Below are 132,076 nucleotides of genomic sequence, written 5' to 3'. Positions count from 1 at the left end.
TTTAGTATTCCGGTGTGCCTAAATTACTATCAGCAAATTAGTGTGTATCTTTGGACATACGTTATTTGAGGAAGTTCATTACATTTATTTTGGTTTCAAAGCGCTGTACAGTAACGGGAGTATTTATGTGGAATATATTCCTGCATTTAGCAAATTATGGAAAAAAGGGGGTAGGATTGCATTTCAATATCGGCGTTCCCTATTCCTCCGAGTTATTTTAGGATAGCATCTTTTAGGTAGTTTGTAGTTTGTCAATAATTCTGATCTGTTATTGGACAGAATGTCAGCGAAGTTTGTGCCATTATATTTATTTATTCATTTCTTTATTTTTAAAACACTTGTGAGATCTAGAACCTGATCGGCACTGTCAAGTGTTGTTCTTAAATGGGCTCCACACACACTTATAAATAGACGTGTATTTCATGTTTCTTGCATAATGGTTAGTCTATTATTTAGATGTACCAGTAAAACAGTTCTTCATTTAAAAAATTCAACTCTAAAAACAAAGTTGAGTACAGATATTACCTGGGTGAATAACAACTTGTATGTTTGGAAAGAACTAACCCCAAATTTGTATAAAACTTTCCCGATTAAGGTAAATTTTACTTAGTTTTTTTAATATTAATTCATTTGTATTGTAAAAACATTCAATACTCAATTGAAGAATACGCATATGCACATATTAGTTTTATCCAACAAACGTCTTCCCTTTTCATTATTGTTTTTATTAATAATCATCATTTTTGTTTAAGTGTACGATATACTATTCGTGCTCATAGGCCGATATTATAGTTGCGTTATATAATTCTCTATTTTCTAGTAATGTCAAGGTGATTTCGCTGAAACTAATTTGTCATGTAATAATCCTCAGGATGCGTTTACAAATCCGAAACACTCTAAATGCGACCAAACTTTATTTTAAAGTATGTTTAATTGTTATGTTTTGTCTGTGGGCCTGTAATGAAAAAATAATCATAGATATCCTCTCCATGTTCACAGTATCTCTTTGGTTCACAATCAACAGCGCCCCCATTGACAATCCGCGACAGGGTAATTTTTCAGCTCGCGCGTAGACCGAAATGACGGAAGAGCACTTTATTTTTGTCCCGGCAATTGGAAATTATGCCGGCCGATATTTCGTTCAGTAGTGGAGGGGGGGGGGGGGGGGGGGGGGGGTGGGGATAAGGTCACTTTTTTGTCACCCTTTATTATTTTATTTTTGTATTAAAAACATTTTTTGGTTTTTTTTCCCCAAAACACACACATAAAAACAAATTGAGGGGGGGGGGGGTTAACCCCCTCCCCCCCCCCCCCTGCGTACGCACCTGTACACATGTATATATATAATGCATGTAAATACATACACACACACACACACGCACACACACATTTTGAACCTGTTATAAATACTTTGAACTCTGAATTTTCTATAACCAAATTATACCAACAGCTCACAGGCTGAAGAGAGAGAGAGAGAGAGAGAGAGAGAGAGATAGTGAGAGAGAGTGGTGCACATGAGGGAGAGAGAGAGAGAGATGAAAGAGAGGGAGAGAAGGAAAGAGGGAGGGAGAGAGCTAGAGAGAGACAGAAGGGCACAGGGAAGAAAGAGGGAGGGCAAGAAGAGGATGGATTGTAAGATTGTAAGATTTTATTCACTTTATCGACCCCCTCTCGGAGTATGAGAGTGCAAACATATTTACAACATAGTATCAATATACAAATAGTATAACAATAATAAACATGTGATAACATGAACAATGACAAACATAATATTATAATATGAACGAAGACAAACATGTGATAATATGACCAATAATAAACATGTGATAATATGAACAAATAAACATATTTACAAATCAAGGCGAACTGGGCTATTCTCCCTCCTACCGTTTAGAGTGTGCCTAATAACATTGCTTTTTTAAGACTGTTTTTGCGATAAGAAGACTGTTTTTGCGATTGACAGAGGCAGACGTGTGTTTGTGGTGCTCCGTAAATTCCCATATTTTGTGCGTTTATAGTGCACTTTCTTTTGACTGTTATACATCTACGTCTTGGAAATTTTCCTGTGATTGTGGACATTTTACTCTTTTCGACGGTATGTGAACATTTTACGAGATATATTCGTTTTTCGTAAATTTTAATCCAGTTTTTTAGCGAATTTATATTTCAAATTTGAACACTCTGCGTAGCATCAAAACAATTGTGCGCAAAAATATTGCGCCATATACCAGTTAAGTTACGCAAAGGACCAGCAGATACCAACGCAGCAACGTACAATGGAAACTTTACCAACAAATTTACGTGGACTCCGCGTGAAGCAACTACGTGCTGAGTTACAGAAAAGAGGTATGCAAACAAACGGAGTAAAGGCGATCCTTCTTGAAAGACTAGAAAATGCAGTAGGCCTAGACGAAATAAGGAACACGAATGCCGCTGGTGATGTAGCTGAAGATAAACATGAAAAGCCAGATGATGTCTTCAATGATGACGCAGACTGCCGACAACTACTGCATAATGTACTGAGTGAAATGAAAGGCTTTAATAGTAGGCTAGATACTATCGAGAAGAAGTTCAACAATCTATTCGAACAGCATACTTCTACTTCTACTTCTACGACGATACTCAGCAGGATCCATAAGTCAGGATGTAGTGCAAGGGAGGAGGAGAAGGAGACGGAGAAGGAGAAGGAGAAGGAGAAGGAGCAAGGGAATCTGAGGGCACAACAACAAGTATCTAGGCCTACCACCAAATATTTCCCGACAATTGCTACGCATAACCGGTTTGAAATATTATCCGAGAACACGGAATCAGACAACAGTGCCAAGAGTGTATCAATGCCAATGAAAGATCAACTCCATGAATACAAGGCCAAGCACCTGAAGTTGTTCTCCAAAACCAACATCACCCATTCTGAAGTTATCTCTGATGACGCAACTGATGACAGCGACGCAACTGTTGACAACGACGCAACTGATGACAGCTCAGACCGATCTTTGTCAACACCTACTAGTACTACTTCTACTTCACCACCATACCATGAGCAGATGGAGGGATACCGCCACCGACATAGTGTGATCCGCAACAAACGAGATGTAGTTGTGGTCGGTGATTCCATGATAAAACACATCGACGGAAGACATCTCTCCCGCAGCAAGAACGTGAGGTGTGTAATGTTTTGGTCCTTATTTAGACAGCCGAAAGGACGACACAACAGCCTTCAATTACATGGTTGATAACGTGTGTGTATTCTCTGTTCAACTTCTGTACAGGTCATATTACCATACACTATACATTGTTCTTGTACGAGTAACCAATGACAACCAGAAAGTATGGAATGCTAATTGTGCAGTTGTTCAAGATACTACAAGGTGCGTCTCTTTTCCCGGTGCAAAAGTGAGAGACATATTCACCTCTTCACCTTGCGAGTTTCTCAAGCCAGGGGGAGAACTGATCATCCACGCTGGCACCAACAACATCTCTGAGGGTGCTGGTGAAGTTTGCCACCAAATCACAGACCTCGGCAAGTCTGTTGCTGCCGAGGGGTTTAACGTCTCAGTCTCTACGATCATCCATCGTAGATGGGAGAGTGAAGCGGACAAGAAGCGGGTTGATGAGATCAACTATCTGATGGAGTTGGCAGCCAGCGAGAACAGATGGGGCCTCAACATCAACAATGATATCAGCGAGCAGCATCTCGGGCGTGATGGCGTTCACCTCAACAGAGCCGGTCAACGAATCTTGGCAGGCAACCTAAAACGCCTCATCAACAGTGCTGACCAACCGACAACGAGGCCATGGCTGGACTCAACGGTCGTCCGATCAAGTTACAGGCAGTGAACCTGGAGCAAGGCGGCATCAAGCCATCTACCGAGAAAACCAGAGTCTTCATTCTGCTGAGGAAAAAAGCAGCCCCGTTAAGTCCTACGCCGAATCTGTTTCTGGGAGATCTTTGGATTTCAGTGCAGTCGATCAGAGGTCACGACCGAAACCAGCCTTCAGACCATCCAAGGTGGACATGAAAGACTGGGTGAAATATCTTCAATTTGTAAGAAGGGTATTGAATTAAGTGAAAGTTTGACAAAATCTAGTGATGATCCGAAAATTATAGTTGACGGTCGAAAATATAAGTTCCCTTGTGGGAACTGTGATAAGCCAGTCAAATGTAATCAACACGGCCTTCTGTGTTCTTATTGTAAAAAATGGTTTCACACTAATTGTCAAGCTATCAGTTTTTCAGAGTACCGCAGGTTATATTATGAATGCCCTGATGAGAAGTGGAATTGTTTAACATGTTGTCTGCCATCTTTTTGTGAGTCATTATTTAACGACGATTGTTTAGAGAAAGAAAGCCAAAACGGGGATAGACTAAAAGAAAACTATTTTAAGATAACGCACGTTACACCTGAAAAGCAAGCGATAGCAAGAGTAATTCAGCCAAACCTCAGAGATGAAAACACTTCTCTTTACCAAGAATTTGAAGAAAAGTTTAAAGTTAAAGGTCTTCATTTTTTACACCTTAATGTGAGGTCTATTCTAAACAAGGTATCGGAACTTAGAATTCTTTTTAAAAGAAAAAGGCTGTCTATTATTGCTTTCACTGAAACATGGTTAAACAATTCCATAAATGATGAAGAAATTGAAATAGACGGATATAAAATCATAAGCCATGATCGATCCTCTGGCTCTGGAGGTGGTGTATGTTTCTATATCAGAAATGATATTGCATTTAATATTATGGATGCTATAAGTACTGGAGATACGGAATCCCTGTGGATAAATTTGCTTATACCAAGATCAAAACCAATTGTTGTTGGTGTTCTGTATCGACCTCCGAAAAACAATTTGTTTATCGAGAAATTGTCCAATATTCTTGATACATTAAAGAAGGATGACGAAAAAATTCTTTTAGGAGACATGAATATTATTTTGTCTTCTTCGCAAATCGCCACTGGCTAAAAAATATATTGACTTGTTGAGTCTTCATGGGTTTAGTCAACTCATTAAAGAGGCAACACGCGTTACACCTACATGTTCTTCTCTATTGGATCATGTTGGTTGTACCAAAGAAAATAAAATAAGTCAAAGTGGTGTCATTGATCTAGGTATTAGCGACCATTATTTTACTTTCTGTACACGGAAAAATGTTAGACTGGCTATAGGTCATCACAGGACTAATGATATCAGATCCATGAAAAAATATACAGAAGAGTCTTTCAATCTTCAACTATCTGTTGTTGATTGGTCACGAATAACTGACTGTACAGATGTAAATGAGGCATGGTCAATATTTCAACATGTTTTTATCTCAAATTTGAATATGATAGCGCCACTAAAACGGATAAGAATAAAACAAAGATCAGAAACTTGGGTGACTAAAGATATTCTTTCCCTAATTCAAGAGAGAAATATAGTATACAAAAAATGGAGGAAAAGAGCAAAAGATGAGAAGCTCTATAAAAGATACAGAGTATTAAGAAATATGGTCCAAAGAGAGGTGAAAAAGGCTAAACTCGATTACTTACAAAACAAGATAGAAGAAAATAAACAAGATTCGAAAAAACTTTGGCAGAATCTAAAAAGCTTAGGATTGAAAAATAAGAAGCGAAAAGAACAAGAATCTGTCATTAAAATTGATGGGGAATTATGTCATGATAAGATGGTCATCGCTGATGAATTCGATTCTCATTTCACAAATGTGGCTGCCAAATTAGTAGACAAACTCCCCCCTTCCAAAGACTTTTTCAGCGCAGACAATGATTGTATTCGTGACTTTTACGAAAGAAAAGGTGTACGTGAAAACAGCTTCGAGTTATTACCAATCAGTGAACAATTTGTTTTCAAAGAGTTACGTAAGTTGAATGTATCAAAAAGTACTGGGTTGGACTTGATTCCAGCTAAATTTCTAAAAGATGGTGCGAAGGTTTTATTTAAGCCTCTAAGTTACTTAATGAACCTATCTATCTTGACGAGTACTTTTCCAGAAGATATGAAAATAGCAAAAGTGACTCCACTTTATAAAAAGAAAGATAAAACTGATGTTAGCAACTATAGACCTATTAGTAGTGTTTTAAGCGTAGCATCAAAGATTCTAGAAAAATCGGTCTGTGTTCAAATTGAAAGATACTTCAAAGAAAATGATATAATTTATGAATTTCAATCTGGTTTTCGACATGATTATTCGACTGAAACATGTCTCATTCATTTGACTGATTACTTGAGGAGAGAAACTTCCCAAGGGCGCTTTGTTGGTATGGTGCTCCTTGATCTGCAAAAAGCTTTTGATACAGTTAATCATTGCGTCTTATTGAAGAAGTTACAACTAATGGGTTTTAATAAGGCAAGTTTAGGTTGGTTCAGATCCTACTTTTCTAATCGGCACCAAGTAGTGGCCATTCATGATATTCGTTCCAAACTAATGCCTATAACATGCGGTGTTCCTCAGGGAAGCATTTTAGGCCCAATTCTATTTTCAAGTTATATAAATGATATGTGTATTTGTATAAAAGACTTCAAACTATTATTGTACGCAGATGACAGCGTACTACTCTATTCAAATCCTGATCCTAAATATATTGAGGAAAAGCTCAGTGAACAGCTGTCTACGTGTGTCGATTGGATGACTGATAATAAGCTTTCTTTACACTTGGGAAAAACAGAAAGCATTTTATTTTGTTCTAAAAGTAGTTCTAAAAAGTCATTTGAATTCAAAGTGACACACAATAATCAAGCAATCAAGAGAAAAGAGTCTGTGAAGTATTTAGGCATTGAGTTGGCTAGCGCAATTTCATTTTCATCTTTAGTAGAATCAGTTGTAAAAAAAGCAAATTCTCGTCTGAAATTTTTGTACAGATATCAAAGTTGTACGGATTTAAAAGCAAGACGTACACTCTGTTTTGTTCTTATTCAATGTTTATTTGACTATGCTAACCCTGCATGGTATAGTAACATAAACAAGTCAGATCAAAAGAAGTTGAAGATTATACAGAACAAAATGGTGAGATTTATCAACTGTTCTGGTCCAAGAACTCATGTTGGCTACAGCGAACTTTTTAAAGCTGGTTTTCTTGAAGTCGACCAAAGATCAAAACAACTCGCATTGCATCACGTGCATAAAATATATCATACTAGGTCGAATCATTATATTCGATCCAACTTCGATCTTGTATTACTGACGTACATGATTATAATACAAGAAATAGACGATTCAACCTTAACTTACCAGAAAGAGTAGGTAGTATTGGAAATTCGTTTTATTAGAATGCCATAAAACATTGGAATTCCCTCCCCAATGGTGTAAAAGAAATAGGAAACTATGATAATTTTAAGAGGAAATTAAAGGAATACCTAATACTTGACAGTCAGAAAAGAGAAGTGAATGACATGTTATATGATTGAAATTTTTATTATTCTGTCGGTTCATACTTTTTCATGTTGTATATACTTATGTTTTCGTACGTTATAGAAATTCTTCAAATTCATCATTGTTTTCCTCTTCTTCCTTCTCCTCTTTTTCTTCTTCTCCTTCTTCTTTTTCTTCTTGTACTTAATATCATTTCTATCATCAGTTTAATGTTGTTATTATTATTATTATCTTTAATAAGTAGTTCTTTTAATTTTCTTATCTGTCTGTAAATATTACTATTTTTAACTTATTAATTTTATACAAGTCTGTAAGGGACCCCACTGGAAATAAGCTCTCGAGCTTTCGTGGGTTATCCTGTTCAAGCTGACTTATTTTTGATCTGTTATTATTGTATATTGTTGTATGTTGGAAGCTTGTCGAATAAAAATCAATCAATCAATCTGCTTGTGAGCAATCATTTACAGTATTACCATCTACCCTTGACTCTTTTGAAAAGTGTGACATAATGATTCTAACAAATTTTGCTAATTTCTTTAGCTGGCAAGCGTGAACTGTTTTAAAAACCTTATCCATGTGCAACGGTGTGCGACGCACTTGGTCTTGAGCTACTACCACACAAGTTATTTGGTATATACATTTTTCTCTCATTTGGAAAGAATGGACATACAAAAATATAATGAAATTCATCACTAATATCTGTTGGTGTACAGAGTGGGCATTGCAAATCATATACTACAATTGCATCAAATCTACCTTTATTAACTGGTAATCTATGTGTTCTACATCTAAATTTACTTAAAGTTATTGCTTCCTTCTGACATAATATCTGCAGGTATTTTTTCATATATAACTCATTCTTAAACATCCTATAGTTCGTGAAAATACGATTTGACCAGGTAGCTGCGCTCCATTCCTGAATAGACATGTCAGAAAGCCTGGTTTTCATAGTATTCGTAATCCAGGCTGCACTATATCCTTCTCCTTGAAATCGCCAGACATTTCCAAGTCCTGCTTAATCAAAACTGTCTGCTAGAAACTCAACCCATTGTAACTTTATATTATTTGAACTTTGTCCTTCACTTTACAACTGCAACAGAAATTAAAAAGAATCAATGAATACTTTAATTGCTTCCCTTTAACTAATCTAAACCAATATCCAATCATTCTACACTTAATTTTATCGAGTATTTTACCAAGTCCCAGTTTCACCATAAACCATGCAGTCAGGTGTGCACATATTTACAAACGATATGGTTCTTAAACATTTTTTTTGGAACATATTTACAAACGATATGGTTCTTAAACATTTTTTGGGGAAAAGTTCAAGTTGATCTATACACTCATAGCCCCAGACCTCGGCACCGTATAATAGAATTGGCAAAACTAAGTGATCAAATAAATGGCATTCTGTATGAACAGATAAATGCCACCTTTTTGCCTTTACTAAGATACTATACATTGCCTTTCGAGCTTGTGTGACTTGTTTAGCAATTGCTTTTTTAAAGTTACCATTATAATTAAACGTCACTCCTAAATATACAAAGTCATAAACAACTTCCAGTACACCACCATCATAAACGAATTCTGGAATTCTTCTAACTTTCTAACGTGAAAAAAACAACAATTTTAGTTTTGCTGGAATTAACAGTTAAGTGCTTAATATCACAATATTCTTTCACTGCGTTTAGGGCTTTTTGCAACTCTTCAGGAGTTTCTGCTAGAATAATTGTGTCATCAGCATATAACAAAGAAAACCTCAAAAGGCAACTTATTTTTAATAATAGTATTAAAATATTCCAAGCCCTTGTGCGAGTTTCCAATATATTGTTGGAAATCGTTCAAATAAATAGCAAACAAGAGAAGGTGAGAGGTTTTCACCTTGACGCACTCCAATATTGCATGTAAATAAACTGGACATAATAATTATCTCCCTTGTTAGCAACACATGATTTATCACACCTGAACATGTTTCTTATAACATTGAAAATCTTGCCTTTTACTCCGATTCTAAACATTTTAACCCACAATGCTGCACGTTCAACCAATTAAATCAAAGGCTTTCTTATAATCAATGAATGCACAATAAAGGCGTTTAAAATTATTTAAATATACATCAATAATAGACTTTAAAACATACACACTATCTATGATTGAATAGTTGGACCGGAAGCCAGCTTGCTCTTCTCCTATCAACTATCATCCTCAAAAAACTGAGTGATCCTATAGTTCAAAATTGATGTAAACAGCTTACCTAAGAAACTCATTAAAGTATTATGCCTCTATAATTATAAGGGTTTGTATTCTCGCCCTTATTCTTAAATATATATGGATAGAATGTGGGAGTGCTGGGCCGTAACGAATGCTTCTCTGCATTGAATAATGACTTTTGTTTTATGGCTTATGCTGGGGCTTATGTTTGTGAAAATCAGAACATATAAGGCCAAATTAAAAAAAAAAAACATGTTTTTAGCGTCCTTTTTTTTTCGAAAAATAGGGAGGAGGCCCTTTTTTTTTTCAAGATGGCCGCTCAAAATGGCAGCTCGGTCCATTTTCCCTGACAGTCGGGCTATTTTTCAAGATGGCCGCCGACATTTTTTTTTTTTAATCAAAAATAGATCCATTTTAGTCGTGTTTTTCATGTTTTGTTTTTTGTTTTTGTTTTTTTAATTAAAAAAAAAATTTAAAAAAAAATAGGAGGCGGCTCCCAAAAAGGAAGCGGGCGGGGACGCTAAACATGTATATTTTTGTTAAAGTGGCCTAAACAATTCCTGTCTTTGCTGCAGTTAAAATATTTAATTTAGTAAGGGACATATCTTAATAACTCATTGGCCACGGTTCGCTATTGTTAAGAGCAGGTCGATGGCGCAAAAGAATAAGCTTAATTACGGTATGGCAAGTTCATTACACATGCTCTAAATTCCCATTTAAACAGAGCAAGATCAAATTTTGCCCTAGCTATAAAGCTATAGCATAATTTAGGCCGACATACTTGCGTAAATGATATTAAAATGTGTAGGATTTGATAAGTATGGCCTACATAACATTACATAACATAACATCCATGAATACAATTTCAATTCTTCGCTTGAAAATTGAGAACGATTTAACAGAGTATTGAAGTTGTAAAAGCTAGGGAGTGGATATTTATTTTTCCCTCATGAGGTCTTAGAGCCATTTACAAATACCAAAACAATATGCTTATATATATTATCATGATTATAATATTGATTATTAAAATTTGCTAAAAGTATAAAAGGAATTATGAACCAACAAGCATTTTTAACTAGCTTTCATGCATATGGCCGTCAGGGGCGCGGGAAGTGGGGGGGGGGTGCATACGTACGTACGTATGGCAAGCCGTTTTAACATTTATTCATATTTCTTGATATCAAGAATTCTATTCTTGATATCAAGAAATAATTTTACGTTGTAAAGCAATGGTAATTCTCGATCGATATTATCAAGAATTAAAGATATCAAGAATTAAATTCTTGATATCAAAAATTCATTTTTTTATATCAAGAATGGAATTCTTGATATCAAGAAATATGAATAAATGTTAAAACGGCTTGCCATACGTACGGCATGAATTTCATTCTCATAGTGATCGTACAAATGCAAAACATTAACAAGCACCAACTCGTTTTCAAATTAGCACTTAACTTGTCCACATCGTATCTACAGTAGTAGGCCTACAGCTCGAGCCATATCCATAGCGGAACCTGCACAAAGCTAGCTCTTGAAAGCCATAGTTTAGTTACTTTGCGATCACAAATTCCACAAGTCGGCATCGGGCTACATTTTCGTCGAAATTCGAAATGCCCCGAAAGAGGAAAGCTCCCACCCTCTCGAAGAAGGAACAGGATAGCGGGGATGCGGCGGCGAGTTCTAAACCCAAAGTTGCCAAACGTGCAGCCGCATCAAAGAAGGCGGACCCGAATCAGCATGTATTCTACGATGCTGACTGGAGCTCAGTCGGTGAAGAAAGCTCTAAAGGTTTTCCTCCTGTTATTCAGCTGACTGGGCCGGGTATCAAGGGATCCAGTAAAGTGGCCGGATTTGATCTCGATTACACGCTCATTAAACCGAAAAGTGGCAGAAAGTGGCCCACAGGTAAGTGCATGTCGACCGAAAATTTATGTTTTTTTCGTTCATTTATAAAATTTATAGCCTGATCTGATAAAGAGCTAGAGTAGAGAGGAGCCGACCGACCGAGACCCAACCAAAATCAGACTCGAGGCTAAAAAACGAAAGAGACAGGGTGATGTGTGCCGCTCAAGCCTCGAAACCCCTAGATCTAGACTGTACCCATTATTAGGTCTAGTGGGCATTTTTCAAAAAAATGGGGTCTTTTATCCGAAAATTTTGCAAATTTTTGTATTTTTGTTCAAAGTGGGATAAATGTTTAGGGATTTTGTGAAAATGTTACCATTAAAGCGGCACACCCCCAGGCGCTTGTTCAGAAACCTATCCAAAATTTGACCCGTAATTCCGGCATGAAGATACCCTACTAAAACATACCCAAAATGAAGTAAATATTCATTAAATGTCCAAATAAAGAGTTAAAAGTTGTTATGTTTAATACATATTTTGTGTAAATTTTCTTGTTATTTTGGGGAAAAACGATGATATTAGTGTACACTTTTTCACAGGAGCCGCTGCACAATACAAGTGCATACCGATGGTGGGTTGTGGCGGGCGCGCGCCTGTGTGAAGTTATCTACCGTAATGTCTCAGATCCTCATTACGGTAGATAACTTCACACAGGTAAGGACCAGTTTTGGAATAACCCCCCTCTCAAAAAAAAGAAATTTCTTATCATTTTGATGATTCCAGAACTTTGCAGTACACACCAAATAGATCTACTATAAATATGCTAGATGATCAACCTTTTCTGATCGATTCCACAACATTTCTTTCACAATGCAATCGCATGACCATAACTGGTTTTTATCAAGTGTCACTACTGTAGTAGTCTTTCACCACATCCAATCGCAGTTATTTGGTAAATGCTACAGAATAGATATTGAAATGGTAATGTTGCACTTTTGACTTGGTCATATATAGGCGAATTATCATATAATGTGCATGTAATAATATATTTTCTCATTACCATTTTATGACTCATTTCCTCTTCACGCTGATCTTGAACAATTTGTATTCATGACAGATTTTAGTATTCCTAGTCCGATTACAAGGTTTACCTCATAAGTCATAGACTATTCCCTTTTTTTAATGATAATATAAAGCTTGTAATGGAACTTGAACTTGCATCATTGCATGGCCGGGTGATTTATCTTTTTAATAAGGTCCATCGGATTGGATGCTCCTGAATGACAAGGTAGAGGAAAAGCTGAAGAAGCTCAACAAAGATGGCTTCAAGATTGTCATCATGTCTAATCAGAGGGGCATTGAGAAAGGACACACAAAACCAACAGATTTTCAACTCAAGATCAACCAGATTGCTAATGCATTACAGTTGCCCATTCAGGTAAAATTTACTTATGACAATAAGGATGTAAGAAAATGGGGGACAGGGGAGGTCGACACTACATGGGCTCCAAGATTTGTTCATTATTATTCATGAACTTACGTGGACGAGAACCCGACCATGCAGCTAAGGTCGCGAATAGTCTAGCTAACTGTACCTACATGTACCTTGCAGACAATTAGACTTTGATTATCGATTGCTTTGCCTTACTTTTTATAAAGGCAAAAATCTGAATAAGTCTTGAGGTTCGAACCCACAAATACAACGTTCGATTACCATGTTCTTGAACGATGGGTTGATGAAAGGTGGGTTTGCCCGATTATTATAACCATACCACTAACCCTAAGGGTTACCATGTGCACATGCCCAGGTTAAAATTGTTAGAATCTGTTTTTTTCTGCTTTTATCAAAGCCAACTTATAATGAACAGGGGGTTATTTTCTGGGGGGTAATTTTCCTCGGTGGTGGTTGTCCTTGTTTATATGGTTGAACGTGGGGGTAATTGGCCAAGGGCATTGTCGAGGGGCTAATAAATTGTCCTAGAACCATCCATTATTTTTTGTTAAGAAACTATGTACTAACATACATATCCTACATGTATATTTATGGTATAGTTTGGGTAATATGGGTAATGATGAAATAGATAGGATCATAGGGGAACAATATTTGACACTTCTCTGACACCTCAAGTATATTCACTGTACATGTAGAACTTATCTATTATTTCCTTGGTTCAAACCTCAAGTCCATCCTTTGTTGGTGACCAAACAAAACCGAAACAAAGTTAACATGGGTGATTTTATTTATTTATTTATGCATTCCGTTTTATTTGAACAGGGTAGCCCCATCAGTAATCACAGTATGTTTTCCAGGGTGCCCTGTAAACAAAAGCAACATATATATGAAGATACAAACTACTTGAACAATATAAGCATCATCGAAAACATCAATATATAGTAACATATAACAGAAAATAAGTAAAGAATAAGAGTGAATAATGAAACAAAGCCATAGTAAGAATGATAAATTTTAATGAGCAATTTCAAATCGATATGTGCATCAACATAACTACCACCTCTCATTTCTATGTACATGTACAGTGTTTTGCAGCGACGGGTGAGAATCATTATCGCAAGCCAGGTACTAAGATGTGGGATCTAGCAGCAAACGAGGAGAACGATGGCATCAAGGTTGATTTCTCCAAGAGCATGTACGTTGGGGATGCTGCAGGTCGTGCCAAGAACTGGGCTCCAGGGAAACCTCGAGATTTCTCCTGCTCTGACCGTATGTTTGCTCACAATGTCGGTGTTCAGTTCTACACGCCGGAGGAGTTCTTCCTTGGCGAGAAGCCTGCTCCATTTGAATGGCATTCATGTGATCCGGTGCAAGCACTAAAGGATGGAGAGGGAAGAGGGTCGCTCAAACAATACCATCAGAAGGACAAGAAGGTGAGAGCGTTGTCAACAATAATGACTTGAAGAATTGAATGCGAGAGATAGTTAGGATGCGCTCATAAATGTAGTCCGATTAAATCATGGAGCTTCAAATAGTTCCGTCCCACATACAATAGACAGTTCTCGCAACCGGCGACGGGGCCTTCTACAACGCTTATCTTTGCGGGGTTCCTACTCTGGCCAAAAAATTCTGCGTGGCGTCCAAACCTATGACGGTATTCAGTTGTATTAGTGTTGGGAGTCGAGCTAGTACGGGGCTCACAGCTCATTTAAATACCCCGTAGCCACTAGCCAGCACTTGCGTCCCTGTGCGAAAAGTCCCTAATGTCTACTTTTTGTTTAGCAAATATGGCAGAAATTATACGTACAATATCCAGTATCATACAGAGTACAGATTACAGATATGTCACAAACTTAGTTTTGAAAATTGATATTGGTGATTAAAATCTGCATTACTGCCATGCTTATAAAACAATATGTGGCCAAGGATTAACTCACTTGTAACTCACTTATTCAGGATTATTCAGTCTTTAAACTAATGTTCCTATCCATGGTTTCCTTTGGTTGGGATTCTCATCATATTTGTCTCGGGCATCTTTCCACCATTTCTCAAGTCCAGAATAAAGGATAAATTACCGGTATACTTAATTTTGTGACCTGCTTTTTATGCCTCCGCCACCGAAGGTGGTGCCGGAGGCATCATGTTTTCGGGTTGTCCGTCCGTACGTCCGTCCCGTTTGACCGTTATCACAATATCTCAAGAACCATTTAAGATTTAAACTTAAGACTCGGGAATAGTATTTATCACCATAGGAAGACGATCTGATTAGATTTTGGAGTACGTAGGTCAAAGGTCACAGGTCACAGAGGTCAACTTATGAAATTCCTTGTATTGAGTTTGTTAGCGCGATATCTCAAGAACCATTTGAGATTTAAACTTCAAACTTAAGGATAGTATGTATCACCATAGGAAGACGATCTGATTAGATTTTGGAGCACGTATGTCAAAGGTCAAGGGTCACAGAGGTCAACTTATGAAATTCCATACATTGAGATTGTTATCATGATATCTCAAGAACCACTGGAGATTTAAACTTCAAACTTAGTGATAGTGTGTATCACTATAGGAAAACAATATGATTACATTTTGGAGCACGTAGGTCAAAGTTCAAGGGTCATAGAGGTCAACTTATGAAATTCCATACATTGAGATTGTTATCATGATATCTCAAGAACCACTGGAGATGTAAAAACTTCAAACTTAAGGATAGTATGTATCACCATAGGAAGACGATCTGATTAGATTTTGGAGCACGTAGGTCAAAGGTCAAGGGTCACAGAGGTCAACTTATGAAATTCCATACATTGAGATTGTTATCATAATATCTCAAGAACCACTGGAGATTTAAACTTCAAACTTAATGATAGTGTGTATCACCATAGGAAGACAATCTGATTAGATTTTGGAGCACGTAGGTCAAAGGTCAAGGGTCACAGAGGTCACTTATGAAATTCCATTGAGATTGTTATCATGATATCTCAAGAACCACTGGAGATTTAAACTCCAAACTTGTTTAAATTGCTCTATGGCGGAGGCATCATTTTCGACTGCGCGCAGTCAAAATTCCATCTAGTTATTTTTAATATCCCCAACAGGTGAAAGATCTTGTGATCCTGGTTGGACCTCCAGCATCAGGTAAAAGCTCCTTTGCCAAGGACACATTGGTTAGCCATGGATACGTGTGGATCAACCGAGACACTCTCAACACTCCTGCAAAGTGTTTGAGAGCAACGGAAGAAGCAATGGAGGCAGGCAAGAATGTAGTGATTGACAACACCAACCCTTCTAGGTCTGCAAGGGCTGATTACATCGACCTGGCCAAAGAAGAAGGCATGTACATGTAGCTGTAGTAATAAAGATAATAATAGTTCACCATACGATCTATCTGCACTTGAATTGAGGCTTCGTACCATAGGTGCATAAACAGACTCAACAAGAACTGATAGATCTTTTTCATGTGAATACATGGGATAGTCTCAGTAAATGAATCACACGTGACCGTGTTAGAACAATCATTTGATTAGGATCGAGGAGTGAGTTGTATAAATACATTTTTATTAGTGTATTTTGTATTTCTGTGCCATGCCTGTCAAAGCCCACACAAGGGTGATAAGAGTGATAAACAATCCATTTGGACTAAGAATTGTTAGAGAAAACGGTAGTACCTGTATCCTTGGAATGTCACTGTCGATTTCCAAGGAGCATACATGTACATATGTATGTAAGGCCAAATTTTGTTATGAAGCATGCACTTATAACTTTTAATATTAAAACTTAAAAGGTCATTTATGAGAATTTTTGTTTAAAGTTGGTGGCATTGAAGGAGTTAAAGTCTGCTGTACGATGCCTTGTCTCTCAAAGAATTACATGTGTTCAGATTTAATTACAAGTCCTCCAATCAATCACAAAGTTACAATCCTCTCTTTCATAAGTAGGCTTACAGAGTTGGAAGTTGACATAAACCTCTTGATAAGTTGATATTATTAAACTCAGGATAAGTTAAGGAAGTCCTGAACTTCAACAACTCCCAATGCATCCTTACAAATTATTATCATTAGATTAACTGATTTATTTCCTTGTCTCATCTTCAGGCTATGTTGTAAGATGTATCATCATGGATACTCCTTTGGAGCTTGCTTTCCACATGAACATGTACAGACAGTCATTGTCAGAGGGCAGTATTCGACGCATCCCGGAGGTAGCATACAACATATACAAGAAGAAGTACGAGGCTCCTTCCCAGGACGAGGGGTTTGAGACCATCGAGAAGGTACAGTTTGTACCCAAGTTCAAGAGTGACAAGGAACGCACTCTCTTCCTACATAAAACTGACATGAAGTGAGTTCATCCACCAATGCTTCATTAATCCTTTTTGAGCTTTCATATTTCTATACTGTTATATAATCTTAGAATATTTTAATCAAGTGCATTATAGTCTTTCTACTGTTTATACACATTTTGATACATCATAGTTTTACATGTACATGTATCCATTTGACCTGGCCCAGCACATTAATAGATTTACTCCAGATTATCAAGGCCTATCATGTTCCGTAGAAATGTTAAAAAGTAAAAAGAAAAATGGATGTGTTTATAAAGTAGACTAATCACCTGTAAAAAGCAATTTGTGTGCATGTAGAAAGAAGGTATACAAATTAACCTCAAAACACTTTACCTTGCTTTAAATATACGTTAGCGAGTATGCAGGAAATAAGCAATATCATAAAACCGCATGCATCGGAACCAAAGTCCAACTCGGGTTCTGTGCGGACCCTATTTTACGCAAGCTTATATACGCGTACTAGTCTACTCAGCAAGTTATTTAAGCTGCCATATTAAGTCTTTGTAAAAAAGTAATAATTGGGGCTCATATTTTGAATGCAGTATAGTGGCATGCATGGAGCCCCAGCCCTAACATTAAGAGCAAAACATGTTTTGGTGATTGGTACACTATCAAGTCATCAATGCTGTTGTCTTCATACTTGTCTTAAAACCATTTAATGTTAACGTGTGCCTTTTAACTGAAATTTAAATTTATGTTTATTAACTCTTTAAGAGATATATTTGCAGAACTTGGGTTATCAGTACGCGTGTCATACTCATATCTTTCTAAAGCAAAATTTGTATTGTAATTTTAATTTCAATTAAACCCTTTATACATATTTTAGCATAATTGATAAAGATAACATTTCAATTGCTTGTGTATAAGAATTTTAAAAATGTTATGAATATCATTTCACTGGTATGGAATCAATAGACTAAATGCTGCAATTTTATAGACAGTCAGTGAATTGAATTTAGTTCTTGCCAATTGTGTACACATTGTAAAAGCATACTTATTTTGCTTGGTTCTTGATCAAGAGGGAAAATGTTAAAGACGTTTTGTTTAAAAATGTGTTTCCAATAATAAACACGTACATGTAATCATTTAATTGCCTAAAGTATATACATGCATGGCTGTACTTCTAGAATATGCTTGCCTTTAAGGTTTTTTTTAGGATGTTCTTTAGGTCGGACTTAAAGCCCAGCTAAGTGCACTGATTTATGGAATACAATGTGGTTAATCTCGTCATACCCTGCAAATTAACAAATTTATGTAACTAAATCAAGCTCAATTTAAATTAATTTTCACTCAAACATATAGAATATGTTTTGTGTGAAGTTCTTAAAAGAAAATTATTCTAGACCCTTGTCTTGAAAGGTATATCATTGTTAATTATCAGTACTAGAAGTAAATATGAAATTTAGATATTTATAGATGTGTGTTCAAATTATTCTCAATGAAATTTGTATTTTAGATGTCATTGTATTCTGTTCTTTTTTCATTTTTAGCAAAAAAAAATTGACTATAAAAGCGTAGAATAAATTTGTTAGGAGATAGACACGGTTTTACTTTTACCAGGCTGGAAGGCTTTCTTGGGTCTTTATAACAATACAAAATAGATTCTGAATCCTCTCATGGAATCAACTGACACTGAATGTTCAAGACTACACATGAATGATGTCTCCCGCATGAGTTTGGTAGAAAATCTATAATACATGTATCTGCAGGAGCAAAGATAGAAGGAATTTGAGCTCACTGGTCGGCCTGATCACATGTACAATGTTACTTCTATGGCAGTCTGTGAATTGTGCTCTTCATAAAATGTATAATATCAAATTATAACAAGAGTCTATTTGCTGCTCCAAACAGCCCATGTACAACTTGATTAGAAGTGATTCAGGGTTGATCTGATCGAGCCAGTGGAGCCACCTTCTCTCATTCCATAACCAGAAAAACTAAGATTAGCTTGAAATTGTTCACGTCTTAAAGGTGAAGACCAGTATTTGAAACGCCCCAATTTCAAAAAATGAAATGGAAGCTCTTATTACCAATCATGTGAATGAATATGTTTTTGACTAATACATGATGATAACAATTTTGCCGGGAAACCGCCTACTAATTGAGATATTTGGTAAATTAGTTTATCTACATGGTCTGTGAGAGATAAACGCACGTGTCGCGCACGTGTGTATACAGTCCCATATACATCTTTATGTATACAGTGCTTGTAACTTTTTGAAGAATGGGCCATATTTCTTATCATTTTGATGATTCCAGAACCTTGCAGTACACAGCAATACTTATATGCTAGATGATCAACCTTTTCTGATCGATTCCACGTTTCTTTCACAATGCAATCCCATGACCATAACTGGTCTTTACCTTTAACATTGGTTATTACGGTTCTGCCTCCATTTAGATCATGATGTGGATTTATAATATGTCTGAATAACTGCGTTGTAGCTATCACACGTTTTCATAGAAACGCAAATACAAATTATGCAATCATGTATGTATCTTCTATTTGAATGATTAAATGAAATAGAGTGACTCCTAGAAGTGTTTTTCTTCCATTTTTACATGTGTGTGACTCAGCTGGAATAATGGGAATGGATAATATACATTGTCTGTTTGGAGTCAGAAGGGTATATACTTTAACACTGTATAACACAGACTTAACGCCCTTCTGCTCCAAACAGATGATTTGTTTCACTTTGTAATACCGGTAAGGATAACACTCTTTACCCACTAAATGAAAGATTTATGCCTCCCAAATTTGACATAAATAAATCTTCTACTATTTTAGGACTGAAAGCTTGTCTTTCTTTTTGTGCAACTCCAAAACAGGTCCATAAATTGTACATGTAGCACATTTTAGTAATTTTTTTTTTAAATAAAAAGTGGAAACGATACATCAACAAGTTTTTTTTTCTCAAAAAACCCATTGTATATGAGCCTCTAGTTGCTTCCTCACATCGAATGACCTTGCAGACTTGTTGGTTCTTTACTTAAATTGATACAAAATTCACCAAATTTCAGCTGGGGAGAAAGTTACTACATCAACCTATCAAGAACTTACTGTAAAGCATTAATTAGAGATATCATTTCACATTCCAGGATATTCATGTCATTTTGATACAGTGACACGTACTGCATTAAAACATACTACATGTACATGTATTTTGAGACTAAGAAAATTATCTTGCTTCATGTAGCCTATAACCTCTTTAAATCTTTAAAATGAATGTACATGTACCATCAAGTGCCATTACTCATTACTGGTATTCAAAACTGTTTTCTTTCACTTTTTCCACAGTGCATACAAAGTAGTATACCCAAATTTGATAGATATTCAAATATTCTATATGTGACCTTGAAGTGAATTTCATGGTTAGGAATATCTCCTACTCTGTCTATAATGATGCTCTATTTAGAACCTTGCTGCCATGGATGATCGAGAATCATTGTTTTCAAAAGCGTCAAAATCTCATTGCACCAGGTTTGGGAACGAGGAAAATAAATTTGGAGTTGCTATATTTGGGTATACTTCTAGTGATACATACTGTACAGATCATCATACACAATAAAGAGGTGACTCCCCAAATAAACACAAATTAACAATTGTTTGCAGTCTAAACACAAAGTATTTAATAACAATTGCTTACAACAATTCATTGATATTGCTTGATCTTTTCATAAATCATGTCCAAATTTGGCCCATTTTTTATACAGATTGCAGGTTTGAAACATGTATATTGTATAAAAAAGAATTACTAACCTCAATAGGTTACATTATATTATAAAAACTATATCAATATATACATTTACATATGCATAATTTTGTTCAATTTCTTCCAAAAATGTGATTTTATATCAAAATTTCTCGTATGGATTATGTAAATGGGTAAACCGATTCAAAGTAATTCAATAAACATGCTTGTACGATAGCAAATATAGCTTGAAATGACAATATTTCATGTATAGTATATATATGAAAAATAAAGAATGACATCAATAAAAAAGATTTTATGAAAATATATTACTCTTGTGAAAGACTAAATATTGCTACAATAAGCTACACTTTATAATATCTACAATGTATGATAATATAGAAATAGACTTTGATACTCGGGTTCATTCATAAAGACGACATCATACAATCACTGCTAACCCAAACAATTGATATTATTTAAAAAAAGGTTCTGGAATGTATGCAAATCTAATTGGTCAAATGACACTACATGACTACCATGCAAAAAACTTCCACTCACAAAGTAATAATAATAATAATAATACATAACATTTGTATGGCGCCAAATCTACTTGACAATCAAATGCTCAAGGCACAGCTTGTGCAAAAGATAAAATACATAATACATACACTTGAAAGGTAGACATGAAAGGTAATGGTAATCAATTAAAAGCTAAATTAACAGATATTTCTTAAGATTGTTTTTGAACACTTCACAGAACTAATAACACACAGCTAAAAATGATAATGCATGGCTATTTAAATAACCCTTACTGTACTGGGCTATTTTGAGCACCTCGTGACTGGGGGGGGGGGGGGGGGGGGGGGGGGGGGGGGGGGGGGGGGGGGGGGCCTGGGAGGCCCCCCCCCCCCCCCCCATTAACTCGGCCGTCGGAAGTCCGATGAACACAAAAATTTGCATGTTTGTAGATATTTAGGTAAGGAACAAGATGGTATAATTATTTTTTTCCTAATATGCAAATGTTTTTTCTTTATAGCCTAATTAATTATGCAAAATGCTAATTTTATGCATTTTACAGAAAAATCTACATTATTTGGCTGTAGACTTGTGAAGAATGTTGAAAATGTATTGAATAAATGTTTCCTTCATCTCAAATTCATGAGGTTACAATATTTTTCATGATATTTGAAAATGCATAGGTTAATTTGCATAAATTATGAATATGCATTCATGAATATCAAATCTGGAAATATACAGGGAAATAGAATCATTACATAAATTGTCAGACTCCACTTTTTGAATGTTAATTGAAACTAATTATTCATATGAAACTTTTCTAACACAAAATAGTTATTTTTATGTGATTAATAATGTAATTTATTCAAATTTGCTGCGATTTTCAAATATTTATTTTCTTTTGTATTCTATTGTTTTTTATTTCTTATTATATCTATTGTTTTATTTCTAATGTATTCTTTTGTTCTGGAACAATCTCTGAAAATGTCGAGGGGGGGCCTCCCAGGCCCCTTCCCCCCCCCCCCCCCCCCCCCCCCCCCCCCCAGTACAGTAAGGGTTAAAGGTGCGTATGACGTTAAAACATGACGAAGTGCATTAGTACCGGACTGGGATTCAAACCCTCAACCCTTGGATTAAGTGTCTGGTTAATGCACAACTATACCACGATACCTCCACTTAACCTGCCTAATCTTATGCAGAGCATATATTCACTATTGCACTCAAAGATATGAATTATTAAGGATATATTGACTGCTTTGAGAGGCATAGTGGTTTCTATAGGGTCAAGGGAAACTCACAACCTGCTATGACCCCAAGGCGCTTGCGCCGCGGGGTCATAGCAGGTTGTGAGTTTCCCGAGACCCTATAGAAACAACTATGCCTCGAATATTAAAAGCAGTCAATATATATTTTATATACCGAAAAAAGGGAAAATGTTGACTCACCCATTTAGGTTTCCATCTCATCGCACAAAAGAAACTTATACGGTAACACGTAAACCAAAATGGGGATCGCAGCAAAATGACGTCACGTTTCACAGCCATGGAAAAAGTGCTATGAAAAATGGATATAACCGTAGAGCCGGGAAAAATGACTATGAATTTCAATTAGCGGGCATGGTTGGGGATCGCAGCAAAATGACGTCACGTTTCACAGCCATGGAAAAAGTGCTATGAAAAATGGATATAAACCGGTGGAGCCGGGAAAAATGACTATGAATGTCAATGAGCGGGCATGGTTAAGAACATGACTGCATTTTCAACCAATCAGAAGACAGGATTAGTAAAGAATCTTAAAATGAGGTATATAATATATAATATTGGAAACTGTTTTATGATTGTGAATTTGCATTTTGCACAAATCGACCCGTATGTAAAGCTCTAAAACTGGCATGTTACAGAATATGAATGGCAGAGATGACAGTGTATCTGGACCAAAACATAATCACTGAATAAATGTTAAACAAGAATTGTGTTCACACTATGTTTGTAAGCAGGGGGTATGTAAAATTTATAATTGACTCAAACTTACAATCATCTACCTCATGGAAAGGGATTTGCCATCAATATCAATCGCACCAGTTTACAATCACAACTCTTCACATACACAGCCCTGTTATACATTTACGGTAAACACAATATAAAAGTGATATTAGGCACAGAACATAGAAGACACATGGGAATGCCTCTCCATTTTGTACTAAATTCTTTGTTTTTTGGCAGGGGGCAACTCTTACTAAGCATGTACTTTAACCAGTGGAAGAGTTGGCCTATTAAATAATTTGACAGTTTCTTGCCTGATCTTTCAAAAATGATCACACAGGTTGAAACCTAAATACTTTGAATAATCTCATCAATGGTCAAAATCCAATACTAATCTATCTGTAAGGTATTCATTAATAATAATAAAATTCCGCTTTTATATAGCGCCTTATACATCAATGATGTCTCTAAGCGCTTTACAGATATATTATTACCCCGGTCATCGGATTCAGGCTTACCCGCACACCCAAAGTAGGCCTTTGCCCATTCTCCACTCCCTGGGGAGCATTCCAGCATGAAGGTGATGATACATTGTCATCCTTTGGCAGTATTATAAACAAACGCATGCAACTGAGCGAGGTGCTCTGTTTCTTTTGCTGATGTCCTCATCTTCATCCTCTGTTTTCTCTTTGGATTCCTCACTTCCTCCCACCTGTCCATCCCCTCCTTCATCACCATGGTTACCAGTCATCTTGTCTGCATCCGTCTTGTTTCCTACCGAGTCTCGTCCCCCATCTGAGTCCCATCCCCCCTCTGAGTCTTGTCCCCCTTCTGAATCCTGTCCCTCTGCTGCGTCCTGTCCCTCTGCTGTGTCCTGTCCCTGGGCTGCCTTAAGGTCATTGTCCTGATCCATCTGTTGGACAGTATCATGAGAAACCTCTTCTGAAGCTGAACGTTGAGCTTTCTCTCCCTGTACCTCACTCTTATCTTAACCAGAGGAATCTTGAGTTCTCTCATTCAAAGCATTGTGTGTTTGAGAATCACTTGCTCCCTCTACAGGAGCCATGATGGCTGGGGTTGTGTCTTCAGGTTTTTTTGGTCTCAGATAGTGACCTCCTTCTCTCCAACTGTCTGGAATGTCATCAAAATGAATGTCCAGAAGAGTCTGAAAAAAACGAAAAAAATACAGAATGCAATCAATATCTCAACACAATCAAAATTTAAAATATGATTATTTATTTCATTATTCAGTAAGAAAAAATGACTGATATCCACCTCTTTTTTAATAATAGAGAAGTCATCAGCACTTTATATTTCCTTCAAATGGTGTTGTGGATTACCTGACTGCTATCAAAGAAAAGTGGGTAACCAGGAGACCAACTATGAGGCACTTGGTAATGAGGACTAATGCCTTACCAATGGCACTAACACATCAGCTTGGTTTCAAAGCCTGCACCTCCATGTTACATGACCACTACTCCATTACTGAGCACTCATGCATCCTCAAATGCAGGAAAAGAATATATTCAAAAGGTGAGGAGGCGTGATAGCTCAGTCAGTAGAGCAGTGGTCTCGTAATCTGGTGACCCGGGTTCAAAACCAAGTCGATGCGCTAGTGCCCTTTTGTAAGGCATTAATCCTCATTACCATGTCCCTCGGAGAGGACCTAAAGCCATCAGCATTTATGCTTTCTTAGCAGTCAGGTAAAATAACCACCATCACCACCACCACCACCGAAGATCAATTTTGGGATACAGCCCTTAAGACTAACGACCCAAGAGACCAACACTTCATGAAACTGACATGTTGGTCTTAACCGTGGGTCTTAATCATGGACCTTTGGACAACATTTCTGAGGGTTCACTTCACTGAAACTGTCTGTCTACTGAGATATCCTGTCATATTAATTACATTCTTGATTGGATTGAGACACACACGCTTAGACTAATAACGTAGTAAACCAGATGTTGAAATCATTACAAACAGGGAAACGTGGCTTAATTCTATTTTATGTGAAGGGGGGGGGGGGGGGACTAAACAACTACTCCAAAAGGACTAAAAAAACAGTAAAAACTAATTATGTTCATGTATCTTGAAGGCATAATATCTTATTTATAAAGGTGTATATAAGCTTGTATTTTGCAATGAAGTGTACCTAAACATGAGGACTGTAAAGGTTGCAGAAGTGATTTAATATTAGTGATTGCAGCATAAAATATAAACAGACTTTGTTATACATACTTTGTTGGTGTGAAATAATTGAAAGGAAAAAAAAGCAACCCAACATGCACAGCTAGCTTCCTTGCAGGTGTTGTCTGGGGTGGGGGGGGGGGGGGCATTTTGTACCTCAAGGTAACAAGCTTCCACACATCATTGTTTGTTGGAGAAAGGAAAGGGGTACTGAAAGTACATTTTAAAGAAACTGCTCCATGGAATATCAGTGAATTCAAGTGAATTAGATAAATCATATAATCATGTAATAAATCATAATTCCAATCATTCTATTGGCTAACTCAAATGCCCATGCATGCATATACATTTGCAAGTATCAAAATAAAAAGATGTACTTGTAAAATGATACACTCTTAACGCATTATACCCCTCCAAACAAAAATAATATATTAAAAAGAGAAAACGAATGAACAGAATTTCTAAACAAAGACAATGAAGTGAATGAAGGATTATCATTATTCAACCCTTCCATGTGCTGAAATCATATGCCCATGCATACATACATGTATCTGCCAATTTTCAACAACAAAAATATATTATCATGCAGTTATGCATTAGAGATTTAATGGTTTTAAATAGTTCTTACAAGAGTAGAGAAATCTTAAGACTTGATTGTGAGATCCAACACAGTCTGAAAATAGAAATGAAATGAACATAACATAGATGTATACTATATAGTGATAACACACACAAAGAGAAAAGTAGATACGATTATATAAGAGCTATAAAGGAAAGATACGTTGATCTCTACTGACACTTAAACTTATTTGATGTTTATTACCATTTATATCTCTATCCTTCCTTATACTGTCTTTTCACATGATAACAACATGATAAGAATATGGTAGTGAAGCACACATATTGGTAAGTGATTTAGATTGCAGCAGAAAAGTACCCTCACATCACCACACCTTGAAGGCATACTCGGTTCAATAAATAGAAAGTTTAATTGGAACTTTAAATACACACATTTGCCGTTTTCAAAATACAGTCAAACCTGTCTATAGCGACTGCCCAAGGGAAACACAAAAAGTGGTCTTTGAAGACAGGGGGTCTTTGTAGACAGGTTCCTTCAGTACACGTTTCAATGAGAAACCATTTTCAAGGGAAACAAAAAATGTGGTTGTTCTAGACAGGTGGTTACTAAAGCAGGTTTGACTGGGTATGTTAGAGAATACACTTTCCCACTAGATAAGCTCTCTAACATTCTATTATGTATAAAGCTTTGTTCAGATATGCAGCGGTAAACAACGTCATGATGAGGTAAAGTGTAATACGCTTCACGTTTCTGTATGTTACAACACAGATCTACTCATCTGCAGCTGCCATTCGTTTACATGTTATTAAACAAAATGGTGATTTACGGCGTCATATCTGAACGAGTCTTAACCCGTTGATTACTGAATTTATTCATTGCCATAGGCTTACTACAGGGACTACCCGGTTCCAGTAAGCTATGGGTTAATCATGTTCTCTCTCATACTGTAGCTGCAGAGATATCTACCTTGCATAGTTGATCTGTGTAATCAGGTTGAGTGAGCTGCTTGATCTGTTCCTGGAGCTTCATGATGTTAAACAGCGCTGGCTTCATGGAAAACTCCACCTCTTTACAACTCCTGGGAAAACAATAATAACAATAATAATAATAATAACAACAACTAATGGTTTCATTAGAGCACCAATATGAGTCGAGCTGTGATGCTTGTGGTGTTTATTTAATCATTTCCCTGGTTATAACAGAGTTAACAAAGTTACTACAGCTCAAGCATATCAGGTATTCATTCACACATGGGTAGAGAGTGGCAAACGTAGATTAACGTCTTGCCAAAGGATATTTGTGCCAGACTGGGATACAAACCCTGTACCTTGTGATCCACAAGTCCGGTGACTTATCCACTTGACCATAACACCTCTACTTAAAAATGAGTGGAGGAAAAGTTATCATACCTTTCAATTTCATCATATTCTGATAAAAATATCATATTTTCACTCATTTTCTATTAATTTTGGGGAAAAAAGCATCCATGTCAACAGGAAATTTTCTGACCTTTTCCATGACATCAGAATCCTATGTTGCAAAGTAGAATCAATAGCACAAGAGCACTTGTTATACTTGCTTTAAATCTCCCAAGATGAATGATTTCTCACAATAAACATGATGAAGGATTCTGCATTAATGCATATGAAAAATCATAAATGCAAGCCTACACTATTGCTAATTTTCTCCAAATACTTAAAGGCCGGCTGTCCTAGTTCAGCCAGAAGGGATTAGACCACACAGCGAGGTCACTGACAGGTGGCTATCTCATTAACTCAGCTCTCAATTAACATAAGAAAAAGAGGATCATGGGGGACCAACAGGCACCGATAAGGGAAGTGTTCTATATAGTTTATAGAGGGAGCAAGTAGCTACAAGTAGGACAGTGTGGCTTTAACTTCTTGCAACAATGCATTCATATACTCCTCACTCAAATCTATTTGAGCTTGAATGTTGAATCAACGCTTCGGTAGAATGATTTGTTTGTTACAACCGTCTCACCTTGCTTTGGCAAACCTCTTGAGGATATAATAGGCAGCCATGTAGAGAGCCAGCATATCGACTTGGGACAGCGGCGTCTTCCCCGCTGCAAGGCTAAAATCTACAATCTTCTGAGGCAAGCCAAAGTTGTGTTGACCAGAGAGCTGAGCCCAGATTCCATCCGTCATACTGACTGCAGACTGCACCAGGTGGAAGTATGTAGGCTTTTGAGGGAGGGTATGGACACAGATCGGTAGCAGCGCACCTGCTTCGGGATTGGAGATCCTCTGCCTCCAGATGGCGATATGGAACTCTTCAACACATTCCGGGCTTTCTAGATAGTTGGGAGAGAGGACGGGAACAATGCAGTGAGCTCGTTCGAAGGCGCTCAGTTTGTTCTCATCGCTGCAGACTGCCTTCACTTTCAGAGACGGAGCATTCAGCTGAAGGATTTTAACAATGAAAGAGACGTACTTCTCATCATCGCTATGGTAACTAAAGATGAGGTCACAGTCTGAGGCAGACTTGGGACGTTTATCTTTCACCTCCTTCCCTGGCTCGGGTAAGATGTCACTCAGCTTAGGAGGGAAAGGAGACTTGGATGATATCAAACTGTCTTGAGTTCCAAATTCCTTCTGGAAATGAGACTGACGGAACTTTTCCATCTCTGCATCTGCTGACAAAGTTGTAATCTATAATGAGATGGGAGGGGGGAAATGTAAACCTAATGAAATGTTAATAGGTCAACAGTACACCAAGAAATACTTGCAAATAGTAATGTGTAACAAGAAAAGTCTGTCATAATCAATAAACAACGAAACATATTTTGTCTTTAATTTCAAAATTGCTTTTATTTGGTGGCTAAATATGGATAAATATTACTGAATTAAAACGGGTTCCCTGACATCCCTTTGATGTCAAACATACCCAAAGACATTTCTGAAGTCACTATCACAAGGCTGAGGCAGAAAACACAATCTTGCACTGTGCATGTACATCTATGATATCGGATGACCCCCCCCCCCCCCCCCCCCCTTTATTACAGAGTTACATGCATGAGCTCTTTAAGATGAGCTTCAACACAAAAAACTTACATTTTGATCATCAAACAAAGTCTTGATGGTCTCTGTCTGGTCCACCCTCTCTCCGTTGAGCCACTGAATGACCGCTGGGCATACAGTCTTGACCATGTCATCAAAGACATCCGGTGTACCCTTGACCATGGGGATGTGAGTGAATTCAGGTTGGATGGTGTCCAGGTCGTCAAGGCAGATGGATATCAGTTGAAGGTGCTGCTTACCCTGCAGTGGAATGAAATTCAAGACGGTTCTTTGGTTAAGGGATCCGGTAACTTTGTCTTAGATCCTTGTGCTTCTTTGGTCACATATCAACATTAGGTTTAAATGCATTTCTTCAATATGTTAACTAGTTTGGAAACCAGTGACACAAGATTTACTTCGTAATACTGATCATATTAAGTTAAAGGTTAAAAATAAGAATACAAAATGGCTTTCTTCTTGCCATTATCATGTACACTCTCACTATAGCTTATTTTTACATTGGTCCTGTTCTGATTTTGAAGTATTTTACACATACGGTATATATTTTAGCCATAGTTCCCCCCCCCCCCCTAATACATTATGTTGCTTTAATTTTTGTAAAGAAAAACTTTCCTAACGCTCCCTAACATTCCAGTGCTGGCAATAAGCAACTTCAAATTTAAGATTTTTGAGAAATTTTGAGAACTGATGTGGCCCAGTGATACAATATATTTTGTGTGACAAAGTCATGTGGGGTTGATACCTTTGCGCAGTGTTTGGCCTGAGCAAGAGCAAATTCCTCCTGACAGACTGCTGACTTGAGATAAGGTTCTGATATGAGAGCTAGCATACAACGAGACCCATCTATGGAGTGGTACAGGGTACGCTGCCAAGATTTACCTGCATGTGAGAACATAAAACAAAACAAACGATTATGATGACAAGAATATTATATTTAAAGGAATTGGGTATCTTTGTGTCAGATTCTAAACAAAATCCTGGATTTAGCTCATGCTGCTATCATAATTATAAACCTTTAGGTCAGTCAGGTATCCCATGATGTTTACAAGCCGATCGCCCGTCTGATTATCAAAATATTTATGATTGGAATTCAAAATTTCAAAAAACCTTTTTCCCCAACAGTTTTTATAACACTACAGTCTATTGGGGAAATGAGTATAGTTTAACCGGCCAATCAAAGATTTTTACTTTTTTTGAGGTACTTCATAATCATATTGAAGCGCATTTTTTGGGGGGGCTTCAATATTACACCATATCACAGACGCTGATAACATGTAGGGCCATGTTTCTCAGATTTGACATTGTTAAACGATGCCTTTAATGTTAGTCGCTTGACTGAGAACTGAGAACCCAGATGAAAGGAGTTACATAAAACAGGATGCAGCTTGAGAAAGAGAAGTGAATTGAGATCCCTACCTGTCTTCAGTTCCTGCACATCAAAGAAAAGCTTCAAGTCCGGAGCCAGTTTCTGCAGCATTTCCACAAAGCGGTTGGCCTTCTCCGTGTCCCGATGGGAGTATGAGAGGAAGACATCATAGCGGAGTGGGTCAAACTCTGCTACTCTCAGCTCGGTATGAAAGGTCACAGAGAGAGAGACTGTAAGCTGAGAACACGCTTCTCCTATCTTAGAAGGATCATGGGGTCTGGAGGAAAAAGAGGAAGATTTCATAGTTATTACTGGATGAAAATTATTCATGCATCACCTGGGTTATAATACTTCTTACAACTATTTTGAAGAAACTGAATTTTCAAGGAGATTGTGCACACAGTGTGTGCGGGCAAGCACTGAATCCAATGACCGGGGTAATAGAAAAGCGCTTAGAGACATCGTAGATGTATGATGCACTATATAAAAGCAGAATATTATTAATATCATCAACTACCACTATACAATTTAAAAGGTCTACGGTAATTGAAAATAGCAAATAAAGAACATCACAGTATAATTATACACACAATACAGTAAAGAGATTTCTTTCTTATTTGATGAAAAATGAATGAATATGTTTTCTTTTGATTTTTATAGAGCCATCATAAACTCATAAAATATGTATGTCCCCTATCCTTTCCCCCGTACATCAGGTTTTTGATGAACTACTAGTATTTATATAACCGCAAGTACTTTGGAATTAAGGAAGTTACTGTTTAGAAAGGGGAATAAACTTTGGTTACATTTCAAATATTTCAATGAAATCAAATGGGAAAGGATGATTGAGTTACCGGTATACCATGATATAGAGTGGTGAATTATGACGTCATCAAAAAATCTATTTTGAGAATTTCTCAACTTTTTCTTCATTTTCCGAAAGAGCTTAAAAACTAATGTCCAAATGTCGAAAACAAATTGAATATGTTAAGTATTGGGTGAGATATGACCATCTAAATCAATAGATTTCCTACAGGAATTTAGTGTTATATTGCTATGGTTTATATCATTACGAACCAGAGCAATATATAACACTGAGTTCATATAGGAAATCTATTCATCCAAATGGTCATATCTTATCCAATACTTAACATATTCAATTTGTTTTCGACACTTGGACATTTATTTTTTGATGGTCTTTCGGAAAATGAAGAACAATTTGAGAAATTCTAAAAGTAGATTTTTTATGATGTCACAGCTTTGGGACTCTATACAGTCCAATACTATTATAAGCTACAAACCTGCAGTCGACGTACTGCACAAGACCCATGTACGTTGGCATCATCTCCACTGAGTCCACATAGATAGGAGCAAGCATATCACGTAGAGCTCTTCGGTTGCAGCACAGAGCGATGTTGTACTGCTCAATGCATGCCTTGTTCCTGAGGTAGTTTGGGCTCAACACTGCACACAAATAGAGAAATAAGTCAACTTCAGCTAATCTCTTTACATTTTCAATGGCATACTGAATTGGATTGTAATTGACAACAGATAATAGAACAAGAATACTAGAAAGCAACCACTTCATCATAATATCCTCACATACATGCATGTACCAAGTAATCACAGGCTTGTACCGATAGGAAACATCATGACCATCAATACAAGCAACAGCATTCCGGATACCGGTAAGATATAAATATAATGGTACTGATGATTGATTATGTGCTGATACAAAGTTATACTCAGGGCACGTTAAGGTATACCAGTACATGATCAAATTACAGCATATACAAAATTCAAAAACAATTTGAGTTGAGATTGATGAACAACACACAAATGTACACTGTAACAGAATCATTATCATCTTCTAATATTACATCAGTACTAAGGGAAGGAAACACCTCTATCACACTCAAGAACCATTCAGGTATAAAGCAATAAAACCAAATCAAAAAGTGCATCACTGAAGAAATCAAGTTACTGGTATACTAAAAAGGCCTTGTTGTTGGTATAAAACCGTTCATGTGCACCATGATGGCCTCTACATATACTCCTGATTTGTGTTTTATACAAAAGAGAATCACATTTATCTCATTTCTTTTCACAGCAGCATTTTCGAAGCTTTTTTTTTAAGGAGGTGTCATGGTATAGTGGTTCATTCACTTGACTCTCAATACAGGGGCTGAGGGTTCCAAGCCCAGCCCGGAACTAATGAACTTTGGTAAGACATTAATCCACATTTGCCATTCTCTACCACAGTGTAAATGGGTGCCTGGTAATTAAAGGGACATAGTAACATTGTTCAGATGAGAACAAATGGTGCTAATGTAGTTACTTCAATGCTAGATGTACAATTAAAGATAATCTGAAAGTTTGAGTGAAAATGGACCATTATTAACGATAAAAATTGGGAAAAACTGATCTGATCAATTCCTTAATTCTCCCAACTATATTATTACAAATTAATTACATTTTAGGTGAATGTTAATCGTCACAAAGCAATGAATTGGCTCTATATACATTCCAGACATTTAAGTGTTGACAAATTTTATAGCCTGTTTTATGACTTACTGTCAAGGAAAAACGTTGGGAAAATTCAAAAATGATTGGTAGAATTTACTGTTAATCACTGTTAGAAGGTGTTGCACAGTGACACCTTCATAGAAAACCAGAATGTTTTGCCTGTTGGAGGGTTAGTACAGTAGAAGGAATATAATAAGTAACATTTCATACAAAAACTACACAATTTTTTCATCAACCTTCAACAATGTTAACAAGTCCCTTTAAGTGCAAATTGAACTGACCTGTGACTACCCTGGCACTCTTCATCATGATGGAGTACATATCTTCTTGAAACACAGTGTCTTTATTAATACCCTGGTGAGAGCTGTCATAGATACGCACCCCATCCTTAGCTCCAGACAGCTTCTCTCTGATCACCTTAGCTACCTCTTTATCCTCCTCACTGAATGACAGATAAACATCAAACTCCAAAGGCACAGCCTGAAAAAAATGAAGCACATATTTTACAAGTTCTATTGAGTTGGGCAATTCAAGATGTTTTTTTAAGATTTATGAATTGTTGCTGATTTAAAGTCAATCAAGGCGGACTGCAACAACAGACAACTTGACTCCCTGACTAAAGCCACTAGGCTAACAGAAGATAGGAAGGTGTGGTAAGCCGTTGTGAAACAGAAGCCATCATACATCCAAGTGATAGTTTCAAGTCAAAGAAGCTTAAAGAGAAGGTTGAGTTCTGGGAAGAGGTAAAAACTAATTGTGATCGAGCGTTATCATTGTTATTATGCAAGGGTGGAAGAACATCAGATTAAACATGTTTCCTGAAAAGCATGGCTCTTCAAATGCCTTCATATTCTAAACATGACATGAAACATCGTAAAAATCGGGGGGTAGGTTTTTTTCGCCATGTGCTTGTGTAGTCCCATATACATAATTCTGTGTACAGTGCTTGTAACTTTGCCAAGATTTGGCCAAATTCCTTATCATTTTGATGATTCCAGAACCTTGCAATACACACAAATACTTATATACTAGATGATCAACCTTTTCTGATAGATTCCACACCGTTTCTTTCACAATGCAATCACATGACCAGAACTCAACTTTATCTTTAACCTTCCTGTCCCCTCCCCCTCCCCTCCCATGCACTAAACCTACAAGCATTAAGCCTTTTAACCTACATGGAACTCAAATCTAGACAATCAGAATCAGGTCTCAAACAAGACAAAAACACTGTTTGCTTAATCTGCAAAACTCTATAATGAGTGACAACTAACAGTTATTTGCATTACCTTTAGTTCTAACAGAAATACAGGTCTAATTTTTTGATAATTCACAATGGGCTCCGAAGAAAGGAAAGATATCACAAAGAGATGAATGATAATAGTAATAATAATAGCTCACATTTATAATGCACCTAATACTTTATTTCTAGGCGCAGCAGATATTATTATTACCCTTTTCGGTTTCAGGCTTACCCGCAACACAATGTATGCACATTTTCTACTCCCTGGGGAGGATGAATCATACCTTAGGTAAGAGAAGCTGCATCTCATAGCGTTCCTTGAGCTCAGTAAACGTCTTGAGAACTTCTGAGAATCGTCTGAGTGAATGGCCCTGTAGGTCACCATCGATCACCTTGGCATAGAGGACTAGTTTGAGGATTCGGAGAGGAAGTCCTGCTTTCATCCACTTCACCGCAGCCTCCACCATACCCTTCATCATACTCACCTCACCGTAACCCTACGGACAAGACACAGTTAGAGTATGGAAACACAAATGATACTACAGTCAAACCTGCTTTAGTGACCACCAAAGACTACCCGTCTACACAGACCACCCGTCTACAAGGACCACAGTTTTTCTTTCCCTTGAAAATGGTTTCTCATTGAAACATTTACTAAAGGAACCAGTCTACAAGACCCCTTTATTTGTTTCCCTTCGGCGGTCGCTGTAGACAGGTTTGAATGTACTTGAATCTCATGTCCATGCATTTTACTGATTTGCTGGATGTATTACAGTGGACTCTTGTTATAATAATAATAAGAATAATAATAATATTGGATATTTATGTAGCGCACATTTTCACCCTTGAGCCCCTTGGGTCCATAGAACAAAATTGCTTGATAAGTTGATAAAGTGAAACTTTGTTATATCACTGTTACAAATACTATATACCGGTATTCTGCAAATTGGGACTGCAAAAATGACCTTGTAACAAGATTCTGTTATAACAATAATGCTTGATTGATTGGATGGTTTATTAAAGTACTGAACCTGGCAGATGATGAAATGCATTTCATTCAGTTTACAAGATATGAATAATTTATTGTTATAACAACAGGGGTTAAGAAAGTTTTTAAAGGACTTTAGATATTAGTATAATTTTTCTTATCAAATTATTCCTCATTTACTGGTACCAGTGAAATACATGTATGCTTAGGCCGCTTTCTTATGGGTCACCCTATATACAACATTTTAAAACCTAACCTAGCCACCCTAGCGATGTATATTAATATTTGAATATACATGTATGAATATTTGTGTTAATTGGTACGGTGTGGTGGAGATCAAAATTAAATCTGGACTAACCCGTATGTCGCAATGATCATGGACACGTTATGACTTGGATAGTCATTCCTTTACAGTAAGCCTCCCAATTTTCTCGCAATGTCATTTATTTTAAGTAAACATAGCTACGCACTTATTGCATCAGATTCTGTGTGCGTGCATATCATCAATATTTATGACTAGCGCATGACGTATAGGTTCCTATTGAGCCAATCAAATGCAGCGGTAGGATGGCTAGGTTAGGTATAAAAAAGGTGCACCCTGTATACACACCTGATCTCCTGTATTAAGCAGTGGAGTAATGACGGTTCCATCTTGATTGTTGAGAATAGGAACCAAGCAACGGAAGACATTAGCTACTAGCTCCTGAGGGCGACCCGCTGATCCAAAGCTTGCAGGAAAGAAAGGAAATAAACAATTCAATACATGGCAAAGTTCATAAATAATATTAATTATCATTAACATGTGAATGTTATAGAAATAATGTAATGACAATGATGTAATGTAAAATGTAATGTAGAATAATTTGTAAAGCGAATTATCGTGCACATACAAATCTACTTTATTATGAAAACAGTATCCTAAAACTAGAAGATCTCTATTCAATGCAACTTGGAATGCTCATGTTTAGCATTCACTCTGGGGACCACCCTCCTGCCCTTGCTCAAATCTTTAGAAGAAATAACCAAATTCACACCTATAATACTAGACAGGCTTCTGTTCTCCATTCGCCATATGCAAGGACAACCTTCACTTTGAATACACTAATGTCCACTGGCCCCAGGTTCTGGAATTCACTTGATACTACTATAACAAATGCTTCAAGTATCTCAGCTTTTAAACGTAGCCTTAAGTCATATTTTCTTCACAAGTATTTGGATGACACATGAATGTGTTATCAAGCTTTATTTTTTGTGTACTGTAGCATATTTAACTCTACTCTTGATCTTTTTTTCGTTAATTCTTGACTTTGACATAACCCCCTTTATCCCTTTTCTTTTTTCTTCTTCTTTCCCATCTGTACATATACCATTCCTACTTGACCTCTGCACTCAGAGAGCAATAACTCATTGATGTCTCGACTTGGTGTCAGCTTGGGTTTGTCCATATTAGATCGCCCTAATGGGTGGGTTGGTTTTTTGCACATATGTTACATATTTTCACACACACGGTGAGCTTCTTAGCTCACCCGGTGTGATGGGGATGTGCGCATCTTCGAGTATACTTGTTGTAGTCATCCATGCTGTGGTCGATGCATCGTTGGGTAGTTGTTCTCTGAGTATTTTGTAAATAGTTTTATATATTCCATATTTGTTGTTGTATTCATGAATAAGTTATCTCTGTCACATCATATGAGGGGGCCTTAACTTAACACGCTGTGCTTCAACCAAGGTCTCCTCATCTTCGTTTATTCTACATTGTACTGTTATGATTATACTCTATTATATTTTGTCACATGTGTTTTCTGGAAGACAAATAAACTTGATACTTGATACTTGAATATTGAGAATAATGTAAATAATGAGACTAATGTAAATAATGAGAATAATGTAAATAATGAAAATAATGTAAATAATGAGAATGATGTAATATTGAGAATAATGTAAATAATGAGAATAATGAAAATATTGAGAATGATGTAAATTAATGAAATTAATGTAAATAATGAGAATGATGTAAATAATGAGAATGATGTAAATATTGAGAATAATGTAAATAATGAGACTAATGTAAATAATGAGAATAAAGTAAATAATGAGAATAATGTAAATAATGAGAATAATGTAAATAATGAGAATGATGTAAATATTGAGAATAATGTAAATAATGAGAATAATGAAAATATTGAGAATGATATAAATTAATGAAATTAATGTAATGTAAATACTCCAAACTGAGATAAGTAGGAGATTTTAATTTTCTTGATAACCTGAAGCTTTTCAATATTTCAAGTGCCCTATTCCACGTAAAACAAATAAATGCTGGTACCATATAGTATTGGATTGGGAGGTAAAGTGTGGTACACATTTCCTGACAGCCTGAAATTCAAACAATGAATTGAGATGATTGAAATTTAAGGTCCTGAGCAACTCTTGAACCACTAGTTGTTGCTAGGTAGGACAAGCATTATGGCTTGCCCTACTTTAAAACACATTATAATGTATGTAATTTTCATTCTGATTTCTGACTATTGAAATAAAATTATTCATAACAGGTGAATTAAATAATCTGTAACAAGGCACTTAGCAAAGATATGCATTAAATGTACATTACAAAAATGACCTGTACTTTGTAATAAATGTGTTATGTACATGTACATAAACATCTCTATTATGGTATACACAGGGTATATTATAAATATACACTTTACTCAAATGGAGAGGAGAAATAGTAGCTTCCTGTTGTTGACAGTTAGTTTCTAGACAATTTCCTGCCTAGATGATGAGAGAGCTTTCTGTATTACTAATGGATTTACATGTTTATTCATCTACTTGGGACACTTTTTAGGCATGCAGTATATTAAATGGGGATCTTGTCTATTTACAGCAATATGATTTTGTAAATACTTGCAGGGTTGTGCGATGACCAATGAGCGCTTGTGCAACAATTGTTCTATTCCTTACAACAAATGTCTATATTGTCTACTGTCTAGTATTCTACTGAGTCAAATCAAAATGGCAACGCTGTAATTAACGCTACAAATGACCCCAAATAATATCCCTACACTAAACCTAAAACTCAATCACAATTAACCCAATACTATAGAATCGTGTACTATCATCAATATATCGCAATACCATTATTACCATGATAATTTTTATTACGCTGTTATTTGATCATCATTCATCACAAGTGTTATTTTCATTTCCTTCTTTACCTTCTTGTTTCAAAACAGAGAAGTCTCTTGTAGGGTTGCTTGTTTGGAAGAGGTTTAGACCACCAGCATGAGTAGAGCTTTCGAAGGTCTTCCTCTTTATCCCTAGCCAGATTACGTACACTTATGTCTAAGGTCCTCGTCAGGGCTCCAATGACGGACGTAGGTGTGGCGGAATAGTCACCTAAGGTTGAATCGTAATGAAGAAGAGACTCAGCTCAGAGAAAATAATGACCTGGGTAGTAATACAGTCAAACCTGCTTTAGTGACCACCTGTCTACAAAGATCACTTTTTGTGTTTCCCTTGGGCGGTCGCTATAGACAGGTTTGACTGTACAACAGGCGCGGATCCAGGATTTCTTAGGGGAGGGGGCCCAATTTTTTTTTTTTTTTTGCTCCCGAAAATTTGAAAATCCTGCCGGCCGAAAAGTCGCTCAGTGGGGGGGGGGGGGGGGGGGGGGGGGGGGGGGGGGGGGGGGGGGGGGGGGGGGGGGGGGGTCATCCCCCAAAAAAGCTAAAAAATGACGTGTTTTTACACATTTTTTTTTGCCTGCCCCTGGATCCGCCACTGCTGTACAATGCTAAGTGCTTTGATTCATTTTTTGTAATTGGATTGTGGCCGGGCTTCTATGTAGTAATTCAGTAAATCTTTATACCATATCAACTATCACAAATTTAATGGAACTACAGTGGTAGATGTAAAAACATTTAGAAGTGCACTCTCTAAGAACTTGCAGCTGGAAAGGCAGGGAATAATTTGGCATGTAGGAGAATTTCACATCTACAGACTACATGCATGTACAAATACACATGTACATGTATTATGTGGCACAGCTATTTATGTAAACATACTCTACTGCGCTATGGTGAAAAACTCCTCATACAGCTAATTTGCAGACACATAACCAAAATTTATTGGGAGGCTTCTAAAAACAAGGGAAACGCTCTCGGCGGTCTCGCCTGCATAACGCAATTCAATATGATAAACCAGAACGTCAATGACGTAGCGCTCATCCGCATCTCGCAACAACAAATATCGTAAATTTGATGTGGTACACTTTTGAACTGATCAAAAAATAAAACTTTGATGCCCTGGAAGGGACATAATTTCATTTCATTTGCATAAAGTACCATAAATAATCAATGGAGCAAAATCTCACAATTCTGTATAGAAGTTTAGTGTTCAAAATTTGGCTCTACCAGATAAGGCAAACCAAATCAAAATCAGTCAAGAAATGAGGGAAAAGAAGCAATTTTTGTTATTTTTGGAATAAATTTGCATAAATTACCATAATTAATTAATGGAGAACAATTTCAAAATTCTGTGTAGAAGTTTAGTGTACCAAAGTTAGCTCTACGATATAAAGCAAACCAAATCAAAATCGGTCGAGAAATGAAGGAGAAGAAGCCTTTTTTGTGATTTCGAATAAATTTGCATAAATTAGCATAGATAATGAATTTCACAATTCTGTGTAGAAATTTTAAATCCCCCTCCTAGCCCTATCATATGAAACAATCAGAATCAAAATCGGTTGAAAAATAACAAAGATGAAGCATTTTGAAAATCTTGTTGATCAGTGCCACAACAAAGTCTAAGTTTGTTGACCTTAAATGACCTTTGACCTTTGACCTTAACTCAGTGGCCTGAAATTCTACTCACATGATTGGGGAGACTTGATGACCCTATAGTTCAAGTTTCAATGACTAAGAACTTATACTTTCAAAATTATATCAAAAATTCAAAAGTTAACCTTAGGTTAAGTTTTCGATGATGATGCTACAACATAGTCCAAGTCTGTTGACCTGAAATGACCTTTGACCTTGACTTTGTGATCTGAAATTCTACTCACATAATTGGGGATACTTGATTACCCTAAAGTCAAAGTTTCATTGACTAAGAACTTATACTTTAAAAATTATATCAAAAATTCAAAAACTTAACCTTAGGTTAAGTTTTTTTATGTTGACGCCGCCGCCGTCGCCGTCACCAGAAAAGCGGCGGCTATGTCTCGCTCTTTGCTACGCAGGCGAGACAAAAACAAGTGGGTCTTAAAACAAACTCTGAAGATGCCTTTTCTCTTACATGTACATGTATGTCTAATGGTAAATTATTCCAATGTCTTGTAGCGGCATGTCTGACTGGCAATCTCAAACAGGTTCTTTGATTTAGTGTGAGGTAGTTTTACCAACAGCTTGTCCTGTATACTTTTTTTTTTACTCCTATATTTACTTCTACATGTATAAGCACGCTGTCAGCAAGTATCTTACTGATATCCCTGCTGCTGCACGTCCTTAGGCAAGTCATTCATCTACTTTTGCTTCACTCTACCCAGGACAGATAAATGGTTACCATGTCAGGAATTAATTCTTTAAAATGCTAGAGTGCCATGCTAAAGCAGGGTAATACTTTTGGAGCACCATGCAGGAGTGCCTAGTCTGACAGATGTGTGTGCTATAAAAAAAAACCTATTACCATTACAGTCAATGAGACGAACGCCAGAGCAACAACAGACCAAACAAATTCCTGCATTACGTCTTATAGCCAAGAATCAGTCAGGTTGGCGTCTGTTTGATACGGCTTGGCGGTGTGACGAAGACACATCTCCCCTAAATTAAACTTACCCTGGAAAGCAGAAACACAATGACATCAACTTTATCCTTTCTTTTGAGTTTTGTGATGTCTCCCAAGCACAGATCAATCTGACATTCTCCATTCTGGGTTAACACTTTGATGGAGTTTGCCACAACAAGACTGGTTTTCTCCCATGTCTTACAATGCCAAAGCAAGTATTAAACAGGACCTAAAAAGAGAAAATAGGAAAAAGATAGAGTAAAGGTCTTTTGAAATTAGCTGGTCACTTCTACTGGAATTCAGTAATATATACATGTATGTTATGTTAGATTTTTTATCAAAGATATACGTTTACAAAATGGGGTTAACCCGTTCCTTCCGGGAACCTGGTATACCAGGCTCCCGTGGAGCCCACTCACAGACGGGAACCTGGTATACTAGGTTCCCATAATAGGCAGGTAAATGACGTCTTTACAAGCCTAAAATTGCGTATCAGGACAATTACCCCCTGGGCAATCCCTGGAAAATTACCACCCGGAAAACTACCCCCCACGGACAATTACCCCCCAGAAAATTACCCCCCGGAGAATTACCCCCCGAGGACAATTACCCCCCAAGGACAATTACCCCCCAGAAAATTACCCCCCGGAGAATTACCCTCCGAGGACAATTACCCCCCAAGGACAATTACCCCCCGGAAAATTACCCCCGAGGACAACTACCCCCCGAGGACAATTACCCCCCGAGGACAACTACCCCCGAGGACAATTACCCCCCGAGGACAACTACCCCCGAGGACAATTACCCCCCGAGGACAACTACCCCCCGAGGACAACTACCCCCGAGGACAATTACCCCCCGAGGACAACTACCCCCGAGGACAATTACCCCCGAGGACAATTCCCCCCAAGTACAACTACCCCCCTCTTCCGAGGACAACTATCCCCGATGACAATCACCCCCGAGGATTTGTAACACTGTGACAAATAATGCGAGCTTCTCTCCAAATTGCTCTTTATAGAAAATTTCATAAACTTTCAATTTCTATGTTATTTGTGAAGTTCATTTTAGTGTTTTCAAGTTATTCACTTCGATGGGGGGGGGGGGGGGTGGGAGTTGCCCAATTCCCCCGAAGTTTTGCTACCGAGTAAATAACAGAAATTACATTTTTTTAAAGAAATTCAATAATACATTGCGCGCAGATGAGTACGCCTTACAGCCTCTCTCACCAACAAAATGGCAAAACAAAGAAATTAGGATGTAATATTTCATTTATGCATCATCTGTCACTTTTTAAGCTGATCGTGTATTTGTCTTTGTATAATGGGCCCTCGACCATGATCCGAAATTAAGGTTTTCTTCACGTTATCTATATATTTATGTTGTCATGCGGGAGTATGATATGCGCAGGTCGAGGGTTCGAATCACGACACCGGCACTAATATCCTTTTTCAAGATATTAACCTGAACTTTCTACTCTCCACCCAGGTGTTAAATGGGTACCCGGTAGTATGCGACCGTCATTGTTGGTCACAACGGTGTCGATTTTTATCCGTGGTTGGGGGGGGGGTGATAGGTGCCAAAATAATTTCGGCAATGGATCAAAGCAACCAAGAGGTAGAAGTGTGTGGCAGGTTGCACCCCCTCCTTACAAGTTATTAGTTTTTTCAAGTCACCCTCAATCAAGATAACATTTCAGAGAATATGGGACCCATGTGGGCTTGCAACTTGGGTTATTATCCTCTCAAGCGCGTAGCAAGGATTTTATTTTAGGGCGGTAGTGAGCATGCGAAGCGCGCTCCCGAAAGGGGGTGGCTGCAGGGAGGGGGTTTTCCCCGTCCCACGCGAAGCGCGGAAGCTTTGATGTTTCATTTAATTATTAGAGAAAGAAGACGATTCGTTGTACCGTTCTCGACTCTTAATCCTTGTCTAAATTCAATTTCTTTTGACCTTTAATTAAATTATAAGAGAAGAAGACGATTCGTTGTACCGTTTTCGACTCTTAATCCTTGTTTGAATAAAGTTCCCCTTCCTCCGCGCGTAGCGCGGAAGCTCTGACATTTCATTAAATTGAGAAAGAAAGAAGACGATTCGTTGTACCATTCTCGACTCTTAATCCTTGTCTGATTTCAGTTCCCCCCCTCCCGCGCGAAGCGCGAAAGCTTTGACGTTTCATTAAGATACTAAAGAAAGAAGACGATTCGTTGTACCATTCTCGACTCTTAATCCTTGTCTGAATTCAGTTCCCCACCCCCCCTCCCGCGCGAAACTTCGACGTTTCATTACATTATAAGAGAAAGATGACGATTCGTTGTACCGTTCTTGACTCTTAATCTTTTTTCTTCCTACGTCCTCTTCCTTTTTTTCTTTCTCTCTCTCTCTCTCTTTTTTGGGCCGGAGTTTTTTACGCGCGCCTGTATACGCGCCTGTATCCTCTCTGTCTCTCCCACTCTTTACTTCTTTTTGCACTTTTGCGCTTCGCGCTTGATATTTAGCTCGTTGCTTTTTACGCTGCCGCTTTGCATTTGGCGCACTGCATTTCTATGATGCTGTTGATTGAATAAATTGATCAATTCCTGATGAAGCCGTATGAGCGAGAATTCAATTTATTCATGTCTCATATACGGATGTCTCATTTACGTATGTATTATGAAAATGAGATAGCAAAATGTGTATATTGATGGTCATCTTGCGAGTAATAACCATTAACTACTCTCATCGGGCTCTCATCATTAATGTTTCTCTTCATTTTTTTGTGATGGTGAATTGTTGGGGGGGATGATTGGACAGGCCACCCCCCCCCCCCACCTGAAATATTTGGGGGGGGGATATATCCCCCCATCCCCCCCCCCTCCCCCCCCCCCCTCCCCCCCCCCCCCCCCCCCCCCCCCCCCCCCCCCCCCCCCCCCCCCCCCCGTGATCGACACCTATGAACATAGCACTTGGCGAATGCCTGAGTCATGCAAAATAGATAGTCTGTGAAGAATTTGGGATTTGGGAGAAACTTTTCATTTTTTAAGAGGGTACCATGACTCAAAAGTTGAAATAACGCTGCTCAAGAGAAATGTATTTCTATGCATTTTGAGAAGCGATTGACAATTACCTAAAACTTACATCCTTCGTGGAAATCAGCAGCCGCATTGCCGTTGTATAACTTGTATGTATTAAAGGGAAATGTTTAGTAACGAGGAAGACAACGTGCTAGTATTTGAGCGAATATGGTTCATGAGGGGGTCTTATAGGCTCGTAGCCATCTCTCAATGTATCAATCGTCTTTTGCTATTGAATCCTGATTGTCCACGGGGGGTAGTTGTCCTCGGGGGTAATTGTCCTCGGGGGTAGTTGTCCTCGGGGGGTAATTGTCCTCGGGGGTAATTGTCCTCGGGGTAGTTGTCCTCGGGGGGTAGTTGTCCTCGGGGGTATTTGTCCGGGGGGTAATTTTCCGGGGGGTAGTTGTCCCTCGGGGGGTTTGTCCGGGGGGTAATTTTCCGGGGGGGAATTGTCCTCGGGGGTAGATGTCCTCGGGGGGTAATTCTCCGGGGGTAATTTTCCGGGGGGTTATTGTCCTTGGGGGTAGTTGTCCTCGGGGGGTTATTCTCCCGGGGTAATTTTCCGGGGGTAATTGTCCTTCGGGGGTAGTTTTCCGGGGGTAAATTTCCGGGGGGTGATTGCCCAGGGGGTAATTGTCCTAGAACCCTAAAATTGCCTTTCCCTGCCATTAATTCACTAAACTAGTGTATTTGAGGGTTTATCCAAAGTATATGCTATCATTATCCATTACTCCTGTTTTGTTTACTTTAATATTATTCATTATAATTGTACTTTTTCATAAGCATGTCAAGTTTTTCTCTCACATGAAATTCGTACAGCAGCGTATGCAGCTCCGTGATGTCTGTCCCAGAGATATTGACTTTCGCTGAGACCTTCCATGCACAGAATACTAATTCTGCTGGTATTTCGATTGGGAGCAGTGCAAAGCTTATAACCAAAGCATATAATGGCACGCGCGGAACAATGCACTTCACTGCACTTGAAAGGAAAAGCCAAGGTCAACTCTCTATTGTCAACAACAATACAAGCAGTATTATAAGTCTAAAGCAAGATGGCGCGACTGCGAAAAAAGTTCTATTCAACTTTGATAAGGCTCGCGATGCTGTACTCGATTTAGTCTCCGATAACGAGTTTTGATCAGGTGTATTTTGGATTTATTATTATGATATTTTTTATCACCGACCCCCCTCCCCCTCCATACAACAAGCTCAGATTTATTATTTAGTTTGTCTCTTTTTTTTGTTTTATATTTTTTGGCTAAAGTATGACGTCCTACGTATAATAGTAACGTCAATATATATACTAAACATTTTTGTACAGCAGTTTAATGCAACAGAGATTTACATTCAAAAGTTTTACTTTTTATAAGTATAGGACAGTAATATTCTTCTCATTTCGACTTTATCAGCCGCTCATTCTCTATAGCGTTCCCTATTTCGTTCCCTATACTAATATAAGGTATATGTGAGGGGGGGGGTATATGTGACAGGGATATAAATTATTTGAGAAAGAGGGGGAGATATAAAGTTATGTCCGATCCCCCCCCCCCCCCCCCTCCAGCTCTGATTTTGTTTCTTTCATGTTCGTCTCTTTTTTGTTTGATTATATCTTTTCGCTAAAGTATAATGTCTGACGTATAACATCAGGGATATGTTATAATAATTAATCTCAAGGAAGGGATGATGCCAGCATACAAGTAAATGGCGGAATAGTAACAACATTATGAAAGATGAAGATGGAAAACGACATAGAAAGAGAGAGAGAGAGGGAGAGAGAGGGGGGTGGGCGGGGGCAGGAGAGACAGAAAAGTTGGACGTAAGTTGATATTTTTCTCACCGACTACCCCCCCCCCCCCACACCTCAGATTTTTTCTTTAGTTTTTTTTAAATATTTTTTTTATATCTTTTGGCTAGAGCAAAATGTCCGACGGATAATAGTACCGTCAATATAGCATAATAAAAGTTTGTTTATATCAGTTTTGATGCAACAGAGATTTACATTCAAAAGTTTTATTTTGTATAAATATTGTGCAGAAATATTCTTCTAATTTTGACATTATCAGCCGCTTGTTTTCTATTTCGCTCCCTATAATAAATATAAGGTATAATGTACATCATCAGGGATAATTTTATGTTATAATAATTAATCTCAAGGAATTTGCTGCCGGCGTACAAGCAAATGGAGGAATAGATAACAATAAGAAAGATGAAAATGGGAAAAATGACATTGACAGATAGACAGAGAGACAGGCATAGAGAGAGAGAGAGGGGGGAGCAGAGAGAAAAATAGAGATAGAGGGGGGGGGGGGTAGAAAGTTGGACGTAGTCTGTGCTGTATTTATTTGTATACTATTTGTCGCACAACCCCACCCCCCTCCTAGATCAGATAAATTATATTATTTAGTTTGTCTCTTTTTTGTTTGTTTATATCTTTTGGCTAAAGTATAATGTCCGACGAATAATAGTATCGTCAATATAGCATACTAAATGTTTGTATCAGTTTGATGCAGCAGAGATTTACATTCAAAGTTTTACTTTGCATAATTATTATTCAGTAATATTCTTCTCATTTCGACATTATCAGCTGCTCGTTTTCTATTTCGTTTCCCATAATAAATATAAGGTATTATGAGTACATCATCAGGGATATGTTATAATAATCAATCTCACGGAAGGAATGCTGCCGGCCTACAAGCAAATGAAGGAATAGAAAACAATATGAAAGATGAAGATGGAAACGACATTGACAGATAGACAGGCAGACAGACAGAGAGCGGGAGAGAGAAAGAGGGGGGGGGGAGTTGACGTCACGGTATAGTCTGTACAGTATACATTTTTATTATATTTGACTCTCCGATCCCCCCCCCCCCCCTCCAGTTGTGATTTGTTTTCCTTTAGTTTTATGAATGTACAATGTCCGACGTATAATAGTACCGTCATATAGCATAATAAACTTCTTTTTGAAATATCAATTTGATGCAACAGATATTTACATTCAAAAGGGTTACTTTGTATAATTATTGTACCGTAATATTCTTCTCATTTCGACATTACCAGCCGCTCCTTTTCTATTTCGTTTCCTATTCAAAATATAAGGTATATTTGTACATCATCAGGATTATGTTATAATCATTTATCTCAAGAGAAGGAATGGTGCCGGCATACAGCAAATGGCGGAACAACATTGGCAGATAGACAGATAGACAGACAGAGAGAGAGAGGAGAGAGGGGGAGAGAGAGGGAGAGAGAGAGGAAAAAGAGGGAGAGAGAGACACATAAAGAGAGAAAAAGAGAGAGAAAAAGAGAGAGAAACAATCATTTCTCATCATCATCTTTTTGTCTGTGACAATTTAGCATATCACATATTCTTGTTCATTCCTTTATCTCTTATGATTGATATTATCTTTGAATGATTGCAAAAACAACAAGACCCCACTCCCCCCAAAACACAACAACAAAAAACCAGGTTATACATGTAGGATCATCAATGCTGTAAGCCAGTTCATTGTCATTCAATTATACCCTTACTTCCGTTCTCTGTTGTTGGAGTTTATAACCATGACAACAACCTTTACATTCGACAACGTTCATTGTTCCTCTTACGTAACTTAGCCGTGAGATCATGGGCCAAAGACAAAGACATAGCTCTTTTTCACATATTCTATATAGGTCCCAAATACTTGCAGACATTTCTGTGTCATTTTTATTTGTATGTACTTTGTCAATACATTATTGTCAACATTTGCCAATATATTTATACATTGTACATATTGATATTATATAGCGCCTTTACATAAAACATGATTAAAGCGCTTTACATTAGTAAATTATAAAACAGAATAATTCTTTTGCTCTCCAGGCAATACTTACAAACTATTTCGTTTCCCTATATCATCTTCCGCTCTAGAATCCTATCTTGTTTTATTTATTTATTGTGTACTTTTCCTTGTCTCCCTCTCCATTATTCTTCTGTTTTTGAAAGAGAAAGTTTCATTCTTTTTTATTCTTTCTCTTATAATATTATCCACCTACTTCTAGATGACCCTTTTGTGGTAAAGTATAATGTCCGATGTATATTATTTCCGTCGATATATGAACGTTTCATTTTATTTTGATGCAACAAGATTTACATTCAAATCAAAACTTTTACTTTCTATAATTTGTGTACAGTAATATTCATTTGACATTAACAGCCGCTCGTTCTCTATTTTTGTTCCCTAGTATTTAAGGTATATGTTTTCATCATCATGGATATGTTATCATAAATTATCTCAAAGAAGGAATGATGCCGGCATACAAGCAATGGCGGAAAACATTGTCAGATAGAGAGAGAGAGAGAGAGAGAGAGAGAGAGGGAGAGAGAGAGGGGAGATAGAAAGTTGGACGTAGTCTGTACTGTATTTATTATTATGCTAGTTGTCTATCTGATCAGCCCCCCCCCCCCCCCCCCCCCGTTCCGAATGTTTCTTAAGTTTTTTTTAAAAAAATCTTTTCGCTAAAGTATAATGTCCGACCAAGGAGTTTTCCTTCGTCCGACGTATATTAGTTCTGTCAAAAAAGATTGCTTCATATTGATTGTATGCAAAAGAGATGTTTTTATATCCAAACTCTTACTTGTTTAATTATTGTACAGTAATATTCTTCTCATTTCGATATCAGCCATTAGTTCCATTTTTTCTTACTAAATATTGTATAATAAATCTTCTCAAAATCGAAGGAACAATTTCGGTATAAAAACAAATAGCGGAACACAAAGCAGTACCAGAAGAAAGACGAAAACTGGCGTTGAGAGAGCGAGCGATCAAGAGAGAGAGAAGCAAACATTTCCCCTATCATCTTTTTGTCTGTGACATTTATTTAATCACATCCTCTTGTTTTCCTTTATATTTCCATGATTGTAATATATTTGCATCAATATTTTATATAGGGTAAAATCTGGCTTTGCGTTATGATTAACAATTCTTATTTATATGTCGAAACGTGCTTTAGGAAATCGCGGAACAGAAAGCAGTATGAAAGAGATGAAGTAAATGAACGGTTTTTAGAGAGTGAGAGAGAGAGAGAGAGAGACAGACAAGACAGAGAAAAAGAGGGAGAGAGAGAAAGTTGGGCGCGTCGTTATATAGTCTGTACTGTAATTATTAGTATGCTATTTTGGCTCTCCTTTCACCCCCCCCCCCCCCCCCCCCCCCCCCCCCCCCCCCCGTTCTGGATTCTTCTTGAGTTTCATTTGATCATGTTTATATATTTTCGCTACAGTAGAATGTCCGACGTAAATTATACCAGTCAACTTTGGCTGATAAACTATTTCAATTCAATTTGATGCACAGAAACTTACATTGAAATATTTTACTTTTTATAAACTGTGTATTTTCTCATAAAATCGAGTATCAAAATAAAAGGAGATATATAAGAAGAATAGAAAGAAGAACAAAACGAAAAAGAAGGAGGAGGAATAAGAGTGACAAGGAAAAAAAAGATACGGAGAGAAAGAAGAACAAAATAAGGAGGTAGAAGAGGAAGAAAGATAACGAAGAAAAAAACCTACCTACGGAAGAGCTGAAAGAACTTAGGGGTTGGAGCACGGCAGATTGCCAAAAGATCTGCGCATGCGCTAAGTTCCTGCTCGTCGAAGCGACTGACCAGGCTTTAGGTCGCTTCAAAGCACACGCATTGTGCCGCGCGCTGAACAGTCGCACGCTACGGCAGCGAAGGAGTCGAGTTTTCGATTTTTAATCTCGTTTGTGGGGTGGCTATTAGGCTGAATAATTTCGGAAGGAACGGGTTAAGTAGTATAGTGGTAGCATAATGGCATAACACATACATGTACATGTAGAAGTATAATTTAATACCATACAATTCACTCTCTATTTTCATCATCTTTCATTTTCACTTTTTTTTCTTATTAGGTTTTTTAAGGTAGGCCTCAAAATTTCTACCAGCCAAAGTGGGCCTTGAGTTAATACGCTCAGAAGCACTGGTCTAGAGCCCCCCCCCCCCCCCCCCCCACTCACTCAGTGTTATCTAGGGTACGTGTATGCATGTTCCCTCCCTTTGAAAGCACCCATCTAGGTCCGGTGTGTAAAGTTAATACGGGCCAATTTTTTGTGTATTAGTATTACGAGCCAGATTATGTGGCGTGAAAAGTACCCCTTTACCACACATTTTTGGAACATGAATGCCATCCCTCCGTTCCCAGAGTGGGGGCTGGTCTAGAGCATTTAGTCGAGGGATCTGCTATACCCACAGGAATGGTTCAAAGTAGACATCATTAAATCTATGACACTAACACAAAATAAATCTGTCCCATTTGCCATGGGATTTCAACATGCCTCTCATCGCACTAACACTCAAATAATTGGATTTTAAAAAATTGACTTCATGACTCGTCCAACAACACTTTTTTAACAAACTATAAGATTAATGAGATATTGCATATTAACCTATTTTTAGAATAGTTTGAAAGTGAAACCATTAGCAAAGATAAGTATAAGTCTACTTAAATGTTCTTATTTCGTTTTAATTATTCTTTCTAACATCTATCTAGATTCTAGACTACTGTAGACTCTAGGTAGACTTCTATTTTTAATAAATTTATATTTTACTGCTATTTAGGTGTCATCAATTGTCACTAAAGTACTGATTTTGAGTAAAATCAGTTGAGTTTTGTACAGTGGTGTTTGAGTGTTGAGAATCAATAAATCAGCTTTTAATAGTAACAGCAAGGATAGTAATGCAGCTACCCCCCCCCCCCCCCCCCCCCCCCCCCCCCCCAAGCTGGAGCCTGGAGGGGGCTTTCTTCCAGAAGCTTTGGTATTCAAGCCTTCAAGGTATATTAGTCTTAGATAATGTAGAAAACAAGTGAGTAGCTTCTGCCCCCCCCCCCCCCCTAGCCCTTCTCCCCATTATAGCCTGCATGTACCGTATAGGGTCTACCTAGAGTAGAGGTCTTAGTCTAACTTTAACGGAGCTGAGCTTCCTGGAGTTAATTATAACCAAAGGTATGCGGCCTACGACCCCGGCACGGCGGCGGGGACTTGCGTGCTCGAGTGGCTGATCGTTCCACTGATGCTGTTTGCCCTAGCAACACTGCGTTTTCCGTCAATAATTCGCTAGCTGTCATGCAGTTTCCTCTGAAATTAATTAGGCTACGCTTCATTATTAGAAGAAACATATATAAAATCATGACATTTCAAACATAGGGCAAACAAGGAGACTTACCACTTCACAAATTTCGTCTAGAAATATCGCACGGCCGCTCAAGTTCCTGATTAACCCTGCCTTTGCGCTTGCATATCTGCGCTATAATATAAATGTTGTTGAGATTTTTAGATGGCGCTCTTCAATTTCTCAGAAAGTCAAGATGAGTCGAGCTCATAGTTGTTGTTGTTGTTTGTTTGTTGTAATGGCAATCAGTCAAGACCTGACTATTATCACCAACGCCTTTCTTTTTAATATTAATTTCTATCTTTCTCTTTTTTTTTTTAAATAAGAGTATCAAAAATAAAAATTAAATATAGGCTTCTCTCTTTTTTTCTTTTTCTTCTTTTCCCCTTTAAAATGAAATGAAAGAGAAAATAGATGAAGAAAAAAGAAAAAATACGACAAAATGTAGATTTTTGTATCCTCCTGTCCGTTCTAAGACGGATGGTCGAGCTATATTTTGATTTCTATGCCAGTTTTCTTTTGGCATCGTATATTAGGTTCCAAGTATGGTTGCCCTGAAGGGACATCGCGAATAGACTAAATCGCGAAAAAATTGGCGATAAAATTGACGATATCGTGAATTTTATCGCCAATTTTTCACGACGAAATTCACGATATCGTCAATTTCGTCGTGAAAAATTGGCGATAAAATTAACGACTCTTAATCCTTATCTGAATTCAGTTCCTCCCCCCCCCCCCCCCCCCCCCCCTTCCCGCGCGAAGCGCGGAAGCTTTTGACGTTTCATTAAATTATTAGAGAAAGAAGACGATTCGTTGTACCGTTCTAGACTCTTAATCCTTGTCTAAATTCAGTTTCTTTTGACGTTTCAATACATTATTAGAGAAAGAACGATTCGTTGTGCCGTTCTCGACTCCTTTTTCTTCGTACGTCCTCTTCCTTTCTTCTTTCTCTCTCTCTCTCTCTATTTCTTTTTTTTTGGGGGGGAGGGGGCGACTGTATCCTCTCTGTCTCTCATTATCTCTCTCTCCCACTCTATACTTCTTTTTTGCACTTTTGCGCTTCGCGCTTAACATTTAGCTCCACGAATTGTCGATGTTTGATCATAACTTAATCACAATTATAATACACTGTTGGTCATAATGGTGGAATAAATTTGTTTACCCCGATTCAAAGTTTATGGAAAGATTTTAACAATGATTTATTTCTACTAGATCTAAATAATATTATACATTCTAAAATTGTATTGAATAATAATTTGCCAGTGTTTGTTTTGCGTGACTGCTAAAGCATGTGTGTGCTATTATGCTAATCAACTAGGGGACCTACGTCCTTAAGTAATAACTGACAGTAATGAGGATTAATGCCTCATAAAAGGGCACTAATAAAGCATATCAGGATTTCCAACAAATGTGTAAGGGAGGTAAGGGAGAGGGATTTGTTGAGTTTTAGAATGAAGGGTGAGGGGGATATGTAAGTTTGTATGTGTGTGTGAGCGTGTGTGGTATGTCTGTCTGTGCCTAGGCTTTGATTTATAATATTCATTTAGTATAATTAATTTGAAAACATTATGTACTGTGTATTAAACTATCTTATGTATTTTTTGAGGGATGTACAATTTTCTTTATATTTTTGTATGCTACGTAAATCAATGAAGCTGTATGTTTTTTTATATTTTGTACTGAATTAATAAAATAAAAAAATGCTACAAAACAAAAATAATCAGATTCTCTGACCCCGAAAACCCCAATAAATGTATAAACTTGTATCATACTAGCCAATTTTCTTTTGTAACAACACTTGACCTGTAACTCAGATGGCGGCCATTTTGGATTTGACCAATATTACCAGTATGACAGCCCCAAGCTCCCCCTTATTCATTGGTGCCCTGTTATAGAATTCGTAGCATATACTGAATTGAACAGACCCGTGTTCTATTCATTATGGTATGTCAGGGCAGTGGCCTAGATCTTCATATCACTTTAAGTTTAAGTCAGTAGTTTGCAAAATAAATGAAAATAACATAAAACCTCACTATAATTTCAGTAATATCAGTAACTGAAAAATAAAAATTACGGGCAATCTTGACAACATCGGACTACAAAAATAATAATAATTATGCATCCCGAAAGCGTAAAATCAGTAAATCACAGGGGCGGCGATTTCTTTTCATGACAGGGGGGGGGGGGACGAAATGCGAGGGATGAGGGAGAAGTGGCGTAATAAGCAAAAACTTTTGGGGGGGAGGAGGGGGGGCAGAACAAAAATCCGCATCACCACCACTCTCACATGTTACGCAGGCCATGGGAACGTTTTTCAAATTGGGGGGGGGGGGGCTAAAGTATTTACGATCAGGTAGAGCAAAGCAAAACAGAGTGGAGCGTAAATTGGCGTGGGGTCCAGGGGCGGAGCCCCCTGAAGCTCAGGCGTTTTAGGCATTTTTATTTGTCTAAACGCTGCACTCTTGGGCACTCCAGAGCCTAAAAGTGTGTTAAAGTCTTTATTCAGTATTTGCTATACATTTGTTGTGTGCACTTATTTAAATTTTGAGGGGGGGGCGATCCCCCCTAACAAAATTAAGGGGGGCGTGTCCCCCCCCCCGCCCCCCCCCCCCCCCCCCCCCCCCGGTATCGCCGCCCCTGGTAAATCAGCATATTTTGTAAAGTCATTAACATGCAAAAAGTGTTAACAACAAGAAACGAACCAGTTAATAGCAGTGAGGCAAAGTAGTTTTGTGGATAAGACTGATTGCTTCACAATGCAATGTACTCAGTTCGACTCCCAGCTTCTCCTTTATATCCCATGTTATTTGTATCATTTTTTTCTTCACCCCGTGTTATTTACTTGAATTGTCCATCTCTTCTCCCCCCCCCCCCCCCCCCACCTTCTCAACAAAGATGAAAATAACATGTGATACTCTTTCTTTAACAAGCGATTCTCTGAATTAGTTAGAATACCACTTTTGTTACATCTACAACAATTAGTATCAATAATTATTTTTAAAAAACATGGAGATATTAGTAGTGTGACACAATTTTAGCCACTTATGGGCTATTCATGATCTTACCACTTCAGATATATCATGATATATGTTTGTATTTTTAATAATAAACAAACAACAGGATTGTGTCGAAAATATCACTAGAAAGTCCATTAACATTTTGGCAGGCGACTGTGCTATAATTCCTCTAATAAATAATATACCCCCTATCCAAAGCATTTTCTGTACAGAGTTTGACCGACTAGTAATATGGCGTATATTCTTGTGTTTGGTATTTGCAAATAAAGAAACATTCGCCATATTGTGTTGGTCAAACTCTGTATTATAAATGGCTCAGCTCTTATCATACCGACTCAGACGGACAAAAGACTAATAACAAACAAAACTTAATGGCCCCAAATTGTTTGGCGGCATACGTGATAATCGGGTATATATTATAGGACCTATTCGGTTATCAATATATTGTATTTGTATTTGTTTAACGTTGTTCTTTAAGGTCATTGCACGTTCTTAGATTGTTTTTGCAAGATATGCTAATCACACATATACCAAGGACATAATCTAACACAGGAAGGAGTTAGGATCAAGCATTGTGAAAGGGTCGTAGACTCGTAGTAACTTGGGGGTGTTTCACAAAGATGCTAAGTCGAAACTAACTCTAAGTTGCACTTAAAAATTATGGAGAGCCATTTGTAGCCTTAAAGCTTATCTGCCATAGTTTACAGGAGGGATTAGACCGCCCTGCAAGGTCACTGAACAGGTGGTTATCTCATTAACTCAGCTCTCAGTTAACATAAGAAAAAGAGGATCATGGGGGACCAATGGTCACCGATTAGGCATTGTTTGTTATATAGAGGGAGCAAGTAGCTACAAGTAGTGCAGTGTACCTTTAATAGAATGTATTCATAAGCGAACAATTCAAGTTTTTTAGACATTTTATTAATTTCACATCAAGAACATGAAATCTCCTTGATACTTGATAATAAAAAGTATGAATGATTTGAATCAACATTTTATACCTTATAAAATAACTTGTACAAAATATTTGCATAGATCCTAACAGCTTTCCATAATTGTTAAGTCCAACTTAGAGATAAGTTCGACGTAGGATCTTTGTGAAACACCCCCCTGGGCTATGAATCACATGGTATGGGGTTCAAATCCCTGTCACGTCACTTATGTCATTTGGGAAGACATCAATTTACCTTTACTAAGTAAATGGGTAAACTCAATGGAAGGAACTTCCTTTAAAGCTTGAGCGCCTTATCACAAAAGCTTGGCTACCTTGAACGGGGGTAATATTTAACATTCCAGGGCCATCGGTAAGAACATTATTAATGCTCACGAGGCTATCCCGGGTGAATGTGATTTATATTGGTTGCCTGCAAAAACGCCGTACAATAACTATTGTCAATTGCAGTAACAGCCTTCTTGCAAAAAGCCGACGTTAAATTATCATCAGAATTATCTCATCCTGTTTTTTAACACCCCCTCCCCCTATCTCCAAAGAGATATTCTTGCACAGATTTACTATAGCCCGGGTATACTGCTTATTTATTGATTTATTTCGGTTTATAAATACATATAAATATACAACCTTGGTGTCATCTTTGAAAATGATCTTAGGATGGATGATTATATAAAAAATATTTGTCGCTCAGCTTCATATGCCTTGTACAAGATAGGTCGTATTAGAAATGTTCTTGATCAAAAATCTACCGAAACGCTTATACATGCATTTATTACATGCCGTCTTGATCAATGCAATAGCCTTCTTTATGGCCTTCCGGACTCGCACATTGCAAGACTCCAGAGAATCCAAAACTCTGCTGCCAGGCTTGTAACACGCATGCGTTCTTGTGAACACATCACCCCAGTACTTCGCGAATTGCATTGGTTGCCGGTGAGGTACCGCATTATGTACAAAATCTTAGTTTTAACTTATAAATGCATTCATGAATTGGCACCAATTTATCTGCAAGAATTAATCGAGGAATACAAACCCTCACGCAGTTTACGGTCATCTTCACAATTAAACCTCGTATCTACTTCTGTGTCAACTCTTTTTTATGGTAATCGCTCCTTTCGCAAAGCTTCTGCTGAACTTTGGAACAGATTACCTTTAAATGTAAAAAACTGTCAAACTGTTAACCTATTCAAAACTAGTCTCAAGACACATTTATTCAAAATTGCGTTTGATGATTAATTAACGCTGTTCACTTTGACGTGTATTCCATATGTATTGTAATTTGTATGTCTATTTGCATTTTTAGTTTTGTATAAGATGTAATTGTATATCATTCTATTTTGTGTGTATAGCGCTTAGAGACTTCGGTGGTAAGCGCTTTATAAGTAACGTTTTTATTATTATTATTATTATGATTCAAAGGACCAAGGACCAAAGCTTATCATGGTTACAAGTATTATAAAGGTGAGCTAAACATGCATACAGGTTAAACAAGTGCAAGATGGCAATATAGATGAAAAAATAAAACATTTTCAATCAATTTAATATCAAAATAAACTAAGAAAAAGTAATGGTCAAATTACTAAACTGCTATATAGGGTAATGGTGACAGATAAACAGACAATAATAATGTTGAGTAACCAAACAATCGAAAAGTATAGGGGGAAATATATTTTGAAAATAAGCAACGATAAAAGCCTTAAAACCCAAATACGCAGCAACATATTGCAGAGTCGACATGAACGTAGTCATATTCAGTATCTTAAATGAAGGCATCTCCTCTTTAATTTGTGTAAATTAAATCACGTGACTGAACTTCGATCTCTAAGATTGACGAGCAAATAATATTATGACCTACTAGCCTAGCTTACTTAAACAAAATCTAGATCTCTGTGGGAGCAACGTGTAACAGTTTGAAAAAAAACTTTTGCAGTGAAGCACAATAATGTTTTGGTCGCTTAGCACAACATACTAGATACCATCATGAAGACAAATTTGCTAGAAATAATGGGTTATGATCAACTCTTCAATTCAGTAACAGTCACCACCTATCTGGTGCTGATCATCACGGTGGTTCTCATCACTCGATATTGGATTAATACAAAACGAGAGAGTGAGAAGGTGGCTAGAAGTGGAGGGCGTCCGCTCCCTGGTCCTTGGGGACTCCCTGTTATTGGTAACATGCTGTCATTGGATCAGAGCGGCCCACATCTATCCTTGATGAAGCTGGCAAAGGACTATGGAAATGTCTTCAAGATTCAGATGGGCAGTCGACCTGTTCTTGTCTTGAACGGACTTGAGGCTACCAAGAAGGCTTTGACCAAGCAGCCAGTCGTCTTTGCGGGTCGCCCAGATCTGTTTACCTTCAAAGTAATCAACGAGACGAACGTCTATGGCCCGTCCATTAGTTTTAGCAACTACAGCGAGCAATGGAAGCTCCATCGAAAGCTTGCCGAAACGTCGCTTCGCCATTTTACTGCAGGAGGACAGATCCAGGTCCTAGAGAAAGTTATTGAAAGCGAGGCACAAGAACTTGTCCGGTATCTGAAAGCCTCTAACAAGAAAAGTGGCGCTAACCTTAAAGGTCTGATAAATTTGTCAGTGAGCAATATAGTGCTTTGGTATTTGTTGAGCAAGCGTTCATCCTATAAAGACAAAAAACTCATCGAACTCCTCGGTTTTGCAGACAAATTCTCCAAGGCAACAGGAAATGGAAACCCCGTAGACTTCCTACCTTGGCTGAAATTTATCATGACAAAAAGTACAAGGAAATTAAAGGAATGGCAAGAACAATTCGGGCAAATGTTACAGGGAATCATTGAAGAACATCACGCAGTCTATGAGCCTGGATCCGAGAGGGATATAGTCGATCATATCATTACTACCAGCACTAAGGGCGGGGATGAAGAACTTAAACGGTTGGGGTTGGATGGAAAGACACTCCTTCAAATTGCATATGACTTTTTCGGGGCAGGTTATGAGACTACATCTGCAACCTTAGAGTGGATGCTCCTCTACATGGCTTCCTACCCACAAGTTCAGTCTGATGTTCAAGGTGAGATCGATCAGTTTGTTGGTCGTGGTCGTTTGCCAACCTTGAACGACTTTGACAATCTACCGTTAACGCAGTCATGCCTTCTTGAAATACAGCGTCACGCATCAGTTGTTCCTTTCGCCGTTCCTCACAGCACGACCAAGGATACAGTTCTTGACGGATATTTCGTTCCTAAGGACATGGTAGTCTTCGTCAACCTCTACTCAGCTCACTTTGATCCAGAGGTTTGGGACCAACCAGAAGCCTTCAACGCTCGTCGTTTTCTCGCGCAGGATGGAACATTGGACAAGGACAAGGAGAAGCTTGTGGTTGCATTCGGTCTTGGTCGCAGAAAGTGCATCGGCTCAGATTTGGCTCGAATCAATATTTTCATCTACTTCACCACACTCCTGCATCAACTAAATCTTAGTTGTCCACAAGGTCAGAAAGTGAGTCTAGAATCGGCTTTCGGGCTCGTTAGACGCCCAGTGGAATTTAACGTGGAGGTTGTCCCGAGATCATAAGGTGTTCAACCATACGGCTATTTGTATCGAAATTGTTGCACACCAACCTCTTCATCTACTTCACCACACTCCTACATCAAATGTTGTCCAAATGGTCAGAAATTGGGCCTTGAGTTGGTGTATAGGGCAGCTAGACACCCGAAAGATTTGAACTTGAAGGTTAGTCATGATATACACTGTCCTTTGTTGCAACACATTTTCCTTTCGAAAGATCATTGTAAATAGATCACAACTGGATTTAACCAGTATTTTATTTCTCATTTTGAGCTGGAAGTCGGTTCAAAATTGCAACAAAGGTTTTCCAAAACGGTATCTTGTAGTGCTTGACATTAGGAGCAAAATTTAAAAAATAAAGAAAATTGGACACCCGGAAAGAAGTTATGTTTTAAATGGCGTCCATGTTGGCAACCAATAACCTTGATGTAGGAAATTGGATCTATACGTATTTTTTCTTATGCAAGTGACTTTGTAAAATGTGCATAAAAATGCCGCTAAAAATACGGTGAACGAAAAGTAGTTCCTCGATTTAAAAGTTTGTTTTGTTATTTTGAGGAAGAATTGATTTATTTTGAGTCTATGCAAAAAGGAATAAGATTGCATATAATGTGTCATAGCTAATTTTTTTTACTTTATTCAGAAGGTGTTTGTAGAACAATAGCAAGAAGAGGAAGGATATTTTTTTCATAGTATTGTCATAGGTCCTTGTATGTGGGCGCAGGAATATACCTGACATAGCAGTTAAGTAGGATACATTGCATCTTGTCATGGTTCGAGGATGTTGTGCGTGTGTCGGGCCGTGTGTGTTTAGCTTGCACCGTCCTTGTTTCAGTTTACACCTTTGGAAGAAGTAAGTTGTCTTCTTTAAATGTCATAGTTTGATAGTAAAGATTAAAAGTTTTGATACATATCTATAAAATGTTTTTATGTCCTTCAGGAGAGGAAAGTAAGAATTATTTTGGAAGAAGAATGTATTTGAGTTTGTACTTGACAACTTCCGATATAGTGTCTTCATTGGGATGATATCCAATTACTCAAATTACATTAGCCGTTTATATAAATAGTATTACATTTATTCTACATGATGATTAGAGAAATTGTCATTTAAATCATACCTGTATTTAGTGTGAATTATTGATTGTAATAATTTCGCCGTTGAGGGCGCATGATGTTAACATTGGGATAAAGATGGCGGCGCCCAGGGAATCTTTGTATGTTAATTTAATTGATGAGTTACTTTATGTTATTAGTGTAGGCCTACTGTAAGAATGTTTTAATGATTTATGATAGAAGAAATGCTAGTGAGGTGCACTATAGGAGTTGTCAGATTGTACTGGTCTAGCTGGGACTGTGTTGCCTGTTGGGAGCCGCGAGCTGCTCCGGCTTGTACCTTCAGAATTTGGGTAGAAATTATAGTACGATATGATTTAATATATACATTGTTTAATTAGTGTAGTTTATTAATGTATTTTCAATATGCTTTCATATAATATGTGCTAATTGAAGACTTCGAGATTATCTTTATTATTATATTATCATTGATGTACATTAATGTCACAGTTTATGTAGATTAATACCGTAAACCAGCAGTTTGATAATTTACTGTCTGGTTACCTCGCCCACATTGTTGTCTCATATATAATATGTGAGGTGCCTGTAAAATCGACTGTTCATACCTGTTGATAGGAATCTATGCTTGTACTAATATTTGTCATTTCTGGATTGATTTGCTTGGTTTTTTATTAGGCCTACTGCTGATGATCAACAAATAAATGGGCTCATCACCCACCCTTTACAATACCAAGGTGCTTGCATGGTCGAGTTCTTGTGGCTTACTCCGTATTACGACATTAAATAGCCATAAATCATGACAAATTCATCTTGGAGATATCTTTCGGTCTCTATACCTAGGTTTGGGGTCTTAGAATCCATTCATACAACTGGGTTATGGCAACCAAGAAGCCTGAAAACCAAAGATGGCGTCTAAAATGGCTGCAAGTCTCCTAACCATGATCGGACATGAGTTACTATTTTAAGGAAAGCTGTATTTGTTAAGACTAAAATTATGTTTTCGAGATTCACTGGTATGGTTTGAATAATTATAAAGGATTAGAGTAGCCTCATATTGGATACCCTATCTAAGATGGCCGCCATTTTGGTTTCAATGCCTAGGCTTGTGGGGTCGTCAAATCCATTCAGACTGTGCAATACAAATATCTATATGATCATGAAATTATATGATCATACAAATATATAACATCATATTAAACGTTCAAGTAACCTACCCCTAGGAAGACCGATCCTTGAACAGGATGGCATAGACAATTTATATACAATTTGTACTGGGTCGTAATTATCACATGTTATATCTTGATTCATATTGGAGAAGTTTTATGACAATATTCACAATGAATGAAAAATTATCCATAGAAAAACTCTTCCAGTAGAATATTCAGATATTCAAAGATGGACCTCGGCCTCGGTCCTCATCCGGGTCCTAGTCATCCGGCCCGCCCGGGACAGAGTCTCACATTTAAAGGGAAATACGGAATTTTTAAAGTGTCAAGGAAAAAGTGGAAATTAAAGATACATCCCATATTCAAATCAAAAGAAATATACGATATACTGAACTGGTTAGCATTTTCTCTCTTCTAGGAAGAAGACAACTTTAGACTGATTTGCAGTTTGCTCGACATTTATTCCGCTCCGAAGCTAGGAGTCCTTTTCCTCAAAACATGTAAAGTAGGAAAGTCAAAGTAAAACAAGTAACATGCATAAAAGCAATAACAAAATCTTATAACCACAATAAAGAGGGTCCACCATAAACAATTCGACAATAATGTATAAACGTGATATGATTCAACAATCTTAAGGGTACATGTACCATGAGTGAAACTCAAAATTGTAGGGATCTCCGGTCACGTGATCAGCGGAGGGATAGTAACTCCTTCCGATCACCCCAGGTCCCTGGGGTTTACGTGACCTGCCGGTAGGATAGTATCTCCTACGGATGATCCCCACAACTTTTCAATACTCACAAAATCATCAATGCATAAATAACATAGTTATGGAAACACTATATTTGTGGGATCTCGAGTCACGCGATCAGCGGAAGGATAGTAATTCCCTCCGATCACCCCAGGTCCCTGGGGTTTACGTGACCTGCCGGTAGGATAGTATCTCCTACGGATGATCCCCACAACTTTTCAATACTCACAAAATCATCAATGCATAAATAACATAGTTATGGAAACACTATATTTGTGGGGTCTCGAGTCACGCGATCAGCGGAAGGGTAGTAACTCCCTCCGATCACCCCAGATACCTGGGGTTTACGTGACCCACCGACAGGATAGTGTATCTCCTGCAGTATCCCCAATGTTATCCCGGTGCTACTATACCAGCGCATATATAAGAAGTGGTGATAATCGGAACCAACCATGGAATAATCACGAGTAAAAGAAATCCTCCCCCAGTCAACCCCCGTGTTACCATGATATTAAATACATACAATTCGTTATATCACTCAAAACAACATTGTACTTCCAATTTGTTAATCCTCAATCAACTTTAAGTAGTTTACTTCTTCAACTCTACTTAAACTAAAGAGGGGTGGGTGGGCCGGGGAAAAAGGACTTCTCCGAGCGGAGATAAAGTCGAAAGTGAGAAAATCTTGCACACGGCGTTCCCACGCTTACTGCGCGCATAACTCCACCGTTGTAGATTCACTGGCTGTGCGCATTTTCGGTTTCTTTACAGAGGTAAATTTCACATGTCGCTGTCCCACAAAGGCACCGCTTAAACAGCTGTAAAAGGCGCGCGCTATTTCTGGCCTATGCCAGCAATTGTTTTGTCTATCCTTGACTCTCCCAGAATGACTCTGATCATTTATTATGATCACGTTATTCTAGGAAGAAGACAACTTTAGACTGATTTGCAGTTTGCTCGACATTTATTCCGCTCCGAAACTAGGAGTCCTTTTCCTCAAAACATGTAAAGTAGGAAAGTCAAAGTAAAACAAGTAACATGCATAAAAGCAATAACAAAATCTTATAACCACAATAAAGAGGGTCCACCATAAACAATTCGACAATAATGTATAAACGTGATATGATTCAACAATCTTAAGGGTACATGTACCATGAGTGAAACTCAAAATTGTAGGGATCTCCGGTCACGTGATCAGCGGAGGGATAGTAACTCCTTCCGATCACCCCAGGTCCCTGGGGTTTACGTGACCTGCCGGTAGGATAGTATCTCCTACGGATGATCCCCACAACTTTTCAATACTCACAAAATCATCAATGCATAAATAACATAGTTATGGAAACACTATATTTGTGGGATCTCGAGTCACGCGATCAGCGGAAGGATAGTAATTCCCTCCGATCACCCCAGGTCCCTGGGGTTTACGTGACCTGCCGGTAGGATAGTATCTCCTACGGATGATCCCCACAACTTTTCAATACTCACAAAATCATCAATGCATAAATAACATAGTTATGGAAACACTATATTTGTGGGGTCTCGAGTCACGCGATCAGCGCAAGGGTAGTAACTCCCTCCGATCACCCCAGATACCTGGGGTTTACGTGACCCACCGACAGGATAGTATCTCCTGCAGTATCCCCAATGTTATCCCGGTGCTACTATACCAGCGCATATATAAGAAGTGGTGATAATCGGAACCAACCATGGAATAATCACGAGTAAAAGAAATCCTCCACCCACATTTTTTTTTTTTTTTTGTGTGTGTGGGGGGGGGGGGGGTTGGGCGTGGTTTGCCATGGTTGCTTCCTTACCATCTATGGACCCATGCTGTTTAACTAACTATTATCATGTATTTATCATGGATTCAATCCGTAACATATTGTAATCTTATGTTATTATTCCTGCTGCTAGCCAGACAGTGATAGAGGCGAAAACCCGACAATATTGCCATTGTGGCTTAGTTTAACGAGCAAAATAATTATATTTCCTTTGTCGGGGAAAATTCCCCTATGGCCCACTTTGTAGTTCTGAGGCTACTGTGCGACCGAGTGGCTCTGACTCCACCCTCTGCTAGCTTAACAATTATGTACGACGTATACTAGTACATCAAAATCAATCATTAATTTAAATATGGTTCTAGTTTGTCAGCAATTAAATAAGTTTCAAGTTTAATGTGAATCCCAAAATGAAGGCGTATATATCTGAATATGTAACTCACGTTACAACACGCTGTTCCTCAACTTTTTGTGTTATAATAATTCCATTGTCACATCGAACCCAGTCTGTCCGAGATTCCACAAGGCTCATTAATAGCCGAATTAGTGTTATTGTCCCGTTTCCGTGGATGTAAATGTTCTATTCATGTGTACCCAAGCCCGAGTCTATTCCTTCTTGGAAGTTATCGATGAGAGCGTCGGATCCTCTGTCGGACAGGTGTACCCCATCTCTTAAAAATAAACTGTGATTGGATGGATCCAACTGATGAGCAATAACTGACGCATTCGGCAGCCGGGCTATTAATCTCCTCGCGTACTTGTTGAGCGATTTCCTGACCCCATCCATGGCGTCTTGTGATGTTCGATGACCACGACTGCTATGATAGAATAGGCGTGGGATGATGGTCGACCAGGCGATGTGCGTACGAGGCATGGCTGTCCGAAGGGTTTGAAGAGCCATATCGATCGCGATTCTGCATTGGCAGGCATCATTCAGGCCCAAGTTATTTGTTCCCAGATGCACGATTACTAGCGCAGGTGCTCGTTGGTTGTATCTCAACCTGTTCTCCACCAGGCGCGGAAGGTCTTGTAACGTCGCTCCTCCCTGACCGTGCCATTGGACCGTCCCTCTTGCTCTTCCCAGATCTTGGCGGTTGGGCATGCTCGCCCTCTGCTTGGCACGTCTGACCAAGCTGTCGCCTACGATCCAGATCCTGTCGCCGGTTGTCTCTGAAACAGGATGGAAAAAAAACTCCCCAAAGTAATGTGTTCTATATTCATATTCATATCATCATACACGCGGGCTACTTATTCTCCCACTTATAATTTACTATGAAAGTATGTGATAGTAGGTTTCCATTAAAAGGAAAAAAGGAAGGAATGATCGTTCCTCTGTGTTACATGTAAAACCTAGCAGCGATGGGGGTTACGACAATATTAATGATTGGGGGAGTCTAATCAGGATAGTAACTCCTGGTTGATCCTCCAGTCCCATTCTGGTTATTAACATGAGCACTTCACATAATTGATCTGCACGTTGTATACTTTGTGTCGTGTTCAACTTTTTATTGTATTATAACGAATTAGGTTAAATAATTGTGTAGAATTATTACTGCTTTCCCGTTTGCCCGTTAGTAATTTAACTCCAATTTGTCATGGTGATCTCTATTAATGTAATGTTGTGGCCTTGTTGGGAATTAATTGCATAATTTATGTGGAGCGCGTTGATATCGTAACATATTATGCTGTATATAAAGTTATCATTATTATTATCCTTATAATTATTATGTTTATGATAACGTTTATTCCTATCAATTTTAAGTTGCACCTGATATTTAGCGGATATAACGCATGTACACAGAGCTGCGCCACCTTCCCATTGCCATTATCTGTTCTGGGGGAACGCCTTTCAGGGCCGCTGTGGTTGCCGCTCCGATTCGAAAGGAGTGTGTGCCATATTGGCTACCACTGTACCCGTTGTGCTGTAGGGTTTTCTTCAGAACTGAACTAAATTGATACCTAGTTACAGGGGCCCCATCACGATGACAAAATAACGGACCATCTATATCAGGTCTTACACGGAGGTATGCTTTCATGGCTTTCACAGGGCACTTTTCATCTGTCCCATTGCTACCGATATTGATCGTGGTTCCTTGCCCGTATTGGTCGGTTTTTGAGAATCTAATACGTACTAGCAGGCTTCCCTTCGGGCCACTGCAAAATTTGATGTCATCCCTCGCTATGACCTTGTTTAAGTCATCGCCCTTCCTTTGAATCGTGAATTCTCCCACTCTCAGAAACCCAAAAAATGCTAATAAATATGATGCGTGAAACATCATTGATTCGTAGTGAGAATAGCATACAAGGTATAATGTTGGTATGATTGTCTCTAAAAGTTCCCAAGTTATGGGTCTTCTACTGTCTACCATAGATCTGTCGCGCCTGCTCCCTTCCTGCATTTTCTTAATTAAGAAATGTTTAGTTGGGTCCGCCCAGCTGTACATATTGTGTAAATATGATAACGCTGCGACATGCTTTGTGATGGTTGATGATGATTTCCCATTAATGGAGAGGTGTGCGATGAATGCCATAACCTGTGTAGTTGTTGTAGGCCATGATGTATTCAGTTGTCTATTCAATCGAAACTCTTGAAATGAGTCTACAGCACTCTGGTATGCCCGCTGTGATCCCTCTGCTAAGGACTGTCCTAGTAGTCTATGTGTTTCTGCTGCTAGGTCAGCACTATTCCCGTAGGTATACGACTTGGTCGGTCTCGTGCTCCTGGTGCTAGTTTGCGGAATCGCCCCATCTTGCATTGGCTGTGCATGTAAAGGCGGCTGGCTTGATGACTGGTTCGCTCCAGTTGTCTCGTTTCCACTGTATTGTGGTCCGTCAGTCTCCGGAGCCGGGTTTATGCTGGTAGTGGCTGAGCGTCCACTGCTGGGGTTACCGCTCGAGTGTCTCGCCCGTTTTGGCCGCCCCGCCCGCCGGGGAGTTGAGGTGCCGAGTACGTCTTGAGTGGTGTCGTTGCTAGACTGCCTTAATCTTGTAGACTGTCTAGGCCTAGCAATCTTTGGTTGGCGGGCCACCCGGCTCTGGCTTGATTTCCGCTTTCCCATCTTTCGATATACTGGGATTTCCTCTCGTTATTTAGACTTATCTGTATACTCAATTGTAGAGCCTTCTCGAAAAAGGACTTCTCCGAGCGGAGATAAAGTCGAAAGTGAGAAAATCTTGCCCCGGCCCCCCCACTCAGGTTTCAAAATGACCGCATGCGTGTTGCCAAAATGTCCTTTTCGTAACAAAAGAAAAAGGTCGAGCCGTATTGACTTTACACACCGGACTTTTGCTGAAAAGGGGGGGGGGGGTGCGGAAAAAGGCTCGTATACAAAAGAAAAAGGTCGAGCCGTATTGACTTTACACACCGGACTTTTGCTGAAAAGGGGGGGTCGGTTGGAACACGCATATGCGTACCCTAAATAACACTGAGTGGGGGGGCCGGGAATCTTGCACACGGCGTTCCCACGCTTACTGCGCGCATAACTCCACCGTTGTAGATTCACTGGCTGTGCGCATTTTCGGTTTCTTTACAGAGATAAATTTCACATGTCGCTGTCCCACAAAGGCACCGCTTAAACAGCTGTAAAAGGCGCGCGCTATTTCTGGCCTATGCCAGCAATTGTTTTGTCTATCCTTGACTCTCCCAGAATGACTCTGATCATTTATTATGATCACGTTATTCTATCATTTGTTTAGTTTTAGAAATAGTGGAAAATCCAGATGAAGGCTCAATCGGCCACGGCCCCCTTCCCCCTTTGGCAGTCCTGAAACAATAAAGGGGAAGAGCAACGGAAAAAAACATAATAATAAATAATAATTAATAATAATAATAATAGCCTAATAGTCCACTCCAAATTTTATTAAACCAAAACGGAAATTCTTTTTGCCCAATTGATCGTGAGCCAGGCAGCCACTGAGCAGCACCAGATCGACGTTGCTCTATCCCTTATTGTTGAGAAGAGAAAGAGAAAAGAAGGTACGATAGAAGAAGATAGGGAAAGGGGAGAGAGAGAGAGAGAGAGAGAGAGAAGGGGAAAAATCGTTAATCCGAGTCACGGCTCAGCAACGTATTGGATAGAATGGAAACTAAATCCCACTACAAGATATGCGTATTACCTGCATATATTAATATGTACATTTATAAATGAGTTGCAGTTCGGGGGCGGCCAATCGGCCGCAGCCCTCCTCTTCTTTTTTTGACGGTCTTGAAAATGGTAATGGGAAATACAAGAAAGCGACGGAAGAAAATGAGAAAAGAATGTAATAGAGAAAAAGATAGAGGGGGACAGGAAAAGGAGAGAGCGCGAAAAAGAGAGAGAAAAGGAAAAACATGAATGTTAAATTCACACATACTACATTTCCAATAAGTTTGCTCGACATGTACCTAAGAAGGCTGCGGACGAAATGACAACAGTACAAAGAAAAACAGTTCTATAAAATTGACATAAGAGAAAAATAGAGATGATTTTTACAATTCAATGATAGGAGTTAATAGATTTTCGAGGAGGAAATTACGATTTCCATTGCTCGTGACGGACATTTTGAATTTTAAATTGTTCAAATTCGAAGAACTTCCGGGGGTTCCGTCCCCCTAGACCACCGGCAAAGACCCTGCCCCTGGACCCCATCCATAAAGATGGAAGTGGTTCCAAAACAACATTTTGTTGAATAAAATTGTCCTTAGGAGAGAGTATGTGTTTTATGTAGTTCAATCTTCTAACAACCTCAACATTTAGTAGGCAAGCTTACATCCAATCATGTGGAATTTTGATTATTCACACAATATTGAATGGCAAAAATGCTGTACTGTTACCAAATGTTTCATTATCACCTATAGTTTTATACCATTACCGCTAACCTCCACTTTCACCTAACAAAATATATTCCCATTGTAAAAACAACAACAAGTGACTCACTTCCAATGATGAATCATTGGCAATTTGTCGGCCATGTTTTACACTAACCTGGTTTTCAAGGTTTTCTGGTGGCCTTAACCCATTGTTAGTTGTATGAATAGATTCCTAGACCCCCCCCCCCCCTCCCCCACCTAGGTATAGACACTGAACTCCCTTCTTTGAGATGGATATATTTCATGATTTATGGCCTTTCATAACCAGGTTCCCGGGGATCCGATTTTTTAAAAGATTTTTAGTATGTTGTTCCTAATATCAGACACTACAGGAAACCGCTGAAAAACCTTTTGTTGCAATTTACGGGAGGTTGAGTTTCATGTTGCATAAATTGGCCAAACTATTTGTTTACAGCCAGTAGTTTATTATATATTTTTAACAAATATGTAGTACTTTTCATCATAATATTTAGGAGTATGTTGTTCGACTCGACGTTGTTTTTGTATATATTAGATTATTATAAAAGTAATTATGGATTTACAAGGATAGGACAAATACATTGAAAGACAGGATAGGCAAACCGTGTTGTTGTTTTCTTCTGTTGTTGGCCTATTCATGCTTCCTTTCAAGTTCAAGTTCAAGTTCGTTTATTTACACTCATCATTAAAAATACAAGAACATATACAATTAAATGAGGAATAATCACACATATAATATCATACATTCAACAACAACAAAATAACATAACATAATGGGAGTGAAGGGATGAGCTAAAAAGGAGTGTGGTCCTTATGCTAGAGCCCATCCCTCAGTATAATATAAATAAAAGGTAAATTAAATGTTGTACGATTGGAATCATGACAAAAAAAGGGAAAACAAGGGGGGTAATGATGATGGTAATAGATGGAATGGCTTTTGCTAAGCTACCTTTATAAACCCACAATCCATTTTAATTTGATGTTTTTATTGCCTTAAGTAATATATTTATGTGCTTTGTACAAAAGAAATATCCATATAATACACAACTACTACACTTTGAGAAATAATACAAAACAAGACTACTACCCTTTGAGAAAAATAATTCTTTGTAGTCTAGTGCGGTTTTATAAATAACATATATGAATTAGTTTCACGCACAAGATATTTCTCTTTTGTTCATGTATAGTAGCCATTGATCAAGGGCAGCTTATTCTCTACTTTATAAGAACGATCAGCGATAAAGGAAAGGCTGTGACTATATAGCACGTACTTGACCTAGCTGTTCAGTTTGTACTCTAGTCTAGATTCTGTTCGGTTTTTGTTTTTATTCTTCTATCAAATTTGTTGGTGATAAAAGTCAAAATTGACTGATTGCTATGAAGCACTAATCAAAAACAACAACAACAACACGCAGCGATTCCTCACACAACCCGGTGTCTCCACCCATCGTGCGGTTCCTCAAATAATAATAAAAATGATGGATAGTGGGTTCTTGTATAGCGCTCATAACTGTCAGACTTGACACTCCTGGCGCTTCGCAATTATATTACCCCGGCTTTAGCATGGCTGCCATTACGCCGCTCTAGCATTTCAAAGAATTAATTCCTGCCAGGTACCCATTTACATCACATGGGTCGAGTGTGGCAAATGTAGAATAATGTCTTCCCAAAAGACTTAGGACAAAGGAAAGTAGGCCTACCGTCCAACAGAACGTTATCGGGGTACAGAATGAGAGGAATGGCAAGGTCTACTGTCAATGTTGAGGGTGTGTTATTTTATCAGCTGATTGGGCGCGCAACATGCAGAACAGAGGCTGGACTATAATTATGTACTCCTTTGTGTGATGTCCAGGGGCCCATTTTACAAAGCCTTTTTTCAATGACAAAAAGCAGTGTCAAATCTGCTGATAACCAAACAGAAGCAAGAATTTCAGTAGCTCATAACAAAAACATTCGTCACTGATGACAAGTTTTGTAAAACGCCCCCAGGTCTCTAAAAATCACCGCACCTAGTTTCATTCACTCATGCAGAATGCATTTGAACAGGAAATCTGCACTGTGTTGTGATATTCCATATTGCCTTCTAACCTTCTACTCGATCGGTCCAAAAATAGAGAGGTTCGCTTAAAGTATGGCTGATAACCAGTTCCTGAATTCGACGTCAATCGTCACTTATGTAGTTATAATTACCACATCAATTCTCATCACTCGATATTGGATTAATACAAAACGAGAGAATGGAAAATTGGCCAAAAGTGGCGGGCGTCCACTGCCTGGTCCCTGGGGGCTTCCTGTTATTGGTAACATGCTGTCCTTGGATCAGACTGGTCCACATCTATCCTTGATGAAGCTGGCAAAGGTATATGGAAATGTCTTCAAGATTCATATGGGCAACCGACCTCTTCTTGTTTTGAACGGATTTCAGGCTATCAAGGAGGCTTTGACAAAGCAACCAGCCGTCTTTGCGGGTCGCCCAGATCTGTTCACCTTCAAAGTAATCGATGAGACGAACGTCTATGGCCCGTCCATTAGTTTTAGCACCTATAGCGAGCAATTGAAGCTTCACCGGAAACTTGCCGAGACGTGTCTCAGGCATTTCTCAGAAGGCGGCCAAGCACAGTTCCTGGAGGGTGTCGCGAAAGGCGAAGCAGAAGAACTTGTCCGACACCTGAAAGTTTCCAAATGCGAAGGGGGGTTAGACATTAGGCGTCTAATCCGTTTGTCTGTGACCAATATGATCCTTTGGTATATGTTTAGTAAGCGTAGCTCCTATGATAGCAAGTTACTAAACGACATTCTAAATTTGACCGACAAAGCCGAAAAGCCTTCCGGAAGTGGAAACCCCGTAGACTTCTTGCCCTGGCTAAGATTTATAACCACAAAGTATAAGACCACATTGCAGGAGTATCGAAAGAAATTTGGAAAACTCTTTAGTGGAGTTATTGAAGAACATGCCGTCTTGTATGAACCTGGATCTGAACGAGATGTAATCGACCATCTGATTTCTACGGGCCACAACAGTGGGGAGGAAGAACTTCAACGTTTGGGGTTGGCCGGAAAGGCACTTTACCAAAGCGCCTTTGACTTTTTTCCAGCAGGAACGGAGACAGTGTTGGCTACCTTAGAGTGGATCATGGTCTACATGGTTACCTACCCCAATGTTCAGTCTGATGTCCAACACGAGATCGATCAGTTTGTTGGTCGTGGTCGTTTGCCAACATTGAATGACCGTGACAACCTCCCTTTGACGCAATCATGCCTTCTTGAAATCCAGCGCCATGCAGCAGCTGTCCCTTTTGCTGTACCTCATAGCACGACACAGGATACAGTTCTTGATGGATACTACGTTCCAAAAGACATGTTAGTCTTTGTTAGTCTCTACTCAGCCCACTTTGATCCTGATGTTTGGGAGAAACCCGAAGTCTTCAACCCTCGTCGTTTCCTAGCGCAGGACGGAACGCTTGACGAGGAAAAGACGAAACTTGCAATACCCTTTAGCCTTGGTCCTCGGCGGTGTCTCGGATCAGGTGTGGCTCGAATCCAGCTTTTCATCTACTTCACCACATTCCTGCATCAACTAAACTTCAAATGTCCGGATGGTCAGAAAGCGAGTTTCGACGCTACTTATAAGTTCCCAAGACGCCCCAAGGTCTTCAACGTGCAGATCGACCCAAGATAAGCACCATAGAGTTGCACAAAATAATGCGCAATACAGTTAAATTGACAACTTAGTTATTCATACTCCTGATAAATTTGATGTCTCTTGTGTTTTTCGTTACTCGAGAATATAACAAATGGACTGGTTGAGTTAGGACCTTTGTCAAATACTTTAAGATGTAAGATTTGATATGTTACATTCTCGAGAAACATTAATCTGGACAAAACAAAACTTGTTAAAGGTAAAGACCAGTTATGGTCATGCGATTGCATTGTGAAAGAAACGTTGTGGAATCGATCAGAAAAGGTTGATCATCTAGCATCTAGCATCTGCAAGGTTCTGGAATCATCTAAATGATAAGAAATTTGGCCCATTCTTCGTAAAGTTACAAGCACTATACACAGAAAGATGTATATGGGACTACCCTATATCTCTCACAGACCATGAGAGAAACAAATTTACCAAATATATGAATTAGTAAGCGGTTTCCCGGCAAATTTTTTATCATCATGTATTAGTCAAAACATATTCTTTCACATGATTGGTAATGAGAGCTTCCATTTCATTTTTTGAAATTGGGGCGTTTTCAATACTGGTCTTTACCTTTAAGGGTATGAATAATTTGGCTGTTAACTGTACATACCTAGAAATCATGTCAGCAAAAGCTGTATGTATTCTCCCATTACATTTAGACATATGATTATACTAATTAGCTCATGGCTTATATCAATGGCTTCTAATTATTTAGTTTTAAAAAACGGCCTGTGTATGCTATTTCTAGTATATAAAAGTGACTCTAATCATTAGGCTGAGACCTTGTGTCATAATACATTGAGTACTCGCACTGTCACATGGCACACAAATGAAAAGAAAAAAACAAATTCTGCCATCTTTGGATCGTATTGGAGCTTTAATTCGAGGTGAACAGGCGGGAACAGGCTAACATTCATTGTAAAGTGCGCATAAAACGGACTCTTTTGGACCACAAAAATGTATTAAATTGGTAACAGGTTCGTTAAAACCGACGGAAACCCGCGGAAAACTACATATACTCAGAAGAGATCATCACATGTAGGTCTTATATGTATGGGACTACATATTCTCGAGGTGAGGCCCGCCATCTTGATATATATCTTTTAATTATACTTTTACATCAATACTTTATTGTATAATACATTCAGTTAGGCGGATATCAGTTATTTTAGTCCGGAAATTGTAATGTAAAACTTGATTGATTGTTTTTAATGGAGTTTTCATTCTGTTTTAATTCTACTTTTACATCAATACTTTACTGTATAATACATTCAGTTAGGCGGATATCAGTTATTTTAGTCCGGAAATTGTAATGTAAAACTTGATTGATTTTTTTTAATGGAGTTTTCATTCTGATTTAATTCTACTTTTACATCAATACTTTACTGTATAATACATTTAGTTAGGCGGATATCAGTTATTTTAGTCCGGAAATTGTAATGTAAAACTTGATTGATTGTTTTTAATGGAGTTTTCATTCTGTTTTAATTCTACTTTTACATCAATACTTTACTGTATAATACATTCAGTTAGGCGGATATCAGTTATTTTAGTCCGGAAATTGTAATGTAAAACTTGATTGATTGTTTTTAATGGAGTTTTCATTCTGTTTTAATTCTACTTTTACATCAATACTTTACTGTATAATACATTTAGTTAGGCGGATATCAGTTATTTTAGTCCGGAAATTGTAATGTAAAACTTGATTGATTGTTTTTAATGGAGTTTTCATTCTGATTTAATTCTACTTTAATCAATACTTTACTGTATAATACATTCAGTTAGGCGGATATCAGTTATTTTAGTCCGGAAATTGTAATGTAAAACTTGATTGATTGTTTTTAATGGAGTTTTCATTCTGTTTTAATTCTACTTTTACATCAATACTTTACTGTATAGTACATTTAGTTAGGCGGATATCAGTTATTTTAGTCCGGAAATTGTAATGTAAAACTTGATTGATTGTTTTTAATAGAGTTTTCATTCTGTTTTAATTCTACTTTTACATCAATACTTTACTGTATAATACATTTAGTTAGGCGGATATCAGTTATTTTAGTCCGGAAATTGTTATGTAAAACTTGATTGATTGTTTTTAATGGAGTTTTCATTCTGATTTAATTCTACTTTTACATCAATACTTTACTGTATAATACATTCAGTTAGGCGGATATCAGTTATTTTAGTCCGGAAATTGTTATGTAAAACTTGATTGATTGTTTTTAATGGAGTTTTCATTCTGTTTTAATTCTACTTTTACATCAATACTTTACTGTATAATACATTTAGTTAGGCGGATATCAGTTATTTTAGTCCGGAAATTGTAATGTAAAACTTGATTGATTTTTTTTTTCATTCTGTTATCATCAAATTATAACAGTCATGTAGCAAACGAGGATATGTAGTTAAAAGGAATATTGCTTTTAGAATTTAGTCAATATGGATTTTGATAAGCTGTTTAAATATTTAGAATACTCGATTTGTGAAGCTTTTTTTTATTGTATTATTGCTTACCTGACCTGGAAATATATAGTTTGTTATGATAAGTTGGGTGTACTGTAAAATTTGAGGGATAAAAATGAAAGTTTAATCTCTGTGGTGAGGTAGAAATGTGATACTTTGATCCAAGACAAACTCTATGTTCACACAACAATCGAGAGTGGTTCTAGTGTATATTACGTCATGTTTGTATTAATGAAGTCACTTAGTAAGTGAGTTTAAGATCAATTTTATACCACATTGGAATGCGGGGAAAACAAATTGAAAAATTTCGAAACAAAATACTGTTTGGTACGTTAAGTGATCCATTTTTATTTCTGTCATTACTACTCGATTAAAAAAAAAATTCGGAGATTTATCATTAATAAATTAAATATTGAGAGGAAAGAGATGAATTCTATGTTGGGTGTTAGTCATTAGAACGTTTCCGTATAAGATTTTGTGTTTATATTTTGACATCGATCTACCTTATATTAACATATGATTATGATGTTGTAGTAGTAGTGTATAGTAGTTGGTTCAAACCAAAAGTGTAGTTCTATATTGGTTTACTGTTGTATAACTGTTGTAATCACTATGAACATGACAGACTAAAAGAGGACAAAATATACAGTTCCTCATTCTACCCTCAACAATTGCTGTGGTAGACAAAGGAACATCCCTTCACTGCTATTATGTAAAAATATGTATAACAGGTGTCACATGCATATTCACCTGTTTTACACATTTACTTTAAAAAGTCGCTTAATTAGGGACAATAATCTGCTTATTTTTGCAAAATATTCAGCTAGCCTTAAATAAATGTTTTAAAACAAATTATACCCTTAAAACATAGGTTAGATAAATTATGTAAAATTGTATCTGTCTAACGAATGATGTGTAAAGTGAGAGCACCTCTGATTAACATTTGAGAACTGAAGTTACGGATTCGTTGTAATTTCTAATAATCAATGGCCCACGGGGATATCGTTTTATCGCTTTATTATGGCGGCTCGTCAGCTACAGTCGGGGTAGTAATATGATACTATGCGCAGTATAGTATATTCATACAGTATCTGCGCTCTGTAAATGGACCTATATTTTCAATACACTTCGAAAGCAATGTGTTTCTTTTTTCCTATCCGATATGCGACTTTTAACCACCAAAAAAAATCCGGGGGACGGGTGATTTCCAGTTTATGGGAAAGGCACCCATGCAACTCATTTTGATCTAGTTTTGGGTGAACCGTTAAATTGAATTAACCGTTTTTGTAGCAGGGAAGATTAAATGTCAGAGTGTGACTTCTGACTGCCCATCGTTACAATGCAGGCAATTATGTGAATTCACATATTCACAATTCACATACTTAAATGAAATAAGGGTTGATTATTTAGTGCATGTATTAAGCATATTACTTCAAATGCCCCTTGTACAGTTGATATAAAGGCAAAAGCAAAGTTATTAACAAATAGGAACATTTTGTTAACAATGATTTTCATGTGGATGATGCTATTGAAGCCTTTGAAGGGCTGAAGGCCCATACGAATCATTGTTTTTCATTTATGTTTATGTTTGTATATGTTTTAAAACCACTGTCCAGCGAGCAAAAAACTACTTAATATGTAATACCTTTTGTGCGGCTATCCTCGTGCACTAGTTGCTAGTCGTTGGATTGTATTGTTTCCTTTGTCTATGTAGGTTTTTTGTTTTAAACTTTGTATGGTAATTTAATTACTGAATAAATAAAATCACCCTTTTCTTTATAAATATGCTTGTCCTACATGAGTATTGATTGTGTTACACGTGTTGCTATCAATGCTTTGGTGTCCCTCTTGTGATATATTCAAAACTTGCCCCCATCTCATCAAGACCAATCAGAGACAACGATATCTATCAATCTGTGAATCCTGTCAGGGTATATTGAGTCAAATGGAGGTGGATCTGGAGAGGAAGATCTGAAGAAAACGCCGGTCAATGCTCACGCAACACAATACTGTCAGACAGGTGGCCTTTCTAGACAGGTCCTACAACACGCATGTCTTTCTATATAGAAGATAATATAGGTAACCACTTAAGATAGGGGTCCCTTATATAGAGGTGGTCGCTTCGACAGGTTTGACTTTATATGAATATATCCTGAAAGTTGTATATTAATTGGGGAAATTCTAATCACCTTATTTTGGAGGAGTACCTTAAGACCAAAATGTAGATAAGACAATTTATTGAAATCCACTAATACCAATGTATGTTAGCATGCATATACTTACACTACATGTCAAAAGGGAAATGCATTCTTAATTGCAAACAAATCTAAAAGAAAGTGGAAAAATAAGAGAAATACATGAGTAAAAATTCGACGAAAGCGAACAAAAATAAAAATGTCATGATTTCTTTTCAATGTGAAATCACTATTAATTTAGGAATATCAAATTTGCTGAATCCTTAATGTCACTCTGATGTAGTGCTGGACAACTTTCACATTGGTTTCAACAACAAAAATACCTAAAATCTTTCTTTCTAGAGGACCTATTATGATATGCTTTTTATAATACAATTTGTGAGAGATTCTCCAAGGGGGGGAAGGAAAAATCGATGATATTTGAGTACATGAAAAATCGAAGAGTTGTCCATAAATATGTCACAATCCACTGACAAAACTGCCAATTTTGGATTCGCTTAGCTTAAGTGATCTTATATTTCAAACATTATAACTCTCTTATTACATATTGGTCTGGCCAATCAGGGTGCTCATGTGTGTATATTGGACATGAATCTCAGAGGTCAAATTCCAACTTTAGATAATACTGATAATATTAGCTTCATACCATGATTGTAAATTGCGGCATTCTTTCAAAATATGCCGAGCAATGATTTTTTTTTACAGATATGAAGTGATTTATGTGACTGATGAATGCAGTTAATAAACTCTATATGGATAATATATCTATATGAAATAAGTACAAGTACAAGGATTTTTATGGTTGACCTCTTCACCAAAAAAGAATTGATTTGAATGAGTTTTGGTGCCTGGCGATTTGGTGCCTGAGCACCTATATTGTACCTGTTGCACAATAGGCTGAAGTAAAGTAAACGAAATCAAATAAAAAGGGGGGAATAGGCCCCAGCACCAAAGAGTAATGATTGTGTGTCTGGCAAAAATTTGGAGCAAACAGTATTGTGGTAGAGCGGTTTCTGAAACCTAATAAAATAACATGCGGCTTTGAAGTATGATTATTAGCTCTTGGATTGGTTTATTACATTTCCATCGAATTCAGTGAAGGGTCATATGATCATATCCATTTTACATTCTGGTCAATGTAGCTGAAAAATAAATCAATTTATTTGATAAATTTTCGGGATTTTGTCTGAAATTAAAATGCACTCAGTACAAAAAGAAAGAAATATTTTGTTTCACAATAAGCATAAATTAATCAATTTTAATCATACTATTCACGCAGGAGTGAGCATAGCCATTTAATAATAATTTTTTCATTTCAAAGACTTTATTTTCTGCAATCAAACAAATCAGTTATACAACAAATATGGATAATTATATAAAACATAAGGTATGCAAACAATATGCAAAATATAGAAACAAATGTATAATACATAAGTAAGAGTAAATTTATACGTTGGGCCATTGCGTGTATAAAGAAAGAAAGCAGAAGGTCGCCGTTATAAGCAAAAGCTTGAGCAGACGGTCAACCGTCTCTGTCAGAAAATTTCTGTCAGAAAATTGCACAAATGGGGCATTTGGCCATTCACATGCTGTTGAGCATTAGAGGTATCCTATGACTCGTCCATGATCTTGGGTGGAACGGAGAGACATCTTGACCGTGCTTCTCTAAACCATGGAGTCATGCCACTACAGAAGACATCCAGATCTCAATCCTCCTCATTGTTGTTCATTCTCTGATAATATAAACTTCCTATTGTCCCCCTATAAATCAAAAAGTCCCTTTTCAGCTTTTTATTTAATATATTTACTTTATTTCTGAGATGTTTATATTTATTCCAAATTTCATTGATTTCCTGACCTGCTTCTGCTAATTTTTTAAGTTTGTCAAACTTTCTTTTATAATAGTCCCGATCCCTAAATAGAGCCAGGTACTCAGTTGTTATCCACACATACACAGGGGCGTCGCCAAAGGGGGGTGTGGGGGGTGCGACACCCCCCCCCCCACCTGTCAGGATATTGTCGGTAAAATTGCGCTGCCGTCGGGAAAAAAAGAGAAAAGGGGGAGGGGGAAAAGGGAGGGAAAGGGAAAGAAAAGAAAAAAGGAAAAGAAAAGAAAGAAAGAAAAAGAAAGGAAAGAAAGGGAAAGAAAGGAAAGAAAAGAGAAGAAAGAAAGAGAAAAAAAAGAGGGAGGAGAGAAAAGAAAGGAAAAGAAAGAAAAGAAAGAAAAGAAGAAAAAAGAGAAAAGGGAAACAAAAAAACGGGGGATGAAAGAGAGGAGGGAGAGGAGAGCTAAGAGCCTGAGATAAAAGGAGTGGGAGTAAAAGAGAGAGGGGGTCGTTGGGTGGAGTCGTCTCGTCGAGGGAGCAAGAAAGACACGGGTAAATATATTGCTGTATCGGGTCAGCTGTGTCGGTATCCTTGCTCGATCCTCGTGTACTATATCTATTAATCCAGAAGTTTGAAGTCGGTGAGACGTATAACGTCGGTCGGCCGACAAGTTTTTTCCCCTACTAACTGTGACTTTTTATCCGCTGTGACGACTTCGTATTTTCTCGAAGTTTCACTTTCCTATAATATCAGCTAAAGAAATCAGAGGTTTAAAATATTCGGGGCAACTAAATTCAAACAAGGATTAAGAGTCAACAACGGTACGACGAATCGTCTTCCTTTCTCTATATGTTGATGAAACGCCAAAAATTCCGCGCTTCGCGCGGGAGGGGAAAACTTCATTTACGAGAATCGCTAACGGTACAACGAATCGTCTGCTTTCTCTAATAATTTAAGGAAACGTCTAAGTTTCCGCGCTTCGCGCGAGAGAGGGGGAAACTGAATTCAGAAAAATAGGGCTTAATAAGAGTCGAAAACGGTGCAACCCATCGTTTTCTTTCTATAATAAATAAATCAAACGTCTAAGCTTTTCGCGCGGGAAGGGGGAAACTGAATTCAGACAAGGATTAAGAGTCGAGAACAGTACACCTAATCGTCTACTTTCACTAATAATTTAGGAAACGTCAAGGCTTCCCCGCTTCGCGCGAGAGGGGGAAACTGAATTCAGATAAATCGGGCTTATTATAAGAGTCGAAAACGGTACGTCGAATCGTCAGCTTTCTCTAATAATTAATATAAATTAAACATCTAAGCTTTTCGCGCTTTGCGCGGGAAGGGGGAAACTGAGTTCAGACAAGGATTAGGAGTCGAGAACAGTACACCCAATCGTCTGCTTTCTCTAATAATTTAGGAAAACGTCAAGGCTTCCGCGCTTCGCGCGAGAGGGGAAAACTGAATTCAGTCAAATAGAGCTTATTAAGAGTCGAAAACGGTACATCGAATCGTCTGCTTTCTCTAATAATTTAAGGAAACGTCAAAGCTTCCGCGCTTCACGCGAGAGGGGGAAACTGAATTCAGATAAAATAAAAGGGCTTAATAAGAGTCGAAAACGGTGCAACGAATCGTCTTCCTTCTATAATAATTAAATCAAACGTCTAAGCTTTTCGCGCGGAAAGGGGGGAACCGAATTCAGACAAGGATAAGGAGTCGAGAACAGTACACCCAATCGTCTGCTTTCTCTAATAATTTAAGGAAACGTCAAGGCTTCCGCGCTTCGCGCGAGAGGGGAAAACTGAATTCAGATAAATAGGGCTTATTAAGATTCGAAAACGGTACATCGAATCGTCTGCTTTCTCTAATAATTTAAGGAAATATCAAAGCTTCGCGCGAGAGGGGGGAAACTGAAATCAGATAAAATAATAGGGCTTAATAAGAGTCGAAAACGGTGCAACGAATCGTCTTATTTCTATAATAATTAAATCAAACGTCTAAGCTTTTCGCTTCGCGCGAGAAGGGGGAAACTGAATTCAAACAAGGATTAAGAGTCGAGAACAGTACACCCAATCGCCTGCTTTCTCTAATAATTTAAGGAAACGTCAAGGCTTCCGCGCTTCGCGCGAGAGGGGGAAACTGAATTCAGATAAATAGGGCTTATTAAGATTCGAAAACGGTACATCTAATCGTCTGCTTTCTCTAATAATTTAAGGAACGTCAAAGCCTCCGCGCTTCGCGCGAGAGGGGGAAATGAATTCAGATAAATAGGGCTTTAAGAGTCAAAAGCGGTGCAATGAAGCGTCTTCTTTTTATAATAATTTAATGAAACGTCAAAACTTCCGCGCTTTGCGTGGGAGGGGGGAACCGAATTTAGACAAAGATTAAGAGTCGAGCACGGTTAAACGAATCGTCTACTTTCTCTTATAATTTAATGAAATGTCAAAGCTTCCGCGCTTCGCGCGGGAGAGAGAGGGAGTACTGAATTCAGACAAGGATTAAGAGTCGAGCACGGTTAAACGAATCGTCTACTTTCCCTTATAATTTAATGAAATGTCAAAGCTTCCGCGCTTCGCGCGGGAGAGAGAGGGAGAAACTGAATTCAGGCAAGGATTAAGAGTCGAGAACAGTTCACCCAATCGTCTGCTTTTTCTCATAATTTAAGGAAACGTCAAAGCTTTCGCGCTACGCGCGGGAGGGAGGGGGGGGGACTTCATTCAGGCAAGAGTCGCGAACGGTAGGCCTACAACGAATCGTCTGCTTTCTCTAATAATTTAAGGAAACATCAAAGCTTACGCGCTTCGCGCGAGAGGGGGAAACTGAATTTAGATAAATGGGGCTTATTAAGAGTCGAAAACGGTACAATAAATCGTCTTCTTTTCCTAATAATTTAAGGAAACGTCTAAGTTTCCGCGCTTCGCGCGGTAGGCCTACAACCCACACCCCCCTAATGAGCGATTCGCTTGCTCACTACCGCCCCTCCCTAAAATAAGATCCTAGCTCCGCGCCTGCATTAAAATATATAGCTATGATGCTGACTTAAAGTTGACAAAATAATTCGTATATATTTTATGTCGTCGAAGAAAATGACCATTTGCGCATACGCAAGTACTATAGATAGTCCGTAGCATAAATTAATCAATTTTAATCTTACTATTCACGCAGGAGTGAGCATAGCCATTTAATAATAAATTTTTCATTTCAAAGACTTTATTTTCTGCAATCAAACAAATCAGTTATACAACAAATACGGATAATTATATAAAACATAAGGTATGCAAACAATATACAAAATATAGAAACAAATGTATAATACATGAGTAAGAGTAAATTTATACGTTGGGCCATTGCGTGTATAAAGAAAGAAAGCAGAAGGTCGCCGTTATAAGCAAAAGCTTGAGCAGACGTTCAACCGTTTCTGTCAGAAAATCTCTGTCAGAAAATTGCACAAATGGGGCATTTGGCCATTCACATGCTGTTGAGCATTAGAGGTATCCTATGACTCGTCCATGATCTTGGGTGGAACGGAGAGACATCTTGACCGTGCTTCTCTAAACCATGGAGTCATGCCACTACAGAAGACATCCAGATCTCAATCCTCCTCATTGTTGTTCATTCTTTGATAATATAAACTTCCTATTGTCCCCCTATAAATCAAAAAGTCCCTTTTCAGCTTTTTATTTAATATATTTACTTTATTTCTGAGATGTTTATATTTATTCCAAATTTCATTGATTTCCTGACCTGCTTCTGCTAATTTTTTAAGTTTGTCAAACTTTCTTTTATAATAGTCCCGATCCCTAGATAGAGCCAGGTACTTAGTTGTTATCCACACATACATACTACATTTCCAATTAGTTTGCTCGACATGTACCTACGAAGGCTGCGGACAAAATGACAACAGTACGAAGAAAAACAGTTCTATAAGAGAGAGAAATATAGATGATTTCTAAAATACAATGATAAGAGTTATAAGATTTTCGAGGAGGAAATTACGATTACGATTCTATCGCTCGTGTAGGACATTTTGAATATTCTAAATTGTTAAAAATTGAAGAACTTCATGGGGTTCCGTCCCCCTAGACCACCGGCAAAGACCCTGCCCCTGGACCCCATCAATAAAGATACCCAAAACAACCTTTTGTTGGATGAAATTGTCCTTAGGAGAGAGTATGTGTTTTATGTAGTTTAATCTTCTAACAACCTCAAAATTTAGTAGGCAAGCTTACATCCACTCCTGTGGAATTTTGATTATTCACACAATATTGAATGGCAAAAATGCTGTACTGTTACCAAATGTTTCATTATCACCTCTAGTTTTATACCATTGCCGCTAAAATCCACCTAACAAAATATATCCCAATTGTAAAAACAAAAACGGGTTACTCACTTCCAATGATGAATCATTGGCATTTTGGCGGCCATTTTTTACACTAACTTTTTCCAGGTTTCCTGCTCACCAGAACACATATCAACTAGATTATGCCGTGTTAATACTTGTTCAACTCTCAAACCAAGGTAAAGACACTTATATATCTATAAGAGGGATACCTAATGATTCCTGGCCAATATTAGGTGTTGGTAACCATTTTGAATGTCAAAAATGGCAGCCATCCTAGATTCATAAAAGGCTATATTTTTACTTTTTGACCCTTTTTCCTGAATTGATTGATATTCTTAAACTTGATGTATTTTTACACTGTAAAAATTGTCTATTGCAAATAGTAACCCAAATCCGATTATGTTACGAAACGGCTTCCATTTTGGACGCGGTCTTGGATTTCCACGTTTTCTGGTGGCCATAACCCATTGTAAGTTGTATGAATAGATGCCTAGACCCGGTAATAATTAATTATGGCTTCCTTGAATAGATGCTATGGCTCTTTGCTAAGCTACTTTTAAAAACCCACAATCCATCTAGTTCAATGTTTTTATCGCTTAATGTAATATTTTTTATATGCTTTCTACAAAAGAAATTATCCAAATAAAACGCGAATACTACCCTTTGAGGAATATAATTCTGTGTGGTTTAGTGCCGTTTTATAAATAACCTATATGAAAAATAGTTTCACGGACAAGATATTTCTCTTTTGTTCATGTTTAGTAGCCATTGATCCAGGGCAGCTTATTCTATACTTTATAAGAACAATCAGCGATAAAGGAAAGGCTGTGACTATATAGCACGTACTTGACCTAGCTGTTCAGTTTGTACTCTAGTCTAGATTCTGTTCGGTTTTTGTTTTTATTCTTCTATCAAATTTGTTGGTGATAAAAGTCAAAATTGACTGATTGCTATGAAGCACTAATCAAAAACAACAACAACAACACGCAGCGATTCCTCACACAACCCGGTGTCTCCACCCATCGTGCGGTTCCCCAAATAATAATAATAATGATGGATAATGGGTTCTTGTATAGCGCTCATATCTGTCAGACTTGACACTTCTGGCGCTCCGCAATTATATTACCCCGGCTTTAGCATGGCTGCCATTACGACGCTCTAGCATTTCAAAGAATTAATTCCTGCCAGGTACCCATTTACGTCACCTGGGTCGAGTGTGGCAAATGTAGAATAATGTCTATCCAAAAGACTTAGGACAAAGGAAAGTAGGCCTACCGTCCAACAGAATGAGAGGAATGGCAAGGTCTACTGTCAATGTTGAGGGTGTGTTATTTTATCAGCTGATTGGGCGCGCAACATGCAATACAGAGGCTGGACTATAATTATGTACTCCTTTGTGTGATGTCCAGGGGCCCATTTTACAAAGCCTTTTTTCAATGACAAAATGCAGTGTCAAATCTGCTGATAACCAAACAGAAGCAAGAATTTCAGTAGCTCATAACAAAAACATTCGTCACTGATGACAAGTTTTGTGAAACGCCCCCAGGTCTCTAAAATCCCCGCACCTAGATTCATTCACTCATGCAGAATGCATTTGAACAGGAAATCTGTACTGTGTTGTGATATTTCATATTGCCTTCTAACCTTCTACTCGATCGGTCCAAAAATAGAGAGGTTCGCTTGAAGTATGGCTGATAACCAGTTCCTGAACGGGCGTCCACTGCCTGGTCCCTGGGGGCTTCCTGTTATTGGTAACATGCTGTCCTTGGATCAGACTGGTCCACATCTATCCTTGATGAAGCTGGCAAAGGTATATGGAAATGTCTTCAAGATTCATATGGGCAACCGACCTGTTCTTGTTTTGAACGGATTTCAGGCTATCAAGGAGGCTTTGACAAAGCAACCAGCCGTCTTTGCGGGTCGCCCAGATCTGTTTACCTTCAAAGTAATCGATGAGACGAACGTCTATGGCCCGTCCATTAGTTTTAGCACCTATAGCGAGCAATTGAAGCTTCACCGGAAACTTGCCGAGACGTGTCTCAGGCATTTCTCAGAAGGCGGACAAGCACAGTTCCTGGAGGGTGTCGCGAAAGGCGAAGCAGAAGAACTTGTCCGACACCTGAAAGTTTCCAAATGCGAAGGGGGGTTAGACATTAGGCGTCTAATCCGTTTGTCTGTGACCAATATGATCCTTTGGTATATGTTTAGTAAGCGTAGCTCCTATGATAGCAAGTTACTAAACGACATTCTGAATTTGACCGACAAAGCCGAAAAGCCTTCCGGAAGTGGAAACCCCGTAGACTTCTTGCCCTGGCTAAGATTTATAACCACAAAGTATAAGACCACATTGCAGGAGTATCGAAAGAAATTTGGGAAAATCTTCAGTGGAGTTATTGAAGAACATGCCGTCTTGTATGAACCTGGATCTGAACGAGATGTAATCGACCATCTGATTTCTACGGGCCACAACAGTGGGGAGGAAGAACTTCAACGTTTGGGGTTGGCCGGAAAGGCACTTTACCAAAGCGCCTTTGACTTTTTTCCAGCAGGAACGGAGACAGTGTTGGCTACCTTAGAGTGGATCATGGTCTACATGGTTACCTACCCCAATGTTCAGTCTGATGTCCAACACGAGATCGATCAGTTTGTTGGTCGTGGTCGTTTGCCAACATTGAATGACCGTGACAACCTCCCTTTGACGCAATCATGCCTTCTTGAAATCCAGCGCCATGCAGCAGCTGTCCCTTTTGCTGTTCCTCATAGCACGACACAGGATACAGTTCTTGATGGATACTACGTTCCAAAAGACATGTTAGTCTTTGTTAGTCTCTACTCAGCTCACTTTGATCCCGATGTTTGGGAGACACCCGAAGTCTTCAACCCTCGTCGTTTCCTAGCGCAGGACGGAACGCTTGACGAGGAAAAGACGAAACTTGCAATACCCTTTAGCCTTGGTCCTCGGCGGTGTCTCGGATCAGGTGTGGCTCGAATCCAGCTTTTCATCTACTTCACCACATTCCTGCATCAACTAAACTTCAAATGTCCGGAAGGTCAGAAAGCGAGTCTCGACGCTACTTATAAGTTCCCAAGACGCCCCAAGGTCTTCAACGTGCAGATCGACCCAAGATAAGCACCATAGAGTTGCACAAAATAATGCGCAATACAGTTAAATTGACAACTTAGTTATTCATACTCCTGATAAATTTGATGTCTCTTGTGTTTTTCGTTACTCGAGAATATAACAAATGGACTGGTTGAGTAAGGACCTTTGTCGAATACTTTAAGATGTAAGATTTGATATGTCACATTCTCGAGAAACGTTAATCTGGACAAAACAAAACTTGTTAAAGGTATGAATAATTGGGTTGTTAACTGTACATACCTAGAAATCATGTCAGCAAAGGCTGAATGTATTCTCCCATTACATTTAGACATATGATTATACTAATTAGCTCATGGCTTATATCAATGGCTTCTAATTATTTAGTTTTAAAAAACGGCCTGTGTATGCTATTTCTAGTATATAAAAGTGACTCTAATCATTAGGCTGAGACCTTGTGTCATAATACATTGAGTACTCGCACTGTCACATGGCACACAAATGAAAAGAAAAAAACAAATTCTGCCATCTTTGGATCGTATTGGAGCTTTAATTCGAGGTGAACAGGCGGGAACAGGCTAACATTCATTGTAAAGTGCGCATAAAACGGACTCTTTTGGACCTTAAAAATGTATTAAATTGGTAACAGGTTCGTTAAAACCGACGGAAACCCGCGGAAAACTACATATACTCAGAAGAGATCATCACATGTAGGTCTTATATGTATGGGACTACATATTCTCGAGGTGAGGCCCGCCATCTTGATATATATCTTTTAATTCTACTTTTACATCAATACTTTATTGTATAATACATTCAGTTAGGCGGATATCAGTTATTTTAGTCCGGAAATTGTAATGTAAAACTTGATTAATTGTTTTTAATGGAGTTTTCATTCTGTTTTAATTCTACTTTTACATCAATACTTTACTGTATAATATATTCAGTTAGGCGGATATCAGTTATTTTAGTCCGGAAATGGTAATGTAAAACTTGATTGATTTTTTTTAATGGAGTTTTCATTCTGTTTTAATTCTACTTTTACATCAATACTTTACTGTATAATACATTTAGTTAGGCGGATATCAGTTATTTTAGTCCGGAAATTGTAATGTAAAACTTGATTGATTGTTTTTAATGGAGTTTTCATTCTGTTTTAATTCTACTTTTACATCAATACTTTACTGTATAATACATTTAGTTAGGTGGATATCAGTTATTTTAGTCCGGAAATTGTAATGTAAAACTTGATTGATTTTTTTTAATGGAGTTTTCATTCTGTTTTAATTCTACTTTCACATCAATACTTTACTGTATAATACATTTAGTTAGGCGGATATCAGTTATTTTAGTCCGGAAATTGTTATGTAAAACTTGATTGATTGTTTTTAATGGAGTTTTCATTCTGATTTAATTCTACTTTTACATCAATACTTTACTGTATAATATATTCAGTTAGGCGGATATCAGTTATTTTAGTCCGGAAATTGTAATGTAAAACTTGATTGATTGTTTTTAATGGAGTTTTCATTCTGTTTTAATTCTACTTTTACATCAATACTTTACTGTATAATACATTTAGTTAGGCGGATATCAGTTATTTTAGTCCGGAAATTGTTATGTAAAACTTGATTGATTGTTTTTAATGGAGTTTTCATTCTGATTTAATTCTACTTTTACATCAATACTTTACTGTATAATACATTTAGTTAGGTGGATATCAGTTATTTTAGTCCGGAAATTGTAATGTAAAACTTGATTGATTGTTTTTAATGGAGTTTTCATTCTGTTTTAATTCTACTTTTACATCAATACTTTACTGTATAATACATTTAGTTAGGCGGATATCAGTTATTTTAGTCCGGAAATTGTTATGTAAAACTTGATTGATTGTTTTTAATGGAGTTTTCATTCTGATTTAATTCTACTTTTACATCAATACTTTACTGTATAATACATTCAGTTAGGCGGATATCAGTTATTTTAGTCCGGAAATTGTAATGTAAAACTTGATTGATTGTTTTTAATGGAGTTTTCATTCTGTTTTAATTCTACTTTTACATCAATACTTTACTGTATAATACATTTAGTTAGGCGGATATCAGTTATTTTAGTCCGGAAATTGTAATGTAAAACTTGATTGATTGTTTTTAATGGAGTTTTCATTCTGTTTTAATTCTACTTTTACATCAATAATTTACTGTATAATACATTCAGTTAGGTGGATATCAGTTATTTTAGTCCGGAAATTGTAATGTAAAACTTGATTGATTGTTTTTAATGGAGTTTTCATTCTGATTTAATTCTACTTTTACATCAATACTTTACTGTATAATACATTCAGTTAGGCGGATATCAGTTATTTTAGTCCGGAAATTGTAATGTAAAACTTGATTGATTGTTTTTAATGGAGTTTTCATTCTGTTTTAATTCTACTTTTACATCAATACTTTACTGTATAATACATTTAGTTAGGCGGATATCAGTTATTTTAGTCCGGAAATTGTAATGTAAAACTTGATTGATTTTTTTTCTTCATTCTGTTATCATCAAATTATGACAGTCATGTAGCAAACGAGGAGACGTAGTTAAAAGGAATATTGCTTTTAGAATTTAGTCAATATGGATTTTGATAAGCTGTATAAATGTTTAGAATACTCGATTTGTGAAGCTTTTTTTATTGTATTATTGCTTACCTGACCTGGAAATATATAGTTTGTTATGATAAGTTGGGTGTACTGTAAAATTTGAGGGATAAAAATGAAAGTTTAATCTCTGTGGTGAGGTAGAAATGTGATACTTTGATCCAAGCCAAACTCTATGTTCACACAACAATCGAGAGTGGTTCTAGTGTATATTACGTCATGTTTGTATTGATGAAGTCACTTAGTAAGTGAGTTTAAGATCAATTTTATACCACATTGGAATGCGGGGAAAACAAATTGAAAAATTTCGAAACAAAATACTGTTTGGTACGTTAAGTGATCTATTTTTATTTCTGTCATTACTACTCGATTAAAAAAAAAATGCGGAGATTTATCATTAATAAATTAAATATTGAGAGGAAAGAGATGAATTCTATGTTGGGTGTTAGTCATTAGAACGTTTCCGTATAAGATTTTGTGTTTATATTTTGACATCGATCTACCTTATATTAACATATGATTATGATGTTGTAGTAGTAGTGTATAGTAGTTGGTTCAAATCAAAAGTGTAGTTCTATATTGGTTTACTGTTGTATAACTGTTGTAATCACTATGAACATGACAGACTAAAAGAGGACAAAATATACAGTTCCTCATTCTACCCTCAACAATTGCTGTGGTAGACAAAGGAACATCCCTTCGCTGCTATTATGTAAATATTGAGAGGAAAGAGATGAATTCTATGTTGGGTGTTAGTCATTAGAACGTTTCCGTATAAGATTTTGTGTTTATATTTTGACATCGATCTACCTTATATTAACATATGATTATGATGTTGTAGTAGTAGTGTATAGTAGTTGGTTCAAATCAAAAGTGTAGTTCTATATTGGTTTACTGTTGTATAACTGTTGTAATCACTATGAACATGACAGACTAAAAGAGGACAAAATATACAGTTCCTCATTCTACCCTCAACAATTGCTGTGGTAGACAAAGGAACATCCCTTCGCTGCTATTATGTAAATATTGAGAGGAAAGAGATGAATTCTATGTTGGGTGTTAGTCATTAGAACGTTTCCGTATAAGATTTTGTGTTTATATTTTGACATCGATCTACCTTATATTAACATATGATTATGATGTTGTAGTAGTAGTGTATAGTAGTTGGTTCGAATCAAAAGTGTAGTTCTATATTGGTTTACTGTTGTATAACTGTTGTAATCACTATGAACATGACAGACTAAAAGAGGACAAAATATACAGTTCCTTATTCTACCCTCAACAATTGCTGTGGTAGACAAAGGAACATCCCTTCGCTGCTATTATGTAAATATTGAGAGGAAAGAGATGAATTCTATGTTGGGTGTTAGTCATTAGAACGTTTCCGTATAAGATTTTGTGTTTATATTTTGACATCGATCTACCTTATATTAACATATGATTATGATGTTGTAGTAGTAGTGTATAGTAGTTGGTTCGAATCAAAAGTGTAGTTCTATATTGGTTTACTGTTGTATAACTGTTGTAATCACTATGAACATGACAGACTAAAAGAGGACAAATATACAGTTCCTCATTCTACCCTCAACAATTGCTGTGGTAGACAAAGGAACTTCCCTTCGCTGCTATTATGTAAATATTGAGAGGAAAGAGATGAATTCTATGTTGGGTGTTAGTCATTAGAACGTTTCCGTATAAGATTTTGTGTTTATATTTTGACATCGATCTACCTTATATTAACATATGATTATGATGTTGTAGTAGTAGTGTATAGTAGTTGGTTCAAACCAAAATTGTAGTTCTATATTGGTTTACTGTTGTATAACTGTTGTAATAACTATGAACATGACAGACTATACAGTTCCTCATTCTACCCTCAACAATTGCTGTGGTAGACAAAGGAACATCCCCTCACTGCTATTATGTAAAAATATGTATAACAGGTGTCACATGCATATTCACCTGTTCTACACATTTACTTTAAAAAGTCGCTTAATTAGGGACAATAATCTGCTTATTTTTGCAAAATATTCAGCTAGCCTTAAATAAATGTTTTAAAACAAATTATACCCTTAAAACATAGGTTAGATAAATTATGTAAAATTGTATCTGTCTAACGAATGATGTGTAAAGTGAGAGCACCTCTGATTAACATTTGAGTACTGAAGTTACGGATTCGTTGTAATTTCTAATAATCAATGGCCCACGGGGATATCGTTTTATCGCTTTATTATGGCGGCTCATCAGCTACAGTCGGGGTAGTAATATGATACTATGCGCAGTGGAGTATATTCATACAGTATCTGCGCTCTGTAAATGAACCTATATTTTCAATACACTTCGAAAGCAATGTGTTTCTTTTTTCCTATCCGATATGCGACTTTTAACCACCAAAAAAAATCCGGGGGACGGGTGATTTCCAGTTTATGGGAAAGGCACCCATGCAACTCATTTTGATCTAGTTTTGGGTGAACCGTTAAATTGAATTAACCGTTTTTGTAGCAGGGAAGATTAAATGTCAGAGTGTGACTTCTGACTGCCCATCGTTACAATGCAGGCAATTATGTTAATTCACATATTCACAATTCACATACTTAAATGAAATAAGGGTTTGATTATTTAGTGCATGTATTCAGCATATTACTTCAAATGCCCCTTGTACAGTTGATATAAAGGCAAAAGCAAAGTTATTAACAAACAGGTACATTTTGTTAACAATGATTTTTATGTGGATGATGGTATTGAAGCCTTTGAAGGGCTGAAGGCCCATACGAATCATTGTTTTTCATTTATGTATGTGTTTGTATATGTTTTAAAACCACTGTCCAGCGAGCAAAAAACTACTTAATATGTAATACCTTTTGTGCGGCTATCCTCGTGCACTAGTTGCTAGTCGTTGGATTGTATTGTTTCCTTTGTCTATGTAGGTTTTTTTGTTTTAAAATTTGTCTGGTAATTTAATGACTGAATAAATAAAATCACACTTTTCTTTATAAATATGCTTGTCCTACATGAGTATTGATTGTGTTACACGTGTTGCTATCAATGCTTTGGTGTCCCTCTTGTGATATATTCAAAACTTGCCCCCATCTCATCAAGACCAATCAGAGACAACGATATCTATCAATCTGTGAATCCTGTCAGGGTATATTGAGTCAAATGGAGGTGGATCAGGAGAGGAAGATCTGAAGAAATCGCCGGTCAATGCTCACGCAACACAATACTGTCAGACAGGTGGCCTTTCTAGACAGGTCCTACAACACGCATGTCTTTCTATATAGAAAATAATATAGGTAACCACTTAAGATAGGGGTCCCTTATATAGAGGTGGTCGCTTCGACAGGTTTGACTTTATATGAATATATCCTGAAAGTTGTATATTAATTGGGGAAATTCTAATCACCTTATTTTGGAGGAGTACCTTAAGACCAAAATGTAAATAAGACAATTTATTGAAATCCACTAATACCAATGTATGTTAGCATGCATATACTTACACTAAATGTCAAAAGGGAAATGCATTCTTAATTGCAAACAAATCTAAAAGAAAGTGGAAAAATAAGAGAAATACATGAGTAAAAATTCGACGAAAGCGAACAAAAATAAAAATGTCATGATTTCTTTTCAATGTGAAATCACTATTAATTTAGGAATATCAAATTTGCTGAATCCTTAATGTCACTCTGATGTAGTGCTGGACAACTTTCACATTGGTTCCAACAACAAAAATACCTAAAATCTTTCTTTCTAGAGGACCTATTATGATATGCTTTTTATAATACAATTTGTGAGAGATTCTCCAAGGGGGAAAAGGAAAAATCGATGATATTTGAGTACATGAAAAATCGAAGAGTTGTCCATAAATATGTCACAATCCACTGACAAAACTGCCAATTTTGGATTCGCTTAGCTTAAGTGATCATATATTTCAAACATTTATAACTCTCTTATTACATATTGGTCTGGCCAATCAGGGTGCTCATGTGTGTATATTGGACATGAATCTCAGAGGTCAAATTCCAACTTTAGATAATACTGATAATATTAGCTTCATACCATGATTGTAAATTGCGGCATTTTTTCAAAATATGCCGAGCAATGATTATTTTTCCACAGATATGAAGTGATTTATGTGACTGATGAATGCAGTTAATAAACTCTATATGGATAATATATCTATATGAAATAAGTACAAGTACAAGGATTTTTATGGTTGACCTCTTCACCAAAAAAGAATTGATTTGAATGAGGTTCAGTGCCTGGTGTTTTGGTGCCTGAGCACCTATATTGTACCTGTTGCACAATAGCCTGAAATAAAGTAAACAAAATAAAATAAGAAAAAGGGAGAATAGGCCCCAGCACCAAAGACTAATGATTGTGTGTCTGGCAAAAGTTTGGAGCAAACAGTATTGTGGTAGAGCGGTTTCTGAAACCTAATAAAATAGCTTTCGGTTTCGAAGTATGATTATTAGCTCTTGGATTGGTTTATTACATTTCCATCGAATTCAGTGTAGGGTCATATGATCATATCCATTTTACATTCTGGTCAATGTAGCTGAAAAATAAATCAATTTATTTGATAGATTTTCGGGATTTTGTCTGAAATTAAAATGCACTCAGTACAAAAAGAAAGAAATATTTTGTTTCACAATAAGCATAAATTAATCAATTTTAATCATACTATTCACGCAGGAGTGAGCATAGCCATTTAATAATAAATTTTTCATTTCAAAGACTTTATTTTCTGCAATCAAACAAATCAGTTATACAACAAATATGGATAATTATATAAAACATAAGGTATGCAAACAATATACAAAATATAGAAACAAATGTATAATACATGAGTAAGAGTAAATTTATACGTTGGGCCATTGCGTGTATAAAGAAAGAAAGCAGAAGGTCGCCGTTATAAGCAAAAGCTTGAGCAGACGGTCAACCGTCTCTGTCAGAAAATCTCTGTCAGAAAACTACACAAATGGGGCATTTGGCCATTCACATGCTGTTGAGCATTAGAGGTATCCTATGACTCGTCCATGATCTTGGGTGGAACGGAGAGACATCTTGACCGTGCTTCTCTAAACCATGGAGTCATGCCACTACAGAAGACATCCAGATCTCAATCCTCCTCATTGTTGTTCATTCTTTGATAATATAAACTTCCTATTGTCCCCCTATAAATCAAAAAGTCCCTTTTCAGCTTTTTATTTAATATATTTACTTTATTTCTGAGATGTTTATATTTATTCCAAATTTCATTGATTTCCTGACCTGCTTCTGCTAATTTTTTAAGTTTGTCAAACTTTCTTTTATAATAGTCCCGATCCCTAGATAGAGCCAGGTACTCAGTTGTTATCCACACATACATACTACATTGCCAATTAGTTTGCTCGACATGTACCTACGAAGGCTACGGAGAAAATGACAACAGTACGAAGAAAAACAGTTCTATAAGAGAGAGAAATATAGATGATTTCTAAAATACAATGATAAGAGTTATAAGATTTTCGAGGAGGAAAATACGATTACGATTCTATCGCTCGTGTAGGACATTTTGAATATTCTAAATTGTTAAAAATTGAAGAACTTCATGGGGTTCCGTCCCCATAGACCACCGGCAAAGACCCTGCCCCTGGACCCCATCAATAAAGATACCCAAAACAACCTTTTGTTGGATGAAATTGTCCTTAGGAGAGAGTATGTGTTTTATGTAGTTTAATCTTCTAACAACCTCAAAATTTAGTAGGCAAGCTTACATCCACTCCTGTGGAATTTTGATTATTCACACAATATTGAATGGCAAAAATGCTGTACTGTTACCAAATGTTTCATTATCACCTATAGTTTTATACCATTGCCGCTAAAATCCACTTTCACCTAACAAAATATATCCCAATTGTAAAAACAAAAACGGGTTACTCACTTCCAATGATGAATCATTGGCATTTTGGCGGCCATTTTTTACACTAACTTTTTCCAGGTTTCCTGCTCACCAGAACACATATCAACTAGATTATGCCGTGTTAATACTTGTTCAACTCTCAAACCAAGGTAAAGACACTTATATATCTATAAGAGGGATACCTAATGATTCCTGGCCAATATTAGGTGTGGGTAACCATTTTGAATGTCAAAAATGGCAGCCATCCTAGATTCATAAAAGGCTATATTTTTACTTTTTGACCCTTTTTCCTGAATTGATTGATATTCTTAAACTTGATGTATTTTTACACTGTAAAAATTGTCTATTGCAAATAGTAACCCAAATCCGATTATGTTACGAAACGGCTTCCATTTTGGACGCGGTCTTGGATTTCCACGTTTTCTGGTGGCCATAACCCATTGTAAGTTGTATGAATAGATGCCTAGACCCGGTAATAATTAATTATGGCTTCCTTGAATAGATGCTATGGCTCTTTGCTAAGCTACTTTTAAAAACCCACAATCCATCTAGTTCAATGTTTTTATCGCTTAATGTAATATTTTTATATGCTTTCTACAAAAGAAATTATCCAAATAAAACGCGAATACTACCCTTTGAGGAATATAATTCTGTGTGGTTTAGTGCCGTTTTATAAATAACCTATATGAAAAATAGTTTCACGGACAAGATATTTCTCTTTTGTTCATGTTTAGTAGCCATTGATCCAGGGCAGCTTATTCTATACTTTATAAGAACGATCAGCGATAAAGGAAAGGCTGTGACTATATAGCACGTACTTGACCTAGCTGTTCAGTTTGTACTCTAGTCTAGATTCTGTTCGGTTTTTGTTTTTATTCTTCTATCAAATTTGTTGGTGATAAAAGTCAAAATTGACTGATTGCTATGAAGCACTAATCAAAAACAACAACAACACGCGGCGATTCCTCACACAACCCGGTGTCTCCACCCATCGTGCGGTTCCCCAAATAATAATAATAATGATGGATAATGGGTTCTTGTATAGCGCTCATATCTGTCAGACTTGACACTTCTGGCGCTCCGCAATTATATTACCCCGGCTTTAGCATGGCTGCCATTACGACGCTCTAGCATTTCAAAGAATTAATTCCTGCCAGGTACCCATTTACGTCACCTGGGTCGAGTGTGGCAAATGTAGAATAATGTCTATCCAAAAGACTTAGGACAAAGGAAAGTAGGCCTACCGTCCAACAGAACGTTATCGGGGTACAGAATGAGAGGAATGGCAAGGTCTACTGTCAATGTTGAGGGTGTGTTATTTTATCAGCTGATTGGGCGCGCAACATGCAATACAGAGGCTGGACTATAATTATGTACTCCTTTGTGTGATGTCCAGGGGCCCATTTTACAAAGCCTTTTTTCAATGACAAAAAGCAGTGTCAAATCTGCTGATAACCAAACAGAAGCAAGAATTTCAGTAGCTCATAACAAAAACATTCGTCACTGATGACAAGTTTTGTGAAACGCCCCCAGGTCTCTAAAATCCCCGCACCTAGTTTCATTCACTCATGCAGAATGCATTTGAACAGGAAATCTGTACTGTGTTGTGATATTCCATATTGCCTTCTAACCTTCTACTCGATCGGTCCAAAAATAGAGAGGTTCGCTTGAAGTATGGCTGATAACCAGTTCCTGAACGGGCGTCCACTGCCTGGTCCCTGGGGGCTTCCTGTTATTGGTAACATGCTGTCCTTGGATCAGACTGGTCCACATCTATCCTTGATGAAGCTGGCAAAGGTATATGGAAATGTCTTCAAGATTCATATGGGCAACCGACCTGTTCTTGTTTTGAACGGATTTCAGGCTATCAAGGAGGCTTTGACAAAGCAACCAGCCGTCTTTGCGGGTCGCCCAGATCTGTTTACCTTCAAAGTAATCGATGAGACGAACGTCTATGGCCCGTCCATTAGTTTTAGCACCTATAGCGAGCAATTGAAGCTTCACCGGAAACTTGCCGAGACGTGTCTCAGGCATTTCTCAGAAGGCGGACAAACACAGTTCCTGGAGGGTGTCGCGAAAGGCGAAGCAGAAGAACTTGTCCGACACCTGAAAGTTTCCAAATGCGAAGGGGGGTTAGACATTAGGCGTCTAATCCGTTTGTCTGTGACCAATATGATCCTTTGGTATATGTTTAGTAAGCGTAGCTCCTATGATAGCAAGTTACTAAACGACATTCTAAATTTGACCGACAAAGCCGAAAAGCCTTCCGGAAGTGGAAACCCCGTAGACTTCTTGCCCTGGCTAAGATTTATAACCACAAAGTATAAGACCACATTGCAGGAGTATCGAAAGAAATTTGGGAAACTCTTCAGTGGAGTTATTGATGAACATGCCGTCTTGTATGAACCTGGATCTGAACGAGATGTAATCGACCATCTGATTTCTACGGGCCACAACAGTGGGGAGGAAGAACTTCAACGTTTGGGGTTGGCCGGAAAGGCACTTTACCAAAGCGCCTTTGACTTTTTTCCAGCAGGAACGGAGACAGTGTTGGCTACCTTAGAGTGGATCATGGTCTACATGGTTACCTACCCCAATGTTCAGTCTGATGTCCAACACGAGATCGATCAGTTTGTTGGTCGTGGTCGTTTGCCAACATTGAATGACCGTGACAACCTCCCTTTGACGCAATCATGCCTTCTTGAAATCCAGCGCCATGCAGCAGCGGTCCCTTTTGCTGTTCCTCATAGCACGACACAGGATACAGTTCTTGATGGATACTACGTTCCAAAAGACATGTTAGTCTTTGTTAGTCTCTACTCAGCTCACTTTGATCCCGATGTTTGGGAGACACCCGAAGTCTTCAACCCTCGTCGTTTCCTAGCGCAGGACGGAACGCTTGACGAGGAAAAGACGAAACTTGCAATACCCTTTAGCCTTGGTCCTCGGCGGTGTCTCGGATCAGGTGTGGCTCGAATCCAGCTTTTCATCTACTTCACCACATTCCTGCATCAACTAAACTTCAAATGTCCGGAAGGTCAGAAAGCGAGTCTCGACGCTACTTATAAGTTCCCAAGACGCCCCAAGGTCTTCAACGTGCAGATCGACCCAAGATAAGCACCATAGAGTTGCACAAAATAATGCGCAATACAGTTAAATTGACAACTTAGTTATTCATACTCCTGATAAATTTGATGTCTCTTGTGTTTTTCGTTACTCGAGAATATAACAAATGGACTGGTTGAGTAAGGACCTTTGTCGAATACTTTAAGATGTAAGATTTGATATGTCACATTCTCGAGAAACGTTAATCTGGACAAAACAAAACTTGTTAAAGGTATGAATAATTGGGTTGTTAACTGTACATACCTAGAAATCATGTCAGCAAAAGCTGTATGTATTCTCCCATTACATTTAGACATATGATTATACTAATTAGCTCATGGCTTATATCAATGGCTTCTAATTATTTAGTTTTAAAAAAACGGCCTGTGTATGCTATTTCTAGTATATAAAAGTGACTCTAATCATTAGGCTGAGACCTTGTGTCATAATACATTGAGTACAAGCACTGTCACATGACACACAAATGAAAAGAAAAAAACAAATTCTGCCATCTTTGGATCGTATTGGAGCTTTAATTCGAAGTGAACAGGCGGGAACAGGCTAACATTCATTGTAAAGTGCGCATAAAACGGACTCTTTTGGACCACAAAAATGTATTAAATTGGTAACAGGTTCGTTAAAACCGACGGAAACCCGCGGAAAACTACATATACTCAGAAGAGATCATCACATGTAGGTCCTATATATATGGGACTACATATTCTCTGGGTGAGGCCCGCCATCTTGATATAAATCTTTTAATTCTACTTTTACATCAATACTTTACTGTATAATACATTCAGTTAGGCGGATATCAGTTATTTTAGTCCGGAAATTGTAATGTAAAACTTGATTGATTTTTTTTAATGGAGTTTTCATTCTGATTTAATTCTACTTTTACATCAATACCTTATTGTATAATACATTTAGTTAGGCGGATATCAGTTATTTTAGTCCGGAAATTGTAATGTAAAACTTGATTGATTTTTTGTAATGGAGTTTTCATTCTGATTGAATTTTACTTTTACATCAATACTTTACTGTATAATACATTCAGTTAGGCGGATATCAGTTATTTTAGTCCGGAAATTGTAATGTAAAACTTGATTGATTTTTTTTAATGGAGTTTTCATTCTGATTTAATTCTACTTTTACATCAATACCTTATTGTATAATACATTTAGTTAGGCGGATATCAGTTATTTTAGTCCGGAAATTGTAATGTAAAACTTGATTGATTGTTTTTAATGGAGTTTTCATTCTGTTTTAATTCTACTTTTACATTAATACCTTATTGTATAATACATTTAGTTAGGCGGATATCAGTTATTTTAGTCCGGAAATTGTAATGTAAAACTTGATTGATTGTTTTTTCATTCTGTTATCATCAAATTATGACAGTCATGTAGCAAACAAGGAGATGCAGTTAAAAGGAATATTGCTTTTAGAATTTAGTTAATATGGATTTTGATAAGCTGTTCAAATGTTTAGAATACTCGATTTGTGAAGCTTTTTTTATTGTATTATTGCTTACCTGACCTGGATTATTGCTGACCTGGAAATATATAGTTTGTTATGATAAGTTGGGTGTACTGTAAAATTTGAGGGATAAAAATGAAAGGTTAATCTCTGTGGTGAGGTAGAAATGTGATACTTTGATCCAAGCCAAACTCTATGTTCACACAACAATCGAGAGTGGTTCTAGTGTATATTACGTCATGTTTGTATAGATGAATTCACTTAGTAAGTGAGTTTAAGATCAAGTTTATACCACATGGGAATGCGGGGAAAACAAATTGAAAAATTTCGAAACAAAATACTGTTTGGTACGTTAAGTGATCCATTTTTATTTCTGTCATTACTACTCGATTAAAAAAAAATGCGGAGATAGTCATTTATCATTAATAAATTAAATATTGAGAAGAAAGAGATGAATTCTATGTTAGGTGTTAGTCATTAGAACGTTTCCGTATAAGATTTTGTGTTTATATTTTGACATCGATCTACCTTATATTAACATATGATTATGATGTTGTAGTAGTAGTGTATAGTAGTTGGTTCAAACCAAAAGTGTAGTTCTATATTGGTTTACTGTTGTATAACTGTTGTAATCACTATGAACATGACAGACTAAAAGAGGACAAAATATACAGTTCCTCATTCTACCCTCAAGAATTGCTGTGGTAGACAAAGGAACATCCCTTCACTGCTATTATGTAAAAATATGTATAACAGGTGTCACATGCATATTCACCTGTTCTACACATTTACTTTAAAAAGTCGCTTAATTAGGGACAATAATCTGCTTATTTTTGCAAAATATTCAGCTAGCCTTAAATAAATGTTTTAAAACAAATTGTACCCTTAAAACATAGGTTAGATAAATTATGTAAAATTGTATTTGTCTAACGAATGATGTGTAAAGTGATAGCACCTCTGATTAACATTTGAGTAGTGAAGTTACGGATTCGTTGTAATTTCTAATAATCAATGGCCCACGGGGATATCGTTTTATCGCTTTATTATGGCGGCTCATCAGCTACAGTCGGGGTAGTAATATGATACTATGCGCAGTGCAGTATATTCATAGAGTATCTGCGCTCTGTAAATGGACCTATATTTTCAATACACTTCGAAAGCAATGTGTTTCTTTTTTCCTATCCGATATGCGACTTTTAACCACCAAAAAAAATCCGGGGGACGGGTGATTTCCAGTTTATGGGAAAGGCAGCCATGCAACTCATTTTGATCTAGTTTTGGGTGAACCGTTAAATTGAATTAACCGTTTTTGTAGCAGGGAAGATTAAATGTCAGAGTGTGACTTCTGACTGCCCATCGTTACAATGCAGGCAATTATGTTAATTCACATATTCACAATTCACATACTTAAATGAAATAAGGGTTTGATTATTTAGTGCATGTATTCAGCATATTACTTCAAATGCCCCTTGTACAGTTGATATAAAGGCAAAAGCAAAGTTATTAACAAACAGGTACATTTTGTTAACAATGATTTTTATGTGGATGATGGTATTGAAGCCTTTGAAGGGCTGAAGGCCCATACGAATCATTGTTTTTCATTTATGTATATGTTTGTATATGTTTTAAAACCACTGTCCAGCGAGCAAAAAAATACTTAATATGTAATACCTTTTGTGCGGCTATCCTCGTGCACTAGTTGCTAGTCGTTGGATTTTATTGCTTCCTTTGTCTATGTAGGTTTTTTGTTTTAAACTTTGTATGGTAATTTAATGACTGAATAAATAAAATCACCCTTTTCTTTATAAATATGCTTGTCCTACATGAGTTTGATTGTGTTACACGTGTTGCTATCAATGCTTTGGTGTCCCTCTTGTGATATATTCAAAACTTGCCCCCATCTCATCAAGACCAATCAGAGACAACGATATCTATCAATCTGTGAATCCTGTCAGGGTATATTGAGTCAAATGGAGGTGGATCAGGAGAGGAAGATCTGAAGAAAACGCCGGTCAATGCTCACGCAACACAATACTGTCAGGCAGGTGGCCTTTCTAGACAGGTCCTACAACACGCATGTCTTTCTATATAGAAAATAATATAGGTAACCACTTAAGATAGGGGTCCCTTATATAGAGGTGGTCGCTTCGACAGGTTTGACTTTATATGAATATATCCTGAAAGTTGTATATTAATTGGGGAAATTCTAATCACCTTATTTTGGAGGAGTACCTTAATACCAAAATGTACATAAGACAATTTATTGAAATCCACTAATACCAATGTATGTTAGCATGCATACTTACACTACATGTCAAAAGGGAAATGCATTCTTAATTGCAAACAAATCTAAAAGAAAGTGGAAAAATAAGAGAAATACATGAGTAAAAATTCGACGAAAGCGAACAAAAATAAAAATGTCATGATTTCTTTTCAATGTGAAATCACTATTAATTTAGGAATATCAAATTTGCTGAATCCTTAATGTCACTCTGATGTAGTGCTGGACAACTTTCACATAGGTTCCAACCACAAAAATACCTAAAATCTTTCTTTCTAGAGGACCTATTATGATATGCTTTTTATAATACAATTTGTGAGAGATTCTCCAAGGGGGAAAAGGAAAAATCGATGATATTTGAGTACATGAAAAATCGAAGAGTTGTCCATAAATATGTCACAATCCACTGACAAAACTGCCAATTTTGGATTCGCTTAGCTTAAGTGATCTTATATTTCAAACATTTATAACTCTCTTATTACATATTGGTTTGGCCAATCAGGGTGCTCATGTGTGTACACTGGACATGAATCTCAGAGGTCAAATTCCAACTTTAGATAATACTGATAATATTAGCTTCATACCATGATTGTAAATTGCGGCATTTTTTCAAAATATGCCGAGCAATGATTATTTTTCCACAGATATGAAGTGATTTATGTGACTGATGAATGCAGTTAATAAACTCTATATGGATAATATATCTATATGAAATAAGTACAAGTACAAGGATTTTTATGGTTGACCTCTTCACCAAAAAGAATTGATTTGAATGAGTTTTGGTGCCTGAGTACTTGTATTGTACCTGTTGCACAATAGGCTGAAGTAAAGTAAACGAAATCAAATAAAAAGGGGAGAATAGGCCCCAGCACCAAAGAGTAATGATTGTGTGTCTGGCAAAAGTTTGGAGCAAACAGTATTGTGGTAGAGCGGTTTCTGAAACCTAATAAAATAGCTTTCGGTTTCGAAGTATGATTATTAGCTCTTGGATTGGTTTATTACATTTCCATCGAATTCAGTGTAGGGTCATATGATCATATCCATTTTAAATTCTGGTCAATGTAGCTGAAAAATAAATCAATTTATTTGATAGATTTTCGGGATTTTGTCTGAAATTAAAATGCACTCAGTACAAAAAGAAAGAAATATTTTGTCTCACAATAAGCATAAATTAATCACTTTTAATCATACTATTCACGCAGGAGTGAGCATAGCCATTTAATAATAAATTTTTCATTTCAAAGACTTTATTTTCTGCAATCAAACAAATCAGTTATACAACAAATATGGATAATTATATAAAACATAAGGTATGCAAACAATATACAAAATATAGAAACAAATGTATAATACATGAGTAAGAGTAAATTTATACGTTGGGCCATTGCGTGTATAAAGAAAGAAAGCAGAAGGTCGCCGTTATAAGCAAAAGCTTGAGCAGACGGTCAACCGTCTCTGTCAGAAAATCTCTGTCAGAAAATTGCACAAATGGGGCATTTGGCCATTCACATGCTGTTGAGCATTAGAGGTATCCTATGACTCGTCCATGATCTTGGGTGGAACGGAGAGACATCTTGACCGTGCTTCTCTAAACCATGGAGTTATGCCACTACAGAAGACATCCAGATCTCAATCCTCCTCATTGTTGTTCATTCTTTGATAATATAAACTTCCTATTGTCCCCCTATAAATCAAAAAGTCCCTTTTCAGCTTTTTATTTAATATATTTACTTTATTTCTGAGATGTTTATATTTATTCCAAATTTCATTGATTTCCTGACCTGCTTCTGCTAATTTTTTTAAGTTTGTCAAACTTTCTTTTATAATAGTCCCGATCCCTAGATAGAGCCAGGTACTCAGTTGTTATCCACACATACATACTACATTGCCAATTAGTTTGCTCGACATGTACCTACGAAGGCTGCGGAGAAAATGACAACAGTACGAAGAAAAACAGTTCTATAAGAGAGAGAAATATAGATGATTTCTAAAATACAATGATAAGAGTTATAAGATTTTCGAGGAGGAAATTACGATTACGATTCTATCGCTCGTGTAGGACATTTTGAATATTCTAAATTGTTAAAAATTGAAGAACTTCATGGGGTTCCGTCCCCCTAGACCACCGGCAAAGACCCTGCCCCTGGACCCCATCAATAAAGATACCCAAAACAACCTTTTGTTGGATGAAATTGTCCTTAGGAGAGAGTATGTGTTTTATGTAGTTTAATCTTCTAACAACCTCAAAATTTAGTAGGCAAGCTTACATCCACTCCTGTGGAATTTTGATTATTCACACAATATTGAATGGCAAAAATGCTGTACTGTTACCAAATGTTTCATTATCACCTATAATTTTATACCATTGCCGCTAAAATCCACTTTCACCTAACAAAATATATCCCAATTGTAAAAACAAAAACGGGTTACTCACTTCCAATGATGAATCATTGGCATTTTGGCGGCCATTTTTTACACTAACTTTTTCCAGGTTTCCTGCTCACCAGAACACATATCAACTAGATTATGCCGTGTTAATACTTGTTCAACTCTCAAACCAAGGTAAAGACACTTATATATCTATAAGAGGGATACCTAATGATTCCTGGCCAATATTAGGTGTGGGTAACCATTTTGAATGTCAAAAATGGCAGCCATCCTAGATTCATAAAAGGCTATATTTTTACTTTTTGACCCTTTTTCCTGAATTGATCGATATTCTTAAACTTGATGTATTTTTACACTGTAAAAATTGTCTATTGCAAATAGTAACCCAAATCCGATTATGTTACGAAACGGCTTCCATTTTGGACGCGGTCTTGGATTTCCACGTTTTCTGGTGGCCATAACCCATTGTAAGTTGTATGAATAGATGCCTAGACCCGGTAATAATTAATTATGGCTTCCTTGAATAGATGCTATGGCTCTTTGCTAAGCTACTTTTAAAAACCCACAATCCATCTAGTTCAATGTTTTTATCGCTTAATGTAATATTTTTATATGCTTTCTACAAAAGAAATTATCCAAATAAAACGCGAATACTACCCTTTGAGGAATATAATTCTGTGTGGTTTAGTGCCGTTTTATAAATAACCTATATGAAAAATAGTTTCACGGACAAGATATTTCTCTTTTGTTCATGTTTAGTAGCCATTGATCCAGGGCAGCTTATTCTCTACTTTATAAGAACGATCAGCGATAAAGGAAAGGCTTTGACTATATAGCACGTACTTGACCTAGCTGTTCAGTTTGTACTCTAGTCTAGATTCTGTTCGGTTTTTGTTTTTATTCTTCTATCAAATTTGTTGGTGATAAAAGTCAAAATTGACTGATTGCTATGAAGCACTAATCAAAAACAACAACAACACGCAGCGATTCCTCACACAACCCGGTGTCTCCACCCATCGTGCGGTTCCCCAAATAATAATAATAATGATGGATAGTGGGTTCTTGTATAGCGCTCATAACTGTCAGACTTGACACTCCTGGCGCTTCGCAAGTATATTACCCCGGCTTTAGCATGGCTGCCATTACGCCGCTCTAGCATTTCAAAGAATTAATTCCTGCCAGGTACCCATTTACATCACCTGGGTCGAGTGTGGCAAATGTAGAATAATGTCTTCCCAAAAGACTTAGGAAAAGGAAAGTACCGTCCAACAGAACGTTATGGCAAGGTCTACTGTCCATGTCAAGGGTGTGTTATTTTATCAGCTGATTGGGCGCGCAACAATGAAACGGTAAAGAGGCTGGACTATAATTATGTACTCCTTTGTGTGATGTCCAGGGGTCCATTTTAATACAAAGCCTTTTTTCAATGACAAAAATCAGTGACAAATCTGCTGATAACCAAACAGAAGCAAAATTTCAGTAGCTCATAAAGTTGATACTCTAAGACAATCCTAAATACTGAGATAATTACATAAATAGAAAGCTTTTAACCCCCATAATAACACCAAATGGTGTCCACCCGACAAAACAAGTTTAGAATAATGAATTTATTCGAGTAAACTCTACCAAAATATCTAAGTCTGAAACCCGGAAGTGCACGTAGAGTCGGGCCTCTATCCGTGACGTCACGAACGGGAGTCATGGGCTCAGTGAGAGTGAATGGCAGTGATATCCCTACGTAAATGCTATCCTGTCAGAGCTTAGATTTGTTGTTGTTAAGGAGTATATTTGATGGATTTTCTGTTTTCATTTGAATGAAGAATAACGAAGCAACATTTTCCAGTCGCTGATTTCTTTTTATATCCTCATATTCACCTATTTGGTAGAGATTTAAGACGAGTTTACGAGTTTACTGCTTAGGAATTAAAGTTAAATCGTGCACTTATGAATAGGCGGATGCATTATATTGTCATCAGATGAACATGAGCAGTTTTGTAAAAAGAATAGGTCCAGAACTATGATAGTACTTATCATAGATGTGTGTGACTGCCTCAAAAAAGGATACAGTACCAGTTAAACATTTTATGTTGTAAAATATCAAACTTGAACGAGATCATGCAAGCGCGCTTCCTCTATAATATTTTGGCGAGTGATGCGGCTCTTGCATGAACGTTTGTGGAGCGAGCGGAATCGGGAGGTAAGACCAAGCCGCTGCTCTAGGCGCTGCTTGCTTGTGATGGAACGTACGTGCGCTAGTTATATGTTTATCGGCAATTGCAAGAGAATGAAAGCGACTCGGTTGCCAGCTAAGAAAAACAACTAACAAAGACTTGCTCCTGACTACCGGTGTCAGAATTGGTAGATGGGCCAAGGAAGGCGAAAGACATGGGAAAAAGGAAAAAGAAACCATCGGGAGATCGCTGTAGTGTATGGTAATGAACTGTGCATGGGTAGACAGCTACTGTTCACTCCGTGCCTGGGCCGATTTCAACACCAAAACAAAAATTACATGGTGAAAATATCGACTAATAGCACATCGTTAGCATGTATATGTCATAATTTTTAAAAGGGGAATTGATATTAATACTATAAAGTACTAGGGGAAGGTAAAGAATAGTACATAGAATTATGATTTATTAGACTTTTCAGCCTTTGAAACAAAAATATGCAGAAAATCGTATCACTCTGCACATGTTTGCTATGGAACATCCGGGTACGTGAATATACTCTCTCCCGGACGTGAGGTCATAAATAGTAGACCAGCGTCGTGACTGATTTTCTATGCAAAGAGAGGCGGATATTTTAGACATTTCAATTGAGGATTTCGAGTAGACAGAATTTTTTTGTGATATACTAAGTAATTGAAAAACTTAAAAATAACATATACTTGCCGTAGGTAACAAATTAAGGGACATTTATTTGCTTAGAGTCATTGGTCACTGATGACAAGTTTTGTGAAACGCCCCCAGGTTTCTTAAATCACCGCACCTAGTTTCATTCACTCATGCAGAATGCATTTGAACAGGAAATCTGTACTGTGTTGTGATATTTCATATTGCCTTCTAACCTTCTACTCGATCGGTCCAAAAATAGAGAGGTTCGCTTGAAGTATGGCTGATAACCAGTTCCTGAATTCGACGTCAATCGTCACTTATGCAGTAATAATTACCACATCAATTCTCATCACTCGATATTGGATTATGGGGGATTAATACAAAACGAGAGAATGGAAAATTGGCCAAAAGTGGCGGGCGTCCACTGCCTGGTCCCTGGGGGCTTCCTGTTATTGGTAACATGCTGTCCTTGGATCAGAGCGGCCCACATCTATCCTTGATGAAGCTGGCAAAGGTCTATGGAAATGTCTTCAAGATTCATATGGGCAACCGACCTCTTCTTGTTTTGAACGGATTTCAGGCTATCAAGGAGGCTTTGACAAAGCAACCAGCCGTCTTTGCGGGTCGCCCAGATCTGTTTACCTTCAAAGTAATCGATGAGACGAACGTCTATGGCCCATCCATTAGTTTTAGCACCTATAGCGAGCGATTGAAACTCCACCGGAAACTTGCCGAGACGTGTCTGCGGCATTTCTCAGAAGGTGGACAAGCACAGTCCCTGGAGGGTCTCGCGAAAGGCGAAGCAGAAGAACTTGTCCATTACCTGAAAGTTGATCCAAATGCGAAGGAGGGTTAGACATTAGGCGTCTAATCCGTTTGTCTGTGACCAATATGATCCTTTGGTATATGTTTAGTAAGCGTAGCTCCTATGATAGCAAGTTACTAAACGACATTCTAAATTTGACCGACAAAGCCGAAAAGCCTTCCGGATCTAACCCCGTAGACTTCTTGCCCTGGCTGAGATTAATAACCACAAAATATAAGACCGCATTGCAGGAGTATCGAAATAAAGTTGGGAAAATCTTGAGTGGGGTTATTGAAGAACATGCCGTCTTGTATGAACCTGGATCTGAACGAGATGTAATAGACCATCTGGTTTCTACCGGTCACAACAGTGGGGAGGAAGAACTTCAACGTTTGGGGTTGGCCGGAAAGGCACTTTACCAAAGTGCCTTTGACTTTTTTCCAGCAGGAACGGAGACAGTGTTGGCTACCTTACACTCTAAAAAAACTGCTCAATTTGAGTCAAAATGTTACTCTTTTGGGTGGTCAAAAGGAAACCACCCGACTTTTGAGTAAACTTTACTCAGCATGTGTTGAGTAACAAATCTACCCATCTGTTGAGTAAAAATATTACTCAATAAAAGACTAAATCTCTACTCAGTTTGAATGAGTCAACCTTTACTCAATATTTACTCTTTGTTTAGCGGTTTCCTTTTTTACTCAGTACTGGGTAGAAACGTAATCAACTCATGTCGAGTAAGAAACTGCTCATGAGTTGAGCCAAATTTTACTCAATTAACGAGTACATGTTTTGACTCAAATTGTTTGAGCGATTTTTTTTTGCTCAAATATTGAGTATGTTTTCTGGGTAACGCTTAGTTGCTCAATCAATATTCAGTAAAAACATGTACTAAGTTAAGTACATGTTTTTACTCCATTAGGGGTGCAAACCGATGCAATAGCAGCACCTTTAGGGGTTCAATCCTGCACCCTTTAAAAGGTGCAATCCTGCACCCATCATCGAGGAATACTGGTAAAATTTGCTCGTACACAAATACATATTAAACATGCATGATGTTTCTTGGTTAGTAATCATATAATCAATATATCTATTGCTAAAACGTGAAAGTAATTGTAACATGATCAGAAAAAATAATATATTGGTTAATGATTGCCAAAGGAAAATACAAAATCAAAAAATTGATGTGCATTGTCATAATTTGCTTAACAAATCATGATAAATGTATTTTTATGTGAACACGTGGAAAGTAATCATGAATATGCATGCAATATGCAAACTTTTATTTTGCACCCTCTTTTGGTCGATAGGGTTCATTTTTGTGGGAAGGGTGCAAAATCTTATATTGCACCCTTTTTTGCACCCTTTTTTCTAAGAGTGTATCTCAGTTCTTTCGCATCTTTCTGCACGCGCACATGCATGCACGAGACATGCACATGACGGACAATGAAAGAGTACAAAATATCCAGTTCCTTAGGTAGACAAAGGAACATACAGCTGCTATTGTGTAAAAATGTGTAGAACAGGTGTCACATGCATATTGACAGCTAGTTGCACTTTCCATCGATCCAACTTTCACTCGCACCCGAGGTAAATTCGGGTAAGAGATCAATGTTGATTTATTTATCACCTGCCGCAGCGTAATACCCAACCGTAGTTTACTCAAAATTGATACAAACGAAATTCGTACTCAATGTTGAGTCATTGATTTACTCTTTATCGAAGGTAACAAATTACTCGGGTGACGAGTACCACTGAAATCAAGGTCTTACTCCAGCTTGAGTACTGAATTGCTCATTTTGTTACTCAACTTGTTTTACTCGGCACAATTTACTCGCTGACATTAAGAGTGTAGAGTGGATCATGGTCTACATGGTTACCTACCCCAATGTTCAGTCTGATGTCCAACACGAGATCGATCAGTTGGTCGTAGTCGTTTGCCAACATTGAATGACCGTGACAACCTCCCTTTGACGCAATCATGCCTTCTTGAAATCCAGCGCCATGCAACAGCTGTCCCTTTTGCCGTACCTCATAGCACGACACAGGATACAGTTCTTGATGGATACTACGTTCCAAAAGACATGTTAGTCTTTGTTAGTCTCTACTCAGCCCACTTTGATCCCGATGTTTGGGAGAAACCCGAAGTCTTCAACCCTCGTCGTTTCCTAGCGCAGGACGGAACGCTTGACGAGGAAAAGACGAAACTTGCAATACCCTTTAGCCTTGGTCCTCGGCGGTGTCTCGGATCAGGTGTGGCTCGAATCCAGCTTTTCATCTACTTCACCACATTCCTGCATCAACTAAACTTCAAATGTCCGGATGGTCAGAAAGCGAGTCTCGACCCTATTTCTACGTTCCCAAGACGCCCCAAGGTCTTCAATGTGCAGATCGACCCAAGATATTAAGATAAGCACCATATAGTTGCACAAAATAATGCGCAATACAGTTAAATTGACAACTTAATTATTCCAGGGAGGTTGTCTCACCTCCGTGGGTTATCTACACCCCAGGTAAATTTGATGTCTCTTGTATTTTTCGTAACTCAAGAATAAAAAATGAACTGGTTGAGTTGGGACCCTTTGTCGAATACTTTAAGATGTAAGCTTTGATATGTCACATTCTCGAGAAACGTTAATCTGAACAAAACAAAACTTGTTAAGGGTATTAAATAAGTTATTAACTGTACATACTTAGAAATCATGTCGGCAATAAAAGCTGTATGAAGCAGTCTGAGCATGAGCAGATAAAGTTCATTGCATACCAAATTGTGAGATACACGGAGACAAAATCCTGGATACGTGCTCATGAAAGTTATAGAATCATTATTAATTTATGCACAAGCAATGCAATCCGTGATACACAGGTGGAATTGTTCTTTGAAAAGGGGAATCAAAGGCTATTTATGTTGCACCTCCATCTCTTTATAGGAGTGATTTTTTTCAAAATGTACAAAGTGGGACCTCTTTATGTTTTGAAGATCTGTGGATATTCGGGGTCATTTGGGGCATGTGCTTACCGTGAAGGTGTCTATTCTTCCATATTACATTTAGACCTCTGATTATATTAATTATGTCATGGCTTACTGTATGTCAATAGCTGCTAAATTTGTATCTTAAAAAGGCCTGTGTATGCTATTTCTAGTATTAAAAAAAGATTCCAATCATGTGAGTAGCTGAGGCCTTAATACACTGAGTACTCGCACCGTCACATAACACATCAATGAGAAGAAAAAAACAATTCTGTCGTCTTTGAATCGTATTGGAGCTATAATTCGAGGTGAACCGGCCAACATTCATTCTAAAGAGCGCATGAAACGGACTCTTTTGGACCACAAAAATACATTAAATTGAAAACAGGTTCGATAAAAAGTACGGGAACCCGCAGAAGAACCACATACTCAGAAGAGATCAACACATATATATTGTGTAGGTCCTACATGTATGGGATTACATATTCTCTTGGTGAGACCATCTCGATATATATCTTTTAATTCAATTTTTACATCAATACTTTACTGTATAATACATTTAGTTAGGCGGATATCAGATATTGTAGTCCGGAAATTGCAATGTAAACCTTGATTGATTGTTTTTCGATGGAGTTTTCATTTTGTTACCATCACATTATGACAACCAGGTAGCATACTAGGAGATGTCGTTAAAAGGGATATTGCTTTTTGAAATTTAGTCAATATGGATTTTGATGAACTGTTCAAATGGTTCGAGTGCTCAATTTGTGAACCTTTTAAATTTTATTATTGCTTACCTGACCTGGAAATACGTCGTCAGACATAGGTGACGATTAGAGTTTGGGTCTTCTGTATATATAGTTTGTTATGATTAGTTGGATGTACTGTAACATTTGAGGGATAAAAATGACAGGTTAATCTCTGTGGTAAGATAGAAATGAGATACTTTGATCCAAGCCAAACTCAATGCTCACACAACAATCAGGAATGGTTCTAGATTAACATTGTTTGTACTGACGAATATTCAATTAGTAAGTGAGTTTTACATAGTATATTGGTATGTTTCTAATTATTGGCATGTATATTGATTTACCGTTAGATAACTGTTGTAATTCAAAGTGAACTAAAATCACTCATGTATGTTATGGTCTATAATAGTTTGGCTTTTATTACGTCATAGCTTTACAATTATTATTAGAAGTTCTACATTTAATTGTATTACACCGAACGCACTAACTTAGCACACATAGTATATTGGAATGTTTGCTAATTTTTGGCATGTATATGCAGCCTTTTAACCTGAGATCGCATGCATGAAAACTGTATTGAGTTAACCCGGATGCGCGATTTGCCCACGAAAAGCCGCATTGTGTGTGTCCGAAGACCGTGACGTCTTTTTCAAGCCAGAAAAACCGCGATTAATTTTCAACCCATTGAAAGATTCGTCATACTTGTTTAGCTCCCTCTGCGGCTAAACTAAGTTATTTAGCCTAGCTTGAGTTCGTGTCTAATTAGCACTGTACTCTGTATGTTTGGAATGGATCATTATGCACAATCAAAACACCGTTTAAAAGGGTTGTTTACAAATAATAAGACCTGTTTAAAAAAATCAACAAGCTGCTCTATTGTAATGAACTGTTAGCATTTTAAACAACGTTTTATCTGTGTATATATAACCGAATGAATATTTAAAAAGTAGATTTTTTTTCGGGGAGGTAACTTGGAGGTGTCAATCTAGACACACGGGTTATGGGAGCCCCATTCAAATTTAATTCTCCAGCAATTCATGGAAATAAAGACTAGTGTTTTTTTTTCTCTCGCCGGTATAAACAATTGCGTGCTGGCCATAAAGCCAATGTGTTGATTCAGAACATAAAAACAATTCACAAACTTATAGTGGTACAATATAATTTTTTTGTTTGCCTGTTTAATTTGCCAACTTAATTTTGTTTTATCATGTACTTTACGTCGCTATTGTTTGTGGGTTTTTGGTTTGTTTTTGTTTTTTATTTGTTTTTATATATAAAATATCCAAAAAATCTAATATTGTTCTGGGGATTAGCCTCGACAGGCCCCTGGCCTTTGTTGGTCCCCCCACATGTTTTTTATATCTACATGTATTTAGTTGTTCTTAGATTTTGTTCGCTTTTTGTTTCTCTTAATATTATTGTTTGTTAATTGTGTATTTTTATACGTCTGAACATGTATCTATACTTGTTGTTTTTTATGAACCACGTGTGGAAATAAAACTTGAACTTGAACTTGAACTTGAATTCCTGTTTGGAGACTATGCTATTCCATTGTCATTTAACTCATAAAGGCAAAACACAATTTACGGAAGGTTTTAAATATTTTGTTTTCTTTGAACTTGGTATAAAGCCCTCTCCTGTTCATCTCTTTTCCTCCCTCTCTTCTCTTTCTCTCTCTTTTCCTCCCTCTCTTTTGTTTCTTCACTGGCCACCCATTATGGGTGCAGTCTGCCTCCCTATCCGCATTCTGCCCCGTGTCCCCCGTACACTAGTGTTTCTCCGGCTTATTATTATCATTATAATCATCATCATCATCATATTATTATTATCATTATTTAGATGGGGAGGGTGATGAATAATGAAAGGAAAGCAATGAATTATAAAAATTCGTTTATAATCGTTTAGAAATTTGGATTGATTTTACTCTTCCATTCAATAAATGTCATTAAAATTTAAAAATGCACTCAATATTTTTTCTTCCTCCCTCCCCCAAGTATGTTAATGTGTATATGTTGTTTTTTTTTTTTTTTTTTTTGTTAGGTGGGGGTAATGGAAGGAAGGTAACAAATCATTGATTGACATTCGTTTAGAAATTTGCGTTAATTTTGCTCACATCACAAACGAAATCTTATTAAGATAAATCAATACTCTTGCACAAGATTCAAGATTACGATTCAAGATACTTTATTTCTCCAATCGTGCAAAATATAAACTAACATTATCAATTGCTCCTGTTTGTTGTACTTTCATATTACTCATTATCAGCGCCCAAAATACACGGGGGCGATGGGCAATTCGCCCCCGTGAGCTCCATAATCGCCCCCGTCAGGTTGCCTACGGGGGCGATTGCAAAATTAAAAGTCGCCCCCGTGGAATTATAAAATAAAGATTATCTTTTCTTATATAACTTTAACACAAAATAAGTTTCAATTTCCAAACCTTAAACCAATGAAATGGAACTTAGATGGCGCTTTCTCTCCCATTACCGATACAAACAACGGAAGCTCGCAGTGCAGCAGTGGCTATACTGCACCGGTAGTACCGATGTGCACGCTGACGCCCAATATCTGCTGGAGCTGGAGACGATCGCGCAAGGACTGAAACATGGAGAAGTTTTTCGTTGTGAAAAGAATCCTCTGAAATACGAAATAATGTAACTCGACCAATATATAAATATTGAGAAGAAGATTAGCAAAGATGTTGCAGGGACGTTTCGTTGTACCATTCTCGAAAAATAATCCTCGTCTGAATTCATTCCCCCCCCCCCCCCCCCGTCCGCGCGAAGCGCGGAAGCTTTGACGTTTCATTAAATCAGTAGAGAAAGAAGACGAAAATATGAAAATAATATTTTGCCTTGATTAAGAAAAATTGAAAATTGTATCAGTATTATACAGGGAGAAGGAAAGGGGAGGAAATTAATCAAAACAAACATTGAAGAATCCAATTCAGTGTTCTTTCGTGATGCATACGAATGAAAGTACATACAAAGGTGAAATAATAAATTGAAGAGCGATGATAAATCAATTCTTTGACGTTGATTGATTGAATAAAAAATAATGAAACAATATGGTCTCAGGGTCATATATCTTCGAATATTAGAAAGTTTCATCCACCATCGTGTTGTTGAACACTATTTGCAATTTAATTTTAATGCCGTGACTTGTCGGTTACGAGCAGAAGGTCATTTCAGGCTTCTATATTCTATAATACTATCAACAGATATCTGGATATAGACACTTCAAGCTACGAGTCAGAAAGTATATCATCATCTCACAGAATTATACTCGAACACCGCATCGAAATTCTTTTCACCCTTTTTTTCTTCTTCCTCTTTTTTTGGTCCCTTTTAGCTCTTGTTGGCGGGAAAATTGCAACTGATATCCCCCTTCTTTTCTTTACTTCTTCCTTAATTTTCCTTCCCTTTATCTCCTCTTCAGTGACTGGTCCCTCAGAAACTAGTGCTAAGCCAGTCACAGAGAATTCATGATTTCAACTGATGCCTGTTAGTGCATTGTACATTTGATTTTTCTTCACATTTCATTTAAAAATCTTTTCATATTTGATAAATATGGTACATTGGCATATGGGCTATGGTTGGAGCGTTGGATGCGTTGAAGAGCGTTGGTGTATTATGTGGATTTATCATATTCATATTCTGAATATTTTCAGCGAATTGAATAATATTGAAAAGGATGCAATTCATGGTTGTACTCGATAATTCTCACTTAACATATTCTCTCTCTCTCTCTCTCCCTGTCTTGCATAAAGAAAATTTGAAAATAATATTTTGCTTGATTAAGAAAAATTGAAAATTGTATCAGTGTTAAATAGGGAAAAGGAAAGGGGAGGAAATTAATCAAAACAAACATTGAAGAATCCAATTCAGTGTTCTTTCGTGATGCATAAGAATGAAAGTACATACAAAGGTGAAATAATAAATTGAAAAGCGATGATAAATCAATTCTTTGACGTTGATTGATTGAATAAAAAATAATGAAACAATATGGTCTCAGGGTCATATATCTTCGAATATTAGAAAGTTTCATGCACCATCGTGTTGTTGAACACTATTTGCAATTTAATTTTAATGCGGTGACTTGTTGGTTACGAGCAGAAGGTCATGCAAGCACCTACCACATAATCCACCCTTCTATTGTTCGAGTTTATAACCATGACAACGAACTCTACCTTTGGCCACGTTCATTGTTCCTCTTACGTAACATAGATGTAGATAGGCCTCAGACATAACTCTTTTCGTATAATCATTCTATATACCGGTAGGTCTAAAATGCTTTCAAATATTTTGTGTCGTTTTTGTTTGCTTTGTCAATTTACTTACACACTATTATTGTCAAAATTTGCCAATACTACCAAACTATTACGTTTTCCCTGTCATCTTCCGCTCTAGAATCCTATTATTTATTTATTTTTATTTGTTGGGTCCTTTTCATATATTTCTTGTCTCTCTCTCTCTCTCTTTAAGATTTCTTCTGTTTTTGTAGGGGTATTTATGCTGTTAATTTTTGTATAAATAAACGAGAAATCGTTATTCTTTCTCTTATAATATGTTGTCCACATTCTTCTATAGATAACCCTTTTGTGCTAAAGTATAATGTCCGATGTATATAACTTCTGTCAATAACATACAATGAACGTATAATTTTATTTTGATGCAACAGAGATTTTTATTTTTATTTAGGAGTACGTCGAACTGTGATCTCATTTAAAACCTTTGTACACGGCACACGCGGGTACAGCGTACGATGCATGAGCCTTGGCCTATTCATGGTAACGGGCCTATTATTGAAAAGCTTATATATAGGATTTCCCGGCCAAATTCGCGCGTTTGTCATTCGAATTCATTTACTTTGCATTTAAGTTAGCGCAGATCGGCTTTGCTATGCCAATTATCATTCAATTTTCCAGTTTTTGTATTTGATTTAGGATTTTGGTTGGTCGAAGGGTTTCATAGATCTGTCATTCAATTTAGAAACTGCTCAACTAGCATTCAAATTAATATTCACTTGTCAAAGCGTAATTTTTATCATTCAAATTAACACCTGTCATTCGTATTCGTAATATTTTTATTCAAGTTAGGAATGGTAGGGGGAAGAATTGAAACAAACTTTTACAGTTTTTAAATAATGCAGTTAAAATGCATGATTTGCCATTAGGGTCTAAGCTCTTATTCCATTTATTTATTTTCAGGACAATGCAGATAGGTGTAGTCAGACATAAAGTAGAGAAGGGGCGAAATCAAGGGATATGGCATTTCTGCACGGACATGTTCATATACCCGGGAAAGGTGGGGGTACCCTCAATCGCCCTTTTTTACTACAGACTCGGAATTTTACAAAAGTAATTCACATCGTCTCTTATACCCAGCACACCCCTCTGGTTTTCTTAAAGAGTTTCATAATTTACTTGCCCGCCAGCAGATCGATGGCTAAAGACATGGCTAAATAATAAATCATGTTCAAATTGTTGACTCTAGTCCCTACCCCAGTCACAATATTGTACCCTTCTTCCATAATCAAATTATGATGAAATTATGATAAATTTATGATGAAACATAAGACAAACAACTTCCTTACATGAACATTTACAAAAATATTGAGACCATCAGGTCCGTAGATGGAAGTCGTTTTTTTCTTCTTAACAATCAAACTTAAATGCTGATGAATATCAGATAAATCTAATAAGTATAAGTGTATAAAGGCAAGAAAATGAAATATGATGAAGTACACATGAAAAAAACAATCTTAAAAGAAAAAGAATGAGCTATAAAAAGTGTGTAATAAACGAGAAATGTATGTTGACCATCAATTTAAGTGCACAGAGTGCTAATTTGAATGCTACAAATGAATTAGAATGCTAAAAGTACACCGTCGCGTTGTCAGAAAATCGTGTTGCGCCAAATCGAATGACCAAATAGCGAAAGAAGCACATTGTTCATTAATTTGAATGAAGCATACAGAGATTCCAACGAAAACTTCATAGATTTGAAAACTAGAAAAAAATGAATATAAACCCAAGATATATCTGACAGCACTAAAACCGTCGAATTTGAACGCAAGACAAATTAACGTACCGAGTGGCCATTTTGAGCGGCCATTTTTAAAGAAAAAGAAAAAGAAAAAAGGGCCTCCTCCTTCCTATTTTTCGAAAAAACAGGACGCTAAACATGTTTTTTTTTTATTTGGCCTAACAGAAAAGACCCTTATGGCAAATCATGCATTTAATTGTTTTTTTTTCTTCAAACTTTTAACGTGCGTTGCATTTCTTCCCCCTAACATTCCTAATTTGAATAAACATAATTCGAATGCGAATGACAAGTGCTAATTTGAATGATAAAAATGACGCCTCGACAAGTGACGATTAATTTAAATGCTAGTTGAGCAGTTTCTAAATTGAATGACGGATCTATCAAACCCTTCGACCAAAATTCTAAATTGAATACCAAAACGGAAAAATTGAATGCATGGCAAAGCCGATCTGCGCTAACTTAAATGCAAAGTAAATGAATTCGAATGACAAACGAGCGAATTTCGCCGGAAAATCCTATTTTATCTCAAGGAAGAGATGCTGCCGGCGTACAAGCAAATGGCGGAATAGAAAACATTATCAAAAAAGGTGAAGATGGAATACGGCATTGCCAGATAGACAGAGTGACAGAGAGAGAGAGAGAGAGAAAGAGAGAAAAGGGGAGAGAGAGAGAGAGAGAGGGGGGCGGGAGAGATAGAAAGTTGGACGAAGTCCGTACTATATTTAGTTATATATTTGTTTTTCCGATCATTCCCCCCCCCCCAGCTCCGATTCCCCTCCCCTTTAGTCTGTCCTTTTTTTTAAATAGATATCTTTTCGCTGATTTATAATGTCCGACATATAATAGTATTGTCAGTATAGGATGATAAACATTTTTTATATCAATTTGATGCAACAGAGATTTTCATTCAAAAGTTTTACTTTGTAAATATAATGATTGTACAGTAATATTCTTCGCATTTCTACATTATCAGCCGCTCGTTTTCTATTTCGCTCCCTATAATAAATATAAGGTATAATAAATTGTGTACATCATCATTATGTTATGATAATTTATCTCAAAGAGGGAATGGGGGGGGGGGGTAAGAGGACACTCTTTTTTTTTTTTTTTTGGGGTATCGAAATTTGAAAAATTGACATTTTGCTCCGTTGGGGGGGGGGGGTGGGTAAGGTCATCTTTTTGAGGTCAGTCATGGGGATTTTTTTTTTTTTTTTTTTTATATCCAAAAGGTGGGGGGGGGTTTTAGGGAAATTTAGGGGGGTTTACACAAAAAAAAATACCAAAGGGGGGTTTAACCCCCCCCCCCCCCCCCCCCCCCCCCCTGTGTACGCGCCTGGTTGGAGTTTAAAAAAAAAAAATCCAAAAGGTGGGGGGGGGGGGGTTAGGGAAATTTAGGGGGGGGTTTACACACAAAAAAATACCAAAGGGGGGTTTAACCCCCCCCCCCCCCCCCTGTGTACGCGCCTGGTTGGAGTTGATAACGACCATGACAACGACCTGTACCCTCAACAACTTTAATTGTTCCTCTTACGTAACTAAGCTGTGGGATCCTGGGCCAAAGACAAAGACATAGCTCTTTTCGCATATTCTACATAGGTCCCAAATACTTGCAGACATGTCTGTGTCGGTTTTATTTGTATGTACCTTGTCAATACATATACTTAAAAACTATAATTGTCATAACTTGGCAATATATTCATATAGCACCTTTACATAAACATGCTCAAAACGCTTTTTACATTAGTAAATAAAAACAAACAAATTATTTTGCTCTCTAAGCAATACCTACAAACTATTTCGTTTTCCCTATTTTTAGAGAGCGAAAGAGAGAGAAAGAGAGATAAAGAGAGAGAAAGACAGACAGATATATATATATAGAGAGAGAGAGAAAGAGAGAGAGAGAGAGAGAGAGAGAGAGGGAAAGTTGTTTGCATCGTATAGTCTGTACTGTATTATGCTATTTTGTCTCTCCTTTCAACCTCCCCCCCCCCCCCCCCCCGTTCTGGATTCTTCTTTAGTTTCATTTTATAATGTTTATAAATTTTCGATAAAGTATAATGTCCGACATATATTATAACCGTCAATTTAGGCTGATAAACTATTTCATATTAATTTGATGCAACAGAGATTTACATACAAATCTTTTAATTTTTATATATTGTGTAGCATTTTTATCATAAAATTGAGTATCTAAATAAAAAGAGATGAAGAAGAAGAAGACGAAGAGGGGGAAGACGAAGAAGAACAAGAAGAAGAAGAAGGAGGAATACGAGTGAGAAGAAGAAAGAAAAGATGCGGAGGAGAAAGAAGAAGAACAAAACAAGAGAGAGACAGAGAGAGAAAGACAGACAGAGAGAAAGAGAGAGAGAGGGGGGAAGTTGGGCGCATCGGTATATAGTCTGTACTTTATTTATTATTATGCTATGTTGTCTCTCCTTTCACGGTGAGTTTGATAGAGATGGGAGAGGGGGAGGGAAGGGGGGGGGTCTAGGAACAAAAGGGAAGCGTCGACCCGTGTATTGTTCGTGACATCCATTCAATAAACTACTGTTTAATGCGCGGAGTTGGGCAAAGGCAACGTTGAATGTCCAAGATAAAATCATTAGGAGCCAGAGCAAATAACACTGAGTTCCTATAGGAAATATATTTATTCAGATTGTCATATCTCAGCCAATACTTCACATATTCAATTTTTATCAATATTAGGACATTATTTTTGATGCTCTTTCGGAAAATAAAGAAAAACATAGATTATTGATGACGTCACACTTCACCACTTATTTTAAATTTGTTTATTACCTGTGTAACTGTGTTAGATTCTTTTCATTTCATATACCTGGGGACAAACCTTTGATAGACTTTTGGTCTTTTTTTGTTCCTCACATTTTTATATAACTTCAAGTTGATTGTTTTATTGAATGCTCCCCCACGATTTTTTTTCTATTATTTTTGTCTTAATTCATCTCCTACCTCTCTTTTTCCTTCCTCTCGATCACTCCTATTGTTTCATTTCATATTGTTTATTTCTGAACTCTAAATATAATATCCATTTTCTTCGTTGATAAAATGTTACGTTAAAACAATTATCTAGTCTGGGTCGTTGGTAAGATTTTTTTTAGGCATGATTGTGCAATCACAGAAAATAATACTAAGCTGGTAGAATTGTTGTATATACTTTAATTTGTATGTTATGTTTCACTCGTTTCACGCAGTCATTGAGTTATTAATGTAAATATGTATTTAAATTATGGAAATAAAAACCTCGCTTAAGGATAAAAGAAAAAATGAAGGCTGCTGCTGATGTTGTTGTTACTTTTTTTACGGCGCTTTCATTCAAAAAGCTCATATTTTGAGCCATTCATTTATAACTATTAAACAATCTTTTCATGATTAGTCAAGCGTATTGCCCATAAGTTTATAAATGTTCCAGAAGTCAAATATTGTTTAAGATAACCCAACACAGAATAATGAAGTTTGGAAACGAAAACGAGACAAATGAAGCTACAACAAAGCGAAACATATTAAAGGAAGAAAAAACATTAATGTATGAATTGTATAAATGTGTGATAAATAATTTTTCTTAATAAGTTATCCCTTTGAGGAAGGAATCTGAATTCTGACCCTAAATAGCACGGGCCGTGGAGCGTTTTTGAGAGTAGGGGGGGGGGGAGGTCTGAGCATGCGAACAGTCTATAAACCGCTTTTTCGGAGCTTTAATGAAACGTGTCTACTAAAAAATAAGCCCCAGCCACCCGCTTCCGCGGCCCCTGCATAGTTTGAGAGTTACATGGCATATCGAGGGCGGTCAACTGGTATCAGTTGAAAGCAATATGAGAAGGTCGCGCTCTGTTCTTAAGTCTTTGGAGAAGTCTAAAGAGAAGATATAATTAATTTAGTAAAAGTCTAGGAGTAGAAATGGAAAAGGGAAAGAGATCGATTGAAACGAAAGTGATGGAAAGATAATGATTGACGGAAAAGGGCAGCAAGGGCGGAAAGTGAGGGTGAGCGGGAGAGGATGAAAGGGGGTCGTCCGAAACCCTTCCCCACAGTTTGTTACAATTAAGAAAGATGTCCCTCCAAATCTTGATACAAAAAATCCTATCTACCTTTCCAAAGATAAAAATACAACATTTATCTAAATAGTATTTTAAAGGCAAAGTCCACTCCACAAATAAGTTTGCTTATAATAGAATCAGAAAAATCAGACAAACCAATTAAACAAAGTTTGAGCAAAACCGGATAACTAATAGGAAAGTTATGAATTTTTAATGAATTGAAAAACTTTAAAAATCACAAGACAAATTGGCAATTCACTCATTAGTCTGTGACGTCATTGCCTCACTATCCACTTGTTTTCTTTAAATTGATAATATGAATTACTCATATTCCTCCTAAGAATATTACTTCCTCACACCAGCATCAAAGTTATATTGATAGAAACATGTTTTTGCGTGGATGCACTAATATAGAGTTATTTTTTTTCAGTGAAATCATGAAAAATGTCACTGAATTTTGATACAATCTTTATATAAGAATCAATCACTATGAATATACAATATTCATAAAATATTATCAATTCTTCAAAGTTCATAACAGATTTCGTGAAATGTCATGCACGCAATAAGATGCAAATCTATAACTTGGGCAAAGGCATAAGGAAAACAAGTTTTGGGGTAAAAAGGGAAATTAATGAATAAAACTATACAAAACAATTGATAAATAGTGCGGCAGTGACATCACAAACTGATAACCAAAATGGCAATCTGTGTAATGATCTTCATTGTTCCATACTTTTTCATACTTTTTCAAAAATTCATAACCTCCTTTTAATATTAGATATCCGACTTTGTTTCCCCGCCCTTCCTTGATAGAGGGAAAATCTAGCTCTCTAAAGTTGTGGAATATTGAATGTCTGAGAGAACTGGAGAGGTAATCCCTATATATTGCAAATTTATTACTTGGTTCTCCCGGCCAATTTCGTAACTATCCAAATCCAATTAATTTCGAGTGTATTCATTTTAAGGGTAGGGTGGAAGCAGAGGTAAGGTGGCAGTAGAGGTGGGATGGTTGTCAATGTCTGGGATTTGGTGTCGAGTGGGGCAAGAGAGTGGAGTGAGTAAGGGGGTTGTTTCATCGACTTGAAGGTCTTCATGATTTAGAAAAGTAGTAGTTTTGCTATAAGCTGTAGATGTTTCAACTCAACATATAATCATTCAACAATGAACTATACTCATCTCTTGCTTTCAAAGGCGCTTAATTAGGGAAAATAATCTGCTTATTTTTGCAAAACTTTCAGCTAGCCTTGAATAAATGTTTTAAAACAAATTATACCCTAAAAACATAGGTTAGATAAATTGTGTAAAGTTGTATCTGTCTAACGAATGAAAAGTGAGAGCACTTCTGATTAGCATTTCAGTACTGAAGTTACGGATTCGTTGTAATTTCTAATAAAGAATGGCCCACGGGGATAGTGGCTGGGGATAGTGGCTGCCATGCAGACTTACAAACAAGTTATACACTGGGTTCAAGGATGTAGGCCATGAGAAGCGTCTAAATGGATCAAGTGACCGTGCATTATTTGTAAGGCCTAACAAAGGTGAAGTGAATGGGTACCCGGTAGGAAGAGATTCCTAGAATGCTTTATCGCTTTATTATGGTGGCTCAGCTACAGTCGTGGTATTAATATGATACTTTGCACAGTGGAGTATATTCATACAGTACCTGCGCTCTGTAAATGGACCTAGTATTATAATGGATATTTTCAAAATTTCAATACACTTTAAAAGAACTGTGTTTCTTTTTTTCCTGTCCGATTTGCGACTTTTAACCACAAAAACGATCCGGGGGAGGAGTGATTTCCAATATATGGGAAAGACAGCCATGTAACTCATTTTGATCTAGTTTTGGGTGAACCTTTAAATTGAATTAACCGTATTTGCAGCAGGGAGGATTAAATGTCAGAGTGTGGCTTGTAATGATTTGGTTTTCGGTGAGACCTGACTGCCCATAGTTACAATGTAGGCAATTATGATAATTTACATATTCACAATTTGATTTTTTGATTTTGATTATTCAGTACATGTATTCATCATATTACTTCCAATGCCTCTTGTTCAGTATAAATAAAAGCAAAAGCAAAATTATTAGCCAAAAAATGTAACAATGGTTGTTATGTGGATGATGGTTTGAAGGCCCATACGAATCATTGTTTTCATTTATGTATGTTTGTATATGTTTTTAAACCACTGTCCAGCGAGGAAAAAACTACTTGATATGTAATACCTTTTGTGCGGCTATCCTCGTGCACTAGTTGCTAGTCGTTGGATTTTATTGCTTCCTTTGTCTATGTAGGTTTTTTGTGTTAAACTTTGCCTATCCCAAAAAGTAATGGGATCGGTGTCTAGGAATAATGGGGCTCTGTCTAAGGGAGGTGGGAGAAAGGTGAATGAAAGGTGAATGACTGAAGGAAAGGGGGATTGATACAAGTACTACATAACAGTATCTCATGACCACAATGTACATAAGAAAAATAATTAAATGTATGTAAGCCTGCATACTTACATTACATTTCAAAAGGCAAATCCATCCTTAATAGCAAACAAAGTAATATAAAATGGAAAAATAAGAAAAATACACAGGTAAACATTTGACGAAATTGAACAAAAATAAGAACATCATGATTTCTTTTCAATGTTAAAATCACTATTCATTTAGGAATTTCAAATTTGCTGAATCGTTAATGTCACTCTGATGTCACTATGAATATGACGGACAATGAAAGCGGACAAAATATACAGTTCCTCAGAAAGATAAAGGAACGTCCCTTCACTGCTATTATGTAAAAAGTGAATATGCATGTGACACCTGTTCTACACATTTTTACATAATAGCGGTGAAGGGATGTTCTTTTGTCTACCCGAGGAACTGTATATTTTGTCCGCTTTCTTTGTCAGTCATGTTCATAGTGTGTAGTGCTGGACAACTTTGATATTGGTTCCAACTAAAAAAAAACTAACTGAGATCTTTCTTCTATTAAAAGGACCTATAATGATATGCTTTCTATAATACAATTTGTGAGAGATGCTCCAAGGGAGAAAAGGAAATATCGATGATATTTGAGTACATGAAAAATCGAAGAGTTGTCCATAAATATGTCACAATCCACTGACAAAACTGCCAGTTTTGGATTCGCATAGCTTAAGTGATCTTTTATTTCAAACATTCATAACTCTCTTATTATATATTGGTTTGGCCAATCAGGGTGCTCATGTGTGTACACTGGACATGAATCTCAGAGGTCAAATTCCAACTTTAGATTATACTGATAATGTTGTGGCAGTTGCACTTAAATACGTTATCACCCAAGTCATTTGTTTCTTGTAATATTGATGCATGACATGAATACATATATATTTGTATTAGCACTTCCTCAGGCAAGGTGCCTAGTATAGCGCCATCTATTGATAATCACTTGATATCAAACACATGGTTGTGTTGAGGTCTAAGGATCCCCTTTTTGTCAGCGCATCATGGGGATTTCAGTCTTAAGATTGTCATTATGTCAGGCAAAGAGGTTAGTTTTGTTGTATATTGAATCTATTTCTATGAATTGTTGAAACATAAAGTGTAAATTAGTGTGTGTATTTTGTACTTCATACTGAGATATGTTGATGTTAGTATGTAGTGTAAGACATGCAAGCCCATGCTGGTGTACATTTGATTTGATATTAAGAACAATGATGACAGTAAAGATGCTTTTAATAATTTGAAGATATATTATGGGAGTGCTGAAGCACTAAGTAGAGATTCAGAATTTATAATTGTTTAGTTCATCGTTTATTCAAGATATAGTGAAGTCTAGTTGAGACACTTGTAGTGTGATTTGTATTTATGTGAAGCCATTAAATACATATGGACTAGAATAGTGACTGGGGTTATTTTAATAAGTTGTAAAGATCATGACACAATGTACATTATTTAATGAGTTTCTCAAAGAAACTGTGTTTATTGCTATATCGATGATGCTATGATATACTTATATTTATTATTCTTTATCTGTGATTTATCCACAGTTTTCACGGAATTTACTGGAACGAAAATGACTCCAATTAAAGCTACAAATTCCCGTAGAAGCCTTTGTTTTGACTATTTATTTGATATCGACCTCGCTGCAACCACAGATAATGTTAGCTCTATACCATAATTGTAAAATTGCGACATTCTTTCAAAATATGCCGAGCAATGATTATTTCCACAGATATAAAATGATTATGTGACTGATGCAGTTGATAAATTCTATGGATATTATATTTATATAAAATAAGTACAAGTACAAGGATTTTTATGGTTGACCTCTTCACCAAAAAAGAATTGATTTGAATGAGGTTCGGTGCCTGGTGTTTTGATGCCTGAGTACTTGTATTGTACCTGTTGCACAATAGCCTGAAATAAAGTAAACAAAATCAAATAAGAAAAAGGGAGAATAGGCCCCAGCACCCAAGAGTAATGATTGTGTGTCTGGCAAAAGTTTGGAGCAAACAGTATTGTGGTAGAGCGGTTTCTGAAACCTAATAAAATAGCTTTCGGTTTCGAAGTATGATTATTAGCTCTTGGATTGGTTTATTACATTTCCATCGAATTCAGTGTAGGGTCATATGATCATATCCATTTTACATTCTGGTCAATGTAGCTGAAAAATAAATCAATTTATTTGATAGATTTTCGGGATTTTGTCTGAAATTAAAATGCACTCAGTACAAATGACTCGTCCATGATCTTGGGTGGAACGGAGAGACATCTTGACCGTGCTTCTCTAAACCATGGAGTCATGCCACTACAGAAGACATCCAGATCTCAATCCTCCTCATTGTTGTTCATTCTTTGATAATATAAACTTCCTATTGTCCCCCTATAAATCAAAAAGTCCCTTTTCAGCTTTTTATTTAATATATTTACTTTATTTCTGAGATGTTTATATTTATTCCAAATTTCATTGATTTCCTGACCTGCTTCTGCTAATTTTTTAAGTTTGTCAAACTTTCTTTTATAATAGTCCCGATCCCTAGATAGAGCCAGGTACTGTATCCACACATACATACTAAATTTCCAATTAGTTCGCTCGACATGTACCTACGAAGGCTGCGGACAAAATGACAACAGTACGAAGAAAAACAGTTCTATAAGAGAGAGAAATATAGATGATTTCTAAAATACAATGATAAGAGTTATAAGATTTTCGAGGAGGAAATTACGATTACGATTCTATCGCTCGTGTAGGACATTTTGAATATTCTAAATTGTTAAAAATTGAAGAACTTCATGGGGTTCCGTCCCCCTAGACCACCGGCAAAGACCCTGCCCCTGGACCCCATCAATAAAGATACCCAAAACAACCTTTTGTTGGATGAAATTGTCCTGAGGAGAGAGTATGTGTTTTATGTAGTTTAATCTTCTAACAACCTCAAAATTTAGTAGGCAAGCTTACATCCACTCCTGTGGAATTTTGATTATTCACACAATATTGAATGGCAAAAATGCTGTACTGTTACCAAATGTTTCATTATCACCTATAGTTTTATACCATTGCCGCTAAAATCCACTTTCACCTAACAAAATATATCCCAATTGTAAAAACAAAAACGGGTTACTCACTTCCAATGATGAATCATTGGCATTTTGGCGGCCATTTTTTACACTAACTTTTTCCAGGTTTCCTGCTCACCAGAACACATATCAACTAGATTATGCCGTGTTAATACTTGTTCAACTCTCAAACCAAGGTAAAGACACTTATATATCTATAAGAGGGATACCTAATGATTCCTGGCCAATATTAGGTGTGGGTAACCATTTTGAATGTCAAAAATGGCAGCCATCCTAGATTCATAAAAGGCTATATTTTTACTTTTTGACCCTTTTTCCTGAATTGATTGATATTCTTAAACTTGATGTATTTTTACACTGTAAAAATTGTCTATTGCAAATAGTAACCCAAATCCGATTATGTTACGAAACGGCTTCCATTTTGGACGCGGTCTTGGATTTCCACGTTTTCTGGTGGCCATAACCCATTGTAAGTTGTATGAATAGATGCCTAGACCCGGTAATAATTAATTATGGCTTCCTTGAATAGATGCTATGGCTCTTTGCTAAGCTACTTTTAAAAACCCACAATCCATCTAGTTCAATGTTTTTATCGCTTAATGTAATATTTTTATATGCTTTCTACAAAAGAAATTATCCAAATAAAACGCGAATACTACCCTTTGAGGAATATAATTCTGTGTGGTTTAGTGCCGTTTTATAAATAACCTATATGAAAAATAGTTTCACGGACAAGATATTTCTCTTTTGTTCATGTTTAGTAGCCATTGATCCAGGGCAGCTTATTCTATACTTTATAAGAACGATCAGCGATAAAGGAAAGGCTGTGACTATATAGCACGTACTTGACCTAGCTGTTCAGTTTGTACTCTAGTCTAGATTCTGTTCGGTTTTTGTTTTTATTCTTCTATCAAATTTGTTGGTGATAAAAGTCCAAATTGACTGATTGCTATGAAGCACTAATCAAAAACAACAACAACACGCGGCGATTCCTCACACAACCCGGTGTCTCCACCCATCGTGCGGTTCCCCAAATAATAATAATAATGATGGATAATGGGTTCTTGTATAGCGCTCATATCTGTCAGACTTGACACTTCTGGCGCTCCGCAATTATATTACCCCGGCTTTAGCATGGCTGCCATTACGACGCTCTAGCATTTCAAAGAATTAATTCCTGCCAGGTACCCATTTACGTCACCTGGGTCGAGTGTGGCAAATGTAGAATAATGTCTATCCAAAAGACTTAGGACAAAGGAAAGTAGGCCTACCGTCCAACAGAACGTTATCGGGGTACAGAATGAGAGGAATGGCAAGGTCTACTGTCAATGTTGAGGGTGTGTTATTTTATCAGCTGATTGGGCGCGCAACATGCAATACAGAGGCTGGACTATAATTATGTACTCCTTTGTGTGATGTCCAGGGGCCCATTTTACAAAGCCTTTTTTCAATGACAAAAAGCAGTGTCAAATCTGCTGATAACCAAACAGAAGCAAGAATTTCAGTAGCTCATAACAAAAACATTCGTCACTGATGACAAGTTTTGTGAAACGCCCCCAGGTCTCTAAAATCCCCGCACCTAGTTTCATTCACTCATGCAGAATGCATTTGAACAGGAAATCTGTACTGTGTTGTGATATTCCATATTGCCTTCTAACCTTCTACTCGATCGGTCCAAAAATAGAGAGGTTCGCTTGAAGTATGGCTGATAACCAGTTCCTGAACGGGCGTCCACTGCCTGGTCCCTGGGGGCTTCCTGTTATTGGTAACATGCTGTCCTTGGATCAGACTGGTCCACATCTATCCTTGATGAAGCTGGCAAAGGTATATGGAAATGTCTTCAAGATTCATATGGGCAACCGACCTGTTCTTGTTTTGAACGGATTTCAGGCTATCAAGGAGGCTTTGACAAAGCAACCAGCCGTCTTTGCGGGTCGCCCAGATCTGTTTACCTTCAAAGTAATCGATGAGACGAACGTCTATGGCCCGTCCATTAGTTTTAGCACCTATAGCGAGCAATTGAAGCTTCACCGGAAACTTGCCGAGACGTGTCTCAGGCATTTCTCAGAAGGCGGACAAGCACAGTTCCTGGAGGGTGTCGCGAAAGGCGAAGCAGAAGAACTTGTCCGACACCTGAAAGTTTCCAAATGCGAAGGGGGGTTAGACATTAGGCGTCTAATCCGTTTGTCTGTGACCAATATGATCCTTTGGTATATGTTTAGTAAGCGTAGCTCCTATGATAGCAAGTTACTAAACGACATTCTAAATTTGACCGACAAAGCCGAAAAGCCTTCCGGAAGTGGAAACCCCGTAGACTTCTTGCCCTGGCTAAGATTTATAACCACAAAGTATAAGACCACATTGCAGGAGTATCGAAAGAAATTTGGGAAACTCTTCAGTGGAGTTATTGAAGAACATGCCGTCTTGTATGAACCTGGATCTGAACGAGATGTAATCGACCATCTGATTTCTACGGGCCACAACAGTGGGGAGGAAGAACTTCAACGTTTGGGGTTGGCCGGAAAGGCACTTTACCAAAGCGCCTTTGACTTTTTTCCAGCAGGAACGGAGACAGTGTTGGCTACCTTAGAGTGGATCATGGTCTACATGGTTACCTACCCCAATGTTCAGTCTGATGTCCAACACGAGATCGATCAGTTTGTTGGTCGTGGTCGTTTGCCAACATTGAATGACCGTGACAACCTCCCTTTGACGCAATCATGCCTTCTTGAAATCCAGCGCCATGCAGCAGCGGTCCCTTTTGCTGTTCCTCATAGCACGACACAGGATACAGTTCTTGATGGATACTACGTTCCAAAAGACATGTTAGTCTTTGTTAGTCTCTACTCAGCTCACTTTGATCCCGATGTTTGGGAGACACCCGAAGTCTTCAACCCTCGTCGTTTCCTAGCGCAGGACGGAACGCTTGACGAGGAAAAGACGAAACTTGCAATACCCTTTAGCCTTGGTCCTCGGCGGTGTCTCGGATCAGGTGTGGCTCGAATCCAGCTTTTCATCTACTTCACCACATTCCTGCATCAACTAAACTTCAAATGTCCGGAAGGTCAGAAAGCGAGTCTCGACGCTACTTATAAGTTCCCAAGACGCCCCAAGGTCTTCAACGTGCAGATCGACCCAAGATAAGCACCATAGAGTTGCACAAAATAATGCGCAATACAGTTAAATTGACAACTTAGTTATTCATACTCCTGATAAATTTGATGTCTCTTGTGTTTTTCGTTACTCGAGAATATAACAAATGGACTGGTTGAGTAAGGACCTTTGTCGAATACTTTAAGATGTAAGATTTGATATGTCACATTCTCGAGAAACGTTAATCTGGACAAAACAAAACTTGTTAAAGGTATGAATAATTGGGTTGTTAACTGTACATACCTAGAAATCATGTCAGCAAAAGCTGAATGTATTCTCCCATTACATTTAGACATATGATTATACTAATTAGCTCATGGCTTATATCAATGGCTTCTAATTATTTAGTTTTAAAAAAACGGCCTGTGTATGCTATTTCTAGTATATAAAAGTGACTCTAATCATTAGGCTGAGACCTTGTGTCATAATACATTGAGTACAAGCACTGTCACATGACACACAAATGAAAAGAAAAAAACAAATTCTGCCATCTTTGGATCGTATTGGAGCTTTAATTCGAGGTGAACAGGCGGGAACAGGCTAACATTCATTGTAAAGTGCGCATAAAACGGACTCTTTTGGACCACAAAAATGTACTAAATTGGTAACAGGTTCGTTAAAACCGACGGAAACCCGCGGAAAACTACATATACTCAGAAGAGATCATCACATGTAGGTCCTATATATATGGGACTACATATTCTCTGGGTGAGGCCCGCCATCTTGATATAAATCTTTTAATTCTACTTTTACATCAATACTTTACTGTATAATACATTCAGTTAGGCGGATATCAGTTATTTTAGTCCGGAAATTGTAATGTAAAACTTGATTGATTGTTTTTAATGGAGTTTTCATTCTGATTGAATTCTACTTTTACATCAATACTTTACTGTATAATACATTCAGTTAGGCGGATATCAGTTATTTTAGTCCGGAAATTGTAATGTAAAACTTGATTGATTTTTTTTAATGGAGTTTTCATTCTGATTTAATTCTACTTTTACATCAATACCTTATTGTATAATACATTTAGTTAGGCGGATATCAGTTATTTTAGTCCGGAAATTGTAATGTAAAACTTGATTGATTTTTTGTAATGGAGTTTTCATTCTGATTGAATTCTACTTTTACATCAATACTTTACTGTATAATACATTCAGTTAGGCGGATATCAGTTATTTTAGTCCGGAAATTGTAATGTAAAACTTGATTGATTGTTTTTAATGGAGTTTTCATTCTGATTGAATTCTACTTTTACATCAATACTTTACTGTATAATACATTCAGTTAGGCGGATATCAGTTATTTTAGTCCGGAAATTGTAATGTAAAACTTGATTGATTTTTTTTAATGGAGTTTTCATTCTGATTTAATTCTACTTTTACATCAATACCTTATTGTATAATACATTTAGTTAGGCGGATATCAGTTATTTTAGTCCGGAAATTGTAATGTAAAACTTGATTGATTTTTTGTAATGGAGTTTTCATTCTGATTGAATTCTACTTTTACATCAATACTTTACTGTATAATACATTCAGTTAGGCGGATATCAGTTATTTTAGTCCGGAAATTGTAATGTAAAACTTGATTGATTTTTTGTAATGGAGTTTTCATTCTGATTTAATTCTACTTTTACATCAATACCTTATTGTATAATACATTTAGTTAGGCGGATATCAGTTATTTTAGTCCGGAAATTGTAATGTAAAACTTGATTGATTGTTTTTAATGGAGTTTTCATTCTGTTTTAATTCTACTTTTACATAAATACCTTATTGTATAATACATTTAGTTAGGCGGATATCAGTTATTTTAGTCCGGAAATTGTAATGTAAAACTTGATTGATTGTTTTTTCATTCTGTTATCATCAAATTATGACAGTCATGTAGCAAACAAGGAGATGCAGTTAAAAGGAATATTGCTTTTAGAATTTAGTTAATATGGATTTTGATAAGCTATTCAAATGTTTAGAATACTCGATTTGTGAAGCTTTTTTTATTGTATTATTGCTTACCTGACCTGGATTATTGCTGACCTGGAAATATATA

The 132,076-nt window shown here is 37.3% G+C and overlaps 5 protein-coding genes and 5 pseudogenes across 7 annotated transcripts; 8 read left to right on the top strand and 2 right to left on the bottom strand.

Annotated features, from left to right (window-relative positions):
- The first annotated feature begins 2,660 nt into the window (after window positions 1-2,660).
- On the top strand, window positions 2,661-4,022 carry LOC115928452. The gene is made up of 2 exons (XM_030995631.1): window positions 2,661-3,163; window positions 3,369-4,022. The coding sequence occupies exons 1-2, from the start codon at window positions 2,835-2,837 to the stop codon at window positions 3,835-3,837; spliced, it is 798 nt and encodes a 265-aa protein (XP_030851491.1). The 5' UTR covers window positions 2,661-2,834; the 3' UTR covers window positions 3,838-4,022.
- Window positions 4,023-10,970: 6,948 nt separating this feature from the next.
- Window positions 10,971-18,526, top strand: LOC586494 (bifunctional polynucleotide phosphatase/kinase). Its single transcript, XM_786273.5, has 5 exons — window positions 10,971-11,476; window positions 12,673-12,854; window positions 13,955-14,302; window positions 15,965-16,199; window positions 16,961-18,526. Exons 1-5 carry the CDS (start codon window positions 11,182-11,184, stop codon window positions 17,209-17,211), a joined length of 1,311 nt encoding a protein of 436 aa, XP_791366.2. The 5' UTR covers window positions 10,971-11,181; the 3' UTR covers window positions 17,212-18,526.
- Window positions 18,527-23,235: 4,709 nt separating this feature from the next.
- Window positions 23,236-51,453, bottom strand: LOC100888822. 3 transcript variants are annotated; one of them, XM_030996106.1, is made up of 13 exons: window positions 51,394-51,453; window positions 41,173-41,351; window positions 35,949-36,066; window positions 34,635-34,847; window positions 33,389-33,587; window positions 31,883-32,045; window positions 30,632-30,858; window positions 29,958-30,094; window positions 29,249-29,455; window positions 28,176-28,846; window positions 27,141-27,252; window positions 26,223-26,267; window positions 24,461-24,569 (listed from the first exon to the last, which is right to left on the bottom strand). In XM_030996106.1, exons 2-12 carry the CDS (start codon window positions 41,262-41,264, stop codon window positions 26,238-26,240), a joined length of 2,169 nt encoding a protein of 722 aa, XP_030851966.1. In that variant the 5' UTR covers window positions 41,265-41,351; window positions 51,394-51,453; the 3' UTR covers window positions 24,461-24,569; window positions 26,223-26,237. The 3 variants fall into 3 exon arrangements, with proteins under 3 accessions (XP_030851965.1, XP_003728108.2, XP_030851966.1); XM_030996105.1 differs by lacking the exon at window positions 26,223-26,267 and having other exon boundaries at window positions 23,236-24,569; XM_003728060.3 differs by lacking the exons at window positions 26,223-26,267; window positions 51,394-51,453 and adding an exon at window positions 38,554-38,734 and having other exon boundaries at window positions 23,236-24,569; window positions 41,173-41,283.
- Window positions 51,454-57,231: 5,778 nt separating this feature from the next.
- LOC593932 lies at window positions 57,232-58,885 on the top strand (annotated as a pseudogene).
- A 3,908-nt stretch (window positions 58,886-62,793) lies between these two features.
- Window positions 62,794-66,798, bottom strand: LOC105439682 (integrase/recombinase xerD homolog). The gene has a single exon (XM_030996207.1). It carries the CDS (start codon window positions 66,683-66,685, stop codon window positions 65,402-65,404), a length of 1,284 nt encoding a protein of 427 aa, XP_030852067.1. The 5' UTR covers window positions 66,686-66,798; the 3' UTR covers window positions 62,794-65,401.
- Window positions 66,799-70,179: 3,381 nt separating this feature from the next.
- On the top strand, window positions 70,180-72,391 carry LOC755629 (annotated as a pseudogene).
- A 12,183-nt stretch (window positions 72,392-84,574) lies between these two features.
- LOC115928629 lies at window positions 84,575-86,358 on the top strand (annotated as a pseudogene).
- Window positions 86,359-96,284: 9,926 nt separating this feature from the next.
- On the top strand, window positions 96,285-97,727 carry LOC115928737 (annotated as a pseudogene).
- A 9,430-nt stretch (window positions 97,728-107,157) lies between these two features.
- On the top strand, window positions 107,158-107,553 carry LOC100893460 (cytochrome P450 1A1-like). Its single transcript, XM_011675925.2, has one exon. The coding sequence runs from the start codon at window positions 107,158-107,160 to the stop codon at window positions 107,551-107,553; it is 396 nt and encodes a 131-aa protein (XP_011674227.2).
- A 20,813-nt stretch (window positions 107,554-128,366) lies between these two features.
- The window catches only part of LOC115928700, a 5,036-nt pseudogene continuing 1,326 nt past the window's right edge, over window positions 128,367-132,076 (top strand).

This window comes from Strongylocentrotus purpuratus, unplaced genomic scaffold (assembly GCF_000002235.5).
Source record: "Strongylocentrotus purpuratus isolate Spur 01 unplaced genomic scaffold, Spur_5.0 spur5_scaffold_3, whole genome shotgun sequence".
NCBI lineage: Eukaryota > Metazoa > Echinodermata > Echinoidea > Camarodonta > Strongylocentrotidae > Strongylocentrotus > Strongylocentrotus purpuratus.
Note: the sequence above shows the minus strand (reverse complement) of the source record. Positions and strands in the feature narration are given on the sequence as shown.

Bases quoted from the DNA above. Each gene is read 5' to 3' on its own strand.
- LOC100888822 (XM_030996105.1), bottom strand. From the start codon at position 41,264: ATGGAGAATGTCAGATTGATCTGTGCTTGGGAGACATCACAAAACTCA. The intron at 33,588-34,634 runs GTATGATTCATC...CATTTTTTTCAG, and splicing joins TGCAGCTTCTCTTACCTAAG to GCTGTGCCTTTGGAGTTTGA. The intron at 32,046-33,388 runs GTCAGTTCAATT...ATTTGTGTGCAG, and splicing joins GAGTGCCAGGGTAGTCACAG to TGTTGAGCCCAAACTACCTC.
- LOC105439682 (XM_030996207.1), bottom strand. From the start codon at position 66,685: ATGGGAAAGCGGAAATCAAGCCAGAGCCGGGTGGCCCGCCAACCAAAG.
- LOC115928452 (XM_030995631.1), top strand. From the start codon at position 2,835: ATGCCAATGAAAGATCAACTCCATGAATACAAGGCCAAGCACCTGAAG. The intron at 3,164-3,368 runs GTGTGTAATGTT...AGATACTACAAG, and splicing joins TCCCGCAGCAAGAACGTGAG to GTGCGTCTCTTTTCCCGGTG.
- LOC100893460 (XM_011675925.2), top strand. From the start codon at position 107,158: ATGCTGTCCTTGGATCAGAGCGGCCCACATCTATCCTTGATGAAGCTG.
- LOC586494 (XM_786273.5), top strand. From the start codon at position 11,182: ATGCCCCGAAAGAGGAAAGCTCCCACCCTCTCGAAGAAGGAACAGGAT. The intron at 12,855-13,954 runs GTAAAATTTACT...GTACATGTACAG, and splicing joins CATTACAGTTGCCCATTCAG to TGTTTTGCAGCGACGGGTGA. The intron at 16,200-16,960 runs GCATGTACATGT...TCTCATCTTCAG, and splicing joins CGACCTGGCCAAAGAAGAAG to GCTATGTTGTAAGATGTATC.